This window comes from Lathamus discolor, chromosome 3 (assembly GCF_037157495.1).
Source record: "Lathamus discolor isolate bLatDis1 chromosome 3, bLatDis1.hap1, whole genome shotgun sequence".
Taxonomy (NCBI): domain Eukaryota; kingdom Metazoa; phylum Chordata; class Aves; order Psittaciformes; family Psittacidae; genus Lathamus; species Lathamus discolor.
In genome coordinates this window covers 110890852-111028980 of record NC_088886.1, presented here as the reverse complement: position 1 = coordinate 111028980, position 138129 = coordinate 110890852, and the positions used below count along the sequence as shown (strand labels likewise).

At 44.4% G+C, this 138129-nt stretch overlaps 2 protein-coding genes and 2 long non-coding RNA genes across 5 annotated transcripts; all 4 read right to left on the bottom strand.

The window, feature by feature from the left end:
- Positions 1 to 12848: 12848 nt before the first annotated feature.
- On the bottom strand, positions 12849 to 44211 carry ACVR1C (activin A receptor type 1C). Its single transcript, XM_065671196.1, has 9 exons — positions 44074 to 44211; positions 29403 to 29633; positions 18108 to 18353; positions 16591 to 16821; positions 16192 to 16359; positions 15490 to 15646; positions 14653 to 14777; positions 13776 to 13906; positions 12849 to 13461 (listed from the first exon to the last, which is right to left on the bottom strand). The coding sequence occupies exons 1-9, from the start codon at positions 44144 to 44146 to the stop codon at positions 13336 to 13338; spliced, it is 1488 nt and encodes a 495-aa protein (XP_065527268.1). The 5' UTR covers positions 44147 to 44211; the 3' UTR covers positions 12849 to 13335.
- On the bottom strand, positions 20651 to 23432 carry LOC136010263 (uncharacterized). The gene is made up of 2 exons (XR_010610809.1): positions 22310 to 23432; positions 20651 to 21173 (listed from the first exon to the last, which is right to left on the bottom strand). It is a non-coding gene; the product is annotated as an uncharacterized LOC136010263 (long non-coding RNA).
- Positions 44212 to 57039: 12828 nt separating the features above from the next.
- On the bottom strand, positions 57040 to 124808 carry ACVR1 (activin A receptor type 1). 2 transcript variants are annotated; one of them, XM_065671195.1, is made up of 10 exons: positions 124656 to 124808; positions 90882 to 90955; positions 82162 to 82407; positions 81446 to 81663; positions 75829 to 75928; positions 73391 to 73537; positions 70907 to 71182; positions 67215 to 67412; positions 63668 to 63798; positions 57040 to 62660 (listed from the first exon to the last, which is right to left on the bottom strand). In XM_065671195.1, the coding sequence occupies exons 2-10, from the start codon at positions 90946 to 90948 to the stop codon at positions 62526 to 62528; spliced, it is 1518 nt and encodes a 505-aa protein (XP_065527267.1). In that variant the 5' UTR covers positions 90949 to 90955; positions 124656 to 124808; the 3' UTR covers positions 57040 to 62525. The 2 variants fall into 2 exon arrangements, with proteins under 2 accessions (XP_065527267.1, XP_065527266.1); XM_065671194.1 differs by lacking the exon at positions 124656 to 124808 and adding an exon at positions 124057 to 124370.
- A 5055-nt stretch (positions 124809 to 129863) lies between these two features.
- LOC136011183 (uncharacterized) lies at positions 129864 to 134640 on the bottom strand. Its single transcript, XR_010611267.1, has 3 exons — positions 133824 to 134640; positions 132655 to 132941; positions 129864 to 132171 (listed from the first exon to the last, which is right to left on the bottom strand). It is a non-coding gene; the product is annotated as an uncharacterized LOC136011183 (long non-coding RNA).
- Between the last annotated feature and the right edge of the window lie 3489 nt (positions 134641 to 138129).

The window sequence follows — 138129 nt, the reverse complement described above, 5'->3', positions numbered from 1 at the left end:
CACACCCCTCCCTGTGCAGGGCAGGGGTGCACGGCCTCCCAGGCAAGGTGAGCTCTGAGCTGAAACCTGTCCCTTGAGACCATCCCACCACCATCCCTGCCCTGGTTTCAGCTGTAACAGTCATTTTTTAACGAGAATTGAACTTTTGCTACATTGCTGTCATCTCACAAAAGATTTTAAGGAAAAACAAAATCACAAATTTTCAAGAAAAAGGAATTTTTGCAGAATTGGGCTCTACCAGTCACCACCAGTGACTGCTGGGGACCCTGTCTGGGTGCAGTTTCACTGCTGCTGGGGAAACCAGCTGCTGGCCACCCAAAGCAGCCAAAGAACAGACCTTGATGTCTCCTGCAGCCTGCTAGACTCTCCTTTGCCTCCCTCCTCTGTGGGTTTCTTCAGCTGAATGTGTGCACGTATACTGGCTTTAGAAGTGGGGTTTCCTGCCAACCCAAAAAGAAAGGCTGCTGGCAGACCAGCACTTCTGCTTCCTGACACCCAACTTGTAGCCTGACAAATGCCAGATAAAACCCCCATTTTGCAGGAGGTATTGGTGATACAGCAGGCAGGAAAACAGTATCTTCCTCTTTTGAAGAAGTATTGGCAATGCTTTGGGATAAGTAATGAAAGGGGGGTTGGATTTGTTCTTATCCCATAGCAGTCCTGATGCCTTGATGCGGATGGCTTCTAACTCCCCCAGGCCTTTGCACACGGTTGAGTGTTTATGTGAAGGATGTTGCCTACCTGTGCCTTCCCAGGGATCTTGAGGAACATTGTTTCTTTCCTCAGCTAAAGGCTGGGTTAACCAGTTTGAAATAGGGCCACTGGAATAATTTTATATTTGGCAGGTATCTGCAATTGAAAAAAAAAATGAAACATAATCTGATCCAAACTCAAATTATTTCAATCTATTGGTGCTATCAGCATCATTGAAGTTCGTATTTCTCCCACATGCTCTGTCCTCCTGGTGCTCAGGAAGACATTTGCTGGAGCAGAAGAGCTCCTAGTGCCAGGAAAATGTTGGCATGGGGCTTACCCCGCTCCAGAGGATCCGCTCATTACCCTGCATTCCTGAAGCATTGGTACATTCCCATCTTAAATACTCATCCCTCAAAAGCTCAGCATCTTGCAACAGGGGAACCTGTCAGAAGATACCTGATCCACATAGCTGGAGGGTTTATGGCTGACATGGATGAGTCCCTGCGGTCCCTGTCCCTCTCCTGGCAGACCGACAGGGGCAGAGGTACGCTGCATGTCACAGCAGCACCCCAGGGATGGTTTGACATATCTGTCCTTTGCCTCTGAGATGAGGAATGAATGTCTGGGCAGATCAGCGGGGAACCCCTCTGGGTTAAGAGAGCGGCACTGACCTTTCCCACAGTTTCTCTCTCACTTGCCTCTGCCATGGTACTTGTTCAGGGGATAAAAAAGAGTTAAAAAAGTAATGCACAACAGGGAGAAAACTCTCTCCTTTTCCCTGAGAGCAGTAAGCTGTGCCTCAGGGGTGGCGTCTGCTTACTTGCTAAAGCATGCTGTGTAATGTGGTGATGGTGGTGACTCAAAGCCTCTTCCTCTTTTCCTGCCCACAATCACCCTGCTAAGTGCCTTTGAAAACAAACAAAATGCATTTCAGTTCCTCAGGCAACCCTCGTTTACTTTTCTGAAACTGAGTGACTCATCTCCAGCCATGCTGAGAGGAGAAACAAATAAAATCTCCCACCAGAGCAAAAAGCGGGGCCTTTGAGGCTCTTCAGACAAGTCAGCTCAGTGCTAAACTCCCAAAGTATACACAATGACATACAGGTGCCAGGCAGCACTGCCGCTAATGTCTGTCTTGCACATTAAACCTCTCTAACAGGCTGTTACTGTTGGCAGAGCAGCAATATGGTGCCATGAGCACACCATCTTTCCATCCCTCAGATCTCCTCCAGTGTGCCCACGGTGCTGATGCATTCTGGGCAGACACAAACTCAGGGAAGGCTGATGAAGAAAGGAAGAGCAGAGAAAACATATTGCCAGGACTCTCCTTTCCTCCTACCTGTTTCTGTGGAATGAAAGCAGAAAATCTTCATCTTCCATCCTCAGACCCAGGACAGCTGCTTCTTTGCTCTTCCATGGGGATCTAGTCCTTGGTCAATCTGCATCTCTGCCCCTCCAGTCCCAGAGCTCCCAGGCTCTTTACAGGCATCCCAGTTCCCAAAAGTATTTCCAGCACTGATGTCTGCAGAGGAGCTCCGTCACACATCAGTGCAGACCCCAGCCTCTCCAGCACTTCCCAGGAGCAGCACTGCTCCATAACGGACCTCAGGCACCGTAGGCTTTGCTCTTCCCCACCACCCTGCAACAGCTCCGACTCATGCTCTCAGCCCTGGATTCAGGGCACAGAACCCTCCTGAAGGACCACAACCCTGAGACACCTTTGGGATACTTCAAGTAGCTGCTGCTTGATTGCAACATTATCTGTCAAATCAAGCTTGCTGCTTTCTCAGTGTTGCTGCTTCCATAGGTTGGACTTGGCTTCCCAAGCACTTTCAGCTTCTGCTCTAACCATTTTTCCTTTTCTTTATACAGCCTGTGTGAACTGCAAATTTCTAGCTGTTGTGAAAGGAAACCAAAACTGTCGTGACACTGAGGGACTGGTTTTGCATTTAAATAATTGGATGGATGTCCACAGACTTAGAAAGGATTTTCATTTAATGAAAAGAGAACTGGGCTCTTCAGTGATCTTGCTGAAAATGCAACCCATGGATGTTCCTGCAAGTTGGTCTAATGTGAATAACTGCGTATCTTGTGAGACAGACTCATAAGAGTGCAAAACCCCTCTTTGAGACTGTGATGAAATCTGCCACATGGTTTCAAACAGTCTCTATATTTTTAGAATGAGGTTTTGTATTGTTACACTTTCATGTAGGCAAACCACGCAAGCTGGTTTAAGTAGCTAGTCCTTCCTGCTACCAACTTTTCCACTTGATAAGTAGCTGGTAAACCATGTGATGACTCAGAATAACGGTTTGAGTACTCAAATGAGTATCACCCCACAGGTCTGTCAGCATAGCTGCTGATCTACCCCGTGTGCTTTTCTCTGCTTTCCTAGCATTTTTTCCGGAATACCAAGTTATGAACTATGGGGCTGATTTTGAAGAAATCTTGAACCACAGACCTCTTGCTGAGGGTTGGAACTGTCCGGAAAGTTTAGATTCGTGACCCCTACATAACCTGAGTTTCTGATTCTGTATTAGGTTTTCAAACATTCATGAAGTGTAAAATGACAATCCCAAGCAATGATCTTGGTGACTCATTTATAGCCAGTAAATTGCCAGCACTTCCCATTTAACTTACCAGTGAAATCAGAAAGGGGATTTTTGTAATGAATCAAACATGAGAAGCAATACAGGAATATACCGGATAGATACCTGTGCAGCTTAGCAGCTCTACCCCCTCTCAGGAGCAGGTAGAGGGCACCCTGCTGCATGTATACACAATAATATGTATAACTGCTTGTTTGTGATGGAAGATACTCAGACAACTGCAGTACCACTGAGTTGTAGCATCCTATTTAAACTGCTGTCTCATGGAAAGATAATTTTCATCTGTGTCCATCTTCTTTGTTATTCAAAATAATCTCAAAAAGGTTTAAAATTAAGTAGATTTTAGTATTTCAAATGTTTAAATGAGTAGACTTCAGTATTACGTTCCCCCACACACTACAAAAACTCAAGTGAGTATCAATTTGATCTCAAATTTTCCCATAGTTTTGCTAGCATTGAGACACCAGTCAGACCAAATCCCCCCTGCAATGCGTTTTTGTAAATTACAGCTTCTCTCAGTCCAGCCCAGAGGAGAATGAAACAAATCACGTAAACTTTGTTTTACCTGAAGCCTGTTGCCATTCTGCACCCTCACCAGCACAACCAAGAACACAGCGGCTTCATGGAGCTGTTTGCCCATGCTCTGCTCCTGCAGAGGTTCCTTCATCCGCGAGAGGGCCTGAAGTGTCAGCACACCCAATTTTACCTCCTGGGATTTGTTCTCTGTTTCACTGGAAATAAATTCCCAGAGGGCAAAGATGGGTGCTCCTGCTAGGGCAGTGCTGTGAAACAAGAGTGCTTCCCAGGAGGGAAGTTCAACCATGCCAAGTGCAGAGTCCTACACCTGGATAAGGGCAATCCCAGGCACAGCTACAGGTTGGATGGAGAAGAGATTCAGAGCAGCCCTGCGGAGAAGGACTCGGGGGTGCTGGTCGATGAGAAAATGAACATGGGCCGGCTTCAGTGTGCGCTCACAGCCCAGAAAGCCAACTGTATCCTGGGCTGCATCAAAAGCAGCGTGACCAGCAGGTCGAAGGAGGTGATCCTGCCCCTCTGCTCTTGTGAGACCTCACCTGCAGTATTGTGTGCAGTTCTGGTGTCCTCAACATAAAAAGGGCATGGAACTGCTGGAACAAGTCCAGAGGAGGGCCACGAGGATGATCAGGGGACTGGAGCACCTTCTGTATGAAGACAGGCTGAGAAAGTTGGGGCTGTTCAGGAGAAGAGAAGGCTGCGTGGGGACCTCATAGCAGCCTTCCAGTATTTGAAGGGGGGGTATAAGGATGCTGGAGAGGGACTCTTCATTAGGGACTGTCGTGATAGGACAAGGGGTAACGGGTTCAAACCTGAACAGGGGGAGTTTAGGTTAGATCTAACGAAGAAGTTTTGTCATGGTTTAAGCCCAGCCGGTAACTCAGAACCATGCAGCCGCTCACTCACTCCCCGCATTCTTCCCCCTGCCCTGCTCCTGGAGGGCTGGGGAGGAGAATCAGAAGAATGTAAATCCCACAGGTTGAGATAAGAACAGTCCATTGTACCATTTGATTTTCCCAGAGGCTGGTGCATGGTAAGGGATGTGATATATGCACTCAATGCCATCCTCTTTGGCCCAAGTGTATATAAGATTGTTCCAGAAATGAGTCCTACTGTCTGACTCAGTTCTCTCTGGGATGCCATGTCACCACACGACTTGTTTCTCAAGCCCCAGGATAGTGTTCCAGGCAGTGGTGTGGGGCACAGCGTGTATTTCCAGTCATCCAGTGGTTGATTCCACCATGGTAAGCACATGGGAAGTGAGGGTGGTGAGGCACTGGAATGGGTTGCCCAGGGAAGGTGTGAATGCTCCATCCCTGGCAGTGTTTAAGGCCAGGTTGGATGAAGCCTTGGGTGGCATGGTTTAGTGTGAGGTGTCCCTGCCCATGGCAGGGGGGTGGGAACTAGATGATCTTAAGGTCCTTTCCAGCCCTAAATATTCTATTATTCTATAAAACACTGACCTACCATCCAGAGTATTGAAGCCACAGGATGTGTGAACAATGACAAAGTGCAATTAAATTGATGCCAAATAACTAAGAGGCAATCAAACACTTAATGGAAGAGGAAGAGATTCTGCCTCTGCAGCATAATAATCCTCCAGTCTAATGACTGGAGACTACTGATTTTTGCTATTTTCTCCTCTGTTTCCTTTTATGAACTACCTATACATGTCTTAGGCTCTCATGAACTCGCACACTTTCTAAATTCCCACACGCCACCAAGCTCACGAAAGAATAGGATATTTGAAAGAAAACAAGATGCAACAGCTTTCCGAAATCCACAGTCATTTGCCAACAGGACTGTGCCATTCCATAGCTGTAAACTAAATGATGCATTGCCCAGGCAGTGACCAAGGGGTCCCTGGCACGTCCTGTGCAGATGCAAGCTCCTCTCCACCATGCATACCCATGCAAGTTCTTTGTACGAATTAGCACATATGTCTACGTCCTCCTTGAGCTGCTTAGAAGAGTCACAGAAAACTAAACTTTACAACTTCTGTACCAAAACAAAGCCTCTCTGTACTGCACTAAGTTACTGCAGTTTCCAGTCTGCCATGTCTATGAATTCAACTCACAGCTTGGTAAAGGGAGACAGGAAACACCAGCTTCAGAGCTCAGAGGTGAGTTGCATCCTTACTAATGAAAGAGCAGTGGTTTGTGTCTCAGCAAGTCTTTGCATTCAAGCTCACTGTTGACCAACTCTAAAATGCACAGAAAAGGACGGGAGACTTTCCTCCAAGCACAGCTCATGCAAAGCTGCCTGCTTCTGAAGCACCCAACCTGCCAAGGCTGAGAAGCCTGCTTGAGTTTCTGCCCACACTCACATTACAAGGGAAGAAGGAATGAGTGAGAAACCATCCTCTGCAGGACAGGAACCTGTATCTTCAGGGACTCATGAGCTGCTCTTCTCCTCTGCTAGCAGGCTTGTACCGATGACTCCTGTGGACCTGGTTTACCTAACAAAAAGAAAATTAAGAATTAGTCCTTTCTCTTCTAGACCAAAATTCTCCACTGAGCAGTCTCTCATGAGCACTTACCCCATGTGAAAGCACTTGGCATCTTGATGGTGCTGCCAGGATGCAACAGACAGGGCTTGGCACCTGCATACTGAAGCACACATCTGGTTCACTGGGGCAAGTTGCTTCTCTTCCATGCGTGCTGGAGAAAGGGATCTCCGAGGAGCATGAATTTTTCAGGCTGCTGGAAGCGCAGCATTTCACTCTCCCAGGCAATAGGACACCAGCCCTGGCCAGGTACAGCAACTAATGCTTGCAGATGAGCCGCCTCTGTTCCACTGGGGACCCACTCCAGAAACTTTCTGTAAACATGCAGTTACCAAAAAGTGAGAGTGCACTTATGATCCCACTCTCTGTTGCAGAAGGACTGAAATCACACATAATTGCCTATAATAGAGTGGTCCTTTCAGGAAGAAAAAAACCCAAAGCCCATAGTATCTTTCAAAAGCCATGGAAGTCTCTCTTGGGTAGTAGCACGGTGGATTTCATTTTGACATGTCTTAAATTTGAATAAAGTCTGACTTAAAGCCCTAGGCTATGGTTACATTAGGGGAATTTCCAAGCAAGCCGACTACAGAATTGAAGTGCTCTGTGTGAGTGGGTGTCACTCAGATCTACACCACTGGAAACCTAACCAGCTGGAAGAGTGGGATCCAGGGACTCTTGTATGAAAGGGAGCTCAGAGTTCACACCAGCACAGGTTCAAGAACAAGGTGCCAAGGCCAAGAGCAGACTTTCCTCCCCGCAGGTACAAGAAGTAAACCCTTTTCTCAGGAAGGATGTTTTCCAGCATGGGAGAGAAGCTGCTCTTTTGCAGACAGGAAGGCACAAGGGTGCAAGAAATACACTGGTTCAGCACCAGTGCTTACTAGCTGTTCACCTCTATTAGAATAAAAGTTCATCATTGCTATAAGCAGAAGCTGGATGTTTTGTGAACCACCATGTCTGCTATACACCAGGAAGAACATGCACAAGGAGGAATGGCAAGGCAGAGCTCACACACCATCGCTGCACAGCTCCCTACCAGCACAGGGGGCTGGAAAGCACGCAGGACACTCTTCATGCATGACTTACTCCCCATTTCACAGCACATCAGCCAGGAGCAGCAACAGGAAGCTGAGGAAGCGGTGGACAGCAGGAACTTGCCCCTTCCCAGTCTCTTTAGAGACCCGAGAGCCACGTGCTCGGTGGCAGCATCCCCCAGCCCCGCTGGGTGAAGAGCTGGGAGCACACGCCAGCAGAAGAGTTTGGGTTCATGTTTGAAAACTCCAGTGTCATAGGTTACCTGAAACAGCCCTCAGCCCTTTTCCCCTCACATAAATAAACACTAAAACCAAATATTTTCACACTTCATGGGAACACAATAGCAGAGTGTGCTTAATTTATTAAAATCACCACATCTTTCCCAAAGTATACCAGTATGTAAAATATGCATACAAAATACAACATTGAAACAAATTATTTACATCCAGGGCAGCTGCAGTATCAAGCAATAACTTCAGCAGTAGTTTTGAAAATAACTTGCTGCAGTGTACATTAGATTAGATATTTCACAATATGTAGGTTGAATTTTTACCACTGTACTGCTATATGAAGTTTTAAGATATTACAGTACTTCCAGATACAATATTAATGCTCCTTTAAAAAAACAGACAACTCAGAAACTGATCTGTAGACTGACAAAACACACATTTCTCTTTGGGGACTGAAAACCACAGCAGATTTAGACGCAAATATAATAGCTACATTCAAAATACATTCAATCTATTTATGCCAAAAATACATTCAGTTTAAGTAATTACTTATTGCACATTTCTTCTATTCTGTAGAAATATATTGTACCTCTTAATGCGTATTTCCCATACAGTCATAAGTTGTACTGCCTGTTAAAACAGAACACAGATGTCTTTCCCTAAAAGCTTCACACAGATTGCCACATAGGTATGATTCCCGCCGCACCACTTGGAATCACAGGCGCACAGCTGGCATTGCCATGGTTCAATTCATGGGAGAAGACAAGCTCCCGGTGCTGCTGCTGGTAGCACCCCTGCGCAGTGGCACGAAGTTCCGCATACAGGCCAAGGAACAGCTCTGCAAAACTGAAACTAAACCACAGTAGGAACTTTCGAGCCATAACCTTTGTGAACATGCATCACTTTCTGTGCACTTATATCTGCACACCACAAACAATGTGGTAGAGAGTCTTCCCACCCATCCTCCCAATGAAACCTGTAGTACGGATGGAAGCCACACAGGAGCACTACCTGTTGCAGATAGAAGTCCTGGTGCTAAGCATGTCCACATAGAGGTGAGGCAGAGTAAGATGCCGTTCATAGCATCAGTGAAGGAAACACAAAAACTTCCTTCCTATGGGCAAGGATGTGCCAGGGACATCCTTGAGCCCATCAACAGCCACATGAGATCCAGACAGAGACTGCACGAAGATCTTGATCCGTTCAATGTTAAGAACCCATTGTAGGGACTAAACATATTTATAAACAAGTTTATTTGTAATTCCTGGACCTATTGCAAAAAAAGAAGTGACATAACAATGACTAAAATATTAAAGGATTCATTATAGGGTTACATGAGGAAACGATCTCGGTTAAGTGCAAATGACTATAAAAGTAGCAAAGTGCAAAATAGATTAGCGTTTGGATTTCTCAAGGGGTATTTGAGGGGAACACTTAAGGAAACAAAAAATCAGGTGCTTGAGAAAATGGCAATTAACTTTCCCTTTCAGTTCATATTCCATGCATTAAGGTTTATGTTGTTATTAGAAGCGAATTTAAAAGACTAGTAACTCCTCCAAGCTAGAAGCATCAATTAGGAGAGGCTGAATGTGGTGACAGGTCTTGAGCATCCTTGAGCTTGAAAACTTCTATGAGCTTAAGAATTTGTGCTTTAAATGGAGATTAGCAGGAACATCAGTAAACTCTCAAGAAACCTAAGGCTCCCTAAAACCACAAAGTGTCTCAGCATAACCTCTGCTCTTAAATTTGAACACAACAAATCTACATTGAGGGAAAAGGCCACTAGAACAAGGGTTCTTTGGTTTTGTTTAAAGGAGTGTATAGCTTACAAACATATTAAAGCCCAGTACAACATCAACCCTTTGGCTCAGTTATGTCTAACTCTAGCTTGCTAAAACATACATTCACCTCTCAGGAAAAAAAGAGAAAAAGAAAACCAGAGCTAAGTGAAAAGCTAGGGCAAACAGACCATAACATCTATGCATAAGAAAAGATTGAAAGTATTCCCAGGGCTGGAGCTGCGAGAAGTGCAGCCCAATCAGACAGACATGGCCTAAAAATCCACTACCCCGTAAGACTGACCAAATGGATAGGAAAAAGCAAGTGGCATTTAAAACTAAAAAGAGGTTACTGATGGTGGCTACACTGGTGTCTGAAGCAAGATTTAACTAAAAAAAAGCAAGCGAAACAGGCGGCACCCCAGGGAGGGTACAGGAGGGGAATGCAGTCTTCTGCCTATGTCCTCCCTGCACATCTTGTCCAATTTCATTACACCATGGTGCAAATAAAAACGGGGTGAGCTGCGGTGTAAAGGCATTGTAACAGCCACACGAGACTCACAAAGGCAGAGACCATATTTACTGCAGTAGCTACAACAGGCACAAATGCCACCTCAATCCCCAGCGCAGGGGAGGGTTTCAAGAAACACCCAAGCAGCCGCCAGCAGCACAGCAGTGGCAGCACCAGATCCACAGCCTCGAGCAGGTAGTACTGTCCTTGATCACCAGTCCACCATCCTGTTACCCAGTAAACCTTCCTGGAAACACCTCCTAGCTCTAGAGAGTGGGTCACCAAAGCATTTTATGCCAAAATGGTGGTTTTTTAATTTCACAGCATGGCTTCAGTCTAGCACAGTTCCTGACCCAGAGGAGCTTCTGCATAGACACCAAATTCCTCCACCGTGCAACCCAGTTCCTGGGAAAGAATCCCCAGGAACAGTTATCACATACACTTCAGAGGCATAGATACTTTCAAAGGATACTAAGGGTAAAAAGTGCATAGGACAATTTAAAATGGATGAAAAATCTCTAGAAAGCATGCTGATCACTCTCCCTGCAAAGTTCAAGGAATGCCTCTGTTTTAGGCAAAAAAACCCTGACCTGTTTTTAAAGTGGCATAAGAGAAGCTAACGGTGTCCCTCGGCCATCTTGCATTTTGTATAGCAACTGGTTGAGTTTTCGCCAATGGGTCTCAATGCATCGAGACCTCTGCAAACATCACAGGCTTTCCAACCAGATGGCTCCTTTACACCACTCAGAAAACACCACTCCTTCCTGAACAATCATGAACCTGCTCAACCTCAAACTGTACTGCTAACAAGAGGTGTACCTGCTGTCAGCATAAGGGCAGGTGTACTTGACCTGCATCCTCCTTTTGAAACTACAATATTTTTTTGTTTTAAAATAATTTCCTTTGGTTATTTCATCATTACTTTAATCAACTACTTCTGTTTCATTATCAATCACTCCAGCAGTGCTCTGATTGTGCAAGGGCATCACACTGTGAGGAGCAGACGTCCAGGAATACACTGGAGTCGTTTCCAGAGTTCCACTGGCTAGCTGCTCAGGGGTACCTCTTACTAGCAGGTCACCCTAGTAGCTTGAGTAGTCTTCACTCTTTGATACATTCTCCTTGTTGTTAATTGTTCTAAATGACTCAGTTTAATGCATATTTTAGCACACTTCTCTGGTTGGTCACAAACATCCGATTCTTTTTCTCTCAGACTAGCTAACTGTGTCCGCAAGCACCAGGAGCTCTGGAATGACAGACCATTTCCTTTCAGGCACCTTCCCAAGTGCTACAGCAATTCTGAAAAGTGCATCTCACCTGCACATTTTACACACTTTTGAAGCAGCAGCCCTAATACTATTTAAAATTACTTTTATATCAATGGGTAAGACATTTCCTTTTCCCATTTAAAATAAATCTTTGATTGTTCCTTTTTAACATAAGGAATTTTTTTCAAGTTACATTCTATAAGAACAAATGCTGGATCTTTTGCTTGCAAATATTTTGATACTGAAGTCAGCATCATGCTTCGGATCACGCAGTTGCGACAATCACCCTTCCAACAGCTATGAAAGAACGCATCTGCTGAGCTCCCTGGTGTAGTTTATGCAGTTGAAGCATACAAGAATTAAATCTACAGGAGGGCTTTGATTACGTCTCAGAAAGCATACTGGAGAAAAATCTACTAGCAATTTAGTAGAAATACTCTGCACCTTTCAGCTAACAGACCATGCGAAGACTTACAGTATTTAACACAAGCAGGAGTGACTAAAAGTTATGCAAACAGGTAAAGGGCATTAGAGCCTATTTACAGTGCAATTAACATCTATAAAACGTCCATAATGTCCCAGTGTCAGGATGAAACATGGAGTACTGATACTACTGAGCATCCCACCCAGTAAATGTTTAACCCATTTTTCCATGTAAGAGCTCCAGTTCAAGAGGTTATATGTCAAAGACTGATCTTAAATACCATACTTAGCGAACAGCTCGCTTCCACAGAGCTGCCTGTGCTACACGGAATTTTTGCAAAGCTTTGCTACTCTGGAAAGATCTCTGGGCTTAATTTCCATGGACCATTCAGATTCAAAAACATTTAAAGAGCCATATTATTATGAAATGTGTAATTTTGGCTACTAAAAATATTAAAAATATTAAAATAATATACTGTATTCAAATGTGTGGACCACGGAGTGGGGCAGAATTCACAAAATGCCAGAACATCAGTGAATTCTGAAAAAACACCCCACTTTTGATAGCTTGCAGTATTATGGAAATACAATTAGACATGTTTATACTTTTTACCAGCCTGGTGCTGTTATGGAAATCCATGTGAAGCCTCTGAATAGGCTGTACTGGCTTCGTGCAAGGACATCAGTGCTTTAGATTTACATTTTAACAGATCCCTAGGCCACAACAGACAACAGCAACAGTGACCCAGTCCAGAGTGCAGGTACATTTGAAACATTAAGCCTTGGTCCCTGCTTGCCTGGGCACCCCCATATCCTCCAACACAGTGAGGCGGGTGTGCGGTATGTCACTCCAATGAGAAGCAAACCTTTCTGCCAGGTTTCAACTGTCTCCCAAGGATTAATTTTGTTAAAGCTTCCCCCTAAAACATCAAAAGGCACTAAAATACTGTCACCAGTGGCAGATTGGCAAAATGTCATTTAAAAATATATACTCTCTCAGATTAGGTAGAATTCCTCCAATTCCATCCCTACATATCTATCAGAAAAGTATTGCCTCTATTATTTTTCCTACTATTAGAAATAAAAATTGTCTCTTAATCAAAATGCTCAATAAACAAATGAACAGAGTGAAATAACTTCAAATACGAACTATATGAAATCAAGACAATAAAAATAAAAGTTAATAAAAACCTGACTAGATGCTTTTGTTCACAACATACATACTTAGTAGAATTTTCATCTTTTTTATTTGCTTCAGAAATGATATCTTTAAAAATGCATTTTACTGACAGGCCCTTTTCTGATACCTGCATGAAAATATGTAAAAAAATGGGTTAAATTTGGTCTTTTACTTGGTTTGAGGATAAAACTTGTGGTTTCCCTTGCAAACAGGCTTTAAGCAATACTAGTTATTTCCAGTATGTTTGGGGTTTGACTAGGATAAAAAGCGCAACAGCAGAAGGTATTTTTTCATTGCCGTGGTATTTTAAGCTCCTTTCTGCAATTAGCCTAGTGTCTAATATCAGAAAACCAAAGCAAGTCACTGACTTCCTGTATAAAACATGATCTACGAGTCAAAAGCTGCCCCTTCCAGTGGCCAAATACGAAGCTAGATGTCAGTGCTCTGGTTTGGGCACTTAAATACTGAACCATGTTATCTGAGGTAGACCAAACATAAAAATAATGTCACATGTTAACAGATGAACAGAAGAATTCATTCCCCTCTCGTCCTCCAGGGAGCTCCATCAGGCTTTGGAGTCCTCCTGCACACAGAGCTGTGAGATGGTCTTCTTGATACGCAGTGCGGTCAGCCGCGCGGCGCTGTTGGCATACCAGCACTCACGCATTATCCTGCCCATCACTCGCAGCGCCTGCAAACCAGAAGTTAAAAGAACAGGTCAAGAGTAAAACCATCACCTCCTGCTTTTATTTTTTAACCAGGAAATAAAATATAGCTCTCCGAAACAGTAATACAACAGCAGTATCATAGATTAAGACCTATATCTGAGAAAGTTTAGCACTGGGTGCAAAGACAGTTTGTATTGATCTGGGAGCTGAAAAAGAGCCAGACATCTGAAACACAAATACATTCAAAAGAGGCTGAACATCAAGTTCCCTTTGTCTCATTGAAAAATTCCTCCTTAATTTAAATATGCTTTGTAATAAACAGGAAAACTGCTTTTACCTCACAGCTTTGCCACTGGTTTGGAATATTTGGTCTGAGCTTCTGCTCACAAACTACCCTTCTCATATCTTCTATTGAAGGATCAGAAGGCACGACATCATAGTAAGGCAGCTGGTATTCCTCAGTGATTCCTAGGAAAGATTTATTGTGCATGTAACACAAAATCCAAAGTAGCTGCTCCAGAATAAACTCTAATTGTTTTTGCAGGCAATGGGAGAGAACAGAGGAACATTTGGGACTACACTGAACAAGTGCTCCGTGACAAACTTCTACTACCACATACTGCCAAGATAATTGAGAGTGCTTTTGGTTTATTAAAGATAAAAGTGGTCTGGGCTGCAAAATCAGTTGTGTTCAGCTCTGGGGTCCCCAATATAAGAAGGATGTGGAGCTGCTGGAGCAGATCCAGAGGAGGCCACGAAGATGCTCCAAGGGCTGGACCACCTCTGCTATGGATACAGGCTCAGAGAGCTGGGCTTGTTCAGCCCGGAGAAGAGAGGGCTCTGGGGAAACCTTAGAGCAGCTTCCAGTGCCTGAAGGGGCCAACAAGAAAGCTGAAGAGGGGCTTTTTACAAGGGCAGGTAGGGACAGGACAAGGGGGAATGACTTTAAACTGACAAAGGGTAGATTTAAATTACATATTAGGAAGAAGTTCTTCCCTGTGAGGGTGGTGAGGCCCTGGCACAGGTTGCCCAGAGAAGCTGTGGCTGCCCCATCCCTGGCAGTGTGTTCAAGACCAGGCTGGACGGGGCTTGAAGCAACCTGGTCTAGTGGAAGGTGTCCCTGCCCATGGCAGGGGGATTGTAACTGGGTGATCTTTAAGGCCCCTTCCAACCCGAATCATTCCAGGATTCTATGAAAAGGCCAGAAACCTCACCTCCAACAGAGCACCTTCGGGCTATCTCCCAGTATACTAGCCCAAGAGAGTATATGTCTGCACGCTTGAAGGACTCAAAGATGTTCATGTTCATTGCGTCATCAAGTATCTCAGGAGCCATATACCTTTAAAGCACACAAAGGTTAATTTGCTAGAGCATGTACATACAAACAACTGCAGCTGCACTGCTGCATGCTGGAGCCAGGGAGCAGCTGGTCCTACTGCAAAAAAGGGAAAAGAGAAACTCCTTTGATAGCGATTTTGAGTGTAAGAGAGAGAATTGGCCTGGGTGGTGAGTGTAACGCTGAGAAAGGCTGAGACAGTGCTTCACACTGTGCAGTTCAAGTGACTGCTATGAACTAAGCCACCTGAAACCCCAGGGACAGACAGGGATGGGCTACCAGTAGAAACCATGTCCTCTGTTAAAGGCACTGGTCTCCAGCTCCTCTCTGCTGCTTGCCTTTCACCTTTCACTACCAACAGCTATGCTGTTGGAGGCAGGCAAATCACAAGAGCAACACTACAGCTACCTACATCCACACACGTTGCCATGAGTCCTCATGGTGCTGGGCATGATGCACTTCCTGGGCCCAGCAGCGCATGGGGCGACTGACACTAGATGTCTGCGCCACAGAGCAGCATTCCATGTGGGCTGCTGTGTCCCATCCCAGACCAGGGCTGGCAACTGCCTTCTGCACCCAGCCAGCAGGGACAGAGGGCTTCAATCTGTTGCCAACACTTGACATGCCAAAAGCAGAGGGGGAAGTCACCAACGGAGGAAAGGGCCGAGGGGCACAGAGGAGCCATCCCGGCAGTTAGCAGCCCACCTTCACCCACCTCCTGGTCCCAACCCGGGGGTTCTGGGGAATGTCAATGGTGTTCAGCACCGAGTCGTGCTTCACTGCCAGGCCCAGGTCTGCGATGGCGCAGCTTTCATTCCTCTTCACTAGGATGTTTTTAGATTTCAGATCTCGGTGAGCGATTGCGGGCTTGCCTGTTCACAGAAAGAGAAAGCACTGTCAATTTTGATAATAGTACGAATTTTAACGTAACGAGCAAGGAAGAAAACCCATTTTTGTTCAACTTTGTTACTACACCCTGTAAAAAAGCACTGAAGCCTATTTTGTACCAAGTGCAGCTCTGCTAAATGCCATCAATTAAACAAACAAACAAAAAAAGCCCTCGAGGACGTTTTTGTCCCAGTATTGGTATTTCCAGAATAAAACACTAAAGGAGAAAGTGGCAAGTTTACCCTCTAAATTAATTCAGCAAATCCTTCACTGGCACTCCCTTTTAGCACAGCTGCTCCCACAGGCACCCGCTTCAAAGATGGAAAAGGAGAAGCAGACAGAGAAAGCAGGAAGATGATATCCCTATTCTCTGTTGATACTGTACCACACTCACTTAGGCTAATACTGTGTCTTGCAGTTTAACAGTTCGTAACATCCCTTCCTATGCCATATCACCCATAACCATTTTTGCAAATACTGCTGAAGCTCCTTCCAACACTTGAAGTACAAGCGGAGGGGAAGCACTTGCCTTGTGTGCCAACGATCTCCATGTGGAGGTGTGCCAGGCCACTGGCCACTGACAGTGCCAGCTTCACCATGCCCTCCACTGTCACTGTGCCTCTGTTCAGGTAGTCAAATAGGGACCCTTGCTCGTGGTACTCGGAGACAAGCCAGAGCTGCGTCCATGTCCCGTTATCTACCCAGAGGAAACAAGATTATTCAGCTTTAAAAAGAATCATCCAGAAAAAAGCCTTTCCCATTTTGTGGCCAGCTCAGGCATGCAAGCGAACAAGTTTTCTGGCCACACCATGAGGAAGGAGCTCAAGGAAAGCTGTGACTTTTAAAGTGGTGTTTCAGACGGGAGTCGGGGCAGTAAAAGCAATTCTGATACAGACACCTGGGATTTCCCGCAGGACTCACAGCATACCCTTGTTATCAGCAGCAATGAAGCCCAGGATGTTCTCGTGTCTCAGCATAACCGTCTGATAAATTTCTGCCTCACGAAACCAGGATCGCTCATCTCTAGAGGAGAAGATTTTCACAGCTACATCTTCCCCACACCATTTTCCACGCCAGACTTCACCAAATCGGCCTTTTCCTACAATTTCCTGCAGGACAATAGTCCTCGCGATGGTTCTTTGTACGAGCAAAGGTAAACCTAGTTTAAAGAAAAGATACGAGTATTTATGACATAGCGGTGATCTTTAAATCCTGAAGTTGGACATTTTCCAGTGAGCTGTACTCAGGACTTTGCTTTAAAGCAGAGAGTACCAAGGGAAAATCTTTTCCCAACAAACATCTCCCAAAATCATACTTTTGAATGTTACTTGCCAGATGAGCGCACGTTATGTCTGTCACTAGGTACAACAGCATCACTTCCGAAGCAAGCTGAAGAGAGAGCCCTCTGTGCCACCAGCACCATGCAGACTGAAGACCAGAGCACGGTTTTGGAGCGTGCCAAGACCTGAGCTACTTAATTGGGTTCCATACGGACTACTGCTTGTTTTGCAGTCCATTTGTTCTGCGTGAAATTTTCAAAAGGAAGAATAAATTATCGTGGCAGTTTCATTTTGTTTTGCTGGCCATAAACCCCTTCCTCATTTGACCTGATACCGTGTTTGTTAGGGGCTTAAAACAAATGGGGTTTTTTTCTTATTTTTCTTTTTTTTTTAATCAGGGCAACCTTGCTTTTAACAGCAAAATAATGAGCAGGAAAAATACGGTTTGAAGATCAGCTTACTCAAATTCCCTCCTGTTTCTCCAACAGAGCCTCACTGCCTTCAAACGGGCTCATCCTCGCTGCCTGCGGCCAGCCCTGGGTTGGCTCTGGGCAGAGAGGAGCAAACTCGCCCTTCGGCTGAAATGAGAACAAACTGCACCAGCACGCACAAGGCTCCATCTGCCTCCACCATGGCTCAGCACAAATAAAGCCCTGTTATTAGCTCAGGGATGCTGATGAACAGTTGAAACTTCAGGATAAATAAAGCCAAAGTCTACTCATTATGTCTGTGAAAATGCAATAGGGAAGTATAATAAATTAATCTTGAAAGGTATGTAGTTAATGGAAAACAAAATTTCAGCCAGAAATGTTTTGTTTCAGACTTGAAACTGACTTCTGAGTTAACTTGATTAACTTTTCCTTTCAAATAATCAAACTTTCATAATTTGACAGAAAAAGAGCAAACAAAGCCCTATTGCTGCTGTAAGGTGTCAGTAAGTGTATCAGCACAAAACTTCCCTTGACATAAAACTTGTCACTGCTGTAAGACCTTCTGAATTAAGACCCCCACCAGTAGGCACCCTGTGCCCAGTTGGCGATGTTCTTTACATCCCTACAAGCAAGGCGGCACATGTGCCTTTTGCATCAAGAATATTTGCTCTTTACGTTGGAAAGGCAGCTGCGGTGAAGGCAACGGGTAGGGCAGCTGGGCAGCCCCCACATACCAGAGCCGGAGCCAGAGGTTGTCATGTCGTAGATGAGATCCTTCAGCGTCTTCCCGGAGTTCACCAGGTTGCACTCGGAGAGGGGCTCCTCCACATTGGGCTGCTTGGCCCTGCCACGGGCACAGCGCCGGCTCTGGCAGGTGCACGCCACCAGAACGGCCGCGAGGGACAGGATGCAGACCGGCACCGCCACTGTCACCGCCAGCACCACCGGTCCCATGCTGGCTCTGCTGGGAGACTCCGATGCTTTTGTTAGACACAAGGAAAAAGAGGGGGAAAAGACAGTAAGTGAAGGGCTGTGGAGCAACAACATATTTAGATTTAATGATTTCCCACAGTCACCCTGACCAGCACTGGCAGCAGTGGGACAGACCACATTTCTGTGAGTTACGGAGTCTTTCCCCACACACTTTTTTTGCAGGTAGCCCAGATTCGGGTTACCGCTGTGAGCACTGCTGAACCCCACCTCAGACACAGCACCCCACCAGCCCTACCAGCACTTCCTAAGGGCAACAGCAGCATAAATGTTCAGAAGCATGTGGCTGGTGGCAGCACAGCTGGAGCTAAGGTGCCATACAGACCACCACTATGCCTAACCCCGAACAGCCCCAGGAAAGCTCCTCAGATGTGCTCTCTCCTCCATGCAGGGTACTGCCCACTTGTAACCCCACTGATCGGTTACTAAACACAAGCAGACTTCTCATAACACAACACATCCTGACTACCAGCTTCTCCAGTGAGCCCACCCTACCTCTCCGCACCATTCAAGATAGCAAACATCTGAAGAACATTCCCCTGCAGCTGCAGCTCCAAAAACGCAGCAGAAACCCTGCAGAGTGTGTTGTTCTACTGTGTTTTGTTAGCAAAGTACTATTTGTCTGCAGTTAGCTGATATCCCACCTCCCCACTGCAGAAGATCAAGAGACAGGACCTGCAGGTCCCAGCAAGATGCAATCTGTGCACAGGGCTGCACCAGCCTGCCCACCACCCCGGCAGCCAGCAACCTGCATTCCTCACACAGGAGCAGAAGCACGCATGCAGTCTGCACTCAGTGAGCAACACCAGATCAGCTTTGTAACCAGTGGCACAGTGCCTTTTCCACACTTGAAAGCCTGCGTGTAAATTTCTCAGCACACTGCCCCGCTGAAAACAAAGCCTTGGAAAAAAACATTTCCGAACAATGCATACAGAAATACAAAATTATAGTAAATGAGGCATTACAAGGATTTCTAAGACAGAACACTTTTGGAACTTGTGTTCATGAAGCTGTATTTCACAAGAGTCAAGAAACAGGACTATCCTAGATCATTTTCCATTTCTCAAGCTATAAGGGTAAAACAAAATGTATCAGGAAGCTAAAGCAATACGTTACTAAGGTATTTACTTGCACATGCACACACAATGTGTCAACCTTAATGACCCCGAAGTTGTAAATAAGTAAAATGACAACAACAAACACTCACACAAAGAAAAAAAACCAACACTACACCCACCCACCCCCCAAAAAATAAACCCAAGAAATCCCTCAGCACTCAGAATCACGAGTACCAAACAGTGGATCTAAATAAGGACTTTGGAAGATTTAAGAATCACGAATCCCACACCACCAAAGTCACCCCTTCGCCATTTCGGAAAATGAACGGCCCCTCTCTCCCTTCAGATAAAAGCTAAGCAACCTGTATGCTGTAATCCACATCTTGAGAGTTAACTCAGAAGCAGCCTGATGGCCCCCAGCATTGACTGTTACTTTCCTTCAGTTACTATTACAATAGAAGTACTTCTCCAATGGACCTCATTCAGCCATGCACTCAGTCTTTAGAAGTGCCAGGAGCATTAGCTGTGGAAAGCTAACTTGCTCCTTTTTCTTCTCTTCCTTACATTTTAGCACTCTATGCTTACAATTGAGTGAGAAAAGAAAATAAACAAATGTTAACAACAGAAGGCCCCATGTCTATTCATGGCACACAATTCAAACCATTCTGAAAACAACTTGTTACATCTTGAATGCAGGCTTTTCCTTTAACACTTCAGCTGGACACTTAAGGGGTTACCTGCTAGACTTTTAAGAGGATTTGAAAGCAGGACTCCTCCTTGCAACTGCTGCTTGTTAACTGACACACCGTGATTTCCCAAGCTCTTTTTAGTTCAGTGTCTACATGGCAGAGGCTTCTCCCGAAGCAGGTAGGAAGTGCAGCAAGTCACAGGAACTTGGGCACTGTCACTGAACACCGTGCCTTGCAGAGCTGCTTCGGCTACACAAGGCTGCATGGCTGGGAAATACTGCATGCATGATGAAGGCTGCAGAGGAAGACTGCCATGCTATGCAGCTGGGCACAGAGCTAGAATGTTGTATTGTGGTGAGGAGTTGTCCTCTGGGTGTTCATAACACAGCACTTCTAGTGTCATCACCCAAACCAATGTCCTCATCGCAGATGTAAGCAGATTTATTATCTGAGCAGCTATGAAAGACAAACATGCACAAAATACCTACTATAAAATGTCAGTTTTTCCCATCAACTGCTGAAAAACAACATACCATGAAATTAACAAAATATAAAACTTTATTGCTCTTAGGCCAGTGTGAAGAGTATCAAAAGGAAAATAATCAAGAAGCTTTGAACAGCAACAGAAGAGAGACTCAGAAGGGCATCTTCACAGACAGGAACACAAGCTACAGGGCCTGAACCGAGCAGCAATTCTCCCCACCACAAGCAGTCCTACTGATAAATATCTGCTCCTAGCAGTGGGTGATCTTAAGCACCTGCAGGTGCTGCACATGTCACATGCCAACAGGCAGGCAGGGAGCAAGCACTGGTCCTGGTGGCGCATCTTTCACCAGTGCCTGCTGCTCCTGCCTGCGAGTCTTGCCATGCACCCGCATCGTCTTCCGCGGGGTCACAGTAGTCCCTTCTCGCAGCTCTTTTTTTCTCTTCCCTCTTTTTTCACAGCTACCTTGGTTCCAGAGCAGCACTCTTTACAGATTCAAACTTCCGAAAATTCTCCACTTCTCTTTTTCTTTACTTTCATGCCCGTTTCCTTGCAGGCTGGATGCTACAGGCAGCGAACCTGTACAGGCAAAAAAGAGTAACAGTTACCATTGGCTTTTTATCTTAACATTATACATACCTATGTATATACATAAAAATTTCCAGGATCTCCTGAAACTGGGAAGCAGCTCCAGCAGTACTTGAAATAGGAGAAAAGCCAAGTTTTGCTAGGAGCACAACACACTACTTTGCTTAGCTTTTCTTAGTTGTTCCTGAATTCGCTGCACACCCCATTGCTGCAATAACACCTTGGCCTGCATTTAGAGAGGCTGCATGGGACACAGTTCCATACTGGCAGCTATGACAGTAACTGTGTGATGACAACAAGCACAAAGGACTGAGGCATAGAGCAAGGCGAGTGGAGAAGTTTCCATTTCCACAAGCACTCTTCTCATTGTTCAGTTTTCACTGCTACAGCCGCATTACTACATGTCTACACTACCTTGTCATTTACACTGCAAATCTAGGTTTCGTTCCTAGATTTGCCAACGGTGAGACAGACAACAATGCGGTTTAGGCTTTTGGGATGTGACAATTTGTAACTTGTGGTGCACCTTTTGTACACTGCAAACTACTGAAACAGGTTGCATAGCAGAATTTTAAGGGGCTCAGAATATGCTCAGTGTATATTCAAAAGGGGCAACAAACCACCCTCACAAAAAAAGAAGTCTTCAATTTTAACAGAAAAGTGACCCAATTCATTTTTAGTGAAAATGTGTATCCACACAATTTGTATCATCAAAGAACTGCAGAGAGAGCTTTGCAAGATAACTGCAATAGAACCTAATTTTTGGAGCTATTTCCCTGGCATACGGCATTCTGGGAGCCAGGCAAGCAGCAGAGCAGGCTGGAGAAAGCAGCAGGTCTAGCAGAACATGGCGAGCACTGCAGGCCGGCAAAGCTGTCTTTGACTTTAGGGCAAGGAGCAGGAGAAGCCTCAGCTGGAGCAAGAGGATGGAGGAGGAAGCACAGAGACACTAACGGCCATTCTGGAGGTGTAGAGCAGGACATCAGAGCAAAGCACCAGCAAAATTCAGACTCTCTTACACCCACTCAGGAGAGCGAGATCCAGCATCAGGAAAACAAACAGACACCAGCTTTATGACTTATGCAGTGACAGTTGTTCAGAATAAAACCGAGTTCAGTGATGCTTACAGGTCTCCTCTGAGATGCTGCGAAGTTGAGAGAGGTCAAGTGCAGAAGGCAAGTTAGCAGTGAGACTGGAAGCTGAGGTGTCTGGGCCAGTTTGCACGAGGTCTCCACAGAGTTCCTGGCAAATGAAGAGATTCTGACTGTCTAGAGAAGTTTCTTGAAAGGAGTCAACCGGAAACGTTCTTTGTCATTGTTCAGTCTACTGGCTGTACCAAACTGCGGATCAAGGCTGGTGGCAACTACCCAAACCCTTTCCAGTTCTTCACAGAGCGCATGGAGGAGACTTGAGAAGTACCAGCGCTGAGGTTTCTGCTGTACAGTTGATCATAGGCCACCTTCAATCTCGACCCCTCGCAGCAGGGGGTCCTGTAGCCAGGGCAGCAGGGCTTGTGCACCATGGCTCTTGGGGGATTCTTGGGGCTTCCCACAGCATAGACCATACAGGAGCAGTGACAAACAGCCCCAGAACAAAATACCTGGCGCATAAGGTACAAACAGTCATTAAAGGCAACATCACCCGGTAAGTGTGGCAATGTTTACAGCAGTTGTGCAATGTTAAACTCTTTGGGAAAACAGAAAACCCCTCGTGACTACCTAAAACTATCAAATCAACACCATTAGTCACAACATTTTGCAATCTGATTGTGAATATACTATTCAATGACTTATTAATCAAGAATAGAAGCTGAATACGTGTTGCCATGTATGAAGCAAAAATAGCACATCTGGCAATATTTACCAATTTCACAATATGGTATTAGTTATAGTCCAAGTTGTGTAAACAAAATAGTACTTTTAGGCAGCAAAAAAAAAGGAAGGAGTTTGTTTTCTCCTCCAGCGGAAAAGACGTTTTTCACACAGCATTTGCCTTGCTTTTAACATACAATGGGAACCACAAAACTTCTAAGAGCCCTGAACTATGCTTGTTTAAGCTCCTAAACTACTCAGGGGGAGGGGAGGAGGGAAGGGGGGTGGAAATATGCGCTCTTTCCAATGTGGTAAGAAAATACTACATCTGTAATGCATCTACACTACAGATGTAGCGCATCTGTAGGAGGGCTCGAGTCAGACATACAGAATACTTTTGAACAATTTCAAAAATACACAATTTGGACTAGAGTCTATAATGAAGTCTATCCCATTTCCACCATGGCTACAGACCCCATCACCCCCTCCAGGACATTCAGAAATCAGCCGGGAAAGGTCTGCTCAGGATCCGGAAGTTCAAGCAAACCTATCAATCAGGAACACAGCTATGAGATAAATGGATGCATTATGTGAAGTGCTGTTTCCCCCCAGCCCGGCCTCCTCTTTGCATGATTGTATTCTTACCAGTCCCTCCTGAAAACGTGAATATGGGACAGCCAAGATGGCCAAATCATGTGAAGGATTTGCAGAACAAGACATCCACAGAGCTGCTATGACAGGCTATGATTCTCCCCACAGGGTTTTTTTTTGGAGGAGAACCTCAGAAATCAGTCCAGCCAGGCACTTCTCTCTTCTTTTGCTCCATTCCCCATCCTCCTTGCTGTTATTCATCACTAACTTTATAGGCTAGTTAGTGAGAAGAATTGAGTTTTGTCTCTTCATTCACAGTCCAGACCTTCCTTCTAACTCTACTCTTGGACCGAGTCTGTGCTGGGGAAACAAAGTGAGATCTTTTCATCCTGTTCAATAGCAAATGAGGAACGCCAAAAACAAAGGAGAGGGAAAACCAGAGTTTTGCCCTGTATCGCACCCTGCAGCACAGCCCGCACATCCCTCAAGGTCCATAAACTATTACAATTTGTATTCAAGCACAGGCTTTTATTCAGAAAGTTATTAGTTGAAGGCTGATTTTTCTCATGTTTTACATTAATATGTACCTTTTCTACATTAATACGTACCTTACAAAACTCTTGGTACAGGTGTATCTGACTTCTTTAATATTAACATATCCATTCTCCTAAGGGCTTTAATGTCTTTAAGGCATTTTTAAACAGGTAAATGAAAAGTATTTGTTCATGCAACTACGAAAATCTTGCACAACAATTAGTCTAAGTGGTACCATTCGTCTCTCTTGGCAATATGAATATACTCCAAGGATTTTTGTCTCAGCAATTCTATTACATTTGCCTTTATTTCATCCCAGTGTGTGCCAATGTAGGTGATATAAGGTCCATTTGAGCCTTTGTACAGTTTGGTCAAGAGGAATAAAGAAGCGAGCTGGCAAATTACTTATTATTCAGTTTGTTAATCCCACTATTAGCTTAATCTTGTTGCATAAAGCCTTCTTTTTTCTCTGACTCATTTTCCATTATGCAAATACAGAACAGAAATCATACGATTTTTATCTCAAGTTCTAGAGATGCTGCTGTGCCAGGTCACCCAAAACAGCAGAGAGGAGACCATTCTTGCTGTGTGCTGCTTTTGCTGGAATGAGAGAGGTACTTTTGAAGGCAAAACCCTAAGAGCAGAGAATTCTTTGCTGCGCTGAAGTTTCCCACCAACTCACGGACACGTGGCTGTACTCACTGGACACATCCCCATGAATTTTTCTTGGAAGCTGACGTTTTCTTTAGCCGGCCTCTGCAAGCAGCCTGGTCAGAAAACCCAGAAATCTGTGACAAATTTGCCAGCTCACCTGCACCCACCCAATTTCAGTTATCAGTATCTGTAAAGATGGAAGCTTAGAATCCAGTGTCACTAGATGTTTTCAGATCAAGAGGTAATTCTACCTCTAGAAGAGTATCAGCATGAACTTTTCCCCACACTTCTACAGACATGCAAATAAAGACACCAGACCTCAAGAGGTCCTCTTATCTTATCTGGTAACAAATATAAAGTGTCTGGGCTTTCAGGCCCCAACAATTCAACAGCTGCCAGTTCACTGTCTCTGCCTAATAATGTAACTGAGGGCAACATCAATTTTGCTGCCCCCTCCACCACAGCCAAATGCAAACATCACGTTATAAGAAGCTCCATAGTCCACTTCAGGGCTGCAGGTAAAGGTCTGTCATCTATGCACAGGCTTGTGTGTGGGGTATATCTTGCTCACAAGCGGGTTTGGATCAGAGACCACAGGCACTGTCTCCCAGATCTGAAGTATGCCCTGAAAATGCTGAGACACACAAGTCTGCAACCGGAAGAAGTCTTCTAGATGTTATTAGCAACTCCTCAAAATAGCCTGTTGCATGCTGAGGTGCACAGAGGCAATTTCTCATAGAGAGAGAGATTCACAGAAAGTTCCATTGAGTAAGTGGCATGCTGGCCATTTTCTGCAGCCCCGTTATGACATCCCACTGGCAGGGGAAGGTCACCTCAGGCAACCTGCTGGGGCAGAAAGTATCCCAGTAAAAACAGTAGAACCCAGGAAATGAATTCAGGGTAACACTGAAGCCCCCTCCTTACCACAAACTAATCCTGCACCTCGAAGCTTAGCACCTGTTAATGCAAAATACTGCAGTGAAATCCCTGCAAACGAGAAGTGCATAAAAAGCAGATATCCAGGCTGAATCTGTCCCTAAAGATGCGTATTTTCAGACATTGTAAAACTAACTAAAGCAAGAGCAACCTCCTCTCATGCAAGGCACAGTAACACACGCTTTCCTGCTGTCTGAGGCATGCAATGCCATCTGCAGTCTTACTATGGAAATTCATGTACCGGCAATCAAAACAAATTGCTTTATCCACTCAGAGATCTGCACGCTGCAAGTCATTTGATTGTTTTCCAATCACTCTTGATACATTTACAACATCAGCCCTTGGTAATTAACACAGGGACAAGCCAAAGCAGGGCACCACAAAGAGGCACTGAAGGACGGTCTTGTGTCCCCAGCTGGAGGCAGCTACAGCAACCAGAGGAAAAGCCAGCCAAAGCTCCAGCCTTCACTTTTATCTCAGTCAAAGAGGAACCCAAGATCTGGATTTGGATTTCTAAGTGCCGTATCAGACCAGAAAGAAACAAAAAATACAAGCTGATCAAGGAATTGCCTAAAACCTTATTTTAGAAACACCAATTTCCTAAGCTCAGGAGTGCACCTACAAAGGCAGCCTAGGCAATGGTATTCAAACTGTTTTTCCCTGTGGCACAGCCCACCTCCTCAGGACATTGTCCCGGTTTTTCAGCTGTAACAGTTATTTTTCTCTTTCTTGGTAGCTGGTGCAGTGCTGTGTTTCGGCTTCAGTCTGAGATCAATGCTGGTAACACACCACTGTTGTAGTTGTTCCTAAGTAGTGCTTACCCTGATCAAGGACTTTTCGGTTTCTCATGCTCTGCCAGTGAGGAGGGGCACACAGAATCACAGAATCAACCAGGCTTGAAAAGACCTTTAAGATCATCAAATCCAACTACCCAGAACTGCCAAGTTCCCCACTAAACCATGTCACTAAGGGCCTCAGTTACATGGGTTTTGAGCACTTCCAGGGACAGTGACTCCACCACTGCCCTGCGTAGCCGATTCCAATACCTAATCACCTATTCTGTGAAGACATTTTTCTTAATATCCAATCCAAACCTCCCCTGGCACAGCTTGAGGCCGCTACCTCTTGTCCTATTGCTTGTTAGTTGGGAGAAGAGACAGTAGCTTCATATACTTTAAGAATGCTTCTGTCATTTACCTTAGTTCAGGATTCAGCTGGAAATTATTTCCAGGAGGAAGCAGAGACAGGACACTTCACCCAAACTAGCCAAAGAAGCATTCCATCCCACAGTATTATGCTTTAGTTATTGGACTGTTCTTACTCAACCCTTGGGGTTTGCATTCTTTCAATTCTCCTCCCTGTTCAGCCTGGAGCAGGGAGGGGGAAGAAGGGATGGGGAGTGAGTGAGCAGCTGCTTGGTTCTGAGTTATCAGCTGGGCTTAAACCACAAGACAGATACACAGCTCGAAACCTCCTGTCGCAGACGGCATGGGTACTGCAGAGGCAGCCTGGACAGGCCAGTTGTACAGCCCAGCTCCCTCACCTACACACTCAGCAGTGCTCCTTAGAAAGGTTATTTTCACTGCTTTCCTGCAGTATGCATTATGTGAAGGAGAGCTGTCAGAAAAGACCAGCAATCAAATAACAATGGCACTGTTAAATTTCTGACTAGCATGAATTCTCCCAAATGTTCAGAGCAAAGGGCTCGGACTAAAAATTAAGTAAGTAATTTTCCCTGGTACTGAAATATGAAACCAGAGGTTTTGCAACTACCAGTTCAAGACGACAGATATGCTTCCACCGCTCCTCTATAAATAGCAGTTTTCTCCCAAGATTCCAGCATCCCAACTTGAAAAAAAATAAAGCATGGTATTTTATTTCTACATTTCTAGAGCATGGCCACTACTAACACTTCCTTTCTCTTGTCAGCTGGAAGAAAACCATTTAAATATCTTTGCTCTTGCCTCAAGCAACAGGTGAGGTTAGGTAGGGGGGTACAGACCACCCAGCAGCTGGGCTTCTCCTTCTAATCAGGCTGGCTCCTCCAGAGCAGCTGCACGGAACAGCTCTTCCCTCCTCTAGTAGCATCCAGCATCTGTCTATTCACACCAGGAGATGCTGGTACCAAGGCCACCACAGCAACTCCCTGGTCTGCCTCCTGCATCTTACATGATGTGCTTCCTGTATCGTACAAGCGCTTCCAGTAAAAGCCTTTTAAATTCTGTTAAGGATTATATGAAAACAGCTTAAAGACAAGTTATAATTGTAAATTATGTATTAATTTGCATCTTTCTTACCTGTAACATCTCTCACTGGCATAAGTGTATAAAAAGGTATCACCTGATAAGGAAGCATATTTTACAGCTTTTTCAAAAAAAGCCTGGATTAAATGCAAATATTGCAAAGAAGAGTCAAACTTAAAAATAGTATAAATATCTATTTTTTAAAAGCACTGAAGCAACTTCATTATACAATTTTGTCGGGCAGACTCAAGTACTGCACCAGGTGTGTAACACACAGAGCTTCTGGAAGTGCAAATCTTTTTCCTCCCTCTAATTGGGACCAGGAATCTTAGACTTTCTCACCCCTGCTGGGCAAGAATCAATGATACCGATCTAACACCAAAGAAAAGCTGCCTTAGGAGCTGCTAAAATGAACTACTGAATCCCAGAGTTCAAGACAGACTAACAAGACTGCTGAAATGGCATCAGCCAAGCACATCCCCCCGAAATGACCTGGTGTCCTGTACCCCCTCGCCCCCCACTGTAGAAGACCCTACATGCTGTAGGAGCCAGGGAGGACACTTCTGCCTTCCTGGTCATCACAGAGCCACTGTGTACCCCTTGCTCCTTAGTAAGCACAGGCACAAAAACACCAGCTGTAGTAATTGCTCCTCAGTCCAGGTTACAAAGACATGGCACTCGGTGACACAGACTGGCCAAGGACAGTGGGGAGAGCAGCTCCTCACACACCAGGGCACTGCCACATCACGGGTCAAACCTCATCACCAACCCAGATATTTGTCTGTCCAAAATCACAGGTGCATTTCCCATATACAATGCAGTCATACCTACAACTATTCACCTTCTTTCCAAACCTCTCTAGTCTGAATTCTTATCTGAGCCATCTAAAGCAGGTCTGTTAAAGTATGTGCAGAGGTGTTTGAGACTGTAAGACTTCAGCCAGTGCAAGGTCTTCATTATTTCCTTGTGACGCACCAGTTAACAGCTCTCAGCTCCTCACAATTGCTAATTCACAGCTGCTATACATCGCTGATCCATGCCCCATGGAAAGTCCCCAGTACATTAGATATCATCTTCCCAACATCTAGACTAATGCCAGTTCAAATAACAAACTCCTTAAGATATTCCAGCACATAAAACCTGTGAGGTTGCAAGGCTCTTTCCTTCAGACACTTCCTTTCACCTTCACTGTTAATGCCCCATGGGATATCAAAGACAGCACTTGGAATATCTTTAGGAGATGGAAGAAATTCTCTCTTCCCCAGGCTGAGCTGCAGTTTAGAATTTCCCATCTGAAACAAGTCAGGAAAAAAAACAGGTACTGTTTTACAGACAGCCTTTAAAATCCCACTTAGCTGGCTCTTAGGTCACATCCTCTGCACAGTATTCCTGCACTCTTCAAGCTGTCACACAAGCCTTTGAACAGCGCTCTGCACTCGAGCAGCACTTACCGATGGGCAGGCGGAGGGTGATGTTGTTGCAGAAGTCGGTGTAGCAGCACTCGGTCTTCGTGATGTTCTTGGAACTGTGGCAGAAGACCTGTGCGTTCAGCTCCGGAAGGGAGACGCAGGACTTGATCACCTCCTCCCGCCCGTTGGTCAGCATGACGGAGGCCCAGCAGGCACCCTCTGTCTGGCAGGTGAAGTTGGTGTGCTCGCACAGCTGGCACACGCACTTGAGACCTGAAAAAGAGGTTTCCAGCTTCTGTGAGAAGACCCCAAGAAGACAGACCCCTACGGCTACCATGCAAGCTTGTCTGGCCAGTTGGCCTCCTACACTGGAGGAAGCCAGTCCTGACAGCACAGGTCCCAGACATATAGAGATGGCAAGTTTGAAACCAGGTTGTCCTTGGTCACAGGGAAGTACATAGCGTCTATCTTGCATGGTGGAGAAGACTGAACATGGCCAGCGCTCACCCATGCCAGCCACCCACACCACGCTAGCAATACGCACATCGTGCCAGAGCCGACTGGGTTAGAGAAACAAGTCCAAGGAAGCAAAAGGATGCAAGCTCCTGGCACACACCACCTGACACCCTACAGACAGACACAAGAAGTAACCGTGGGCTTTTCCACCCCATATTTTCTGAGATGATGCACCTTTTTCAGGCACACAAACAGCTGCCGGATTCCTTTTGGAGCAAAAGCCTGCTGCCTTCTAAACTTTGCATGCTTTTTACCGTATCTTCATGTTTCACCAAATCAAATAGAAACACATTTAATTAGTACTACGTTTTGTCAGGCTTTATTGACTCTCAGAAGATGAAGGTTGAAACCAAAGCCACGTCACCTCAGTGAAACACCAGATGTCGACTGCACATTTTTTTGCTTTCCTTGTTTTCTTCACCTGCTTCATAACAAAGAATTTTTGCTTGCTTCATGCCAAGTTTAGGAGCCCATATCAGCAGTGACAACGCAGACACCTTAACCTTGGGCTGAAATCAATTCCTAAAAACAAAAAACCCAAATCCGTCTTGAAGTGCACTTTACGTGCTTATTTTGTTTCTGTACAAGCAAACCAACACACAAAACAAACCCCAGCAAAACAAACCCCTCATTTTAGAGTACAAAGGCTTGCTCTCTTTAACTTTTTATGCAAACAGTCCTTCACTGGGTCCCCAAAATGCAGCCTGTACACCTTCTCAGGTCAGTTATAACCCTGCAAGATTGAACCCTGTTCTACTTACAGAAGCCACGGTATTTAAAAACAATATAATTAAAAAGTAACCTTATCCATAAAGCAATTCTGGTTTGGGGGAAATTGGGCAGAGGGAGGCTGTTTCTTTTAGCTAAAGATAACAGACAACTGACAAGTAAAAGTATGAGGAAACAAGGATGGCCACCGGGAACAGACGAGCTTTCTTCTGATGTAGCTGGCCCCTGACAAGGCAGTGTGCCCCACTCTCTGCTACCTTTCCCTGATCATACTAGGACCTAAACCAGTCTATACCATCATCCTCAGCTGGCAACCAGCAAAAGCTTTGTTTACACAGGAATGCCCTGGCTCTTGGTGTAATTTATTGTGTCCCACACCCACAGCTGAGGGGGAAGGAGCGATGACCGATGGCTGCAGCAGTGCTCGCCACGTGGCAGGAGGAGCAGGGGACTCATCTCGGAGCCTCTGGAGGAGCAGAGAAGTCCTGACAGACGTCAGTGCAAATTTGATTTCTGTTTCTGTGACACTATTTGTTTTCTTTACAACAACCTTCATCCTGTGCTACCCTTCTGAAATAACAGCTTGTAGTGTTTATCTTCAGCTTAGGCCCGCAACAAACTTCCTTGGCACCATATGTTCGTGTTTATCCTGGATGCAGGGTACGCTAGGAACCATATCACTGTCTGTCTGCTTTGGCTGTCTCTCTGTGCAGGAAGTGAACACAATCAATCACCCAGCAACAAAACAGGTGAATCTCTTCCTTAAAGATATTACCATAGCCCTAGAAGAGATGCCAGGAGCAAGACTCATCAGATCCAAATAAATAACAGATCTAGCCGAAGAAAAACAGACACATCATCACCAGTGCTGCAAAATAAAACCATTACTTGAGGAAATGAGTATAAGGTTGTCGCAAGTGCCTTCAGTGTTTCAGACACATCATTATGCTGTTCTTCTCCCCCTTCTCATCACCTAAAAATAAAATGGGAAATGGTCTTTACAATGTCATCCACAGTAAGTAACCAAAAGTTTTATCCATATCCTGGTATTTTGCACATTGCTTGAGAGCAGCTGAACAAAACTGTCACTGCAAGTCCCGAATAGCTTCAAGGGTATCCCTCTGAGCACTGTGAACACAGGGTGAGAACAAGATAGCTAAGGGACTCTGTAACCTCTCTGACCAAGCTAAGACAGTCACTTATCTCCAGAATGAAAGGGGCTATGCACCACCTCAACCCTACTTGTACCCAGCACTGGCTGGATGCCCCATGAGCACACCAGTCTGACACTGGCTCGCCTGGCTGGGAAAGCAGGGGATGCACTGCTTGAAGACCAGTATTTTCTACTGTTGTGTTCACAGAGTGTTTTACTCTGCTCAATGTCCTTTTTTCTTTCTACTTCACTGAAAGACTCTAACCCCATTTTTCTCTTTAGTTCTGAGTGTTTTGCTCAGAACCAACTTGTCCAATCTACTGCCCACAAATGAAAGTTCACAGACTATGGAAATCAGACCTGCTCCCCACAGAGCTGCTTCTGCAAAAAGCCATTACACAAAGAAGCATAAAAAGAAAGAAGGTTTTGGCCAAAATTCCCAGTACAACCCAATTACATCATTATTGCTTCTGAAAGTGAATGCATTCAGCTGCCCTATGACAAGCTGGGAGGAGCAGGGATGGGAGCATGTTGAACTCAACTTGCAGGGAATTACTCATGCCCACTGGAGACTAGAAAGTCCTGGAGACCAAGGTGGCTTGACAAGCATTCCTCCTTCTCCTTTGGAACTACTGAGCTCACAGACACACACAAGACAGGCACGCAAACTTCTGATGGGAACACTACGTTCAGTTTGGAAGTGGAAGAGCATACAAAGAAAAAAAAAACCTTGTCCACACCCAAACCCATTACATCCTAAAAAGCATTTTAAGGTGTGCTTGTCCTACCACACTTGAACGGTTGTCCTTTTTAATCATTCCTTTTAAAAAAGCTGATAACCACAGCCCTAGCAGGTACAGACCCTTCAGCCTGTTCTTCTCAACCCAGCTCCTTCCAGCTGTCCTGATCTGTCCCAAATCCCACCCCACCCCAGTTCCCATTCCCCCAGCATTAGGCAGCTCCAGACCCCCACTGCCGCCTAATACCGGGGGCTGTCCCCAGGAGTGTCCACACCTCTCCACCAGCACATCAACTCCTCCCAAGGTGGCTCACACTCACTCACACCCCACCAGCTCGCAAAGCCTCACCAACATACCCTCCCATCCACATGTCTCTCCCTTCACCCTCTCCCAGTTACTGCTTCAGTCCTTGCTCTTGGTCCTGCTTTCCTTCCTATGGGATTGCTAGCTGCATCATTAGCCCCCATAGCCTCTCAGTCCTGACTCCACCAGACTCTTCCCCCATCTCTCGGACAAGGTTTCACACTCTCCCTGCTCAGGGGCAGCATTCAGTGCCGGGGCAGGGGAAGCACTGCACTGGCAGCACCAGAGAGAGGCTTCTCCGTTCTGCTGCTTTCAACAGCCCTGAGCTAGCCTGCTTCTGAGATCAGCTGCTCCAGCCAAGTCTTCCTAAACCAAGACTTTTTGGCCTGGAACAGGTCTGGACTATCAGTTGATGTGTGCTGGAAGTCAAAGGAACAACATCATGAGAACTAGGAATAACGCACTGGTCGGCAAGAACGAAGGCTTCACATGTCTCTGATGCTAGCAAGATTCAAAGGGGTCCTACCAAGAGGCGAAACCTGCACTCCCTTCAGCCTCATATTTCATATTTTCCTAGCATTGTATTTTCTGCCATTGCTCACCCATGGATAAATGCTGCCTTTACAGAGGAAAAAGAAAAAAACCAAACAGGAGAACAGCGTGGCTAAAACTATCTAAAGACAAGTCTGAGCTGTGGGGCAGACAAAACTCTTTCCTCCCAGAAGATTTACACAGACCACTTTTAAATATAATTCTACAAACATAGAAGCCCAAGATTCCCTAGATACCTGCCTGTGCTACTGGCTAATTTCTCATACAGAAGACCAGATACAAATACCCAACCTTGTTTCCAAGACCATTTATGTACATCAAGAATCCTTTGTTAACAGAGCAGTACGATCTTAAAATGTAACCATGAAAGCTATTTCAGCTGCCCCACCTCATGGAATTGAAGAGGATCCTGAACCCTTGCGAACATGCCTGTGGGAAGATCCACTCTTTTCATGCTCCTGGTCCCGCTGAACAAGGGGACCCCATCAGCTCTTACCCAGTGCTATAGAATCCTAGAATGGTTTGGGTTGGAAGGGACCTTGAAGACCGTCTAGTTCCAACCTCCTGTCACAGGCAGGGACACCTTCCACTAGACCAGGTTGCTCAAAGCCCCGTCTAACCCGGCCTTGAACACTGCCAGGGATGTGCTGTGTCCCTGTACTGCACCACATGTGTAGCTCCTCGCAGATACCTGTACAACCACTTGAACTTGGCCGAGCCCATATCACCATCCCCACTGACAACCTCAGGGACACAGGACTCGCCAGAATTTGCGACTTATCCATGCTCATCCACTAGGCATGACTCAGTGCTCTTCCAGTTTATTCATGACAACTTCCTCTATTACCATTTTGGTTTTATGGAAAAAACGTCCATACTCACCTATATAATCTGGCAACCTATAATAACTAGCAATGTATCTCAAGCTTTCACATTACCGCATAGTTTCTGCTCTACTTTGACTACACCACTGTCCCAGAGGAGCTGGCAAGACACTCCCCTCAGTTCACACACCAGACGGGTAACAGCATTATGACAAAAGATCTCCTAAGTGTCTCACACTGCTCAAGCAACCACCTTTGAACCATGCTTCCGCTCCCAAGCAGCCATTCTATGGCACAAAGGAAGAGGAAGAATTTGCGAATATTGACTGAAATTCTGCAAGTCCCTACGGGCAGCAAGAAATTCCTTTTCTATCCCAGAGGAAGGAATACCACATTTCTCCAGCTCTGTTCCAGGGACGGTCCTGTCTAGGTGTATAGCGTCACAGGAAGAAAGTCAGGATTTCCACCACCACAGGAACCAGAGAAGTGGAGTAAGGTGACTGTGAAGGAGTTAAAGGGAAAAGGATCAAAGAGGCAGGGGGCAAATATGCTCCCAAAGTTTCAAAACAAGGCACTTTTTAATCCAGTAATGAACATGGCTCTTTATTTACTCAAGCACAAGAACATTTCCCTTAAAACATTGCATTCTCTGGTTGGGAAATTAGGAGAAAGTGAACAACTGACATTTGCCATAGCCTCAGAGAGCTATGTTAGGCATCCAAACTTCGTTGCCAGTGGTTACAGTTCTGAGCATGTAATTCTCCAGCAGTCATTAACAAATTTGTGCCCAATCTCCCCAGAGAACAGCTCCCCGCAGAGGCTGCACCTCTGCGAGGATCATGAGCACACTGTCCTGCCAAGATCAGCTGCATAGCCCAGGGCAGGGTCAGAGCAGGAGGGGACACGAGCTCCCTTTGGTAAGGACAGCAGTTACAAAGACACACTGCATGGCAGGGGTGTGCAGCTCTCTTGACTTCCAAAGAGAAGCACCGCACTTGTCAAGACCCAAGTGAACAACAGGAAAAACCAACAGCCAACTGAGGTGACCAGGAAGTAATTCATGAGCAGTCCAATACACAAGGAAAGCAACCTTTAGATATTGAGGCCAGGATGAAGAGGTGTTCCCTGGTTTTATCATTTTTCAGACATAAGTAGTTCTCAAGCATTTTTTTTCCTGTTCTTATTGCAATAGGAGCTGAGACTTTATACCAGTTTCTTGGATGAGACCATGAATCAAGGACGGGATGATTTGTTCTTCGAGCAGAAAATAACCTGCATGACTTACAGAAAAAGCAACAGGTTGTTTTTTTGCCATTTAGTTTTCAATGCAACTGTAAGAAAACACACAGTACAAGCAAATGCATTGTACAACTAACTTACGTAGCAGGAATAACTGAGCCAGCACCTGATTCACAACAAACCAACACAAGGATGCACAGCAGAAGATTGTTTTTTATACGCTTCCATCCATTTTTCCTCAAGTGTCAGCTTCAAACACATGAATCACTAGATAATCAAAGAACAAGAACGAAACTACATGCGAGCAACAGATGAAAGAAAATGAGTTTAGACACCAGGTAACAAAGGCAGCTAACAACTAAAACAAGTAAATAGACATAGTGCAACTTCTGCAGTTAAACTGCAAGAACTGAGCGTAACTGGAATAAACTAAGACTGTGGGACTAAAACAGTAAACTAAAAACCATAGGGACATAAAACCCCAACTTGCTATCTCTTACGAATCACACAAGGTTCTACATTTCAACAAAGATTTTTTGCTATACGGATTTAACAAGGCATTAATCTTCCATTAAGTCATAAAGCAGCACTACCCACAACAGCAGTTTATTCTTGTGACTGCAGGGCAGCAGAGCATTTCAAAATTAAACTGGACAGCAACTATCTAAGTGGCCTTACAGCAATTACTTGTCTTTAATCATAATGGGAAGGAGGGCTGAATGTCCAGAGTGTTTCCATCCTCTGTCCTTCTGTACAGTTATTCTGTATTGTGCACTTCACATATCCTTTCATTTTATTTCCTGGGCTCACGTGAGCGTGGGCTGCCCACACTGCTCAGGTCCCCATCTCAGGCACAGACCACAGTGTGAGGACACAGCTGCCCCCCAGGCCACCCTCACATGGGAGGAAGTGTTGCAATACTGCAAGGCCCATACCTGGACCTGACCCACCACTCAACCCAGCCACCCCACTCCTGGGAGGGTGCCAGGGGGCAAAAGCTTCAGTGCTGTTAAAAAACATCTCAAAGCAGACCCTAAGAACTACAGGCTGGCCAATCCCTACTGTCCAATCTGTTATGATGGCACTGGAACAAAAACTGGTTCAGGCACAGGTAAAGGTGCCACATGGGGCTGGCTCTGGCACTGTCCCTCAGCAGGCATTCTCTGACCGAGTCTGCATGACTGCAGGTAACCAACCATAGCAAAGAAACTTCGCTGCCATGAGGCAGAGCTGCTTGAGTCTTATCCAGAGGTCAGCCCACTTGCCTGGTAGCAGCTGGGATAAAAGGTAGAGGGAAACTGCCAGCATTCACAGTGAGAGACTTTTATCTGCAGAGCCACGAGAACGCGTGTTGTGTGCTCCAGTGATCTGGAAAGGGGAATCGATCAGAAAGCAGCAAGGTTTGCTGAGGACAGAAAAAACAGACTTCAGAGAATCACAAAGAAATATCACCGTGCTAAGGGACTGAAAGGCAGAAGAGAGTAAAATCATACAGGAGAAGAAACAACTTCACTTGTGTATGTGCAGTAATATCAGCACTCAGAACAGAGATAGCTCTGGCTTTCTCTGGGGAACATCAGCTCAGCTCACAGAGGGAGGCACAACCAGAAGCCAGGAGATGCAGTGCCCTGTTCTGCCATCTGGGACTGGTTTCCCTCACACACTCCAGAAGGGCAGAGGAGAAGCAGAAATTGTTACGGGACAGATGGCAAAGGGGACTGGACACAGATTAGGAAACTGGGCTCTTTCATGTCAAAGGCAATTTTGGGGAGATATGAAAGTTTTATAAAGAAATCATAGATCATACTGAAAAGGCGAATGGGATCAGCCACTTACCACTGCCCATTAACTTGACAGTCTCAGGCAGCGTGGATGTTATTGACAGAAGACTTACAACAAGCAAGAGGAAGCACTCTGCCTTCTCATGCTGCCTTGCCACCCTTCCCAACAGCACTAGGTGTTGGTATTATTGCCACTGTTTAGGATAAAGTATTAGTGTATGCAAAAAATCATTGGCTAATTCCACCCTTACGTACAAGAGATTTGTAGAAGCTGCCATACACAGATACAAACCCATCTTCAAACTGAGAGCCCCTAACCTGCCAGCTGCCAGAGCTGGGACAGTCCGGACAGCATGTTCTGTACTCATACCGTGTCCCACCCTCCCTCTTCAAGCATGTGCTGGAGGAGCAGCGATGGTTGGGGCTGCAGGGACCACCCCTCTGGCTCCCGCATGCAGCCGCGAGCCCATGGGTCTCCACATCCATGGACGTGACAGCGCGTCCCTGTCACATTCATTATCTGGCAACATTTCTTCAGAAGAGGAAACCAGAACCTTGAGTAATGACAAGTGTTGAAAAACCCTTGTTTTGGGGGCTACTATGAAGAATACAGAGAAGTTCCCACTCTGGAAAAAAAAACCCACCAAAAAGCAGTAGGAGTAATAGTAGATTAAAAGCTCACTACATAAATATACTGCAGAGAGGACTGATACCAAACTAGGCAAAAACTAGAAAGCTCTAGAAAGGAAAAGTCCATATTCCAGAACTGAAGAAAATGCCTTAGAGTGACAGCACCAGGTAGTTCCAATATTTTCATTCCTTAAAAATACGTATGGGAAGTGATTTTATTAACATCTGCAAGTATCTTAACTTTGGAAGTAGGGCACTAGGTACTCAAAATCCTTCTTCTAAAAAAGCTCAGCAACCATGACCAAGAAAAGCAGTAGACAGAAGCTGAGGCCAGGCATTTAAACTAATGATAACTGAGCAGGGAGAGAGCAATGAAACCGAAAGAAATTATTTTTGTTGGAATAAGCTGTCAGACATTTGCTAATTTCTCATTGGTTTTGATTATGCAGGATATCCTTTGAAAAGGTGTGCTTTAGGAAGCCGTGCAAGCCAAACACAATGCATGCAAGAATTCTGTGAGATACAGCCTACACATAAAGCTGAAGAAGAATGTGCTGGTCTTGGTCTGTAAGGCGCTGAAGAAGGATCCAGTGTAGGGCTGAGGGTACGAGTTCCATGGGGAGGCAGCTGCAATAGCACAGTGCTGACAGCATTTACCACCAACTGCCAGTGTGAAATGGCATGCATAAAAAAGAATCCCTAGCACTGAAAGCTGAATATAGCCAACGTCTGAAGAGAGTCAGGCAAGGTACTTTACATCCAGGAAATGACACTGACTGCCTTTTCTATTGCCATACAGCTCCCCTCTAGTTAAATACAGCTTTTTTCACAAAAACATAGGTAGGTACTGAAGGATGAAATTCTATTTTTAGGATGAAAATTTTAACAGTTTTAAATTGCTGTCCTAAGGTGAGCATAATATTTCAAATCATTTGGAAACCTAAAACATCCCTTTTACTTAACTGATGGTGGTTTTGCCCCACTTTATGTCAGACTGAAAATGCTTACTGCTGGCGAAGTGAGAGGGATGCAAGTCCTGCAAATACTGCTCCAATCGCCTAGATTCAGCTTCCTGGTAAACATGGAATTCAGGAAACATTGACTTTTGAGTGCACTTCATTTATTTTTGCCGGTCAAACTGAAGACGAACCAAGCACAGAAAAGACAGAATTCCGACTGCATACTGGCAGTTGGACAAGACGATTGTTGTAGGTCCTTTCCTGTTCTCTTCCGTAAGAAGAAATTAACTTGCAAATACCACTTGTTCTGGAAAAAGGCATTCCCCGGGCTACACCCAGCAGTGAAATGAAGCCACCTCTGAAGGAGGGCTGGCACAGGCAGGGTTACATCCATCACTACACCCCTAAGGCAATGGAAGAATTCCAATCTTGGTGGACCCCAGTGCTGCAGCATCTCTGACAGCACTCAGGACAGGACATGTGCTAAAGCGACAAAACCATCAACCCCCAGAGTGATTTGCTGTGCCCAGATTCACCTACACATGTTCAGAGGTGCTGGGGAGGTAACGGCCCTCCTCAGTGGGTATTCACAGCATTTAGATTAAGGTATCCAACTTCGGCTTCAGTTAGGACTTTGTTCTCTGCATGGTAGCTAGAGATGAACCATGATAATTCAGAGCCTAACAGCACTTCAGTTACAAGAGAGGAAATCACATTTTTGAACAGGGAGTTATTATCCAAATATCTCTTCCCTATTATCTGCTCACCGCTCAACACTTTCATGTCATGGTTATGTTAATTACCAGGTTATCAGAACCTCCCCAGCTAGGCAGAAGCTGAATTTCTAGCCTACAAGAAATAAGCATAAAAAAAAATCCCTGAGCCTATCCCTCCCTGCACCTGATACAAAGAATATAGTAGCAGGCTATGGCTCCAAGGGGCTTCAGCAGGATGTCCAAGAGCCCTTTTCCTAGGGATTTGTGTGGAAAGCTGTGACATCGCAAATGCCGTAACCCAAGACAGAGTTCATCAGACACTCCAACATGTGTACAGCTGAACCAACAGGCACATGCAGCAGCTCATACCCTACCTGACAGGGATGAATGGCCGCACTGCTGCACGTGGAGAGCAACTGTATCGCTCTTGTTTCAGCAGTGCTCTTCAAAAGTGCCAAACTATCCTGGCCACGTTACAGACTACAATAATCATCGCACACAACTGGTAAGAATCTAGAGCTACTTCAAAAAAGCAAAATGAAATTGCACCCACTCATCCCACATACAGTCTTTTATCTGTGTGAATCGTTGGTAGACACCCTGGTAGATCACAGTTGGGCCATAAAACACTTGTGCTTCTCGTCTGTGTCATTTCATTAAAGCTTATTTATTTTTATAGCTTTTTACTAAAAGCTAGGAAAACAGAGCTTCAGTGACACACAGAAATGAGAAGACAGCATCATACAGATAATTTGTCACACAGCAGTGAACTAAATTGTGCAGTGAAGTACAACTGCTTTGCTACTGCCATACTTCTTTCCAGGGACATACTATTTTCGGTGCTTGACAACATGTAGGCTTTTTAATATTGCCAGTTAATAAGGACTAAGCAAACCAAATGATTAAGCTGGAACAAAGATGCTTTTCGCAGAATGCGGCTCACTGGACCCTTCAGCACCACACACGTACACAGATGCGCAGTTGACGGTTCACAGCAGCTATTGCTGTGAGAGTTACACACCTCAGACTTGTAGCCCAAGTTTATGTCCTATAGGAAACACTGGAATAAACAGTGAGCTCAACATTCAGACTTGAGATCCACAGAGCATTTTCAGCAACTGTTTATAACTCAGTACAGGGATATTATACAGCATGAACAAGATAAGAAGATAAAATTGCTTTATTATATTACTACTCTCACAGCAACAGTCCAAATCTGTGCTATTTTCATATATTTATCATTATGTAGCAATTTACAATAGCAACCTATTTTGCTTCTCACTTTTATACAGCAAATTTCTATTATACCTGGCTGTAAGCAGTCGTTGCTTTTGTGTGTCTGTGCTTTCAGCTACACAAACTCCTGGCACTCCCACGGTTACAGTGAAGATCCACACCTACCCATTTTAATGTACCTACAGGCATCTTTGCCATGCATCAGGGACAGCTTACGGTTTTCATGGTTTGCTTTCTGGAGATTAAAATGCTTTTAAGTGGGAAACAAACTTTCACAAACTTAGCATATGCCTGAAGGCTCTCAAGGAATAGAAGGCAGTTCAGTGTTGACAGTTCAGTGCTACAAGAGGCTAACATGCCACCAGCAGATACAGCAACATTCTTCCTTACTGCAATCTGCACCCTCAACTCCTGTTTATTTAGAAATGCTTACAGCACCCAAAGTACTCTAATTCCCTGAAATAATATTATGAAGAGTATGGAAGAGCATGCAAAGCTTTTGATACAGCACACATGGAGGTGATGGAGAGCAAAGGTGGTGAGAGCCAGGAGGGAGAAGCAATTTTGAGAAGCCCATAGCAGGTAAGCATACAGGAAACAGCAGGACCATTCACCACATCAGTAGCAAAATACTTTTCCCCTTAATGCTACAACCACACCTGAATACTGGGGCACCATGACACGCTTGCATGACAGAGAACAGGGGGTAAAAAAGCTTATCAGCTTATCGCTGACATGGACAGTGGGATTGAGTGCACCCTCAGCAAGTTTGCCGATGACACCAAGCTGTGTGGTTCGGTTGATACGCTGGAGGGAAGGGATGCCATCCAGAGGGACCTTGACACGCTTGTGAGGTGGGCTGATGCCAGCCTTATGAAGTTCAACCATGCCAAGTGCAAGGTCCTGCACCTGGGTTGGAGCAATTCCAGGCACAGCTACAGGTTGGGCAGAGAAGAGATTCAGAGCAGCCCTGCAGAGAAGGACTTGGGGGTGCTGGTAATGAGAAACTGAACATGAGCCAGCTTCAGTGTGCGCTCGCAGCCCAGAAAGCCAACCGTATCCTGGGCTGCATCAAAAGCAGCGTGACCAGCAGGTCGAAGGAGATGATCCTGCCCCTCTACTCTGCTCTCCTGAGACCCCACCTGGAGCATTGTGTGCAGTTCTGGTGTCCTCAACATAAAAAGGACATGGAACTGTTGGAACAAGTCCAGAGGAGGGCCACGAGGATGATCAGGGGACTGGAGCACCTCCCGTATGAAGATGGGCTGAGGAAGTTGGGGCTGTTCAGCCTGGAGAAGAGAAGGCTGCGTGGAGACCTCATAGCAGCCTTCCAGTATCTGAAGGGGGCCTATAAGGATGCTGGAGAGGGACTCCTCATTAGGGACTGTAGTGACAGGACAAGGGGTAATGGGTTAAAACTTAAACAGGGGAAGTTTAGATTGGATATAAGGAGGAAGTTCTTTACTGTAAGGGTGGTGAGGCACTGGAATGGGTTGCCCAGGGAAGCTGTGAATGCTCCATCCCTGGCAGTGCTCAAGGCCAGATTGGACAGAGCCTTGGGTGACATGGTTTAGGGTGAGGTGTCCCTGCCCATAGCAGGGGGGTTGGAACTAGATGATCTTAAGGTCCTTTCCAACCCTAACTATTCTATGATTCTATGATCAGAGCACGCTTAGTCACATACCCTGTCCAGACAGGTTTGCAGTGGAGTGTGAGCTTATATACAGTAGATCGAGCTGATGCACAGCTAAATACTTGACACTCAACAGCAATCACTGCTCAGGACCTGAAGACTGTTCCTAGGTATGTGTAAGTCCCCTCAACGCCCCCTCTGAAGAGCTGTAAGGGTGCAGAGGGTGTCTGCCTACCCTGGACCATACACACACACCCCGTTATCCAATCCAGACTCTGAAAAGATAACTAATGGGATAATAAAAACAGAGGACAGTACTACTGAAACTTCAGAGAGCAAAACAGTGCAAGACTATTTTATAAAAATAACAATCAAAGCCAACGAGATTCATTAGTGTACTGAATAGTCTCCAGAGGGAAGTAGTAATGGCCACAGCATTGGCGATGCTTCAGTTCAATTCAAGCATAAAAACCCTTGAGTAGCATGGGGCTGTCTGTATCTGTGGTTCACTTCTAAGCTTGAATAACAGAAGATGAGACAAACATATAGAGCTCAGAAAGACCAGGTCTGACACCCGTTGAAGGACATAAAGATTTACTGGATGTACAATACTTTATAGAAGTACTTCAAACATCAACAGCAGAGCCTTGTTACTCCTCTTTTTCCAAAAGGAGGGATTATATGAGCACTGGGGTGGGGGGGTGGACACAGTCCCCTTCCCTTCAGCTTGGAGCTGTGACCACCCCCTCTCTGCAAGAGTGCAATGAGCATCACACCAAGAGGCTCCTGGAGTTAAAACATTGAGAGAAAAGTAAATTAGAGTAAACCTAATAAAAAGATATATTTGAAAGATTCTATCCTATGCTGCCTAACTGCTGGTTTGCAGAGCCCTGTTTGAGAGCACAAGCTTGGGTTTCAAATGAAAAATTGAGGTGAATGAATGTTTCATAGCACCTGCTGTGCAAGCGAAGAACCTCTATTGGAAGAACTTAGACACTGCGTGTTTCATGCCCCCGCCCGAAGCCTCCAGCACTTGTGAACCTTGTTCCATCGGCCCCTGTGTCCTGCTGGGAAGACAGGATGGGGCACACCGTCCTGGGCGGCCCCACAGGACACCCCGCACGAGGCAGATGCCAGAGCTTCTCACCATGACCAAGGGCGCTCAGTTCGACGAAGCTGCCTCTGAAGCACCAAGCAGAGCTATGGGTGCACGAGCAAAGCGTGGGGTGCACGCCCGAACGCCCTCGCGGCGAGATCCACCAGGCTGCCCTTGCTAGAACCCAGCGGCCGAGACCTGAATGGTCTTAAGGTCCTTCCCAACCCTCACCATTCTGTGATTAACTTCTGCGAGCGCAGTGCCCCAACGGGCGTGGGCTGGAGCCAGCCCCGCGCTGGTTATTCCCCGTAAATCCCCGCTGACCCATTTCTTGCGCGGATACGCCGGTCACAATGAAAAGCATTAAGCTCCTTAACCTCCCGAGAAACAGCGCTGACCCGGCCTGGCGTGGGCACAGCTGTCGAGCAACGGGCGCACGGCGGGGCGGGGGGCACCAGAGGTGAGGGAAGGTCCCGGGAGAAGGGGAGAGGGTCCCGACGCCCGGCGCAGCGATGGCTGCACCCGCGCCCAGCGGCGACCACGCATCCCGGTTGCCGAAGGTGGCAGGCGGGGCACGCCCGGTGCCGCTCCCGGTGCCGGTCCTACCTGCGCACAGCGAGACGGCGGCGCCCAGCAGCGGCAGGGCCACTCGCAGCACGGGGCTGGGCGCCCGCCACATGGCCACGCACCGGCGGCGGGCACGGATCCTGCTGCCGCTGCTGCCGCTGCTGCCGGGCGCCGGCCCCGCCGGCAGCTGCCCGCCCCGCGCTGCCGGCCGCAGCTATAGCGGAGCGGGGAGGGGCCCGGCCGGCCCCGCCCGCCCTTACCTTCCCCGCCGGGGCGGGGGCCGGCGCTGCCCCGCCCGGAGCCCCCCCGTCCGTCCCGCTCGGCCTCCTGCGGTGCCGTGGGTGCGGAGGGGAAGGGACGCTGGAGCCGGGTTCGGCTCAGCCCCCCGGTTCTGCCAGGGGAAACCCGGGCTGGCACCGCCTCGTCGCTCGCTGCACGAGCAATGGTTCACCGTGACAGCCCTCTGAGAGTCTCAAAGGAGGGTAAACGTAAAGCTAGCCCAGAAGAAACGACGGCTTCTCCTCCTCAGGTTTTAATTATGATTTTTTCCAAATACATATTAGTGTTCTTCAGCATTCCAGTGGTTAGAGGGGCCTACAGTGCTGGAGCGGGGCTTTTTACAAGGGCATGTAGTGACAGAACAAGGGAGGAATGGCTTTAAACCGATAGAGGAAACATTTAGATATTAGGAAGAATTTCTTTATTATGGGAGTGGGAAGGCACTGGCACAGGGTGCCCAGAGAAGCTGTGGCTGCCCCATCCCCGGCAGTGTTCCAGGCCAGGTCAGATGGGGCTTTGAGCAACCTGGTCTAGTGGAAGGTGTCCCTGCCCATGGCAGGGGAGTTGGAACTGGATGAGCTCTAAAAGGTCCCTTCTAACCCTTCTAGGAATCTAGAGTTCTTCCCCTTGGTTGCTTCCTTCAGGCTGTGCCAAATTCCTCACAAACAGCAAAATTCTGAACTGTTTTCAGCGTTCATTCGACGTGTTGTTATAATCTATTCTTCATCAAGATCCTCATAAACTCCATCATCTCCTTACAGCCTGGATAGCACAAGCATCTGAAAAAGCTCTCTTACACACTACAAACCACTGTGACATTGTCTGCAGCATTTAACCCCGAATGCTCAGCAGTACTTATATGTACCATCATAAAAATAAACCAATGAAATCTAAATCAAAATATAATCAAGTCTATACTAAAAGTGTTAGTGGAGCAGACTATGTGGCCTAAACTACTTTCAGGAAGGTGTTGCACATGCTCCATTTCTCCGTATTTATTTTAAAGAAAATCACTATTTCCCACACATTGGAGCATGCATCTCTGGATCTTTATTGCTGCCATGCAATACGTTATTATTATTATTATGACATCTCTGTTAAGACTTTCAGGCTTCCCTAGACAGTAATTCCTAGCAACGATCTTTTTCCAGTTTTTTTTCAGTACTGAAGTTAGTGACATTTGTCAAATCAGCCCTTTGCAATCTACCCTGTTCTACCTGGTATTTCCAAATGCGCTGGCAGAGGTTCCATAATTGCATCAAAATGCCTGAGGGGGAAAAATTATATTGCTACCAATTGATTTTATTCATGTAAGTTTCCGTAAGTGCTTGTTCAGGGTCACAACACCGGCCGTATTCACAAGGTCTTCACCTTTACTAGCTCCTAATGCCAGATGTTTCTCCGCTGTAGGATCACACAGAGCCTCCCTCCAACTCGCTCACTTGGTGAGTTTGAGCAGCTGTTGTTCTGAACACCTCTTCCAAGGCAATTGTAATTAGAGAGTTTCAGCAAGGTCCTGGGATTTGGGAATTCAAGGCATTCCAATGGTCTGCTGCTAACATTAGCAAATTAATTTAGGAATCAGTTCAACTAAGAGGCTGATGCTGTAGAATGGAGGCCCAAATAACGTGAAGGACAATGTGCCAATAGTAAATGCTGAGTGCATGCACATGCTGATGCTCCCACTCCATCCTACTGAGCTTAGGCACCGCAGCAAGGCATTCCTGCTGACTTGGGAGCCAGAGCCTTGGATCCTCCTTCATAACTTGCTTTGGAAAAAGTAAGCAGATCTAACTAAATTCTTTTAAAATGTCCCAGAGACAGAGTGCCAAGCTGTGCAGAAATACAATCGGTGATGGAAGCCTTTACCTGGGAAGTGCTTCGTTAGCTCTGCAGCTGATCAGCTCTGGTGCGATTCTGGCTCCTGTGGAAGAGCCCAGAGCAACTGAGCACTGGTACCACTGAGGACTTGAACACTCCTGTAGGAAAGGGGTATCCAAGGGAGGTGCCTTCCCAGGAGTAAGAAAGAGAACCACACAACATGCATGCCATAGGGGAAGCATGACTGCCTTCCTTTCCAACTGTGTGCGCATGCAGATATAGACCAAAGGGACGTCACCTGGGGCATGGGGACAAAAGCTGCAGCATCCCCAGTTGCTGCAGGCTGTAGAGGCATGTGGTCTTCTCTTCCCCTTCCATGGACATCTATGTCACCCCATCATCATTAAATGCAATGGGAATGACAACATCTTACTACAGTTAAGTTCAACATGCTGATTATTTCATAGCAAACACTGTAGGTATATGTAATACTGTATTGAAAAGTAACACAGCATCATATTATATACCTTACTGCTTTATGAACAATGGAAAGCAATTAGAAAATACATGCCAAGGTCTAACAAGAAAAAAATAAATGCAGGTTTGGGTGTCAAAGTGATAAATAATAGAAGAAGAATTTGCAACTCCTTCCCTTCTGGAACCACAGAGGTATTAAGTGCTCTCTATGGCTTGACGAGTACCTGTTCAGCCATATGTTACTTTCAGGTAGATCCTCTCTTGCCTGTGGTAATGCCACAGTGTGAAAATCCTCACTAACATCTAGCTGCTGCTCTTTCTGACAAAATCAGATAGATGTAGCACTGTTCTTGGCAAATCCATATTTTCTTTCTCTCCTCTCGAAGACTTACAAATAACTTCATTTGCTCAGTGCTACTAGAAAGTGTAAATATATCTCATGCAGACTCATCTCTTGTTCATAGCATGTAATTATTACATCTGCTTTTTTGTACGAAGACATAGAATTATTAACTATGCAATTAAAGTAGACAAGGTTATTCTTCAGTTTTTAAAAATAATCTCTAGAACACATTTGTTCACACTTCACAGAAGTGATGAAGAAAACAGTATCTCCTGTGCCTGTCGACAACGTGAAGCGAAGTTTATAGATGGCAAGAAATTCGCAGTTCTTAATGAAAAGTCCATTCTGGTTTTAAATAAACATTTCTGATTGAAAAACGGTTAGTTGTTTGTTTTAATAGAATCCCCAAATGTACTTTTCATCTCCCTACAGAAAATGGACAGGCTTTTCGATGTTCACTACCAGCTTTAAAGGGGTACAGCAGGAAGAATGGTCCACACTTTCTCCCTTTCGGTAAAACAACAGAGCAGAATCCAGTGGTTTACTGTACGTCCTTCCTCTGTATCTCACAGCCTGTGGAAAATCTAATGTATAAACTTACTTTGAAGCAGGTGATAAAGCCAAGCTCAATGAGAACATGACAGCTGGTACCCAAGTGCTGGAGAGGAGTGACAAAATATAGAAAAACATATATACTCAGTATGACCAGGTGTAATGGTGACAAACATATTTCAGTGTGACCCTGATGCTGCCGGTGGACAAGTTCACCATCCAATTGCCCGGTGATGTTCTTGTGTATGGTGAATGGTTTTACCAGACTCTCTTTTGGAGCAGCACAACTCAGTTCGTCGCTGCTAACACACGTGTACAGGTTTTTCCCCATCCCAGGAGCATGTTCCCAGAAGGGAGGAAGAGAACACTAATTGCCAACTCTTAATCATGACTAGCCTCTCCTTTTGTTTCTATCCCGTTGTTAACAGCCTGTGCTGCTCGCTTTGGTAATTTCTCTGAAGCACAGCACACAGTAGAAGAGCCGTGCTCCGTGTTCTCATGAGCAATGCCGAAATCGAACTCCATTTGTCCTAATTAGTTTGTCCTTGGTGTACCATGGTTTTTATTAAGTCAAGTTTTTTTGTTTGATTTTCAGAAAAGCAAAGTGCCTGACCTCGCAGTGAAGCAAAATGGAGCTCTGGTTATAAATAGCTAAAAACACTTGTCTTGTATGTACCTCCTACAACAAATTACATAAATTTGTACTGGGCATATTTCTATCAGAGATTTGGTAGTGTTAACCCTTGCACTTCCATCACACAAATGCAGAGCCACTACTAAATCATCTACACAGGACAAGGCAGAGCCATAGTTTTCATTTAAAAGTTCATGGAGATGTCAGTCTGCAATTTTCTGTTCTTTTCCCCATTGTAACAATTTTTTAGCTGCATCTACATTCTTCCTTGAATAAGGCAGATATTGAGGGTTTTTTCCAAGCATCATTTTGCTTAGCATTTGTTGGGTATTTTAGTTTCTCCTTTTCTTCTCACATCTACTATCATAATTGCACCTTTTTCTTAGTTGAGAATCTGTAACACTTAAACATTGAAACAATGAAACTCTCCCACAATAAGTCTGCCATTTTAATTAAGTATTGTAACAACCTTAACCCCTTCCTATTCCTTAATTCCCCACCATCCCCAACAACATATGTGCACGAGTTTATCTTTACTCATTGATACCAGGGGGCATCTTGTAGTTAAACACATCTAGTCTAAGAAATGCTACCTACAATTAACCTATTATTAGATAGCAAAGTCTAATCAAATCTCTACTCATTCCAGAAAATGACAGCTGGTCTAGAATACACTTTTAAGTGAACATGTATATAATGAGCACTCTTGTTTCTTATTTGGACCAAATCTAACCAAAACCATCAGGCTGAGATGATGTACAAAGATTACAAGACTGTTTTCCAATGACATCCATGAAATAGTATGGTTGCATAGCTTATTGCTGACGAACTACATTAATAACTCTGCTTCAGACTTTATAAACCCAACAAGTCAATTTAAAAGCCATAACCTTCATTCTCATGGAGTACCTTGCTTAGCTGCCGAAGAAGGGTTTCTCTGGCTTGCTCAGGGAACAGGGGTTGCTGAATGGTGTCAGTGATGCTCTAGTAAGAGCACTGTTACACTTGTTTGCAATATTCCCTTTGTATTCAGCCTGCAAGGCATCTCTACATTTGTACCCTTGGACGAAGACCGCAGCCTACATGGATATTTGACCCAGCAAAGGAAATCACAGAATCACAGAATCACAGAATCCCAAGGGTTGGAAGGGACCTCAAAAGATCATCTAGATCGCACTAGTACATGTTCTATCAATCACCACAGGACAGACCACCAGTAGCTGCTGCTGCTGCTGCTGCTGGTGGTGCAGTGAGAGAACTAACGAGCAGCAGAGCTGAAGGAAAAACTGTAAAGGCGTGTAAGGGCAGTTGTTCTGACTTCAGAAGTCCGGTCTCTAACCAGGATGATCCTATCCTCCCGTTATTTTATAGAGGAGTGAAAACAGGACACAATTCTCAAGCAGCACAAGCTTGCCCAAAATTGAAAACGGTGAATTGAAACCTTACCCCCTCCAGGCTTCCTATTTGCTGTGACAGTTCTCATTTCAACTTTTTTCCCCTTTCCCCAACAATCTTCTATCCCCAGTTCAATATAGGGTTTTCAGGGTGAAGAGGCTCACTGAAGATTATTGCTCCCTGGAACATACTCCATTTCAGAGCATTTTTATCTTCATTTCTTGGTGAAGGAATGTTGAAGGATGTGGGCAGATTTGCATCAGGAACAACAGACACGAGTGGATGATAACTAAAACCAAAGTAACTTTGAAAAGGAAGTGCTTGCATAAGAAATACCACTTACGGTAAAATTGGAACTTTTGGACAAGCCCCACCAGTGCACCTCAAGGGACAGAAGTGCAACCCATGAAGCCATCCTTGACACGCTGCTCTGCAGCAGGTTTTGTGGAAGAGCAGGGGTGTAACTGCTTGAGGAGAAGCCTCTTCCCTGGGTTCCTTGCGCTGCCCTGCGCCCCCAGCAAGAATCTCTCTGTGCTCAGAACCTGCTGAATGTGAAGCGAGTGCTGTATTTTCTTTGCCGTTGCCTCAGAGCTCAGGGAGCTCACGAGGTGGGGTTACTGCTAAGTGCAGTCAAGGATGCAAAAAGTTGAGAATTGTTTGCTGGAAATCTTATTTCTTCTTCTGTCGTGATACTAACTTTGTTCCAAGGTGACATCTGTAACATCAGTGCCATGGAACCCTGCACAAGAAGCAGTAAATTACTTTTAATACACTACTGACAAATTACGTGAAAAAGCTCATTAAAACAATAACTAGATGGGGGGGGGGGGGGGGGGAAGCCAACCAGGCTTTCTGTTTTTTCTTTTTTGTTTGAGTTATGATGAAACACTGATGCTGCATTAAGTCAAGTAAGTTTCAGTGAAAAATAAATCTAGTTCCATTAAAGTGGAGAAGAAAAACTCCGCTCAAATTGAAGAGGATTTATCCATCTGGATGTAGCATTCACCAGCTGGAACAAGTAGGAATACAGGTTGCATCTATCCAACCCCCTCCAGGGGGTTACATTATATGTGTTATTTTACCAAATTTATGTATTCACGTAGTCCAAAACCTCTGGTTTTATTCACTTCGTGCACATTGAGAGTGAGGAAATATCACAACAAAATTGATAGACCTGTTAATTAGCATCCCATCCTAAGGGATTTCAAACCATTCAGTGAATAGTGATCACTGCATTGTCAAAGGCTGGACTCGCCCAGTCTGATGTAGGGACTTGCAGAGATGGCTTCGTTTTAGAAGAGAATTGCTGAGCTCAGGAAAAGTTACCAGACACCCAATAACAATAAAAATGGTACTTTTGTCCCAAGTAAGACATCTTGTCAGGGACAGGATGCCTAGTCTTCTGGCAGATAGGACATGGAGGGAAAAGAACAGAGGGGTGGGAATGTCATCTCTAAAGCTGGTGCCAGGCACGAGCCTACCCCGCTGTTCTGGACAATGTTCCTTCTGCTGTTTTGATCAGATGCTTCATCAGTAAGTCATGACTAAACACCAACTAAACACCAGTTTGGAGACAAAACCCCTATATATACATATGTATACACACACACATGAGAATCCTAGTAGGGTAGTGAACTGATGGACTAAATAATTCCAGTGAATGAAGACTTGTTCTTGAAAACCAACATTACAGATACTTGCATGCCAAAGCCAGAGTACCTTATTTAGGATCTCAATACATACCTACTAGAAATTGTAAGGCTTTTTGACACAAATCAATCCCTGCTACTTAGAATACAGATAATGGCAATATACTTAAATATCTAACAAGTTTCTTCCACTTTCCCCCCACATTTATATTTGTATTTATGAAAGAAAAGTAGTGTGTCAGAATACTAATTTTATTGCTCCATCGTACCTCTCATGCCAAATGCTCTATCCAGATTTTTTATACATCACATGGCAATGCTGTCAATGTTATCTGTGTTAAACTCATTCGTGTGATTTAATTCTGATAATGCTGTCTGTCTTCAAAACACACTTGAGGCCTTTTGTTTCCATCTAGGTCATTGAAAAATTAATTGTCTGGGCACTTTATATGCTATTATGTTTGGTATTATATGGCGTCTTTGAAATCTGGAACAATGCATTTCAAACTGTCAGTTAACCACCTTCAATAGGCGCCATGTTAATAAATGGCATTATAGCTGCTATTGATGCAGAATGAAAAAACCCAAAGAAATAAACCCAATAAAACAAAAAAACACTGAACCCATTTATATTCTCTCAACCCTCTTCTCCATACTGTGTATCTTGTTTGCCTCCAGCCCTCAACCACAGCTCCTGTTTAGGAAGCACCCAAGTTTACTATGGTATGTAACAAAGCCTACTGTTAAAGCAGCAGCATATGGGCTCAAATCCTGTGAACACTGGCCTTTTCTTGTTTTGTTGGTTTTTCTCAGATTACCGATGTTGCTCAACAGCCACAGATTTGGTGAACTGTTTTGAGATACAGAAAGAGTACAAAGTACAACACCTGAATTCAAATGGAACTTCTGTGATTCAGAAGTAGGATTCTCTATGTATGTCTTTATTACTGTGGAAGTGAGAATGAAGAGCAGCGAGTGCCCTTCCTCCTCCTCCCAATGCCAACAGCTGGGGGTCACTCACGGAGCTGCTGGGAGCAGCTCCTGCTGAAAATGCCTGAGCTGAGGCAGAAGTCTGTATTAATGGGTCACTGGTTGAAACAGCACTTCAGGATCTACTAAAAAGCACATTAAGGGCAGAGAGGGGGAGAGAAGTGGGTTACTCACATCTTACTGTGCTTCTAGAGCATTCAGTGATTGCAGATTTGGGTCCCCAGCTACCTACAATCACTGCTCCTTCACCCTTTGTCTCTAAACTTCATCAGGCCTCTGACACACCAAATGCTAGCAAAAAAAGGAAAGAATAACAAAACAAGGAATGGGGACAAAAAAAACCCACCACACTTTGAGGTATTGTGAGGCAAATGTACTCCCAAGTTAGATGTTTGCATGGCATGGTTCATAGTAGAACAGAAATAGCATATCCTGGGGATTTAAGAGTCTCTGGAAATGGATAGCACCATAAAAACGATTGCCAACTGGAAGTACTTCTAGGGCTGGCTGGAAAACAAGAATCTTGTTTTGTAATTTGTTTTGCTCCACATCAGGACAACACTGAGACCTATTGAAATTTTGTGCAAGCAAAACAAAATGAAATGTATGGACATCCCAGAATGGCCAGCACGTCAGTAGTTACCACTTACTATGGTCATCTACATCGCAGCTCAGTGTTCTAACTACAGAGCTGTCTCTTTTGTCTTGCAACAAAAGTCTTGCAGTCTGTTTCCCACTCTGTTCATCCAAAAATACTATGAAGCCTTAAAGAAACTGCCACCAGAATGATACATTCCTGTAAATACATTATATTGCTGGCCATAGCAACTAGAAAAAGAGTAAAAAAAATCCCAAACTGTTCCAAGAGCCATTTTACAGTTCCCTAGTCACCACCCCTACCCCTTTCCCCAAACGCTGCTTTCTACAGCTCCAGAATCTTCGTAGAATGGGCTGGAAGGGACCTTAAATATCTAATGAAGAGTAGCCGCCCATAAATCTGTATTAAAAGTTCACATCAATCCGAGCAGGTGCCTTCTTGACAAGGAAGGTAACAACGGAACTTCTCAGAACATTTTAGCATCATTCAGACACAAGGAGTGTCTAAAGAGTGCGATTAGTGCAATTAAACAGTTAATTTGCTAATGGGACTGCCCCCTCTGCTCCTTACCTCCGTTTCTTGGGGTGACTGGCAGTGTTCCTCCTCTCGCCATCCCAGCACTGACCGTGCCACCTTCTCCTCACAATACTGCTGGTGCTGAGACAGCAGTTGCTGCAAGGAAAACGGCAGCAGAACCAGAGCATGATGAAGCTGCTGACTCAGGCACTTGGTCCTTGCTCCTCTTTGTTGCCTTCTGCAGCATTAAGTGTGAAACATGAGCTAAGCCCAGACCAGCTTTTTAGCTGGTGCTCTGCTTCATGCCCAACCTAACATAGCAAGGACTTGACCTTTCATCCATTAATCACCTGTGAAAAGCACAAGCAGAGAGACCACTGCTCAGAGGTAAACAGTGCTGGGGAAGTTCCCGAGACACGTTCTCACCAGTTCTTTCTATACCAGTATGGACAAGAGCACACCATTTTAGTCTTCCTATGGCTTCCTACGACTAACCCTGGCTTTGGGTCAGTCAGCGTGTACTGAGCATCAGGGCTATGCGGAAGATTTTCTATGGGGAGCTCCTGGAGGCCCAGTTTAGGAACCACCTTGCAGAGGAGTGAGATGATAGAAGATTCATGAGGAAAAGCAAAATGAAAACTGAACCATCCACTGGTAACTGCTGGAAATGGCCAAGGGAACAAAGGGTAGGAGTGCTGATGTTCAGTGCTTGAACTCCTGATGGAAAACACTGTTGCTTGTGTTCCACATTTAGAATCATAGAATAGTTAGGGTTGGAAAGGACCTTAAGATCATCTAGTTCCAACCCCCCCTGCCATGGGCAGGGACACTAAACCACGTCAGCTACAGCTCTGTCCAACCTGGTCTTGAACACCACCAGGGATGGAGCATTCACAACTTCCTTGGGAAACCCATTCCAGTGCCTCACCACCCTTACAGTAAAGAATTTCCTCCTTATATCCAATCTAAACTTCCCCTGTTTAAGTTTTATCCCGTTACCCCTTGTCCTGTCACTACAGTCCCTAATGAAGAGTCCATCCCCAGCATCCCTATAGGCCCCCTTCAGGTACTGGAAGGCTGCTATGAGGTCTCCACGCAGCCTTCTCTTCTCCAGGCTGAACAGACCCAACTTTCTCAGCCTGTCTTCATATGGGAGGTGCTCCAGTCCCTTGATCATCCTCGTGGCCCTCCTCTGGACTTGTTCCAACAGTTCCATGTCCTTTTTATGCTGAGGACACCAGAACTGCACACAATACTGCAGGTGAGGTCTCACAAGAGCAGAGGGGCAGAATCACCTCTTTTAACCTGCTGGTCACGGTCCTTTTGATGCAGCCCAGGATACAGGGAGATTTCTTAAACAGCTCAAGTGTATGACAAATATTAAGCTATTTTTAACTCCATGCATTAAAGACTCCATGAATTAAAGACTCCATGATCCATGTACAGTAAATAGTCAAACAAGAATAAATGGGTAGGCATTATTTTTCCCCTCCTTTTCAGCTTCTTTATATACTGAGTTATGGTAAGTTTTTCCTCTATTAGCAGTTCCACTATCCTTATTCCTCTCAATTTCCTCCTTTTCAGCACTTGTATTAAAGTTACATTCTCTTTATTGGAGGTAGGCAATGTAATGCAATAGCTATTTTTGCAAGTTCCTGGCTAGCATCCAACAGTTCTCTATCTCTCCTGTCACCTTGGGTACGTTTTAAAGCCTTAGGTTTTCCAGGAGAACATTCCAAGAATAAAAGTAGATCTATGCTGTGAATCTGAAATATTTATGGTATTTGGGGTAGGGGGTTTTTGGGTGGTGAAAATGGAGAAGACTGCTGCAGAGACCTCTAGGGAAGAGATTGGTGTGATGCAAAGCCCTTGAATCTAGCTAGCAACAGTCACTGAGCTTCAGTCAAGTATGTCACGATCTTTTAAGATCAAAGGAACAGGTTGACTCCAGATTTTAATGTCTTTAACAAAAAAGATCCCTGGCCTAGCTAAGTGTGATTTCCTTCTGGCACAGCTTCCCATAGCTGATGCACAGCTTTTCTCTCAGCCTGGAAGGGGAAGAGCAGTTCACGGAGATCAGAGGAAGGTGGGCACAGCCGAAGGTACTGCACTGGAGAAGTTGTCCAGGCACAAGGACAACTTCCCAGACAGGTGAGGGAGGAACAGATACAGAGAGGGAGTTTGGGAAGGAGGAGACAAATGGTGGCAGATGGGCTCCAGTGTGCCCATGGCCAGCACAGAAAGGGGTGGATTGGGCTGGGGAGCTGGGCATCAGACGTGCCCACAATGCTTCTGCAGGGTGCCTACCCCAACACTCAATGCAGAGAACTGCTGCAGCCCTCAGCTGTCACACACATATCCCAGTGAAGCTGCTGGAGCAGGGATCAGGCAGGCACACTTGAGCAGCAGCACGTCCTGAGGTCCACAGGGCTGAGCCTGCAGCATTCCCAGACCCTGCCCAGGCCCAGCTCCACACCTCATGGGCTATTCAAGGGTCTGGCCGGAGCTCAGAGCTCCGGGAGACCAGCCCAGCTCACAACCCCTGGCAAGACCACACAGGCTGGCTGCTGTGGGTACAAACAAGCAAGTGCTCAGCAAAATTCCCAGTGCTGCAGACACCTGTATGATTACGTGCATCAGGAAAACCTGGAACAGACACCTCTCTTCCAACAGTGGGCCTGAGACTCTGTTTTATTGTGTTCACAAACACCTGGACCAAAGGCACTCAGCAGACTGAGCCTGGCCAGCAAGTTGGCTATTGGAGGTCGCACACCCCAGTGAGCTATCATGTTGAAAAGCTCTTCCTGCAGTTTGATTAGGAAAACATGGAGACCAGGTACAATCCTGATGCAACACCCAGGGCTAGATCCTGATTTTACACTTGTACACTAGCAAGGGATAAATATTGCTGCTTTGCTCCACCTAAGGCACTCCAATATCTTTAAATCAGTAGAAAGAAGCAACCATAAAGTGTAGCACTAACTCCGAACTGGCCTGAAAGCTGTGCAGTACTGTAACCAGTTGCCTCTTCCTCCCTTTCCTAAAGGGCTGTTTTAACCCGAGTTAACCAGGTCAGAGTGTAGTGGCTCCTTCTAGATGCTGTGAAAGCCACCAAAAGAAAAAAAAAAATACAGCTTTCCCAGATGCTTACAGGAAGATTAAAAATATACAGGTGTTGAGGCTGAACACAGCATCAGCTTTTCACTTGTTGAACAGATTTTAGCATAATCACAAACACAAGGAGCTGCTAAAACTGATGCCCGTATCCAAATGTTAGTGATTTTAGGAGCTCAGGGCTTCTGTGACAGTGAAACCCTGTTATTGCACTGGAAAATGTGGCTGGCATTTTGGTAGTGACTGCAGTTGTAAAGACAGAATTCGTAATTATCAGTGTTAAGTAACTGTTAAAACCCACCTCACGTCATCTGTGAATCAGCTGCTTCATCGCTCGTGCAGTTCACAAAGATGAAACATGCCAGGACAAGGCCCTCTGAAGCACAGGCTCAAGCCCCACAAGCAGCTGACCACACAGCAGGGAGGAGGACAGAGCAGCTCCTGTGGGATGCTTCCCTCTTCTGCTCCCAGGGGCACTGCACATCCCACACCCCACACACCCTCCAGCAGAGCCATGGCCTCCACCACCCTCCCCATCTGGTGTAACCCCCTGCCTTGCACCAGGTCAGGGGGAAGCACAGCCCATGGGGGCTGCACAGCGCTGCTGACCCAGCCACAGATATACAGTAGGAACATCTTGGTCAAGAACAAGCAGGGATATTTATTAGAACTGTAAGTATAAAGAAAGTCCTTGAGGAGCTACACCAGACTGGAAAACAGGACATGCTGCTGTGCCAGGGCTACACCCCATAATTTAGACATGTTGCTGGGACAAACGCCACTGCACACAGAGCAACACATGGCAACGACCGTGGCAGAAAAGGGGGACACCTTTAAAGAGAAAAAAAAAAACAACCAAAAAACCCCACAAAAACCAAAACCAACTAAAAAGCACCACCAACAAAAATACCCAAATAACTGAGTCTCCCAAGGCTGATAGCTGGCAGGCACTTTGGTGTATCATTTTGCAGGCCACCATCCCCACAAGGACCATGCTCCTTGACCTCTGAGCAGTCTGGCTGGCACAGAACAGGTTGACCCAGTGAGCAGATGTCTCACACCCATCCGAAGATCCCTTTTGCAGACTTCACAGCTCTTTTAACAAGATGAGTCCGTAACCAGTGAGAAAGTGCACTTTCCACAGAGAACATTCCAGCTTCTCCTCCATGTTTTCTGGAGGTCCCTCTTGCAGCCCCTCTTCCACCATGATGAGCAGAGACTGACGTAAACCATGTACGGCTGTGCGTTGCTTTTCCTGGCGTGCTTTGGCCTGTGTCATGGCACAGTTTTTTCGTTCAGGCACTAGAAGCATGGTGGGTTTTTTCTTCGTTCCAACTGGGAATAAAGCAAACATGCTATTCCCAGGTGAGTGTACCGGTCACAGCACACCATTAGCTCTACAGCTGACAAAATGCTTGCTTTCCCCACATGCATTTTAGCTTTAAAACATTAAAAAAAAAAATAATAAAAACAAATGTAATCCATGTTTGAGAAAGATTTAACTTCTCTCTCTATAAATGGCACAGCACCTGTAAATTGTTGTTTCCCTTCTCCCCTGCCAACCACTACGCCAAGGCTGATCTTTCTGCACAGCTGCCATTTTGCCCTGCAGGAAGAGAATTCCTCCTTGTCCCTCCTTGCCAAAATAGTTTAATTCAGGTAAGTAAAAAATTCTGGAAGCCCAATATAGATTTTTCAAGGATAATTCCAGCACAGAAGGCTCATGATGAAAGTTACAGACAAGTGGGAGGAAGCCTCCAGTGACTTCACTACCACAACACTAACTTGAGTTGCTGGCCTTGGGCTGCTTTAGGCAGCTGTCCCCAGACACTTCTCGAAGTGCAATGTATTCCTAACCAGTAAGCAACAAGCCTCCTGCACATGAGAAAGAGAAATCCAGACAAAAAAGCTACAACCTCCCTGCCCCCCCCTCCATCTATAGTACCTCTATTTTTTTGCCCAGCCTTCCTCCTTTAACTGGCAGGCAGTCATAACTATCAACAGGAAAACTGAATCAAGTACTGTTACTCATGCCTCCTCTTCATAGGGCTCTGATATATGGCCAGGCACTGTTCGAATGACAGCACCCCAGATCCATACTGGCTGTGTACAGTGCGAATCTGCCAGACACATAAATAATTCAACTACGGAACTGCTTGTGCCATCTCCATAGTAATAAATGTAGCATTAATGCAGCATATTATATATAAGCATTCCAAATCTCTTTAGAAGATTAGATTTTATGGGGGTATTAGAGGAACACCGATTAATAAACATGCTAGAAAAACAGCACGAGGGATGGGGGTATTACCTTCATATACATCACTTGGAGACTCCCCCACACACACTGCCAAAACCTACACGCCTTGAGGGGAAAAGCAGCAACCAATTTTCTCCTGACTGTCCAGACACCCAAAAATGAGGTTAAATAACACAGACCATACATAATCAATCCTTCAGTGGATGTCACTGAGTTTCTCCTTCTCTGCTCCCAGGCACACCACCATCTAGTTCCCAAAGGACTATTTACAACACTGTCATTTCTGCTGATTTCTGAAAGTGCAGACCTCCACTATCCTCAGTAGCAAATATACATTAGAAAAGCAAAGTGCTGAATGACTTACCCCTAACTCCAGGGATAAGAAATTAACTATTTTCCACTCAATTTGCTTGACTCAAGTTTGCCACACAGTCACCTAATTAAAAATAATTTAGTTAACAGTTCAAATAGCTCAGTCAAAGCTGGGACCAAAAATGCATCATTAGCAGGGCATGAATATGAATTGTTTTTAAAATAATCTCTGAATGTTTTGATATGCAAAAGGAAGCAGCAGCTGTACCAATGAAAGTGATCTTGTCTAGCACACTGATGGACAGATTTTTTTTACCCTGTCAATGACTTGCTCCTTTAATCTTCTTCACCTAACAGGGTATAAATGGGATATTATGGAGTGCTTTTATGGTTTGTGTTTTTATCCTGCAGCTGGTTTTCCTTTGCATGCCCAGTGAAGGGCAACAAAGGTGATGACGGATCTGGAGCACAAGTATCATGAGGAGCAGCTGAGGGAACTGGGTTTGTTAAGCCTCTCTACAACTGCCTGAAAGGAAGCCGTATGGAGGTGGGGGTCAGTCCCTTCTCCCAAGTAACAAGTGATAGGATGATAGCAAACAGTCTTAGGTTGCACCAGGGGAGGTTTAGATTTGATCTGAGGAAAAATGGCTTCATTGAAAGAGTTGGCAAGCACTGGAGAATGCTGCCCAGGGAAGTGGCAGTCACCATTGCTGGAGGGATTTAAAGATGGGGCACAGTAAACCGCTACGGAGTATACAGAGCTGTTTCCAACCTGAAGCCATGTCCTCCTACTTTTCAGAAGATGCTACAACAGAGAGAGGAGACAGATCAAGTATTTAACATGACCATCTTCCCTAATATCTAGTCAGATGCTGTGACTCAGTATCTTAGCATTAGAGAAAGGCACTGCAAATTCAGCCAACACGGCCAGAACTGTTGCAAATCATCAGCATGACAAATTGTGTCTCTTCTTCACCACCTGGTGCTGGAAAATACTAGAGATGTGAAAACTCCAAGTGGAAAAAAAACCCTCACCAGCCACTTCAAAAATCACTGCACACTGAACTTCTACCTCTGGCTCTGTCCCAGTCTGTTGCTGGAGCCACCTCCTGCCTCTTCCTTCACTGTCCAGACATACCCAGCTGTCCTCAGTTCTGAGTCCTGCAGCAGCCTGGAACACCTGCAGGAGGTTGCCTCACTGCCCCCCTTTTGTGTTAAAAACTGATGCTTGTTCCATCATGTAAATACAGTGAAAGAAATACATATATGCACACACCAGGCACCTAGAACTTCAGCAATGCTCTGTATCAAAAAATTGTCACCAATACAGACACTTATTTGCAGTTGTAACTGTCTCTAGTTACTTCCACTGATACAGCATCTGCACTTCAACAGACTGATTTGCCCATGTTGGTGCTTAAACACTGTCCCTCCTGGGCTGCAGCTACTGAGCAGTTAGCTCAGACTGCATCACATACACAAGTCAGTTTAAAGCAAACCAGAGTGCATTCAGGCAGAGGCTTTAACTTCCTACTAAAACCTAACAAGAACAACTAATCAGATCCTGCCTTTCTTTTTTTTTTTTTTTCAGCACTGCATCTGCTCAGATTCTTTCGAAGTATAATTAAGAGACCCAGCAACTGGTATCAATTCAGTCTGCTTTGAAGAGTGACTGTACCATGCTGCCTCTTAGCCCCACGCAGTACATGCCCTGCAAACCTGGCTGCCACTTCTACACTAGAAATGCAGAAAAAGAAAGGTATGCCACTTGGCTGGAGTTAGGCAAGGAAGACTGGGCTGAGAAGGAAGAGTTATAGAGAAACAGGAGAGCAGAACCTGGTGGACTTACAGCACAGAAGGGAACTTCAGACAAATTTAACCCAGAGAGGACGTGTCTCTGAATGACTGATTACTATTCAGGTCCTTAGATTACTGGAAGATGTCAAGCCCATGAAAAAAGGAGTTCTTTATCAAAGGTGAAAGGGTGCTGTCACTTCCTTGTTACTCTTCCACTTGGCACAACAAATAAATTATCAAGAGGTATGGGCAGAGAAAACAGTTCTCTCAGCACAAAGCTCAGCTCTTCCCCATAAGACTAGGAGATGGCATTCTATCTCCTGCAAGGCATGCTCTGGAAGGTTTGTATGGACATAGGTGATGTCACGTCTAAGGAGAGTACACCAGTTCCCTGCTGCACTATTTTGGGATCCAGTTCAGTACAGGAAAAACACACCTAGACAAACAACTGTTAACAGCTTCAGTCCCTCGGTGTTCCACCCGGTATTGAATTGGACCAGCTCTATTCACCTGGAAGCACATGACTGGCAATACCCACTGCTGCATTAGTACACCTTCGTTACTGACAGGCAGTAAGAGAACTAAAACACTTTTGTTTGACTTGAAAACATTCTATTTAATTTATACAAATAACTACTAAATAGAAAAAGTAGGTTAAAACAAAATAGTTATTTTTCTGGCAGAGTTTAAATGCATATTATATAGCTTAGAAGAAATAAAATGCATTTTTCCCCACAGCATTCATGACCTAAAATTCTAGTTAATTCCTCCATAGCTTTCCTTTTCTAGATCAGTAAGATACTAGACACAACGTCATGTGGGTAATGGCTATACATATATGTTCCGTATTTGAACTGAAAATATGTTACAGACCACACACCTACAAATGTGAAGCACTTAAAATGTGACTATCAAGTTGTAATATGATAATACAGAAAACAATTTATGTTGCAGGTTATACTGTGTTACAAAAACATCTGTGTAAGAAATCATGAAAGAGGCCACATAAAAATAAGCTTTAACTTTATGCACTTATTTTACAGTTTAAAAAAACTGGCAAGTGCACTAGTAATAAATAATTTGAAAGTTTTGTATAAACGAGAAATTCCTAATGTTCAGCATTATTGTAAACATCAGTACACATGTAAAATGCAGCTAAAATCTGACAGTTACATTTTCAGTTTACCAAATTCATTTCCTATTATTCAGGCATCAATCAATGTAGTGTACAGCCAATCATATTTTTGGCAAGTCATGTCATTAAAATTAACAGTGACAGTGCAAGTAAGGAATGCAAAGAATTCCTAGTGCAATAAAGAAGAGAAGCACAGGCAATATTGCTGATTAAAATTTACCACTTCCATGTGTTTGCCCTGGGAGTGATTAGGAGAATTGAAAATAAAAAAAGAAAAAATAAAAAGGAAACAACAAAAAAAAAAAAAAGAAAAAAGAGCTGTTCAAAGCCATTATTTAATGCCCTGATCTTGTCTTAGGATTTCTCTGTCTTCCTTCAGGCCACTACCTTTGCAACAGTACATCCAGCGTGAGTCCTTATAGCTTGACCATTTGTGAAATGCCCATTGCAGTCACTGAGCAAAGTCCGTATGGTTCCGATGTCTCCCACACAGATGGCTTGGTAAGAACTTCTGCCTCTATAAGTAGCCACATGGGGACCAATCGCATAAACTGTCTGTCCAGACTACTTCTGAACCAGACAAACGCCTTCCTGTCAGGAGAGCACCACGAGAAGAAGGTCAACAGTCAGCTTTCAGTTTATCTAAGGAATTATCAATTTTGGTCAAAGTCTTTTTGATTCGCAGGGCTGTTAGTCTCGCTGATGGATTTTGATACCAGCATTCTTTCATCAGCTTGGCAAGAGATGTTAATGTCTGGGAAGAATAAAAAAAAACCACAACACAAAACACATATTAAGTCCACAAATAACAAGCCAAGAAACCACTAGATTGAGTTTTATTGCCTTATTAATACTCAATTTTCAGGATGTATGGAGAGCTTATAGGTGCTGAAAAACCCAAAGTTTGATAACTTGATTAAACCCAGAGAATAACTAGACAATGGGCTGGCTGGAGTAACAAGCTAGCATAATTTTAAGCAATAGAGTTTTGTTTTTTTCCTAATTGAGAAAACACTCCACAGAATCTCTTTTCATTGAAACTGACTCCAGCAAGATTGATGAAGGAAGCCAGACAAGGTACAGATTTCTTCATGCCTTGTACAACTTTAAATGGCTGTGATTCACAGCTGGCTGGTACAGCCAGCTCTACAACCAAAACCATGTAAGCTGGGACATCTCCTCCTAGTTGGTCCTAGTCAACCATGCAGATTCAACCTGACCTCCACAGCTTCAGTAATAAGGAACAAGAACTGGTCAACCCAGAGAGTCCAGTGCTGATGAAGAAAAACTTCAGCAGTAGCCTTGCAAAAAGGACAAGAATCCCTTATCCTGTAGGCAGGAGAGAGACCAAAATTCTGTTCTAAATCTGCATGCTTATAAAAGCCACAGAAAGTTCTATACAGGCTACCTTTCCCTTAAAAAACAAAAAACAAAACAAAAACCCTTTGAGAGAAAACAACAACATACGAAGCTTCAAAATAGTTATTGTTAGATCATGCTTCTAAAAGGGTAATCTGTGAATAGCCCAGGCTCCACAGTCACAGGCTTGCTCGCTACTCCAACTAAATTTGCTCTTCCTGCTCAAACATAAAGGTCCATGCCAGCATGCTCCTGCAATCTGTACAGGTAATGCTCCCGACAAGTAGCATTGAGACCATTTTAATTTCAAGTGATAACTGAAAATAACTTTCATGACTTTATTTCAAAAGAAGAAAGGTCAGCTTGTATCTTTGCAAACCACCCACAGGCACACCCACTTACAGGGTCTGAGAACCATCTGTTGGGAATGTTCGGCCTTTGCTGATCTACACAGACCACTTTTCTCATGTCTTCAAAACTGGGATCATTTGGAACCAAGTCATAAAATGGTGGTTTGTAGTCTTCCACAATACCTGGTGAAACACAAACAAGAGGCATTATTTAATGACTGAAAGTGAAACAGCATTTCTGCACAAAGAGAGAACACATGACCTAGCTGTCTAAAAAGCAGAAAAATCTTTGAAAAGTTAACACCACTGCGTCAAACAGCCATTAAACAACAAAACAGCACTGGAACAGGAACAGCTTTTTCTACCTAAAATGTTAATTAATAGCATTCTATTACAGCCCCACAAAGAACTACATCCATTTTACAGATGCTTGACCTGAAATCATGAGGAATAAATTCACTTCCCAAAAGCGCATCTTTTATAATGCACAGGGGTTTACTGACTACCATAAAACTGTGATTTCTACTAGCAAATGCAAAAGAAAATTAAGGTCTGCATTGTGGTTTTTAATAGGCTTACCACATACTTTGCACAGTTTTATGATTCCTGAAAGTGTCCAATAAGCATGTCAGCATCTACAGACCCTCATGCTGGTGCTTCAAATCGTTTCTTTCTTGTTATAAATAGTAAGATACCTAGGGTAGTTGGCATCACATGCCATAACAAAGCCAAACACCTCAGAGCCTGTAGCACCCAATGTCTGAATGCATGTTCTAGGATTCTGCATTGAAAACAGAGTATGGATGCGTACTCTCACAACTTGCCAGCCAGCCTACATCAAACTGGCAGGATGAAAAGCCTTTTTCCTACTAACGTATGTGTGCATTGCTGCTGTTTCATCAGTTTTGTATACCAAACATCACCTACGGGGCTGAACTTTTGGCTTTACACTCCTCCTGCTTCCTCCCAGAACACAGAATAACATTTACTGTGAGAAATCAAGAGCACAAAAAACCTCCTGCGTATCCACACTGTCCATGCCTCCATTTCAAATATAGCAGTGGCCTTACACAAGTCAAATGCAGAACTTCAGAGCTACATCATATATCTCTGAAAATACTTCCAGGGTCATTAGGATGTTACAGATGAACTTTATCACTAGGAGAGTCTGGCTCTAAATTACTGTTTTCATGAGGTCTTTTCAAAGTATAGGGTACATAGCTTGGCTGTTACAGATAAGACGCACACTAATAAGAAAGAAATGAGGTGGGTCTAACCTTTACTCCAATAGAGCCATTCTAGTTCTACCATTCTCTGTTCTACCACAGCCAAACGTCAGAGCCCCCAAGGGACCACTGCTGGCTCCGCCAGCAGCCTGCCAGCAGCATCAGCAAGCCACTGTGACCTCTAGCCCACACCGCCCCTCTCACAAAGCCAGCACTGAACTGTGACATGCTTCTCTTGCTCACGTCCTGGAAAGCCAGCCACTTGCTACAAGGGATGCCCTAGTCTCTTCGGCACAACTTCTAGCGTGCTGCTTTCTGGTCAGCTTTAAGATGACTTCTGTCATTTATAATATATTGCATCTCTTGTGGTTGCTGCCTTTTTGCTACTCAAACTAGAACTTGCACATACATCCATATTTTCTTCACCTTTATTCCTCATTCCTTTAGCATCAGGTCATCCTATGCATGCACAAATGTGTAGATCTTGCTTTGCTCCAACAGTTACAAGCACCCAAGCAACAGACACATCCTTGCACACATAATGATGATCACACACCAAGGGTGGCTTTGAGCAGTAACCATCTTTCAGCTTCTAGCGCCACTACTAATATCCCAATACTGGGAACAATAGTGAAGATTCACAAGGAACAGAACTTAAGTGCCTGGCACCAAATAGTGATGATGCAGGGCACTGCACACTAGGAAGGGAGCATACCTGAAAAGCAGCAAACAACCACTCTGCAAGGAACAAGCACTAGTCTATTAAAGAGAGTAAAATACTGATTTGGGGCCTTAAACTGCATTTCTATGTACAAAGAGAAATGCTGACTGGCTCCTGCTACAGCACAAAGACAATAGACAAATACTCTTGATTGTGGTAAACGAGTTTCCCATCACATTTTCCTCCTTATACTACGCCACAACAGAAAAATACTGAGAATCATCAAGTCACCTTAAGGACCATTAGATAAGTGTAGAGAAAATATTAAAATACTAAAAATTAAAAAAGTTAAACATTTTTAAAACTTTAGAAACATATTTATTTTTTAATATCAGACTTATTAGTCAGATTACACTTCACAGTCTCCCCAGACTGAAGTATTAAATCAGGTCAACTTTCTGGAACAGATTTTGCATCTCCACCCAGTAAATGAGACATGAAGAGTGTCCATCAGTATGGAATAGCAGCATGTACACTAACAACTGCCTCTAGCCCACCTAAGGCACACCCTAGCACGCTACCTTGACCTCGGCATGCTCAGTCCTGGTGCCAAAGTCTTACTACAAATCAAACAGGGTTATCTGAGCAACCACCTGATGAAGTAATGATTTCACAAAGCTAAACACTCAGATTTGAGAGAAAATGTTTGCTCCATTTCAAACCAGTGCAAGGAAGTGTAATTACCTATGGAAACAGCCAGAAATACGGAGCAACTGGAAAGAAGTATTGTGGAATTAGTATCACCATCATGTTAAATTTAAGACTCTAGTGGTACAACAAATGTTATTACATCTCTGTATTACTTCTTCCATTGTGGCACTGAGCTCAGCCTGAACAAAATTACTGAAGCATTTACCTATCACCTCTGGTAGGTCCGCAGTCCATACTGAGTTTCATACCATCCTGGCAAAGCTGCCAGCATGTAATGTAAGCTCGCTAGTTTAAAAGTAGCTCAGATAAATTGTCTGTGAACTGCAGTTACTGCAGCAATACATATAAAAACTTCAGCACAGGAATATTACAGCTACTGTTTCATAGATTTTGATTTCAAGAGGTAACTAGGTAAGACTGTATTTTTTACATACGTTGCATAGAGTATACAGATGCACACGCAAGTACAAATGTGTATTCATAAACAAAGGGAACAAGACATCTAATATTCCACAAAGGATTACCAGCCTCCAAAACAGTGTGGCTTGACAGATTACAGATGAACTACTCAAAATTCAAGACTGGCAATGAAAACAAACTTATCAAAAGCTTACGTGTGAAGTTTTGTCATCATGTAGGCCAGCTGCAATGTTCAAACAGACAACACTACACAGTGCCTATGTGCAAGCACCTATCTCTGGTAAGCACCCCTGGTCCCAACACATTGAACAAGTTTACAAAGATTTTATGAACTAAAATTTTCAATGTAACTATTTGGTATGAATTATTTCTCATCATGATTTAGAACATCACAGAGGACAGGTCTTTCTTCTCTCATACCAACAACTTCAACAGAGGCAGCAAGGCATCAGGAATTACCATACTTCAGAGGTCCAGTATTTTATTGCGCATCCCACGCATTTTGGTAGCTGATGCTTTGTTGCGAATTACCATTTACTTAACTCCTTCTAAAAACAAGTAAAGGAGTCCCAAAGACTTACCATTGCTAACCATGCGTCTAGCTACTTCCCAAAGGACTAGCCCAAAAGCCCAGATATCAACCCTTTTATATGAGTCAAAGCAGTCTGCCTGGATAGTTTCATCCAAGACTTCTGGAGCCATGTAGCGTTTGGTACCCACACGGGGATTGTTCCCCACATCCAACTGATTCGTGCTCTGGGAGTGCATAACTGCAAGGCCTGAAGGAAAGGAAAATAAAAAATCCACTGTTAAACTTGCCTTAAAACAATAGCAGAATACATTTAAAATTACATGTGAACTGCGACACCCATCAGACAGTTTCTTAAAAAGAAAGAGCTGAGAAACCAACTGACCAAAGGCCAACTGGGTCAGCTCCAAACTAGTTATCTAGAACAGCCACTGTGTCCGTAGACTTAGACCAATTATCTCCTCAGGGATTACCATTAAGCATTTTATTGCACTGTTGCAAAATGTTGTCATTAAGTGCTCTGCAGCCACTGGATGTCACCAGCGCTCTAGGCACGTATACACAGAAGGCAAGCATCTGTTACTTAGGAGAAAACAATTTGACACAGCATTCAAATTTATTTATAGAGCTTTGGGGTAGGTGGATGTATCCGAACTGTGGGGAAAAGAAGAAAAACACCGCATGATGGATATACACAAGTTTAAAAAAAATAAAGCTAGAAAATAAAAAAACACCGTATTTGCAGTAGCTTGAAAAATAAACATCCTCAAGCTGATCTAAAATGAGTCAGTCAAAACCATTCTACCTGGTTTCTACTAATTACTAAACATTTAAGCAAAGAACATTACGTGAGGGACTAAATTACTGTAAATTTGGAAACACACAGAGTACTCATTTTGCCATGGTAAACAGAGAGCACTGCAAATTGAACAGCAGCAGGTGCATGACATAACTAAGCAATAGAACGGACAACACAAATGCTCCCTAATTTCCTCAGGAAATCTAGTAAGAAGAACATATACCATTTACATTTAACATGGGTTTATTTTAGATGAGACTTAAAAACCTTATTAGCTCTGTCCCACAAAAAATTAACCTGTCACCAGGTCATGAATAATATCTTTTCTTCCCGAAGAACAGTCTGTACTTCAACGTAACAAAAATTTGGAAAACTTTGCTACAATTTAAATGCACTTCAAGTAATTTCAAGCTACTAAGAAAATGCTTCCAGCACTTCCAGAATGATACCATCTACTAACCCCATGACTACTGAGAAGATAACTTGCAAAGTCTGCTCTCCAGATAAAAACAGGTTTTGTCATATATATACTCACATACAGGACATTTATGCACATTTGAACATACATGTTTGTTTATATTTATATTAAATTATACAATAGGTATGCATTGTAATATTTTTTCTGGGGGAAAACAAAAAATAAAGCCAAGCAAAAAACCTGGCACACTGGAAACAAAGGTTAAAAACAAATTTCCTGGCAAACTCTGAAGACGTCAAGACTTTGGAGAACACTTTGATAAAAACCGTAATAGTCCGTCCAAATTGGGCAAACTAGATTCAATAGATTGGCAGGTCAAAGGTCTACAGCTGAGAGATGCAAGTCAGCATCCTGTACACTACAAATTGAGAAAGTGTTGCAAAAGGTCAGGGGACAACCATGTTGTAATCAGGGTCTCATCATGGGGCATCTGGGCTGTTTACAGAAGTCAGGAAACAGATATTGCACTGCTTCAGCTGCTTTTCACCTCAGGAGATCTCAATGCATATTTAACTTAAGTCTGCATAAGTACTTGTCAGAGAAACTCTTTCAAGATTCTACTTCTTAAGAAAAAAAAGGAAAAGGCTTGACAGGCATACAAATGGATGAAACGCACTGGTTTTCAAGACAAAAAAATCCTCTTTAGTATACTGGAGTATCTGCTAAAAACAAACAAAAAAAAAACCCAAAATTTATCTAAAATAATAAAACCAATGTTTTATTATCATTCTTTGTAGCTTCCTCACCAATACCAGGCATTCACTACTCTATGCAGAGGGGCAAGGGGATGGAAGGAGTTAAGAGGAGGGCTAGGGTTTTTCTTCTTTTTGTACAAACGTTATACTGCTGTTCTATAAAGTTGCCCAACTAAGACCTATTACCATGCATGCAAATTGCTTTAGGAGAGCAGAACTTCTCCACAGTGCTGACAGATTGAGGCAAGATTAACATCCATCCTTGGACTTTATCACACGGTTTCCGCCTAGCTAGAACATATTTGAAACAGCCAATTTTGTAACTGCGACTCCAGATACCTAGGTTGCTGGTCAAGATACTGGTTTCCAGGATGCCTGGTGAATGATGAGCAGCCAATTCACAAAGCTCTTGCACTTGCTGCCAGCCATTAGGACTGGGACTGAATGGCAACAAACACCCAGGCTGCCGGCAAAACAGACAAGATCACAAAGCAATTTTTTTTCCTCTCTGCTTTGAGAGCTGACATCTATTTTAACAGGTACACTGCAAGTCCAGAACCTGATGTGACCCACAGAACCCAAGCCCAGCTTATGTCTGGGCAGCTAGTGAATCTTTCCATCTGCTTATACTTAATCAGTCTCTAAGTGCCATTTTTCTTGTATCGTGCATGTGTTAAAACAGAGAAGGAGATAAGTTTAAAAAAAACCAAACAAACAAACCAAAAACAACAAAACACCCAAACAAAAAAACCCAAAAAACCCCACAAAGCCATACAAGAAAGAAAAAATGGCATAAATATATGACACAAGGCAACAAAATCTTTGGTAACTCTCCTTTACAGATAAGGAACAAACATGTCAGATACATGCCTAAGGATTTCAAATTAAAAAAAGCTATTGCACCACCACAAAAACCTAAGAAATGTTTATTGCTGCTCCCAGAAAATCTTTCAACTATCTGAAGCCTCTAGATAAATAATGCAGATTTCACTTCATAGTGTGATGTTAGTCAACACCAGTGTATGCTGCCCCTCCTCAGTGTGAGCTACATATTTATTTAAAAGCCAATCTCTGAAGTTTTATATTTTCATTTTTTATCATTTCTCCTGCAAATTTAGAATGGCGCAGGTGTGTGGCTTTCATGCATTCCCTGTGTGTTTCTCATGTCCGTCAGGCAAAAGTGATAAGAACTGTGCAGCAGAATTACTGGAAAAAAAATTTCCATCCCCCAATACACTTCTTGCCTAGCCAATGACTCTCCAGTACTATTTTTCACTTTCTCTCTGCAACTGCAGACTGGTTCTCAGCATTCTACCACCTTAAAGCCTAAAACTTGGTCATGGAGAACTCAATTTTGGGCTTGCTGAATTATCTGGTGAAAGACTCAAGCAAGCTGCATGGACCTAGAGAGCTTGGGACAGTGAGCGCATTGTTCCGAGACTGCAAGTGGAAGGACCTTTACTAATTCAGAAATGAGCTGCAGCCTAGTAATTGCTACACTCTGGGATCTGTGAATGGAATTTACGATCAAAAACCCAAGAAAATACCAGCTCTGCTCCCAAACGCAGAAGTTATGCCGGGGCTCCTCAGCAATGGAGCAGGATTTCCAAGCTGTAAGTGCCATCTAGTGGTTGTCATAAACCTTCAGAGTAACCCCACATCATGGAAAGGTTACATTAAGGTTTACTTTAAGACTTCAGAGGCTGGAGTTATCCAATGTATTTGGCTCCTGCAGGAATGCACTGAGTATATTAGCATGTAAATGAACTCACCTAAATCTGCTATGCAGCACTGCCCATTTTTCTTAACGAGGATATTTTTGCTCTTCAAGTCCCGGTGAGAAATGGCAGGCTTCCCCTGGGTTCCAAATATCTCTATGTGCAAATGTGCAAGACCACTAGCTATGGACAGTACTATACGTAGGCAACTGACAGTGTCCAGGGTAGTGAGCTGCAGGTAGTCATACAGAGACCCCATTTCATGGTAGTGCGTAATTAGCCACAACTGGGTACTAGAGTTTCTGGAAGTCATATCGGATGCAATGAAACCTACAGAGAGGAAGAAAAAAGGAGAAACAAAATAAAATGTCAGAGCTCCTTCAAGACTCCCTCAAGAAAAGAATCAACGTTACTAGGCCCCTCTTGCAATTTAAAACTGTTTATTTAAAACTTTTCCACAACTGCACTGAAAACAGACTGCAGGTATTACCATGATGAAAAAAGGGCCAATGTATTCTGGAACTCTAACTCAAGTCTGTTCACAAGAATGATCTTTTTAAGGACTTCGGGGTGGGGAAGTTTCCAGTTAAACAAAAAGAGCACCAGGCTGTAGCACATCTGCCGCTATCCACTCAACAGGGAAGAAGCAATACCTCAAACAGGCAAGTCATAAGAAATGTAAGAAATTATTTCCATTTTTAAGGACAAGCAGCTAGTGCAGGCTGCTGAGGAAAAGCTTAAATGCACATCGTATCCCAATAAACAGACACCATATGCCGTGCCAGCTTCACATTCACAGCCAAGGTAAGCCTACTCAGCACTTTCAACAACTGACCTCAACATGTCACAAGCTTGCTGTCCCCGCAGGGAACGTCACACCCTTCTGACCAAATATAGGTGGAAAAAAGCATATCCCACCACAGCAACAACTTGCTCTCCAATGATCTCCAATTGCTTAAAAGGCTGCAGAGAGATTGCTGCAGCCTAATAAATCAGACTCATGGGACTGCTCTAAACTGCTATGGGCTCCAAATGTCTGATCACCTTAACCTTTCACCAGGTCACGTGGGAGCCACAGGATATAAAAAGTGGCAAATGGCAAAGGAGAATGCGACAGCCCCAGAAGATCAGCATAGCAAAAAAACAAAGCAGAGCAATTATTCTACTTCAAATACTAGACAATTCAACTGGTGTGCAACTGACCTCCATGGTAAAATAAGGCAGAGCACTTTAAGCGCAGTAGCTGTAATTCACAATGATTTTCTACAAAGAAACATAAAAATTTCTCTATGTAACTCATGAACCTCAACAGCTGCTTTCAAGAAAGTGCTGTCTTAAAACCAAACCCAAAATTCAGGAGTTGCACAGTAAATTCAACCTCAACAGGCTGAGGCTGAATTGACCTCCACAGCTTTAGCTGGGAAGCAACAAAAGTTTTGTTCCCAAGTTAGAGGAACAAATCATGTTTATTAAAAGCCCACATATGACATTTGTCAGAAAGAACACCCACTACTTTCTCTCCTGATGTCAGATTACTGCAACAATGTGACACTTTTGTAATCTGTGATATTGTTTAATACTGCATCTAAAAAAAATTCTATAAAATAGCTGACAAATTTGACAGTTACCAAGAAAGACTAAACACAGACAGAGGAACATGGGAAATGTGTAATATAATTTCAGCCAAGTTACTTTCTCTCTCGGGAAGTAAAGTTCAATAATTCACATTTCAGGAGGCCACCAAATTATTTTTGCAGTAACAAAGGAACTGCTTCAGGAAACATTAGACAAACGTCTAGGCAGGGTGAGCTATAGAGCCAAGGAATATTCTCTGACAGGAAACAAGATTAAGTAGCCCAAGTAAAACTGATTGAAGACTGTAGACAGATTGTGGGTGAGGTAATGTCAGCACTCAGAAAACATGCTGCTGCTTTTATTTGTAAAGGTGGCACACCAGTGAAAGGTCATGTCTGCTAGGAATCAGAAGGGCTGCTTAGACTTTAGCCACAGTTCACAATACAAAAAAGCCGTTTGCTAAGCTTTTAGAACAGAGCACACAAGGTACAAGGGATGCAGGCGATTCAAAAATCAGTGAACTTCCATATTACAGGGAAATGAGATACATCATAAAGGGGCAACTCCAGTTGAAGTGTGAACACCAAGGGAGCTTAGTTTGACCCTGAGCAGAACAGTTAAACAGAAGAAAATAACAGATTCATACTGCAATTTATTCAGGCACAAGGAAAAGTATTCTAACATTAAAATCTCACTGTAAAGTCCTCTCCACTTTTTCTCCATTTCTTTTAGGTAAGCTGAAGTGAACTCACATCACTACATCTTCTACACCTAACACGTTGTGCAAAACACTTGTCATTTGGCTGTCCTGCAGAGCAGCTGCAAGAGTGAATTCCTAGCACACAGGTCTGTGGCACCTCCATTCTTTACAAGATACCTAGCAAAAGTGCAGTACTTTGCAAGCAAACTGTTCAGTTAACTCACCTTTACACCAGGACACACGAATATGGTTGTTCTACTTACCCAAAATATTTTCATGCCGCAGCAATACAGTGTTGTACAATTCAGTTTCCCTGAACCAGGATTTTTCATCCCTAGAAGAGAAGATCTTCACAGCAACATTTTCTCCTTGCCACTGACCCCTCCAGACTTCTCCATAACGGCCCTTACCTGGTGGGGGAAATACAGTAAAAGTTGTCAACTAACAATCTTCAAAACGTTAGGACAGGGTTAGCTAATAGAATGGAAATAACAGTTATGGCCCAAACATCACACTGATGTAGCTGGATCACCCCTGTATACCACTCTACAGTCAGGCTGTGCTTCCCTGTCCCTTAATTTTTCCTGTTTATTTCAACTGCAAGCTCTGAGTATGGACCTCTGCTCCTTTCATGTTGGAACAGTACCCACAGGGTTTGTACTGGGCAGGTGTAATCATTCAACTACCAGCAATGGAACTGCCTCTGCAGCTTAAGAAACTTAGGCAGCATACTACAAGGCCGGTTTGAATAAAGATTTAAAAAAAAAACAAAACAAAACAAAAACCAACCAAACAAACAAATCAAACTAAAAACCCCAACCAACACCCAAAAAACCTCAACAAAACAACCCCCCCCCAAATGATAAAGGGATAAAAAAAAATAATAATAAAACCACACACAAAACCAAAACACCCACAACAAAACCCAAACAAAAAACCACAACAACAAAAAGTGACACACAAAAAACCCACAGCCACCTCTGTTTTGTGGAGATCGGGACACACTGGCTTGCATGCCAGGCTTTTTACTCAAACGGCTTAGAAGAAATGTATGAAATTATCAAGTACCCAACAGCAAAGTCATGTCCTGGACAAGGCACACCAGAAAAGTTCTGGTCATTGCCATTTTCATCACAGCCTGAGGAAACAGCCTCAGGCTTTGTGCAACAAGTTGTGCTAGACTGGACAACAATAAGAACAGTAAGAGTTCTTGCCCTTTCACTACTCGGCCGTTCAGCGTTCTTCAGAGGCATGTAGTATGAATGAACTGCAGGTACAATCAAGTGGGGAGATATGCCCGACACTGATGTCTCAATGCCCCAGAAGATACTTCCTGCATAAGTGCTTTCATATAGTCTGCTATACAGGCTCAAACACATGGTCTCTGGGTATAGTGCTAGCCTGGGTTAACTTGGGAGCAGGCACAATTCCAGGGACTCACACTGATTCAACACGCATATACATGCATGAAAAGATGTCTCTATTGCAGGGGAAATCATCATGCATACCACGTTCCACAGTTTTTGATGAAAAGAAACTGCAGAGGATGTACATTTGGATTTAATGCAAGCGTGAACATTTGTGCCTACTCAAAGCTTACTATGAGCCAAAAGCAAAGAAACTGGTAAAATGCAGGCCCGGTCCCTATAGATTCACATTCATCTGTTTTAGCTGGGCTGGACTTAGCACCCTGATGAATTAAAACTTCTAGTAACTTACAGGAAGGTGTTAACTCGTTCTGAGTTCAAATCACTAAAGAAGCAGCATAAAATATATTTATAAACAAGCTGGTTTTCCTACTAGGGTCAATCATTATCAGACCTTCCTCACCTCTTAAGTTCTAGTACAGCATCTCATCTCAATGTCACTGCCCCAGTATAACTCTGACCCAAATGCTTCCTAAAATGGCTATACTCAAATTTAACATTATTTAATTAATAGCATATATGTGCTGAAGAAAAATCTAATGAATCCTTAAAATTAACACTAAACGTCCTGCAAAAAACCTAAAGACTGAGAGTTTTAGGGCAGAATTACCAGAGATATTTTCTCTTTAAGGGGCAAAAGAGCAACAACAGTATATCCTTGCCTGCAAGGTGCCCCAAAGTAACACTGCAGACCAAGGGAACTGTATGTTCCCATTCTAATAGCACAAAATCAGTTGCAGGATTTTTGTTTGGTTGGGTTTTGGGGTTTTGTTTTTTAGGTAGTGGGGTGGTTGGTAGTGTTGGTGTGGGGTTTTTTTGTTTTAAAATTCCACGTCAGCTTGATGCTTCAACTCCAGATCTCTAACCCAGGCGATCCTTTTCTAACTCTAAATCTAACTGAACAATAGTTCATGAACGTGTTTGTTTCACAGTTCAACAGTTTCAAACTTCAAATTGAGCCTGCTTTTTCATTTAGCTTACAAAGTACCCAAACAAGCCTAGTTTGTGTTTCCTAACATCGCTTTACTACACAAAACTTCAATTTTTCAATCATAAAGCACAGGTGACATTTGAACCTTTCTTCTGCATAGATCTGAGATGAATTTTTTCACTTCACTTTCTAAAACCAAATACATTCCCCATCGGCTGAAGCCTGAAGTTCTGTATATTATATAAGCAACTGAGGAAAAACAGTTGATCAGGAAGGAGATAAAGCCTTCTCTCTGCATTGTTGCCAAGACTGGATACTAAATGCAAACAAGAACTGTACTCACCTACACACTCTACGAGTGTGATCTGGCGAGCCACTGTTCTTTGCACCAAGAAAGGAAGTCCAGAACCACTTCCAGATGTGCAGGAATGATCCAACAAATCCTGTTCAAAAGGAAAAGCAGAAGATTACAACCTATGAGAAACTGTAACTCCCACACACACACACCCCATTTAAACACACAAAAGTACACAACTTCACAGGACAGGTTAAGTTGCAGCCCACTTTAGCTCAATGGCACTGGCAGTGCCATTTGGTCAATGAAGAGTCAAGACATGTTGTTGCCATCATCATACAGGTGGACAGAAAATGCTCTTCACAAGATCTTACCACTTCAGAGAACATCCCATGCCTAGAAGAGACTGGTAGGGGAACGGTAACTTCAGCATAATCACTTTCTCTTGGAAGTTTTATAAACACCACAACCAATCAAGGAACAGAAAACAAATCAAGTATTCTCACATTTCTTATTCTGTCTCTATCTTATATTAGGCATTGCAGTATCATTTCATTTACTAAATGGTTCTGTTAAATAAATTACAATAAAATTACTGTCTGTGAACATGGAAGCTCACTCACAACCAACCAGTATCCTCTGTGATGAAATTCCGCCCTGTTCCAGCACTTAGCTCTCGCACTTTGCTTATGCTCTCCCAGGTCTGTATGTCACCTATTTCAAATAGGTTAGTAACAACATTTTATTGCAAGACAGAAAACTACAGGAAAAATCTGAGCCACCTCAAAAATAAACTAAACTTGATTTCTCTTCTATGTCCAAAACCTTCATCCCTATACAGTTAGCAGGAAGAAAAACCGCTGCTGCATTTGAACATTCCCTCAGACTTTTCCCATTCTTCCAGCCACCTGCAGTTTCCTCCTACAAAAGAAGACTAGGAGGGCACAGCAACACAAGTGTGTTTTCACTCATTAGAGCTAAGGTCATGTTCCAGCCCCACCAAACTTTGGTATAGAATACTCTCAAGATCTATTTTACAAATCCTTATGAATAAACATGTATTAGAAAGAGAAATTCAGAACTGAACTTTAATTACTATAAACAGACTCTAGAAACAGCCACTGCTGCAAGATTTTAACTCAAATGGTAAGACAAAGCCTACATATTCCTGCAATGCAACTTGCTTTTTCAGCACCTTTTTAATCCAGATTGTGTGGCCTGCACACAATCTGCGCTCAGCTGGCCATCTTCTCTGAAGCAATACAGCGAGGAGAGTCGGTTTTGCTGAAAAAACCTACAGATGGGTGTCTTTCGGGTCTGTATAAGCCAAGCCGAGAGGTGACAGCCCACAGCTCCCATCAATGTCCATTTTCAAATCATTTTCAGTTATAAATAACTGTACCAAACTTGGAATAGCTTAGGCCAAAACTTCCCATGACTTACCTACCACAGAATGGCTTTTCTGTTTGATTTTCCGGAGGGACTGTGCATCTAGCATGGTTCAGCTGCCAGAGGGGAGGAAGCTTATGACAAACTATTTGGGTGTTGTCTTTTAAAGAAGTTCTGATTTGTAGCAGAGACTGAAGATTTATCAGAGAACCCCCTGGGTGCCAGACATGCTTGTGGCCATCCCTCTCGGGGCTCTCAGTCTTCAGCCACTTCAAACGCTTGTGGTTTAAAACATCTGTTGATAGGCACATGAGCCTGTTCCCCCATGGATGCTGCATGGAGCTCTGCATGGAGTCAGGGCACAATTCCTCCCCATGCCAAGGCCAAAGGAGAACTTTTAGTTGGGGAGTAACAGTTTTCTATCATCTCAATTTTCTGTGAAATGCATGTGAAATGACTGTAACCAAAGCATGCATCTCTCTTCCCCTCTCTGGGGGTGTAGCTTCTGTAGCTACCGCTTTTTGCCAAACTGCAGAGGATGCATCTACTTACTACTCTGTGTCTGCAAATCTTAACCTTGCAGATTGCATCCATAACAGTTCAGTTAGGGAAGGGAACTTATAATAAACTGATCATTGTCTTTTAAAGAAGTCCGAGGTTTAGGCAGTAAACCAGCAGTCTGCCAGTGGTTTCCACTGTCAAAAGCAGAGTGGGGCACACAGTAGCAAGGCAGTGAGGATTGCTGCAGCAGCTTTCCTCCTGCTCTGCTACAGCCAAGGCTCCCTTTTGCAGGGCTGTGTAGTTCTGTAAAACCATGCTCAGACTCAGAAGGGGGGTGGAAAGGGGTGCCGAGGCAGTGGGGTGGCCTGAGCTTCTGTGCTAGCTCACCTGCTGTTTCAGCCCTTCCAGAGGAGATTGGTGGTGGGGTGCTGTCCTGCCCCACCTGCTGGAGTATGCTTCACGGGGGTTCAGCGGAAGAGCACAGCAGCAAACCAAGCCGCCAGCCCTAGTGACCTTGATGTGCCATTAAAAACTGAGGGAAAATGTCTCCAGATTAACGGACTCACATGCTTATCAACAGATGTTTTAAACCACAAGCATTTGAAGTGGCCCTGAGAGGAACGGCCACAAGCATGTCTGGCACCCAGGGGGTTCTCTGATAAATCTTCAGTCTCTGCTACAAATCAGAACTTCTTTAAAAGACAACACCCAAATAATTTGTCATAAGCCTCCTCCCCTCTGGCGGCTGAACCATGCTAGATGCACAGTCCCTCCGGGAAATAAAACAGAAAAGCCATTCTGTGCTAGGTAAGTCATGGGAAGCTTTGGCCTAAGCTATTCAAGTTTGGTAGAGTTATTTATAACTTAAAATGGTTTGAAAACAGACAAGGCAGTAGGAGTTTTACCTGTATCACCTACATTAAATGTCATTGATATGCCACAAGATTTTCTGCAGCAAGTCTTCCTTTAAAGTTTTTATCTGTTTATGGTATGTTTAGAGCATGGAAAACAGATTTCAAACTGTAAGCATATTAAAAAAAAAAAAATCCCAACGAAACCAAAGAAAAACCCCAAAAACTGAGATTCAAATTGAACGTTAAGATCCTCTTAGCCTTATAAAATACTAATACCCAGCTGCTTTCATAGCTGGGACTTCCACACTACTTTCAAAGCATTAACTACCATCTTACTGGAGGAGTTTTTTTGTTTTACAAAGGAAAATGGAATTAAAAAAAAAAATGCATAAGCATAATCAACTTTCTAGTATTTCCAGCAAACTGTACAACCAGGCTTTAACCAGATGAAATCTTTCTTCTAACAATTTTTTAATGAGTGCTCAAGAAAACAATAATCTAAGAATGCCAGGAGACTGCCATTTGGCTTTTTAATACAAACTGAAAGCTAATTCTCCTTCCTGCTTGTATGAGAGGCAAAAAACCCCCCACCATAAACTTATCTGCAATGACTGTAAAAACAAGATTTAAAGAGGCCACAGCCCTTTCCATTCCCCATTAGGAAGCCTGGTGATTTAAGCATTTGCTACACTATGGATACTAATCCTAAATGTAAACTAAGCTAATGTGTAACAAACCCAGCAATTTAAACCATACAATGGAAAAGAAAAATTGGGAATTAAAGACTACTTACTGTTTAGATTAACTTTTAGAAACAAGAAACTACCTTTTTTATTTCCTCTCACATCACCAGCACTCAAAGAGGTACACCAGAGGCACACTGATCACAATGCTAAGAGCGCCTGACAGCCGAACACAAAACAGCAGACCAAGCCTTTACAGTTAGCACTTTCTTTTAAAAAGAACTTTGATTTATTCTTCTCAGGTTTTATCACCGTTTCCAAGTAACATTAAATGACTGGATGAGCAAAACGTTCACAAATGGAATGGAAATGGTCTTGCATTGATAAGAGATAAGAGCTGGAAGCCAGTGCTTAAAGACAGATAAACTGTTACACACATGCCTAATTCATGGTGAACACATCAAAACTGGCTGGTTTTGAACAGTAACCAGAACCAGGCCTTCTGGGTTAAGAAAAGAAACCCAAAGGCATTGAAAAAAAATGACAGAGTATAGTTTCTGGAGGCCCAAGCTGAAGCAGTCTAGCAGGGCAGCAACAGACACTGCTGCAGTTTGTACCACAGCTGATCCTGCAGGCCCATGAAGCGGCTGGACACATTCAGCTCAGAGGAAGGCAATTTCCCTTGCTCTATCTTACTAAGGAAGCTATCATTTAGAAGCCAAAACTCTTACAAGAATGGCCACCCTGAAGTCCCTCTAGATCAGTATCTTGTCTCTGTCTATACGCAAATCCCATGCCCTTTATTAGCATATTACCAGTGGAGCCAATTGGAGTACTAGACATAGGAATATTAGATAAATGGAACTATATAAGGGCACTAGGGTATTACACTATTGGGATACTAAAGGTGGAGTGAATTAGAAGCAAATACGGGAATACTTTCACATACAGGATACTTTTGTCTAATGCTCTCCCAGTATCCAAGCACACTGAGCTCAGGGACCTCCTTAGCTGAGTATTTTTTTTGTGTTTAGCATAGTCTCTTCATACTGTTGCTCTTCGAATGTATACAAACCTATAGCACCTAGAAAAATCATCAGGCAAGGAGTTCCACTGGTTGAATTACCTCTGTGTTAAGAATCACCTTCCTTATACTTATCCTTGGTCTTGCATGCTAATTTTGATGCCTTCCCATTACCATATTGAAGAAGGCAAATAAGCTGATTCCTTCCCATCCTCTCCTATCCCTTGCCACACTCTGCATCTCCATCATACCCCACGCCTCCTTAAGATAACCAAGCTCTTCTTCCTGACTGAAGAACTGGTTTACCTGTTCCCTACACAGGCTTTTTCAAAAATGCATATTGGGGAATCCAGATCACTGTAAGTCTGATTACTCAGTTTTAACTTATTCCTCCTTAAAAAAAGGAATCTTCCCTGCCTCAGCAGTATCCCTTACCAGCCACCTCAAACCCTGAAAACTTACTTGTCAGGACATACTGTCTTGTGAATGAAAGGCTTTTCCATGTGACCCCTGCAGCACTTATTCACAGCAGTATTTTACAGAAGCACCACTGCTTCTGTAACTCAAAACAAAAAGATGCAAGAAAGTTTCCAAGCTGCCTAAAATACTTCATTTTCTTTAGCAGTCCCATGGATCTTTCTTTTAATAAATTCCCATAGCTGGGCCTGCAAAGCAGTTTTCAACTTTCAGGTAATAAGCTGTAACTGTTTTCTGGAATATTTTTTGGACATAGTCAAAATTGCTTCCCTAGTTGATGGTAACCAACACTTTCTTCTAATGAAGATACTGAAGGCAATTCTACACTTAAAAGAAATCATCTGTTTCAGTTTCTTCCTTCTACAGAGAAAAACACAGTTCAAAACACAGAAAGAAAATACCCAGATGATGTATTTAGTAACATATAAAAATATTTGGGGCTTGGACCATTTTTCTTTAGCCATTTAGACATTGCTTCTACAAACAGTCTGGATACAATTTACAGCAATTCTGCAAGTCAAAGGAGCTCTATTTGCAAAAGCTATCTTTGGATAAATTTCATTTAAACTATGCCTTCACGAGCATAGGAATGTCACCACAGAAGTCCTGGTCCTAAGTGGCATCCCTGTCAGCAAAAAGTCCTGTTATTGACATGGCCACATCTGGAGCGTCCTAGAGGGGAGTTGAGAAGTGAAGAAAGCTCACACTAATTTTCACCATGCACACAGGTTACTTACTGCTAATGTGCTGTCTCCAACATTTGATGCAATGAGTCCCTCAATTGTGCCATATTCTGCATCCCTAGAATTGAGCCTCTCCATATGGTTTTTCTGTATTCTCCGGAAGACCAGCACAGCTACTGCCGAAAAAACTATCAACACTATCACAGGAGCCAGTATAACGATGATTAGTGTTTCCATGCTGTAACCTGCAGCTTCACCTTGAAAGGTTTGCCCTTGGAAAAGAGGGAGAAGGGGAAAAGGGCAGTGGATGAGGATAAGAGAGGAAAAAAAAAATAAAATTACATATTTCCAGAGAAAGTCTTTAAAAGCAATAGCACTGACACCAACATTTAACTTGGTAGCCATCTAGTCTGAAAGAGAGGCCATGACGCAGCCAGGGCTACAAGCGTGCACTTACACAGAGAACACTACCACAAATCCCTGACTGCAGAGCAGTCAGAACACCCCAGATACTCCAGAACACTCACAGGCAGTAACTCAACCCTGACTGCACACTTTAATAGCAGTCATTCATCCAGCTGTACAGACCATGCAACATGTGGACATCAGACATGTGCCAGTGGACCCCAGGGTGGGGAACAAAGTTGAAAGGGCCTTACTGCATTGATGAAATCCTTACTTTGGCTAGCGCTGAAACCATCTCACTCACATCACACAAAAGCAAAACTTTTTTTCTCTTTCTCAAAATTCACTATTAATAAGCCTCTTACCTTTAGAAGAAGGCAACTGTGCAGTGATATTCATGTTGCACAGGTATCCTTGGCAGCACTCCACAGCTTGGTCAGGAGATGGTGGTGTTTTGCACGTCATTTTCCCTTGTTCATAGACTTGGAAGCAGCCTTTCTGGTAAACCTTAGCACCATCATTAATGCTCAGGGAAGCAAAACATTGCTGGCCTTGGCATCGATCTCCATTCCCACAGGACATGCCTTCACACACACATTCATAGGGTTCATCTGTAGAAGGGAAGAATTGTGGAAAAAACTATTGTATTCTTAATCACTTCAGTTACATAGAGATAACAAAATCATTAGACAATAAACCCCCCTGTTTAAGGGAAGAAATATTACTTGCAACTAAACACTGAAGAGCCACCAAGTAGGAGCTAACGATACTTATTTAGCCATTGCAGCAGGGTAAAGATAAGAGCTTGCACCAAAGAAATACCAGTGCTATCTGCCCACTCCAAGCACTCAAATTCTAGAGTGTAGTGACATTTTACATGACCTTTCTCACATATGCTACTGCAGGTATGCAACATGAGAGGGTTATCTACACAGGGAAGCTCAGCAGAAGAAAAATCCCCAAACAAACAATACAAATTTAAAACAGATATGCTAAACCACATTAACTATTTCCACATAAAAACATTCCCAAGCATTTCGGCAATTACGTTAATCAAATTAAGGCCATTTAAATTTGCAGTGGACATACCTACACAGGATTTAGTGGGTTTAACTACCCTGCTTGAAAAATAAATCTGGCCCTACTTTCCCAGGAAGACAAGCCTTTGGGGAGTATGTTGCAAGTCTGAGTAACCATAGAGATAAAAAGGCAAGCAGCAGCACACACTAGCAGCAGGTACATCATCTCCCTTCCAATGCCAGAAGCTTCAGCTAAATAAAAGGATAAACTTTTAAGAGAATGTATAGGGTAGTATACTAAATTTTAAATATCTTCAGCAAAATGCCTGGAGATAGCTAGCTGGGAAAAACCTGCTTTCCCTGTGCCACTTTCAGGAACAGCACCTGCCTTTAAAAGCATGCAGCACTGGATCACTCCAGTTCCTGCAGGAGAGGACAGCACCCCTAGCAAGCTAATGGAGAATGCTGGGAGCTCTTCAGGTTCCTGGAAAATGCAGGTACCCGCAGTGGTAAACAGCCCATGCACACTCACACAAAAGGCTAAGGCACTTACGGCAACTTAACTTATATTTACATTCTTCTTTTCAGCTCTAACACACAAGAAAAATTTCCAGCCACACAAACAGTGGATGCTCTTAAAACAGGAACTAAGCATACCACATGTTGGTCTTTTTCAAGCCTATCGTTAGAGTTTGCCCACTGGGAATATAAGTCAGCTTGTTTCCTGCCTTGTTTTCTTTCCCTTCTTCCACAATGAACAAAAACACAAACTTAAATTTTCATTTTTAAACTACTAACAAAAAAAAAAAATTGGGGAAAGGATCCTGAAATCAAACAGTGTCACACTGATTTCAAGTACTGGAATGCACTGCACCAGTAACTTCACTAATTTTGTGGAACTTATTGAAAAAAAAAAAAAAAAGCCAAACATTTCTATAATCAAAATATGCTCCTTCTCCTCCCACAACAGCAGCAATAAAACACAACCAGTATTGTAACACAAGCCCTTAATCTTGGTCCATCTGCCTGCAACTGCCGCTGGCATTCAACTCCAAGACCCTATTTCCTCCCAAGGCACAGTGGTCACAACTGCCTGAGAGCACAAAGACCTGTGCCTTCAGCAAGGACAGCCTTCCCCAGACAGCCCTTTAGCAACCAGGATTTTGATACCTCCCAGCAAGTGGGACATTTTTTTTGTCACTGACAAAACACTGGCCTGTGGGACAGACCTAAGGAAGTTCACATGCTGGAGTAACACTATTTCAGCTACTAACTGACAGTAGAAAGAGCTGCTGTATGTACGGAGGACAACTAAGCTACCATTGGAAACCCATACCAAGTCCACAAGGAAAATTAATCTATTTTGCAGCCTGATCCAGCTTAAATCTTCCCTCTTGACCCAAAGTCCCTTTAAGATTGAGCAAACCTCACACGAGCCAGAAGTTTCTAGTAGAAACACCTCCCCTCATATGCCACCTCTTGGAGGAGCTCAGCAATCTCCAAACAGACCAGGAAGCAACTGCACAGGCACAAGGCAGTTGATCAGTCCACACACAGCAAACCCGATACCCCTTACAAGCAATGAACTAAGGCACTGCAACTCCAAACACATTACCTGTGTTTTGGAAAGCCTGTCCTAGACTGAAGTCAGGGTGAGTGATCTAACATGACACACTGGCTCTGGATCTACTTAATAGAGCAAGACCTCTATACTGACTATACATATACACATGAATTGCTGCAGATCCCAATGTTTCCAAGGGGCCAAATAGATCAATTAGCTGTAGAAATTACAGACTTCTGGTAAAGAACTCCTGGATTGGAAACAGAGACACTCCCCCATAGATGACTGTTACTACTTCTTATGCCCAAACCACTCCTTTCTTTACTTAGTTGTTTTTCCAACTCAACAGTAACCATGAACTGGCCAGCCCTTCCCTTATTAACGCTCCTGCAGTGCCACACTCGGCTTATTCAGCAAGGCTTAATGAACAGCAAGGTTTATTCAGGCTGCAGAACCAGCCAAAGCCCTGACCGTGTCCTCCCACTCCTGTCTCTGTGGGCCATCAGTTGAGACAGGGCAGCAGGTCAGACACCTGAGAGCAGACAGATGGGGCGATGCTTCAGTGAGCACATAGATGCAAAACACCATACTGCATCAACAAAGCACTCTCCCATGCACGAAGCCAGCTGTGAAGGGCTCAATATTTGAGCCATATTTCCCCAAAGGGAAGCCAGCTGCACTTGCAGAGCATAGCTTTGTTGGCATAAGGCAAATCCACAGCAGAGGCAGAGCTGGACTGGGTGATGATACTTCTCCATGGCTCTCATGAGCAAGCAAATCTGCAGGACAGACAAGACCAGCAAACGCCACAGGCCAGTTGCAATCAAGAGGTTACGGCTGAAACACATGAACTCCCCCAACACACGCACACAGAGGTAAGTACCTTCTCAATAACAGTTCTAGGAGTGGAAGGCTGTCAGGATAGCTCCATACACAGCAGCCAGACAACACAAGCAGGCAAGAAGCCAAGCTTAAGAATACTTCCATTACCTAAACATGTTTGCTGCATATATTTTTTGTTTCATAATACAGAAACTCATTGCTGCACTTGTGGCATATATATATTGTGCACAAACACGCACCAAAAAAATCTGACTTGCCACACAAAGATATTTGCATTAACTTTCATAACAATGAACTAATAAACCAGTTAATGACGAGTGTCAAAATTGGGTCTCCTTTATTTTTTTTTTTTGCTTATTCACTTTGTGAAAGTCAACAGCTATGAACACTGAGTCTTAATTACCTAGGTACTTCAACAGGACAAGAACCAAGACACTCCACACAGCCCCAGCCAGAAGCCATGGGGCATCAGAATACTGGTTAGCCATGGAAACCTACAGGTGCAAAGAAACAAAGTTACTTACTTCTGTGTGAAGTCTGTCACGCAACCAGTTACCAATCTGAAAACTTTGTTAACTGGGAAAATACCAAACTTCTCTCCAAGAAGCAATAATACACTACCTATATTTCTGGTAACACGCCTGAATTTTGAGGTGATCTCTTCACATTCAGAAGAGCGATTAGTCAGGGGACACAAATTAAGAAGAAATACCATCTGGACACACACACACACACACACACAAAATCCTTTGAAATAGATAGCCTAGAGAGCTTGCGCACTCTCCACCTTATGTGGACACGCAGAACCTGACTGGACCCAGTCCTGGGTAACCCACTGCAGCTGGCACTCTCTGACCAGCAGGGTTGGACTAAATGATCAAGGGGTCCCTTCCAACCTCAACAGTTCTGTGATTTTCCATTGAACAACTATTACAATAGGCACTCACCTTCCTTTTCTTATTCACATTACAGTGACACAGTTTAACTACCTCTGACTTTGAAGAAGGCCTATGTTAACTATGTGAAAGTGTGTTAACCTTGTGTGTCAGCAAACACTGCAGTAGTTTTTAAAAGCATAAGAAATTAATAATACATATCATTAGAGTCTTGATTTTCTTACTGAAGACACAGTCTCTAATTACAAGACAAGTACCTTTTAAAGTAGGGCTTTAACTGTATCACCACTGCACCACCACTGCATACCTTCCCTTTCAAAATTTCCCATAATCATAGTTGGAACTTCAACTCAAGTTGGAAGGGACCCATAAGGATCATCAAGGCCAACTTCCTGCTCTTCACAGTACTAAACTTTACCTCGCAGACAAAGATTAGTATACCCTACTACACAGATACAATATACATTTAGCTAATTCCTGCGAGTGTTCAGAAGGATAACCTATACAGCACCACAAGACTCTTACTGTGTGGCTGAAAAAAAAGCCAGGTGGACAAGGATGGACAGAGGTAAATGACCCTTAAACAAACCCCGAAGACATGACTTTATAATTCATTCTTCTTTACAAAAAGAGTGAGGCAAAGCAAAAAGGAGCAACACCTTTAGTCACTAACTAGTGGGCAGAGAAGCTCCGTCCGGTTGCTCTCTTCCAGGCCAGCCCACAGCTGTGCAGCAGGAAAGCACCGTGCCTCCCTGGTCGCATAGTGAACGTGCACAGACACTGCAGTCATCAGCTAACCTCGGGCACACACAGCCAGTCCCAGTCCTCAGAACCACTGTGAGCCAGCCTCCCAACCCGAGACCTCTCAGAGTTGTACTATGGCTGTTGTCCCCCTAGCAGGCTTGCTGCTAGGCTTTGAGTGGGATCATACTTTCCAAATGGAAAATCCTGAAATCAAACCAGAAAGCTACAGTTCACCAGGAAGCCTTATTTCAGAGAGCTGCTGAAATCTCCAGTGGAATGAGAGGGACTTCATGCTCAAAGGCCAAAATATGTCAAAGCAGCAATACTAACTCCCTTTTTCAATAACTATGATTGGGGGAAGAGATGGGATTTGCTAGGGCTTCATATCACAATGAATTGAAGATGAAGGAAAGCAGACCTGAAAAAATTACAGTACCTTCAAGGTCCATTTAACTGTGCATTAGTTCTTTTTTGGTGGATAGCTTCCCTTTATGATTCTTAGCCATTTCAGGGAAACAGCAAATAAGAAGCTTGTAGAAATGCCTGCTCAATTCTGAGTTTTATTTTCTCTATGTGTAAAGTAACAAGCATTACACAACAGCCATAATAATCACAGAATCATTTACATTTGAAAATGATTCTGAACATCGAGTCCACCTCGCACTGCCAAATCCACCACTAAACCATTTTCCTAAGTCATGTCCCTACACCACGTCACATCTACACATCTTTTAAATACCTGCAGGGATGGCAACTCCACCACTTCTCTGGGCAGCCTATACTAATTGATTTTATATAGGATTTACTAATTTAACAAATGCCTTTCAGGTTTCCAGCATTAAGAAACAGCTGTTTAGCCTTATTATTGTTTTTCATCTTACAAAAACCCCTAAAAGCAGGAAAAGCACAAGTGCTATGGCCACTGACCATCAGTTATAAAGCTGCAAGGCTGGGCAGATGTGCCCAGCTCTGCAGATGGACACCCTGCCGAAGCCCAGCTGCTGGGGGCAGAGTGAGACTGCTCCCAAAGCTAGGTTCCCACCAGCCACACAGCAGCTTCTGGAGTTCCAGCAGCTCCCAAACACCTCCTGGCTGTGGTGTGACACAAGACCCTTCCCAGACTGCTCACTCTTCATACCTAAGAGTGAAGCTGCATTTGGCAGGGAAGCCAAGCTACGAGAGAAGAGCATGGTCCAGATGCCTTCCCCCAATCACTGGAGAGGGCAGCAGCATCTCCTGCACCATCCTCCTGACACAGCCATCGGGATCAGGAAACTCCATTGTGCACAGTTACCAGTAAGTGACAAACCCCATGCCTAAGCACAGGAATTGCATTATTTAGAAAGTGCTCTGCCTTAGAGCTTAGTTTCTTGGGAAATGAAAAGCCTTTTCCCCCACTTTACAGGGCTAATAAAGAAATAACACAGAAGCAAGCACTGCAGTAAAGCTTTAGAACAAAGGGATTTTCTGGACACTCAAGTAGGGAAGTAATATGTTTCTGCACTTGGAATTCTATACACTGTTTGGTTTTTTTGGTTGGGCTGTGGGTTGTTTATTTTAAAAATGGATCATGTTTAGTCTCATCTTCTGAAGCCTAGCAGCAACATAGAACTATAGTCAAATCTGCCTCTGAATGTTACCCAAAGCTATGCCCAGACATTTTTTACTGATCAAAAATGCACAAAACCACACAAAACCCCAAGCCTAACACCCCCCTAAAAAGCCCCAAACCCACAAAGAACCTAACTGGTCCAAATCACAGTGAAAGTAAATGGACTGATCTGTTATGAAATACATGAGGGGGATCAGAAGGTTTTGTAACTTCTTATTGTTTTGTGCAAAGGGAAGACAAATCAGTGTTCTGCCCCAAAACATCACCTTTTGGAAGTATTCAGAAAAAGCACATCGGAAAGCACACTGGTCAGGGTGTACCAGCCCCACCGCCACGGCCTGCTCACAGGCAGTAGAGCATCAACTTCCATTCCCTCAAAGGATCTCCAAAGGCATGCTCTCCCTTGATAGGTAACCCTCTCTGCAGGTCTGCACCTCTGGGCTTACCATGTTCACCCTAACACAGGCTGCTGGCACATAAGCACCACCACACTCACGGAACAAAGCACTGAGTTCTCCCATTGCTCCCAGCTGGTGAGAAAACCAAACCCTAGATGAAGAGATGTAAATAAAAGTTTTCTGAGGGGTCCATTAAGTATTTCTGCTTCCCCAAATGCTCAACCACCAGCTCGAAATTAGGAAACTATTTCCAAAAGGAAACAATAGCACTACTACTATCAAACACAAAAAGGACTGTTTACATGCATTAGACAAGTAACTGCTCACAGAAAAAGAAAACTCATCCTAGGAAGTACAGGGGAGAAAAAGGGAAGGAATAAAGCAAGAAAAGCAAAGCAAGATTGTTGTGTCTCTTCTACAAAGTCTTTCACAAGAGCTCTATCACCGTGAGAGAGAAACACAGGCCCAAACACATAAATCTACAGGAAGTGCTACTCGATAAGCTCTCCCTCAGCATGGCAGCTCCACATCACGAACAGGAAACTCTGTTCTTTGTACACATCCAGTTGGCACAGGCAGATAGGCAGCAAGAACACATCTGTGCATCCCCACTCACATGCTCCAGCCCTCCACACAAACTCCATCCAAAGCCTGTTCCAGCTGCACATCTGGCCCAGCTCTACCCTTCCTCGCAGCTGAGTGAGGAACGATCCTGTACCTCCAGTCTTTGCTCACAGTCCCCGGAAAAGAAAAACTCTTGGCATGGATTTAATGACTCTTTTCTTGCTGATCACTTATTGGCATGTTTTCAAGCAAAAGATAATACTTAAGCCCTAGAACCTACTTTCCTATTTTTAAGCCGAGTCAGGTCAAATCACTGGGGTATGAACACCTTCAAGGTACCTTTAGAATGGTAGGATGGGTTGATAATGCTGTCCTATGTGCTGCACTGCACGGGCAGCACAAGTATCTGATTCCACACATTGATCAAGAGAAATTAACCAGAACTTCAGACATTAACAGGCACCTTTTCCCCATGTTTCTCTTCTCCATCTACTGCTCTTCAAGTTAAGGATGTGAAAGGCATGTGGTTTAAGATTTTTAATATATAAGCAACTCTGAAAGCCAAAACAAATGTTTGAGAAGCAGATAGCTGCACTTCAAGAGCTGATAAGGTACACTGTGATAACTGCTACCAAACTTTATTTCAAGATACTATTGTCTCAATAACATTAGCAGTTTAACATATTCTGGCAAATGCTAATCCAATGCTCCTCCCTCTTTAAATTTTGTCTCCTATTCATAGACATGACTGAAGTCAACCACTAGACCTCCATGTATATTTAGTCTTGGCCTTCCACCATCCATTCTAACATTTAACATACTCTGCCTTTTATCATTTGCACCAACATTTGAAGGCAAATGCATCTCAGCAGAGTAGTTCTGACAGGTATTTCACAAGGTAAATAAGAGAATAGATATGCCATAACAAACACTAGATACACCTCGAGTCACTTAAATTTTAAAACTGTGTGCAAACAGTTAACGAAGTAAGTCATTTTCCATATCCAGAAACCTTACTGGAGCAATCACGGAGAGGTTATCAAACACCCCACTAAATATGCCAAACAGCATTCCCACAGGAAAAAAAAAGAAAAATCACTTTATGAGAATGCAACACAACTGCACCTCAGCCCATGGGCGAGAAAGATCTACTTGTTACGTAGCTGAATAATCTGGTCTTCAAATAAGGCTTCCCACCCCCCCCCCAGCCCCGGACAGACCTATGCCAATTGCACATGCTGTAATTTTTATACTGAAACCAGCAAAAAATGTCCTTTGAAGGAACTTTCAATGCAAAAGCAGATCTCTTGTACCTGAGAGGAGCCCGCCCATGCTGTCAGCTCACAAGGCAAGTGGGGTGCCATGAAGCCATGCCCAGCAGCTCCAGCAGCTGAGCCACTGCTCAAACCCAGCTCTCCTACAGCACCACGACACACATCACTCACCTTGCCAGCTTGGAGAGGGAAAGGCCATCATGATCAGCACAGGAAGAATCATCACTCCATCTACCATTGTAGTGCTGCAGAAAGAGAAGAGACATGAGAGCTGTGTACACTTGCATTGTTGTCTTAAAACATAACCACCCCAAAATCAGTGTTTAGTTATGCCTTTCATCAGTTTCTCATACAAAATGCAGAGCAATCAAGGTTGACTGGTCTCTTTTTTGCTGTCTTGTTACCCAAGTAATTTCCTTCATTTAAAACGTTCATAAATTTACTTCAATTTCTTTATTTTTATGGGGTTTTTTTGGTTACAGAAACATCACATGCAACTAGACTGCACATATGGAAGCATGCTACTATGAAAACAAGAACCCTCTCAGTCCCAAGCAGGTAAATAAAATAGAAGAGACATTCTTTCAACAAGGTATTAAAAAGCCAAATTATTGTAATCTGAACAGGTCTGTAAAACTGCAGGTTATTTGGGCTTTGAGGGGAAAACAGAAAATACCTCAGCCAGGGAACTCAGAACAACTTTAACCAGCAGAACCACTTGCTAGATGGCAAGATGAGATGTGTTTAAGGGAGACACCACTCTCAGAAAAGTAATTTCCCAGATTAAGCTGCTTTTCCAAGGGTTTTCCTTTCAGCAGCCCAGCTTCATGTTCCTGCTGTTGAAGGCAGGTAACTACATCTTGCACGAAAACAGGCAGTTTCCAGCACATATGCAGAAGAACATGCTGCCTCTAAAACAGTAAATAAAGGAGTGAATTCTCCTGTGTGTTTCAGATCTTTTCCAGGATACTTGGTCTTTACAGGAAAGGAGAACTTTCAGCTTTTTTATGGTGAAGTAAGAATTATTTAATAGGCTTCTGAAAAGAAGATTTTAAAAGTTTCTTAAACTCTGCATTTAACTGATCACCAATATGAAGGAACAGAGATTAACTACAGTAAATGTTTACTGGGATTTAACCCAACAAACAGGGCTGAATGTCTCAGAAGGGCTTGTCAGTCCTGCACTACTTTGTTCCTACCAAGAGTCTTTGGATAACCACATGCCATAATATTTCAGTTGAAAGCAGCAAAGTGACTCTCCTTGACCAAGGCACTGAGCCATTACCATTCTTCTTACAAGTAAGTATTTGTCTTCATTTTTCAGATTTAGTTTTACTGAAGCAGATGAAACTTAAAAACAAATTTTATACTGCCATTTTTCTTTCAGATATCTTCTGTTGCTGCCTTTTCAGATCATTAGCAGACTGCTTAAATGCTCAGTGATGAAAGCCAAGCCATTTACTGTATTTGTTTCCTGACATAGATTTGTTTTGCAGAATATGAGAAACATTTCAGTAATTGCTTCACCATCAGTTAAAATGATAAAAAAATTCTGAACGCAAGTACTCAACTTCTGTCCTTAGAGAAGGGATGAGGCAGTGCTCACCACAACCTCCAGGAGTGAAACTCCCACTTTCACTCACACCCACTATCCATTTACCAAGTGACTTTGCCTTCCTCATTCTTGATGCACATCAATGCATTCTTAACACATGCCAATATTTAACCTTCAACAGTTATGCTGGAAACATGAAGTTACACACAGCATGATCACTGAGCCATCCAGTGCAGAAAGTTTAAAACAACAGCTCAGAGGGGTCTGTTGCTCCCAAGGGGGGTGGCTGCAGGACACGAGAGCGATGCTGTCCTTCCTCCTCAGCCCCTACGTGTGCTTCCTGGGAATGAACAGCTTACACCAGCATTTTCCTCAGCATTACACCAGGTAACTCTCTGCAAGTCTAGACAAAGGTGGCTCATGAGACATGCCCTCTTTCTTTCAACACATCAATGGTTCAAAGAGCAGAGGCAGAACACTTTGATTTTAATGATGCCGGCCCGCAGCCGCAGCCGAGCTGGGCAAGCCAGCTGCCCTGGAGGCTGCTGGGCAGAGGGGAGTGCATGGCGAGCCCAGCAGGAACTGGCAGCCAGTCTACCTGGAGAGCCCTTCAGACAGGAGGGACACCGAGCACAAGGGAAAAGAGCTTTAAAGGAGACAAAAAAATTACTTTACCAACAGAGCAGGTTAAGAGTTAAACAGCAGCATGTGGCTCACACGCAGAGCAGTTGCCAGGTTTTTTTCACAGATTCATGGCTGCATCCTCCATGCTCAATTAAAAAGCAACAGGGGTTGTTATCTGCTGGTGGGGAGCCATCACACCACCTCCAACACTGCAGGTCAGCTCAGAGACCCGCACTGCAGCCTCCCCTCCACTGGCCTCCTCCCAGCACCCACCATGTTCAAGTCCCCCCCACCCCTGTCCTCTTTTTCAACCCTTCTTCCTGCCAAACCTGGCTGAAGCCAGGAAGGACCGGCAATGAGTTCAGTTCTGTTCCATCAGGAAAGGAGGCTGAACACAAGAAACATGAGCTGGCTGGAGCACAGGAATTTAAGATACAGGAAGCGGCAACAGCATGGAAACCAGGAAAACACTACAAGTTGCATGGGCCTATTTGTTTTCTTTTCCATTTATTTCTATTCCCTAAAAGATATTTTTACATCTATTCACAAACCCCTGCCCTGTATTTTTCACGGGAAGGAGGAGGAAGCAAATCCAACCTGCATTCCCCTAAAGAGACAAACAACCTTCCACAGCTACAATGAAGGAGAGTTGTAACACTCAGGGTGATAAAATGAGCTCCCCATCCTGATTCCACACGTCCCACATCCAAACCAGCATGGGCTGAGACAAACTGCAGTTCAGCAAATATGAGGGATTTTTACCAGTCCTCACCAAAGTGATCAAATAAGGAAAAAAAGCCACAAAACCACAGTAAAAGTAATTCTTAATCCCTCGTCCACAACACTCTTCAGAATTCCTCTTCAACCAAGCCCAACTATGACCTCATTGAGTAACACACCTGAAATTACACCATATTTTTTTGTTAAATGTATTTAAGTGCCCAACAGAAGAAAGGCTGTCATCCTTCCCCTGCCCCACAGCTGCAGGGGAGCTGCACACCCTGAAGAGGGGAAGCCACCTGAGGTGACCTGGCAGGCAAGTGCCAGCAGAAGCTGGGTCAGGGGCTGCTTAGGCCTGGATCCTGGTCCTGTGGGTCAGGAACAGCTTTCCCAGTGCCTGCAGAAAGTCCTGCCAAAGGACCCCACACTCAGCTCTGCACTAGCAAGCAAGTACTTGTGCAAGCCTCTTTGGTAGAGTTACTTTTATGAATAGACTTTCCCCATTATAAATGCAAACAACAAATTCAGACTATTAATCAGGCGTTACTCATTTCACAGCATGCACAGTCCTCTCAAACAAAGAAGCTAAATACTAAAAATTTAAACCCTGCTTCTATGAAACTTTGCTCCTGTAGACACTGATTTTCCCCAAAGCCTCAAAGAATATTTTGCCTGCTTTTGCTCAGAAATGCTGCGCATACTTACAGCGGCCTATAAAAACCCATCCTGCATACACTTATCGCCAATTGAAATCCTGTGCCATGTATGTGAGGATTCTGCACAGCTCTGTGGCCTCTGGCAAGCTGCCCATGCAACCCTCAGCAGGGCACAGCCCAGTTACACCACCTCAGCTGGGTCTGCAGAAACTGGGAGACCAAAGGAGAGGGAGCCTCTACCCTCTGCAAAATACTGATTTTTCCCCTTCAATTTCACTCTAAAAATTAAAAGCTATAAATAGAATTCCTCACTACATCAAAGGCATGTCAAGTCCTTAACCCCTGCTTTAAGACAAGGGAACATTTCAAGTGGCATCAGGCAAGGACTGCTCTGAGACCAAGCCATTACCCAGTGCCAGCCGACACACTGCTTGGACAGCTGAAATCCTGCCAGGATTTTGGGAGAGGTGTCACCGTCCCTTGCTGGCTGCCATTTTGCTCAGGATATGCTGTATCTGCCACGCGCCTGTTAAATCAGCAGTTAAAAATAAGCCTGGAAGCACGCAGGTTGCAAGGGGGCCGTGGGATGCGGGCTGGGAAGACCCTCTCCAGGGATCCCACTGGGCACCGGCCCCGCTCAGAGCCACCACAGATGCCAAGAAGGGAATGGAGCCACAGTGCCCTGCGGCTCTCAGAGGTTTAGGTTTTCCACACTCATCTTCATTTCCCTTTCAGGTTACCCCAGTTGCAAACTGCAGACAGAGCAGAGGGTGAGTTTAAAGGTCCTGATTCCATTGCTTAAAAAAAAAAAAAAAAAAAAAAAGACTTTCACAAAAATCAAAACAATAAAAACAACCCCCCCCCACCCACCAAAACATAAAAACAGTAACACATACGTATGAACCAAAATCTGGCTCTAGTGACACAAGCAAGCACATCTCTTCCACTTACTACTTGTTTAGAAAGAAAATACAGGAACAAAACATTCTTCTATAAAACTCCATGGCAAGTTGCTATGAATCTAGAGATACACAAGATATCCAGTTACTGTCTGGTGTTTGAATTCATGAGAACTTCTTCCGAAGGGGAAGACTGGGATTTAATCCAGAAAGAGAAAGAGGAACTAGAAAGCAACCAGGAAAAACACACAAAACTTATTTTCCTTTCTAGACATACCAATCTTCACAGCCACTTAGCCATGACTCCTCGGCACGTCCCGCAGCCCTCTCAGCTGCAGAAGCCACCAGAGGGCATTCCCACCACCAACACCTGGGTCAAACCAATCAGGGCCATGCAGCAGAGCTGGGGGCAAGAAGCAGTGACTGTGTACACCCATGTACAGTGAAAAGAAGGTAATTTGGTTTTAACTTTTTCCTACAGAAGTAAATAAGAAAACCTGAAACTTGCTATAGGTCACAGTGGAAAAGTCTCTTTTAAAGCAGCAGCTAACAGATTTTCGAACAACTCTCCTGTGAAGCTCAGGCAACAAGGTGAACCTAGCTCCAGAGCAGGCACCTCATATCTACTCTGAAGTCAGCTTTGGACTCCAAAGAAGGAATCAGTTAAACAGTTTTCAGAACAGTAAAAAGCATATCATATGGCAGATAGAATACTTGGTTAGCATACCCAACTTAACATACAGATGTGCAACTGATTTTTTAGGTAACTGCTGGAATTCTTACTGTTTGAATTAATAAAGTCCCAATTCACTTAAAAAATCCATCCTGAAAGCCACAATACCTTTTGTACTTTCACAGCAAATGGAAATCACTTTCTCTTTTCTCCCTAAGAAAAGTATTTGTCTCCTGCCAAATCACTCCTTTACAGCCTGACAGCAACACGGGGGTGAGGGAGACCTCAGATCCAGAGCTGGGACTCTTGAGATTGCTGCCACAACAAGCCACAGGGGAGAGCAGAACCAGGAGCTAAGATGACGCGAAACACTCCACCAACAGCAGCATAGGGTGTGGAGAGAGGGTGTTTAGTCTCCAATGCCACCACACAGATACAGAGCAAAGACCACACCAGACAAAAGAGCAACTCCAATTAGTGAAGAAATTAAAGATTACAATTCATCTCAATATGACACAGACATGGGAACATGAACCACTAGAGGCATTCAGACTTTTCTGATGAGATCAGAGGCACCCACACTATCACTGACAGTCCCAGTGGCACCCTGCCAAGAGCCCAAGGGCTGTACATATTTTGCATGTACCTCACCAGATTTGTATCAAAAGAAAACATCCATAATGCTGGATTGTAATTCTACCATCCACACAATAGCCACACACAAGCTAAATTCATCAACAGCTGTGTCTTTAGAAGGAAAGCCGTACATTCAAAAGCAATAATTCACTGCTTGCTTTTTTCTTCTTTTTTTAATTGAAACTCACACAAGCTAACTAACAACCTCAGAACAGCCCACACAAAGGCATTCCTAACGTCAGAGAATGGCAACCCTGCGTATTCTTTCTGAAAGTCTAAACTTTGGTGCCAGAATTCAGCAAGATGGAAGCCAGCCACAAACTCCATTTGGCATCCACCTGCAAGCACACAAGGCACACATCAATAAGCTTCAGCTCAAGAAAATCTGCAAAAGATTGCCACCTTGAAAGGCTGAATGTCTTGGATTCAAATAACAGAGAGAGAGAGAGAGAGTGAAGTGTGCAAGACACTGGTTCTCCTACACGCTTATTCAAAGCAAGTATCACGACACTGCTGAATAAAAATAAAACCACCAGGAGGAAAACAATCTATACAATGTAAAATATCCCGCAAGTTACTTTCTATGAAATTAATAGCTCTGAATATGCTCATGAAGAGCCACTCCTCAGGTTCTTAAAATCAAAGAGGTAACAAAGAACAAGTGCTACTTATAGAAGCAGGGGGGGGGGGCAGACACATGACAACACAGAGAGACAACACAACCCCTTACCCAAGAGAGATAAAATGCCTTACTTAGGCAAAGAAGTGAACCCAAAGCAGCAACAGCCCCTTCCCAAGTGGGGTGGGGAGGCATGGGTCACACACACAGATCTCCTCCTTTAATGGGGGGGAATGCAGAGCTCCCTGGTGCTCACAGCAGGGCAATTCCCAGGGAACAAGCCAAGCAGATGAAGGCCCAGTATTCACAAGGGGCACAGAACAGACCAAAAGTAATGCTAGCTTCCCCATGTGGGTCAGCTGGTAAGCAGGGGGACTCACAACCTTGTATGTGGGCTGAGGACAACTGTATGAAGTTCAAGGGGGCTAAGTGGCGGGTCCTGCACAACCCCATGCCATGCTACAGGCCTGGGGAAGAGTGGCTGGAAAGCTGCAGGGTGGAAAAGGACCCGTGGGTGCTGGCTGACAGATGCTGAATATGACCAGCTTGTGTCCAGGCAGCCAAGAACATCCTGGCTTGTATCAGCAATAGTACGGCCAGCAGGACTAGGGCAGTCATAGGCCCCTTGTACTGGGCACTGCTGAGGCAACACCTCAAATCCTGTCTTTGGTTTTGGGCCTCTCACTCTAAGACAGACACTGAGGTCCTGAAGCATGTACAGAGAAGGGCAACAAACCTGGCGAAGCGTCTGGAGCACAAGTCTCATGAGGAGCAACTGAGGGAACTGGGGTTGTTCAGCCTGGAAACAGAAGTAGGCTCAGGGGAGACCTTATTGCCCTCTACAACTGCCTGAAAGGAGACTGTAGTGAAGTCGGGGTCAGTCTCTCCTCACAAGTAAAAAGTGGCGGGATCAGAGGAAACAGCCTCAAGTTGCGGTTTCAGTTCCTCACCCAAAAAGAGGGGTTCAGCACTGGAACAGGCTGCCCAGGGTGGAGTCACTATCCCTGAAGGGTTTTAAAAACATGTAGATACAGGACTTGGAAACACTGTTTAGTGGTGGGCTTGGCAGTGGTGGGTTAACAGGTGAACTTGATGATCTTAAATTGCCTAAACAATTCTATGATTCTATGTGGGCAGCAGAACCTGTGGCTGAAGGAGACAAAAGTGGCTTGCTAGGAAGTCCAAATACAAAGATTTGGGTTCTGTTTAGGTATTGCATCAATACAGGTGTCTTACGCAACCCAATACTGGATGGCTTACTCAAACAATGAAGTAAGCACAGATATTTTTTAATTGATTTAAAACCCTCAATATATATTGCAAGGTCCTGGTGCCTTTTAAGACATGTGCATGTCTTTCCATATCATTTGCTGCCTTGCACGGTAAATAAATTCACCAGGAGGCAGCTATCAAGGATTAACATTGCACCGTGGAATAGCTTTCCTCTGCAGAGCCTGCACACAGAAGCATAACTTAAACATGTTCATGTTCATATGGTTCATTAATTATGGCATCGCTATGAGCATCTTGGAAGTTAGGTATGGAATTCCAAATGTGCAAATAACCAGCTACACATGGTTTCATTTATACAGGCAAATTAACAGACATTAAATTGCAAGCAGTACCATGAGACAGTCAAGCAAAGAGTCAAGCATGCAGTAGCTTCATCGGAAGATACCTACTCGATGCCTCGGGCAAATGCATCAGTTCAAGACATTGTTAGAGATACATGAATTACTGTGGCTTCTCACACATTTCAAACATAAACAAAGATGTTATTATACTACCTACATCTTACTGCTGCACAGGTATTATACTACTACATGGCACACAGACAGTTCCTACCAGAGGGCAACACTGCATTTTGTAATTGCCATGAAAAAGGCCCCATTGCACAGCTGTAGAGTCTCTTGGACATTTCAGTTGTAGACAGCCTTAGGTACCCCCCACTTTGCTAAGGCCATTCCAAGTGTCCACGCAAACTGGAGACAATTTCCATTAATATCTGGCAACTTAATTTGTGCAGGGCCTTGGGCGTAAGAGGCAAGCAAAATGTCCTTTCAAATCCTGCTGCAAAACACACTACTTTTCAGTATATAGTTGTTCAGAAGCCAGAATCTGCTTGCAAATCTCAGCACAGAACTTCCAGTGAAGATATAAACTCTCTAAACAGTAAACCAGAGGTGAATAAGACCCAAACACAAATATTTTCAACTGACAAATTATCAGAAATCACCTGTAAAAGATGTTTGTGCTCTTCAGAAAGTCACCACACAAACCCAAAATGAGCACAGTAACAGCTACTTATTTTAACTTACTCAAAGTCTACCTCTTTGAGACTTGGCCTGCTTTCATCCAGCTAGCAATACTTTATTTAATAAAGATTTTATCTGTGCAGTATGTGACGAAGAAGCACAGGGAAGAACACACCTTCACAGCTTGCAGGTGTTTCAGAATTGCCTGTCAAACACTGTTTCTATCCCATCCTGGGCGTGTCTGTCTTGACAAGTGAGGAAAACAAGAAGTATGGGCAGAAACACTGAGCCTAGATCATAGCTGCATAGAAAGGGCATATAGTCAGACAGAGGATCAGCGTAAAGTTTTATTAAGGTATTGTTTCACAACCAGTTTGGACCAGTCTAAGACACAGGGAGTGCCAAAACTGGTCATCCAGTCATGTCCTCAGCTCCCTGCCATCACACTAGGCAGGCTCCCACCCCTCCACTTGGCTGCAGTGATTTCAAAGGCCATGGGATAAGCCAGATCAGGCCACTGATCAGACCACACATTGTTTAGTCTTCACTGTGACTAAACATGTGAGGCTCAGCCCAGCAGTGCAACGGTACTAGCAGAGGAGAGGTGGTGGGAACACAACTCCTCTCAGAGATGGGCACCCCCTCACTGGCAGCAAAACCCGAGGTCGATTAAACACATACACCCCATAACCCCAAACCCAACCGATCAATGGTACTGAAAACACACCTTCAGTTAAGACACACAGCAGGGTCTTAACTGCCCCCTAGCCCTCCAAATTAAACATTTTTTAAAAGCAAAATCCCAACTATCTGCCAAGTAAAGGAATATTTTCATCAGAACATTCCTCTAGGTTTTGGGGGGCTTAGTCTAAAACAGAGCTCCCATTTTTTTTACTCACTTTCACTCTCCTTTTGCCAAGCAATTGTCAGCCCTCCCTCCTAACACAGGCTCGGTTCAGCACAGCACCCTCCTAGCAGGCTCCTCCTTGCCGGTTCATGAGAGCCCTGAAGGGAAAACTGCTGGTATATCCCCAAATACTACGTTGCTCCTGAAAACCTGAACACCCCAGTCAACCCTGGGAAAGTTTCAGAAGGAGGCCTGTGAGACGGGATGACAGAAGATCTCTCTGCCCTGCAGTCCTACCAGATGGTCAAATACCTTACATCATCACTTTGGACTGACACCAAGTATTAAAACCGCTGCACTTATGTCAAGCCCTGCAGAAGTCCAAGGTTATGTCACAGTTTGTGTACACTACCAAGACAGTGAACATGGCCCCATCCTACAGTTTAACTCTTCCAGAGACTTGCATTACAACCTTAACAAAAACCTGGAGATAGCTGAAATTGGGATCTAAGTAAGATCAATGACTATTAATCTAAGATCAGGATTTTATAAGCTTTCCTTTAATTATTTATATATTATACAGACTGCCTGTTACAAGTTTCTTGCAGAACATTTCAGAAATGTTTCAGTTGCGTTGGCTGAAAACTAATCTTTAGATTCAGTATCAATAAAAATCCTTTTTCCCCTCAAAGTTAATTTTTTTTTCAATTCTGTTCTCTTTTGCTTTTATGCAGATTTTAAATGCACGTTTTCTTTGCCTTAGGTTGGTTTTGTGGGTTTGGTTTTTCTTGTAGTAGAGAAGCTAGGGTCTGATTATATTATGTGAATAGCATTTAAAGACCATCTGGAAAGCCCTGATTAAAGATAAGGAATGTAGTCTGGTTCCTACAAATGTATTAATTAAGCAGTGTCTCATTACAGTCTAGTTCTGTTTTCACACATGCAGGGACCCTGAGAGGTGCAAATGTTTTTTTGTTTTCAGCCTCTAATGTTATCAGGCCAAATCATTCAGAGCCAAACTCAGCGAGTTGATGGAGCTGCTGGAAGCTCCTTCACAGCCACAGGACTTGTCACCCTTATCTCTGTCAGTATTCCACCACCAGCAAGGACCCTCATTTGCACATCTCTAATCCCAGTGGGATTTTGCCTGCCTAGGTAAATCTGAGCCTCTGCAATTATTTTCACATGGCTGTGACCACAAGAATACTCCACTTACATCCAGCCCCTTAGCCCAAGCACCCTAACCAGAATGCAACTTGTCCATTCCATTGGCAGAATGTAAGAGCAGCCCGATGCAGCAAACACACAGCCATTTGCTAAAATAAAGCCACCAAAACTATAAAAATGAGAAGGACGGGAGAGCAGGACCTGCAGAGGCACAATGCTACACAGCTGCTGGGTGGAGAGAGCCACTGCGCCAGAACTGCCGGAGCAGCCCTATGACACGTGCCCCTGCGTGTCACCATGGTGAGGGGCACAGAGGAGAGAGGGGACTCCAGGACAGCCAGGCTTTACACCCTCAACTCGCTGCTCATGGATTACACTGGGATTAGAACAGCATTCTTCAGGAGTGATGGGCTTATACAAAGTAGGAAAGGTTAAGGGATATGAAAAAAATCAGGTGTTTGTACTGCGTACCACTTAAAGCTTCACTGTTCCCAAACACCAGTGAGCCAAGGAAGCCAAATACAAATTAACAAAATATTTTTAGAACAATCAGACTGAGAACAGAAGTTCCTAACACTCCACAGGCACGTGTCGCTGAACAGCCTTTCATCTCATCAGATTCTTTCATTAAACTGTTACTTTGGAATCCAAAGAGCTGAATGCAATTAGCAATCCAGAAAAGAAGGAAACACCCTGCTGCACAAGAAAGTAAAATTCCTCGGAGATTATATTACACCACCTCAGAATTTTAACAATACTGTTCTACAATTTGGTCTTGCCTGTTTGGACAGGCTGGAGATGTATTATTCTGTTCTTAAATACAAAGTACAGACAAAACCAAGTTATATTACAGGCATGGTGGTCTACCTTTCTTCTGCTGACATCAAGCGAATTACAGTACTGTGCAGAGACATACAGAACCTTATTAAATCTAAAATGTAACCTCAGTCATCACTTTACAACAAATGTAACCCAAAACTGATTTTAAGGAGCTAGTCAGATAAAGGGCAGTTGGGTTTTTCCATCCTAGAACTCTCCAGTATTTGTCCACCCCCTCACCCCACCCTGCAACACCAACCTCGAAGTTACCTCTGCTGCTGTTCACAGCTTTACTCTGTTGCACCCTCCACCACAATCCTTTCCCATTGCTCTGCTCCAGCTCCCTTAAGGCATCCTTGCAAGCTGCTCTTTCCCACCTGAGGCTTCATAACGCTACCCATAACCTCCACCACAGGTCCCTGTTCTGCTCACATTTTACCTGTGGCAGCCCCACCTGCCAACACTAATCCAGCTAACATTCAGACCTGTATGCTAAGACAGCTTGAGATCTTTCTTTCCAAATCACTCTGTGCTGACATTGCTTAGTTGCTGTTTTAGCTGTGTCTGTCTTGATCTCACAGGCAAACATCTGTGCCTCTCTTGGTAACAGAACTACCCTTTCACAGTCACAACTGACATTCATCATTGCCACCCTACACAACCCTCAGCTTAATAATCAGACATATTGTCACCTCTCCCTACATCAAATTTATTCCAAATATATACAATTCTGACACTTCCTCCCAGAGCTGTTAAGTGCTCGCTTTCCACCTATTTAGCTGTAAGCTTTTGAATTCACACATCTTGCATAGCCTTGCCAAACCTGACCGCACTTGTGTATCTTCAGAGAACTGTTCCATACATTTACCCAGACTTCTGTTTTAATTGGTGTTACAGATGCCAGAAGCAATCGATCACATTACTATTTAACAGCTAAATTACTGTGGCTGACCTCTCACATACTCCTAGCTGCAACCATGAAGTGAAATGCACCCAAAATTCTCTTTACAGACAAATCTAGCTTTGGATCTCTGAATGAAGAACTATCTAAGAGCAACTCATCTATGATCATGTAGAAATGAAGCCATACTCTTCATTAAAGTGAGCTTATGACACATATCCACTGGTGATTTCCAAGGTTCTTCATCTCCACACAGAGGATTCAGCCATGATTGTTAACAGAACAGGCTGAAGACAATTAAATCAAAAATAACCCTCACCAACTGCTTCTGAAGGAAGCACCCAAATATGCTTTGGGTCAACAGCCCTCCTCACTAATGGGAAGTGATGGAGTAAGAGACTGTTCTGAATAGGATACAAGACAGCACTTGTTTGTGCAGAGCAAGTGACCACACCACTTTCTTTTCAGCATCAGGAAATACCTGGCATAAAGCCAAATGAATGAGATGGAGAAAGAACAAGTAAAGGAGCAAATATATGTCCCTGGAAGTATCCCATGGCTAATTGTCATGAACCTGTCAGCACAGACAATAATACTGATTAAAAGGTCCAATAGTCAGTATGAAAAGATTTCCAGGTCCTTATCGCTGCTCAGTGGAAATGGAAAGCTAGATCAGTCAGAAAGGCCAGGTCTACCTCCACAGGAATCTGTTGAGTTTTCACCTATTTCCTGGCCACAAGACAGGCTCTTCCGAGTTTCATGCTGCAAAATTTTCCACTCTAACAGCAACAAAACACAACCTCAGGTTCTCACCAGTGTGGATCTAATCCCAAGTGCTCTGAAGTTATCAGGAACACTGTTGTAGAGATAATGCCATATCTGTCTATGAGCATTCAGTTAGGTGAGAAATCATCTTAGCTTCAGCTGGACTAGACGCTAGGGAAACCACAATAAAGTGGACCGAGGCATCCAAAACTGTTCTCAGAAAATAGGCCAGACCAGGCACGAAAACATCTGGGCTTGGCTTGAATCATGAACCACATGAGCAAGACACCCCACTGCTGCCTCCGGGCAGCAGAGCTAAGGAATGCAGAGCAGCACAAAGGTAGGCAGCAGGACTCTCCTACACCCAGATTTTCTTACCCTATCTTCTTCCAGCAAACATGTACAACAGCACATTTATTCTGAAGTTTTCCCTACAGCCCAGTCCTATAGGATTTCTAAGGATGGTGCTTCTGGGACATCAGGCAATGCTTATAAAACCACAGCTGATCAGACAGCTGGCTCCAGGCATGTACTCCTACCTCTGTGGTAAAAAAACAAGGCAAAAAGGGTTAAAGCATTACAATCCTAGCCTACGTTAATATGCGTGTCTAACTGGGTAAGACCATACATGCATGCTCCAAGTATCTCTTACTGTGTAACACCAAAACACGCCAGGTCCCTCCCACCCACCAAAAACACAAAGCCAAGCCTTTGTTTCAATAAGTTACACAAATAGTGACATGGACAAGTTTATCAAAGATAAAAGCAGCAAACAGACAAGACTTCAGATACCACAATCTGCAACAGCTTAGCTCCTCTGTAAATTAGATGAGTCTGTATCAGCACTATTAACTTTGATCTTTATAGTATTAAACAAGGCAAGTGAACTGAGCATTCTTACACAAACTGCTCACAGAAAGCAAAAAACCCTGAAGGACAGCTATGCCACAATGGAAGGGACAAGCAATGGGAGAAGCAGGGCAATGACCAGAAATTGCCATTTCCTAGACTCAAAAATGAACAAAATAATTATTAAGGAAGAAATAAGCAGAACTGCGTCAGCCATATTAAAAATAAACTGCTCAAACATTTTAGGAATGAGCGTGACAGGAGAAACAGGTCTGGAAGAGACACAGAACACAGCACATTTATATATTTAATGCAATGTAACATGGAAAACAGATTATTATGCATAGAACCTATAGGCTAGTACAGGAAATTGCATTCCTGGCCACTACATATACTCCTAACAAGCATTTCAGCAGTTGTGATTTATCCTGGTCCCCTTTACTGGAAGCTGCCACTACCACACGTGGCTCAAAGCTGTCTAGAAGAGGCCAAGACTTTTGTACCCACGTTTTGGAATGGAGTGCCATCTGGTACACACCAGAAACAGAGCTTGCAGCTTAGCTTCCTACAGAAAGAATCCAGCACATGCACACCCAAACCATTCTGCAACCGGCAATCAATAGAGCTCTTCAGAGGGATAAGCTTCAGAAGCCACACTGGTGCTCCAAGACAAAACTCTGAAGAGCCCTCTGCCCCTCAAAGGAGGTGTCACTGCCATCCAGCTGCCCCAGCCTTGCACCACCACCCAACATCCACAGTCAGGTACTGAAGGTGAGCAAGTAGGACTCTAAGACGCCAGGGAAGGGGAGAGGAGGAGAAGAAAGGGGGCTGAGAATTAACTTTTAACTGGAGATAAACAAAAAGGGGGGGGAAGGATTTGCAGACCAAGCAAAACCCCACTGCCATCCAAGGAAGTTAGTGTTAGTTTTACTTTAATACTTCCCAGCCTCTGCAGCTGTCTCCTCTCACAGTTGGCACTGATCACCGCCAATCTGGGACTTACTGCCAGTGAAGAAGCATTGTTTTACTGGCTACTTAGGCAGTGAGTGCATCATTAATGGAGGTTTTATCTCCCCATTTTTCCTGTCAGTACAGAACCAGCCAGTCTGACTCTGTTAACAGTAAGAATGCTTATTTTTCCCCTATTCACTATCTCCGAGCCAAAACAACATCTGTAACTTCAGCCTACCATACAGAGAAGAGAGACAGATTAAAACTGGAAAAAGCTACACACCAGCTTCCAGAGCTTTATATGTTCCTCCTTTTATCCAGATTTCCCACACCTACCTTCCAAAACAGCTCTACTGGGAGAAAAAAAAAAAAAAACAAAACGAGTCACTCAGACTCACAGCACAACATAAAGGCCTTTCCATTTCAAAAACATCTTAAAAAGATTATCAGAAAAATAACAGGAACAAAACTGATATGAAAGTTTAGAGTAAGAATTGACCAGTGCTCTTTAAACAAAACAAAGGTGACATACCAGTGACCTAGAAAAGGAAATTAAACAAAGAAATATTACTGGTGTGTGTTACTTGTTAAAGTAATGGAAAAACAACCTGGCGCCATTTCAGCATACATAAATGTCCCACTTTAACAGACAGCTGTCTCCAGTGTCATTTAAGTATGCTTTTTGCTTAGATCATGTTCAATGAATCATGAAAATCAATACAGGGAAAAACATAAAACCACGCTGTAGACAGGCACAGAGATCGAGCATGTACCAACTAGCACCAGCCTTTTCTGGAGAAAGACATGCCAAATAAACACAGACTAGTTTTGCCAACAACATTTATTTAACTCTTAGTAGTTAATTAACAGAAGTCATGACTACTGGTTATTTTCTAACCAGCTATCACACTGAGGAGAATTACAAACTTAAGGCTTACCTCCAAAGAAACACTCTCCCGCTTGTTTGCCTGCCTTCTCCCCCCAACAGACGGCACACCTAGTCTCAGCAAAGACCTGGCTTCCAGCCCGGCACTCAGCTCCCCACCACGGTGTGCATGCAGCATAACCGGGTGCTCCAGGAAAGCGGAGCCTGGCGATTGTGGCAGGGATGTTTTCCACCCGCTGCTCACCAGCAGCACCCACCGAGGCCAGGGCTGACTGAGCATGGTGCTGCCTGCGGTTGGTCCAGCGCTGTGGGCCAGCTGCAAAACCCACCCTCAGTCCTCGCAGCAGCGGGTGTATCAAGCCAGTGCTGCCTCCCGTCCTCCCCACCATGCTGCTGTGTGCAAAGCAATGAATGCTGTCACAGAAGGAATTTTCTTTCCTGTAACGCACAGATCCCCCTGGACAAATTATACAGCTTATAGTCCTGGGCCACAGAAAGCTGCTTTGCTGATGAAGTGCTGCAAAATGCTATTTTTTTCAGCTGACAGTCACGTAAAATGAATTTGAATGACCAAAGCAGAATAAAATGTATGCTTTCAGGAACAAACAAAATGTGTCACGGGTTTCTAGATCTAGCAGCAGAGTTTTAACATAACACAGACTGGAAACCAATTAAAATAGTTCCTGTTGAACAGAATCCACCATGTTGCAAGTGGAAGGCCAGAGTGCCAACCACCACATTGTACAACCATTTTAACCAAGTCTTACAGCAGTGACGATCAGCCTCAAATAGACATCTCATGCCAACTCTGGGGAAGCAACAACAGCATACACTCAAATGGTAACTTGCTACAGCATACATACAAAAAAAAAACCTCTAGGCAACACTTCAGAAATTACTAATGTTTTAGCAGATTTTTCCTTTGCACCCAGCTCTTGCCTATTTCCAAGGCATCTAGTAACTTCCTAGCTATTTCCTTTGTGAATAGAAGGATTAACTAGAAGCAATAAAACTCAGAAACACTGTCATCGAAATAGCCTCCCCACACCCCCGGACCCGTTGACAGCAAGCTGTGCCATCACCCAGTGCCCCCTGCCACTACAGATCTCCAATCCACACTGCAGGCAGCCTGGCACACCAAATAATGCTAAGCATGGGAGAGCAAACAAGCAAATCAGAGCCAAATAAATTAATGCTTTATCAGTGCTTTTAATAAATTATTTTTTCTATGTCAGCTGGCTGAACAAACACAGAAATTACTAAAACATCTCCAGAACTCCCAGAATTGCTTGAATAATATGAACTTGGCAATTTGAGCTCATAAAAAAAGAAAAAAAAGCCATCCCTACTGATTCATGCAACAGTCATTTGCCTTCTCTGGGTGTATCATTCACCATGGACATGGAGAAGATTGCACTTGTCTGTACAACCGCACTGTAGTTCAAGCTTTGGGCTTGAACTAACTGTTGCCTGATGGAAGGGACTTCCTTCTTGTCCTACTTGCAATTTTTACAGAGGATCATCTAATATTCCTCATGGATCCCCAGAGCAGAGACAATTGAGACCAGTACTGGCAGAGCTTGCAACTAGCAAACCAGTGAACCACTACACTACTACAGGAAGTTCCTTGTTGGTCAGGTTTGGTTTTTTTATGAAGAACCACTTACACAATCAAAGTCTTCTCTCTGCCTAGAATTTTCCTGAACAAGAGCAGTGCAGTATTTTCTTAATATCTAGTTCATGACAACGAATTAAACTGAAATTTAGCTACCTACAAAAGTTACGTGGTGCTTAACTAAGTCAATTAACTACGAAAAGCACTTCGATTTCTCCTCTTCTTATGTTCCCTTACTAACACCATGACCATTTTCACTCACTCCAAGTCCTTCATGGCGATCACTTTCACTCCATATTCTGGAACCTCCCCTATCCTTCACCTTCCCCCATCTGCCTTCCAGCTCATGCACTCTCCTTTAGGCCACCTTCTCTTTCAGCTATCTTCTGCTCTAGAGCTTCAACAAACACTAAATGGCAGATAATTCTCAATCTTACTAGTCTTTACAATCCTTACAAAAGGATTGGATTGAACCCGAGCTAATATCACAGAGAAAAGTTAAAAAAGGCAGTAACGAATGGCACCTGAAATATTTCCTCCTTCAGCCATACAGCCAACAGGAATGTGGAGCCTGGGGTCAATCTCATCCGGGGCACCTCAGCAGCAGAAAGCTAGGAAGAGAGGGGCAATTCACTGCCTTTTCCACCCTCACACCTTTTTTTTTTAAAGTAGCTTTCATAACTGAATGCAGTGCTTGATCTGAAAATACTTTTTTCCAGATGGGGTCAACACCTTTTTTGTTCCCTTTTTTCCCCCTATCGGCTCTGAAAGGTGCAGCCAGGGTGACAACCAGCTGTGATATTTAGCAATGACTTTCAATGTCCAACACAGCAGCTGGGGTTTGGTGAAGACAAGTGTTGCTGGACACAAGTTAACACTGATCCACAGATATAAAAATCATGCTCTAAGGCAGATAATACTAATAAGACAACTTCTTACCTGCAGCTGTTTAGAAGGCCATATATTTCTGGACCTGCAACTGTACATTATCTTCCAGTTCTCAAGCAGCAATTAAATATATCTCACTGCTGCACTCCATCTATTTTCTTCCTTTAAAGTCCTGCAACACTTATGCCTATGTATGACCAAAGGTAGACAATCTCGTACTAGCACCACATGCAAGACAGAGAGCTTAAAGCACGTCTTGCCTACAGACTCCTGGGAACATGAGTTCTTGCCAAGGCTTTGCCTGATGGTCTGTATTTGACCATATCAATGCAGCCTGAGCTGGAGAGGAAAGGGTAAGAGATGTCTGAATGGCTCTGTCATCGCCTGTGCTAAAGCCTGTGCTGCCATTGAACCTTGACACAGACACTAGCAGCAACGCCAGCTCAGTGCAGGCAGACTTAGCCATAGTACAGAGCCCAGAAACTCTGTGTTTCCCACAAGCAGGACTGCAAAGAAATCAAAAGGCTTCAAAATAATTTTGTGGTAAACGTCCTAGGGTAGAGTTGCCAAACTAGCAATTCTGGGGAGGGCTGTACGAGCTAGGGATCGCTGCAGGTCTGCACTGCTCCCCAAGAGAAAACAATCCTTGGCCACCTGAAAATCCAGCCAGTCTACACAAGCTGCTTCAGGCAAGCAACACCACACAGAATTATTTAGCACTATATAGAACATTTCCATCCTTCCTAGGCTCCTCCAGTTCTCTAAACCACAGCTTTAAGGGCTATGTTAAGCCACACTGGCATTAGAGAAATTCTCTTATAGAATGGTAAAGGTTTCTTTGGACCTTCCACAGCGCTTTAAGACTTCACTTCTTCATCCTATTCCTCCCATCTCCTTCCTCAAATTCAAAAACCTTACTCTTATAAATGCAAAAAACCACAGTGACATTATTTCAAAGCATTTCATATCCCCAACCCTTCTCAGCTCACACTGGATAAATCCACAGAATGAACATCCAATACCCCTTAGTACAGCCACGCCGTCTCTTTCGCTGCAACCATTCTACTCAAGCAGGAAATTCTGTATGCAGGATGGATACATGGAATGGAAGTTTCTTTGGACTCCTAACAGGAAAAAATTAGCTACAGAAAAAGTAAAATAAGCCCTACTGAGTAATTATGTGAGCATAATAATTCAAAGAAAAGCTAAGCAAAATCCAATGTTACAAACAAACCAACCCAAGAAAGCCCCACACCATCTCGGTCTTTACCTGGTTTTCTGAAGTTGTCGAAACAGTATTTTACATTTGCACAGGTGGAATACTCATTTCAGGTTTTGGTGTGTATTTAAGTACTTCCAAGTTGATCAAGGCGATTTAAATTACCAAGGTGAGTCACAATTTAACCACCTTTACACCTGATTTTGCACTTATTTTTTGTTATTTTTTAAAGAAAGCTTAATTATTGTCCACCACAAGTGAACATATTGTTAAAACTAACTAAATATGGACTTTAAAAAAAACATTTCCCACTGGGGGTGGGGGGTGGGGAAAAGCAGCCTTGTTAAAAATATCAGGGGACAAAAGGGAAGAAGAGAACTTTTGACTGTTATGGAGAGCATGCTGTGCCAGCTTGCAGTAATGGGGAGGTACAGCCCCAGAGTTACTGTAGCAAATCTTTGCCCACTCCAACCCAGAATTCAGGCAAAAGCAATGCAAAAACTATCTGATGTAACAGAGTGCAAAACAGAACAAGTGTGCTCTAAAAGAAGCACCCAGCACAGGAAGGAGTGGGGCACACAAGCGGCAGCTCAGGTGAAAAGGGCAGCACAAGTCACAGCTGTTGAGGAAGGGCTGGTTTACACTGTCTGGCATATTGCATTAACCAAGCCTCAACCAAGGCAGCTTCACGCCTCTAGTTTCATATACAGGAAACCATGTTCCCACTTCACAGAATCACAGAATCAACTAAGTTGGAAAAACCTTGAAGGTCATCAAATCCAACCTCTATCCCATGACTGCCAAGTCCACCACTAAACCATGTTGTAAGGGCCTCATCTACACAGGGTTTGAATACTTCCAGGGACAGCAATTCCACTACTTCCCTGGGCAGCCTGTTCCACTGCCCAACTACCCTTTTGGTGAAGAAATTTTTCCTAATATCCAGTCTAAACCTCCCCGGCGCAGCTTGAGGCTGTTTCCTCTTGTCCTATCACTTGCTACTCAAGAGAAGACACCAGTCGCCTCCTCACTCCAGCCTCCTTCCAGAGGAGTAATAAGGTCTTCCCTGAGCCTTCTCTTCTCCACCCTTTTTATAGTTCACATTCGACTATACTATAAAGTGACACATATATTTTGATTACTTGCTCTTACAAATGCAAGATTTCAAAAGTTTCCTTTTAAGTGGCGAACAGGCTTACAACAGCTTGACTGTGCTAATTATGCAAGGGAAGTTATCACAACATTTTGCTATTAAAGCCCATTTATTAGACAAAGGACACTGTACAGGCAGTTATTGAACTAAATAAGCCAAAAACCAGCCAGCTGATCCTGCCATCTGGGTGACCTGGGGGAGCTGGGAAGATTAGCTCACCCTGTTTCTAAGTTCACACATCAGATGGAAAGATGCTTTTTTGCTTTTGGGCGTCCCCGTCCTGAACCCACCAGCCCAGCAGGGTGGAGGTGCCACCCTCCTGGCCAAGCGTCTGCCACTGTACCTGGCTATGGGCACTGGCCACCAGCCTGCATCAACCCCGTTCAGCAGCAAGCACCCATCAGCCTGCACACCACCCCAAAGGGACAGACAAAGAATTTTTGAGGAATCTACAAAATGTCTGAGATGGAGAGGGAGTGTTAAATCGCCTTTAAATTATCTTCATTATGGAGCTGCAGCAAGCATCTAATAAACATTATTTAGCATTTGCTGTGTTCTTTTATGAAAAACAAAGTAATAGAAATACAAATTAAATCAAACCCAAAACAGTTCAACCATTTAGGTTAGTTTCAACTTTTACAATTTAAACACACAACAGCAAAGGTGAAGTCTATTTCTCCAGGACCCCAGCCTTCGTATCGCTTCAGGGGTGAGTCTACTCAGGGATTAAAATCTCATTATTTCCTCAAATTCTTCCACAGAGGTCAAAGTTTCAGCTTTCTAGTTTTTAACTAAATTCAGAGTAAAACCCAATGCTAATTGAGTTTATATGTTTTGCATGGGGAATCTTTACTATGTTCATTTTATTTAAACATTTTAAATCACTTGCAACAGAGAAGGTGGTTTGTCTTTTTTTAATGTCTGTTTCAAGATCAGAAGACCAATAGAATCCCCTTTAACATTTAGATACTTGAATATTTCCTCAGCGTCTCAAAAAACTGATCGAATACTGTGTCTGAAAACCCTCTGTGCTTTCTTCTTACTATTTGAGAAAATACTTCAATACTAAGCTGCAACACATGGTTACCCATACAAGCCTCACTTTTTTCCTTTCTTTGGTGTTGCTTGGCTTCTTGAGACAGTAGCATTCTTGACCAATAATTATTACTACCCAAAAAGACAACATATGAAGCATATTTTTTTTTCTTTCAGTTGGTAGAACCAGAGATGATTGCATATTGGCTGTAATCCTAAAAACAATTTGGGTAAAAACTATAAGCTGCATCAGTCTGTCAATTAACACATTTAACCTACATCTTTTTCATACAATTGTGATATGTAAATTAAGAGTGTTAAATTAGACATCTTTAGCTTGCCTAACACTTATTTTTTTTAATTAATATGCCATTACAAACTGAAACAAGGACATCCTTCATTCTCTTGGGACATTTAGCAGCACCGACAGAGCGCACACAAGCCACCCTACAGCACTTCACAGATCTCTGCAGAGCACCTGGAGCACAACACAAAGGACAAGCAAACCCTTAGCATAAAGCTAAGACAAACATTAAGCTAAAAAGTGAACTGTATTTAGGCAGTTGTTACAGGAAGGCTGTAACACCAAAAGATGAGCTACAGAGAAACTGTTCTCAAAACGCCCTTCAAAGCTGAGGATGAGCAAGCACATTTTGAGTATACTACATGCTTATGCACCAACTTCTACAACTGCAACATGTTGACTGTCAGGAAAATCTCTCACTTCACAGACAACCAAACACACCTGTGGGACTGAAGCAAGATCAATCATGTCAGAAAAGCCTTTTCACTTTATAAGAATATTTCAGAACGTGTGGGGGGAAGGGGGGAGATAAATTTCATACCCTTTCACACTACTGACACACCAAACACTCAAAGAGATTTCATTTTACAGGTTACTGTTTACTGCTGTTTTGTTTTCGTTTTACTTCATGTTCACATTGGTCAGTGTTTTAGTAAGAAACCTTTTCTACACACACTTAACTGCTATGAAAGAATTCAGCAGATGCCCACTGAGCCTTACTCCTTTGAGGGACCTTGAAGTCCAACCTGCAGAGGTTCACTGCCCGTGCAGTCCACACAACAGAGGCAAACAGCCTTGCACCATGCAGAGCAGTTTAACAAATGGAGTCCTCACCCTGTGAGATGTTACACGTGCTACTAGGAACTGTTCAGGCAAGACAATCCAGAATCAAACGTACAATCCCACGCCATCACATTTCTTCTGACTTGCCATCAAGAGCCTTACCAGTGCCATGACACTACAGCTTACCAATGAATGAATCAACAAGGACATGGAAGCTGAATGGTAATTACCAAGACATGCTACCTCTAGGTTCAGTAATATGTTTGGCAACTACTACTTCACCCATATTCATGAAACACCAAGTATATGCACAGAGCTGAGCAGCAATAACTTGTTTTTGCTAACCCCTTTCACAGTGACATGCAGAAGTCCCATTAAGTCTGCCCAAGTATCATCCTTCTTTCACTTCTACCCCCCACCAACTACTTCTGTCTGTAAAAAGACCCAAACTCAAAGGAGAGTTCTGGGGAACTGAGATAAAAAGGCCTGACAGAAAAAAAAAAAACACCTTCACTCCAGCACAAGGGTTCTTCCCACTGTAGAACTTGTTATGTCAAGACCACTTTCAGTTCACAGGCCTTTGCATTCCAAACTGAAGCCCCTACACAAAGCAGATCACACTGGTTTTCCAAGTTCCAGGCTGGTTCCAGCCTCACTTCTACAGGGCAAAGGATGACAAATCCTTTGTCATCCTCTTTGCCTGTATGTAGAAGGAAACTCCTTTGCTCTCCCAGTTTCTCCACAAAGTCCTCTAATTTCCCCAAATGCTGTGAAGTTCCACAATCACATAATCCTACAAAGAAGTCCATCCTGTTATGAATCTTTCAGGAGCAAAAGGAGCATAAAGTACTCTTTTAGAGAAAGGAGCACATGCTATTCTCAACTAGGCAGCAGCAAGAGAACCCTCTCCACTCTTCCTGAGCTATTAAACTGAAGCATTTCTACCAAAAGGCAGCTGAAAGATATGAGCAGGCTCCTTCCCTCCCCAGAAAAAGTAGGGTTTGTCAATTTGCTTTGCTTTCCATCATCTTGTGGTACACATATGTCTGAAGAAGCACACTTACTTCTCTTTCCAGATTTTCCATCACAGCCATAAAAAACTTTAATCTCCCTCTTCAAGGAGGGAACCTGTTGATATCTTCAACCAGGTCCAAAAAGAACCATCAAGTACCATGAGACAAACACTGCAGTGTCTCAAAAGATGCGAGTTAAAAGTTTCCCTACATTACGAAATGGGCAGGGATGCCTCTTGCTATTCCTTGTGGGAATAGTACAGGTGCTAGCAGGAGACTCACTTGGGCCATACAAGGACTGGTACCACAGAGTAAGAATGAGAAGGGAACTCTGTGCAGAGGAACAGTAGCCTCTGAAATGCATCTACTTTACTTCTGAATAGCCTCAAAATATAAACAAGCTCTCAAACTCCTTTTTTCTTCATCTGCCACTGTGTTGATGTGCTGCGGCTCTATTAACCCCGCCTTGCAGAACAACTTCAAGTTAATTCATCTTTTCCATTTGCTTTAGTCCACTCCCCAGAGCTCTATATCCAGTATTTATTTGTTTTAAAGCTAAGCCAAAACCATTCAAATGCTAACATTTCAGGGCCTTCAGTACTCTTGCTTGCATGCAGTAGGGCCTCTTTCAGAATAAAGAGCATCCATTTTGGGAACTAAACCAACATAACTGTAATTGGTCTACATGTCAAAGTCTTACAAGTCTCCAGACTGAGAATAAAGCAAGTTTCACTCCTAGCAGACCCTTTGTTAAAGAAAACCTAAAACAGCATTGCAGACTCAGAAACACCAATTTCTCACCAGAGGTTCAAATAACTGCAGAAGAAAACCTATAGCTTCTAAAACTCAGTTTGGCCTTCTGGCTCATAACTGCATGTCATCTTGGCCTTCCTAATGGAGAAACAAGATAAAGTTTCCTCAAAATCCTGGACGCTGTTGTACATTAGAGCCCAATAAATGTTTTATTTGAATGTCTAACCAACATCCAGGATCAAATCCCAACTAAAGAGATGAAGTCAAAGACTTTTCCAGCCATTAAAAAAAAAAAATTAAAAAAGCCACTTTTGCACAAGGCATGGAAATACCGTATTTCATTGGATCAATATTTTAACGGCACTTAGGATTTTGTAATTTAGAAACAGTCATATGAGCACACTGATTCTTCAGAATATTATTTGCATCATGAGGAATGTGTATGGAGGGCTCTAAATAGCTTCAGATTTTGGAACAGGTTTTGCAGAACAATTATGCACAAGTTTGCTTCAGAGGTATGGACACAAGTCTTAGAAATGTGTAAAATGCCTACACAAAGACAGAAAAAAAATCCTATTGTTTAAGCAAGCTGGAACATGTTACTCATTAAGGTTATTCTCAACTGAAGACTGATGCAAACATGCTGGGTCCACAAACACACACAAAGTGTCTACGTGGCACTTCTGGCACATTTGTAAAGGCATAACTTACAATCAACTAACATGAGTTGAAGAGATAGACAAAGCAAAGCCAAGGAGTTCTTAAAGAATTTTTAAGTAGTGCACAGTCCTGACAACAAAAGCCAAGGGGCAGGATCCATGAGAACCGACACGGAGGAGAGACCAAGTTATGATTCACATGAACAACAGGAAGCCACCAGTCATACTTCAAGCTGCACCTTTACCAGTGCTGCATGCACATGATGCAGGAATTTGCAGGTAGGGGCAACATATCCCAGGTTTCTTCGCAACCTTTTAGGTGCAGCTTTTTCTTTTCTCCCAGCGACTTGAAATAACTTGCGTGTTTCTTTCTGGACAGAGAAGGGTTCAAATTATGCAAAGGTGTTGGAGGATAGCCAATATTTAAATGATTTAACCTTCATCATAACCACAAAGTGAACACGTACTTCTGCTCTTACACAGACCTGTGTTCGGTTAGCTAGTCTGCACAGAAAGGGCTTCTAAATTGCAGCAAAGGGCTCTGCCTGAGAGAAAGAACTACATCAAAAGAAGACCCTCAGTGAACACAGCCCCTGAATCAAGATAAGCAGAGACAGTCCCACACTACATTTATACCTTATTACCCTTGAGATGAAAAGCAGGCAGAGTGAAAACTGCCATACAAGCATCTTTTTATCATCATCAACATTTCATTTAGACTCAGGATATGTACAGGTTTTACAATTCAGACAGAAAATACAGGTCAAGTGGAATAAAAACTGCTTAGCTCAACGCCCGGTAAGTAAGAATGAACGTCTAGAGAAGAATTCAAGAATTCCAGCTTAAGTTCTCCAGCTATATATTTTTCTATTTTAATCACAATCACCAAGAAGCACAAACACACCCAGCTTGGTTTTGCGTTTCTGATTTTGGGTTGGTTTTTGCTGGGATGTTGTTTTGTTGTGGGGTTTTTTTCTCAAATTCACAAGCATCAGCACTTTTTTTCCCATGAGCTACAAGTACATCTAAAATAGATGGCTTTTTTAGAATGCACAACTTATTTTAATTCCACTCCTAAGTAGATATGAATTAGTAATTTAATACTCAGACTAGTGCACTACAAGTCATGTCTTTTTACTCTGACAATAAAAAATAAGAAGTCACATTATAATACTAGAAGATTGACTGCCACATAAAACCCATTGCCAAATCATCCTACAGCCTGGGATTTGCCCAGCCCATGCAATCAAAATCGATGTTCTGAACGGCTGCTATACAGACCTGTAGCTTCAACAGGCAGCTACACTCAAGCAGCAGTATAAAGTGTAATTTAATGGATGAAAGAAACAACCCAAAAAATATTGCTCCTTATGAAGTCAAGAAGAGTTTCAACATGCAACATGGACATTATTTTTAACAATAACAAACAACCTGCAAGTTTTTTCTCTAACATAACACGGCACAACTAATTTATTCTCTTAAACCAAACTATTATCTTTTAATTTTATTTTCTCTTTTAAGATTCAGCCTTAAGATGAGTTAATTGTTGCAGTCCTCCCACACAAACACAAGAGACAAGTTTATTGCAGCGGAGAGCCCTAAATAGCACAGTCTGTTTTAGGCTGACTAATACAAACACGCATTCTGTTTAATTTTACATTTGTTCCTAGGGAGATTTAGCTCTCATCTCTTCTACCTCCAATTCAATACTAGCTGCTGTTGTAGGAAATCATCCACCCCTATGGGGACAAGTAACGCAGGCAGATCCAACATTGTGTATGGCATCCCACAGGGGACAGGCTAGCTATCATGCTAGTCACAATCCTTACAAGGAGGAAGGACAAGAGGGTCTTGGGCCATGGCATGAAAGCCATGGCATGCAGAACTTCCAAAAAACAACCGGGGCCAAAGAGCATGCAGGCAGCAAAGAAACCCACAGGAGCTCTTTTGGGGGAGTGGACCACACCAGGTCCACTCTGGCACCAACAAACAAGTCCAAAGCACTCTGCAAACAGCCTTGGTCACAGCCAGAAGAGTCAACACACCCACAACACACCAAGTAAGGCAATGGTATTCACAAAGACAAGGTAGCACATAGAGTCCACCATGTCTGCCCAGCCACTACTACCCTCCTTAGCAACAGCATGAACAACAAACCTGTAATTAATTTACATTACAACTAACCTGGCAAAGACAGACTAAGTTTTAATTAAATTAATGCCTTATCCAGTTCACCATATGGCCATAGAGATGCCAGCACAGGAGAAAGAACAGTACAGGGAGAGAGACAAGCATGACTACTTACTTCCCTGGCATAAGCCAGCAAAATGGCTTGCACAACCACACCACCAACTGCCTAAAACTGCTCAGCCAGAAACCCCAGGCCATTCGGGGAGGAAGGTTGAAGGGGCCTGCTGAGGCACACCAACTTATGAAAGCAGAGATCAGCAGCTTGCAGGACTTCAAAAGGAAGCCACTTCTAACCTCCAAGCTATGCGCTCAGCCAAAGGCAGCTGTCAAAAAGCTGCCAACCTGCTCCTACTGTTACAGGATATTTGCCAGACAAGCACCAGACCTGCAATTAGAAGAGGTGTTTGCTGGCCTCTCTTCTGCAACTTATTAGCAGAGAGGTAAGGCTGGTAAGTCAGCACAAGAAATGCCTGATCTCCAGTGAGCAGAACTCATTACAACTGCTCTGCAACACAAGGAAGAGGTTCTCCTACCAGTTTCCATTCAACTAAGGACGACCTGTGTCTTTGGCATGCAGAGAAGGAATATTCCAAGTACATAGGACAGAAGGTTACGAGTTGTAGCAGCATCTCCTCTTCTGTAAAAAGACCCAGAAAATAGCTGTTGGCATTCCCCTCTACCACCTCCTACCTCCATCTTTGTTCATTCTAGACAAGGCAAATGGAGAGTTCAAACTCTGCCCTGAACAACCAAGCATGAGTTCTTCTGTTTTAACAAGCTTTTTCCTAAAAAAGCTGTAGTCTTCCTTTTCTTAAATCACACTCGAGTTAATTTACAACAGGCTACAGACACTTCCACATGCATTTTTTCAGAAGCATTACAGGTAGCAAACAGTAATGTGGCTTGACACTGCCAAGAGTATTTCAAAAGTGGGGGATGCACTGACAAAAATGGCTTCTAGGGATAAGCAACCATTTAGCTGCCTTTTCAGGTCAACAGGAGAAACAGAAGAACAACAAAACATACACCTAACTCAACAGTAGCCTGCTGACTCAAGAGGCAAGTAGAAGATGCTTGGGAAGAAGCATAAGGACACAGCATGCAAAGGTTACACTTTCACCTTCCTCTGGCCCCTGACCCCATGCTTCCCAGTCAGAGACAAGTTCCCAAGCCTAAACTGCATCTGGACTACTGTATTTAATGATACATCCACAGACCTACAAACATATCAAATTCCTTATAAAAAAAATAAAAAAACACTTTCAAATGTCCCACTGCCATTATTCTGTAACTTGAACAGGCATCACACAAAAACTTTTCCTTAATTTCCTAAATTCCAATCAACGACACACAACATTCCCTATTTCTTGTATCATAAGAAAAAAATGTAAAATCATCATTTCTCATTTACTCACATCTCAATTGTGACTTTAAGACCTCTATACCATACTCTTTGAAACATCTCCATCCTCAGCAAATCAGTTAATTTAGACATGTTGCACCTAAACCACCTTACAAAGGCTTTGTAGGACTAGACTGAGCCAACCCCATGTAAAACAGCAGGTCCTAAGCACAAAGAAACTGGATCTGAACAAAAAAAGGAGTTATTCCAATTGCCTAGAGACATATGCTGCCTTTGTACTCAAACAGAACAGAGCACAACCACTTGAGATGAGGGACGTTGGTCTTGGGATCTTTAGAGGAGTTTAAGACCTGGTGGCACATTAATTTTCAGACACAGAGAATGCAAAACATGTTCAAACGAAAACTGGGCAGAATCCTCGGTCCGACAGGCCCTGGGATCCAACCTCACTGCCTGGCCTGCCAGGCATAGCCACTACGCCACAGAGCAGTATTCATGGTTAGCACTGGTTCAGCAAACAAGGTGGAGCACCAACAACCAGGATGAATTCAGCATGAAATGAAAGAGCAGATCAAAAGAACCCTGTTTAAAGATGGGATCATATAACAACTGGCAGACTGTGATGCAGCACCTGATGTTGAGTACTTACCAGCAGATGAATCATAAGGTCAGTTCTGGCCTTCCAGTGGAAAGACAGCATCTGAACTGCTAGCAAAGAACACCATCAAATTTCTAAAACGTATCACTACTTCGTTTCACATGAAAAAAAAACAGTAATGTACTATTTCACTAGGAATATCAGCACACTTCTCGTGTTCCTTAGAGAAAACAGTTGGCATCCCACAGAATTGCTGTCAAAGGCTAGACTCAATGCTACTTTATCACCAGTTAGTTCACTGTAGATCTTGTTACAAGAGTAAATTTTTGAGAGCATGTACCAAATACTAGCAAGACTTACAAATGCAAATCACCTTAAAATAGGAACCTGTGAACTCTGAGCTGTATACATATAACTGCAAAAGAACATATTTTAAGGAAAGGATTACCTATCAACTGAAACTGGGTCACGTGCATGCTTCTGGTCCAATATAACACAGAAAATTATTCCATTACAACTACTTAATGCCATCAGACTACACTGTCTTACTTTTGAAAGCATTAACCTAAAACTGTGTTTTGACTGAAAAAAGGAATTTCTTGAAAGCATTTCCACGGAACTCCATAAATTTCACAGTCAACAGCATTTTCTAAATTCATACTATCAAAATACTTGTAAACTTTTGGAAAGCTGAATTCACATCACTGCTAAGAAATACCATCGTTCCTTACTTTACAGATACATACAGATATGTAAAAGATGCAAATTACTTATGTCCTTAACGTGTAGTTGCTGAACTTGTCTAGAGCAGAACTTAAAAGGCACCTTCTTAGTGTTGGATACCTTTGTAACTAACATGCTTTCAAACTGTCTGTCTTGACTACCCTCAAGTCTCAAAGCAAATAACTTATCGCCTAACAGACAAGCATGCCCTCATCAAGGCCAGCCTGCAATCCACCCTAACCAATCTGCATGAATTCTTATACACAGAGTCTGGGAGAGAGCAATTATCACTCAGAAACCAACTGCATTCAACACCACCACTGTAATCTTCTATAGCTCTATATAGCTGCCTGGGTGAGTGGGCTAAGATTTTAGCCTGTTTTATACACAGTCAAAGAGATGAAAGATAGAAGAGCAGATAGAGATGCCCATTTGAGAGTTCAAATACCTAAGAAGGCAAGTGAATACAAGCAGGGCTGGTTTTTCTTTTTGCAGGGATGAGGGGGCTAAAAGGATGCCTAATTATTTTACAACGGCTGTCCCTAGATCCTATTTTAGCATCAGGCTTTCATTAAATATAAGCATGACTTCAGAGTACCAGCTGTCCAAAAAAACTGAGAAAAACAACAAAAAACCAAACACAACCCACCCATAACACCCCACTGGTGTTCTTTCCCCCGCTTTTGTTCTCTTCCTACCCCAAGAGCTTCTTCACTGCTCAAGAGCCCACTGCTTTCTCCATTCCTAAGAAGCATGCAGCTTGTGAAAGCAAAATAAGGACAGAACAGGGCTTCAAAGAGAGAGATGGTGTTTCTCCAAATGACTTTTATCCCCCTCTCAGACTCATTTCCATCCCTCCAAATAAGCTATTTGATGCTTCTGCTGCTGCTGTGTCTGGCAGTTTTGGCAAGATGATGCAAGTCTCCATTCCTTCCCTGCTGGACACAGTTTGGAGGCAGGGCAAACGATACCACCTCAAGTTATGTTGCCACATGCCTTGCCCCAGCCCTGGCCACCAAGCCTTCTGGTTTTCCCTTCCACCTGCACTGGGATTTACCAACCACAGTTAGGCTGCAATGGGTAAAACAGGAAAAGAAGACCCCTCTGTTGGCTCGGGGAGACATGAATTTATTCGGGAGAGCTAGCCTCAAATCCAGGCAAGTTCTGCAGGAAATGGCTATATTTAGACCTCCCCTTTCACCTCAGCTCCTCAACACATTCACACTCTCCTGCAGAAGAATCTTCCTAAACGGTGATAGAGGTAAGCTTTCCCAGGTCACCTCAACAGAAAAATGCAACCAACTTTATACATGCTAATATGGAAGATTGTAAACAATCATCAGAATATCAAAAATCCAGCTACTAAGGCACAAAAACACGTCTCGCCTCCCAAAGCATGTTACATTGCAAGCTCTAAGAACATAATATGGCCAAAGTTACTTTATGACTTAAGTCCACCTACTGCGAGGCTGAACTTCTGGCATGCATCACTCAGGCCTTCACAAATACTTTTTTAAGTTAACTACTGGAGCCACAGTATTCTCTACAGAAAGCACAAACACGAATTAACATCATGACCAAAATATTTCCAGTTTCCTAATGTACATATAAAAGTAAGTGATGAGAAAATGAGTTAGCAACAGTTACTGTGCAATGGAACTTGCACAGAGAGTCAATGTCTCTGGAAACATCACCAGGCCCCATCAGCAGAATTTCCTTCTCAGCTTGCAACTTCAAAACATGTTGTAAGACTGAAAATTAAAAAAAAACCAAAAAAAACCCCAAACCTAAATATGTAACACAATTTTCTTCCCTCACACTGTTCCATTTAACTAACAGCCTCACCTCCTATACTTTTTGGCCTAACTACAATTCAGAACCACAACACTGATTATTTCTAAACTGAAATGGTTGAGGAGTGATCCAAGTCACAGCAACAGACCTTAAAGTTTGCCCTGAGATGGAAACAGGACTAGACAAAAGGAAACACCTGTCTTTACAGCATGAGAAGACAAATAAGCAGATTCCCAATCAATAACTACTCCCAAGTCCCATGCTATTAGGCAAGAAGTAGCACCCCCACCCCACTTAAACGAAGCAGAGGAATGCAGGCCTTATCCCAGCAAACAAAATACTGAGATGGAAGGTAAACCTCTCAAAACATCACACACACTTAGCACCTCCCAGGGAAAGCAGAGTGTATACAGGAACTTTTTGTTCCCCTAAAACAGATCTGTAACACCTCCTCAAAAAAAAAAGTTGGGGTCATCAAAGGAACCAGATGTGCACTTGAGAGCTTTCCACATTCAGGGTATCAGCTTTTGCTGATTTCAATTTCAAGGCAACCCAGTACTCTTCAAACAGCACTAGACCTTCAAGGACCAAACCTGGAGAACATTTACAAAGCACCCACTGCATTCCAGGTCAGTACTGTTTCTCTAAAGATGAGGTAGAAGGATCATAGTAAAGATCCTATTACAGGAAATAAAAGAAAACTGAAGATTTAAAAACAGACCTGTCACTGTCCACAGCAAACTGCTATAACCATAGGAGTTTTCTCAAATGAAAGGCTGAGATCCACAACAGATGCATTTCAATGCATACCACAGTCACGTAAGACTGGGAAAAGAACCTATCTCTTCCAAAAGTTCAGCGCATCACTCCTAAGTTAAGTGCCAGTTCTGCAGCTCAGTCCAGAACCTGAAAGTTTCTACCCGATGATGCCACCAGTAACAACACAATCTTGCTCTCAGTTTGCAGAAAATAGTGGTTCTACTCCAGGGTACTGTACAAGTACTGCTGGAAATAAGTTACTTTAACACATTTTTACAGACTGAATTGGAAAGACTGCCCAGACAGCTTCCACTACCATATTCATGCCTCAGATTTCACAGACCAGCATGTAGTTTTAAAAGCCCTGAGGTTAACACGCGGATCTGAGCGGGCTGAAAGAACGTCTGCCTGCTTAGAGCAACTCGTCCTCCATCACCAGCAAAAGTCGTGACAGGAATTCAGGCACCAGGCCTACTGTCCCCTTTGTTTCCTCCCAAAATGCAGAGCTGCATGACTGTAAACAGGCAGGCTGGTTTAGACCCCTACTGACTCATGGTGCAGAACTCCATCCTATTTGGCTAGAAAAGAAGTGCCTTGAACAGATTGATATGCACAAGGGACTTTGGCCTGTAACTTTCTTCTTCCTACCAAACCACGGACCTGCAGCATACTTACATTAGTAACGCCAGCACAATCATGCTCAAAGAGCTCATCCGGTTGTAGCACAACCCTGCACCTCCAGTTTGTATCAGTCTATGTTGTTAAAATTAAGTGAAAAATGAGACCCGCGTCACCGCCTCTCGCCGCAGCCTGTTCACCGGAGAACCGAGCAATGCTGGTCACTACCGTACGTGTGCTTTGCAGCAGCCGCGGGGAACCGGAATCCTTTGTGCCTGCCCCCGGGCTCAGACACGGCTCGGTGCGCTGCGCGGCAGGGTGGGAGCCAGCGCCGGTGGTCGCGGCGCGCTCAGCTCCCCATCCCGTGAGGAAAGCCGCTTGCTCGGTGAACCTCCCAGCGTCGGGAGGCCAGCCCACAGGAATTTTCCCTCCCGGATTTTACGACGTTCCCTCCTCCTTACCCCCCCCCCCACCTTGGGCAGGGGCCGCGACGACAACAGCCTCTGAGCCGGCGGAGCAGCGGCAGGGCCTGCGCGGCGGGGACCGGCACAGCCCCTCACACCAGCCCGCAACGCCCGGGCGACCCCCGCCGCAGCTCCCCGCGGCCCAAGGCGGCTCCTCCCGCAGCTCTCGGCCGAGCGGGGGGCTGCACTCACCTCCTCACTGCCGCGGCGGGCTGGCCATGGGCGGCGGGGCCGCCGCGCTTAGGCCCGGCGCTGTGCCTGCCCGCGGCAGCGCCGAGCGGCGGCGGAGCGCTGACAAAGGGGACGGCGGGACGGGCGGGGCGGCCACGGGGGCTGTGGCGAGGCGCCCCGCCCCGCCAATGGCCGCCGGCGACCGTCACTCTCGGCCCGACGCGTCACTTCCGCCCGCCCGCCCGCCTCATGGCGCCCCCTGGCGGCGGCACGCGGGCCCCGCTGGTGAGCTGTGGGTCTGGTAGCGGCGCCGGGGCGGCCGCTGTGAGCCGCCCGGTAACAGCGCGGTGACCGCGGCGGGCGCCGCTACCGGATAGCCCCGGGCGGGATGGGGCAGCCAGAGCTGCTCTGGGCAGCCCGTGCCAGTGCCTCACAGGGAAAAGCTTCTTCCTGATATCTGATCTAAGTCTCCCCTTAAAGACATTCTTCTTTATCCCTACAGGCCCTTGTCAGAACCCCCTTTCCAGCTTTCTTGTCAGCCCCTTCAGGCACTGGAAGCTGCTCTAAGGTCTCCCTGGAGCCTGCTCTTCTCCAGGCTGAACAAGCCCGGCTCTCTCACCCTGTCTCCACAGGAGAGGTCCTCCAGCCCTTGGAGCATCTTTGAGGCCTCCTCTGGACTCAATCCAACAGCTCCATGTCCGTCACATGTTGGGGGCCCCAGAGCCGGATGCGGCACTGCAGGGGGATCTAACAAGAGTGGAGTAGAGGGGGAGAACTCCCCCCCCTTCCCCCCCCCCCCCCCCCCCCCCCGCACCGCTGGTCACATTCTTCTTGGTGCAGCTCAGGACACGTTTTGTTTCTGGGCTGCAAGCATGCTCATTGCCAAGTCATGGTGAGCTTCTCATCAACCAACACCCCCAGTTCTTCTCCAGTCTCAATCCAGTCTCTGTACAGCCTCTTATTTGTGTTTGGGATTGCCCCAACCCAGGTGCAGGGCCTTGCACTTGGCCTTGCGGAACCTCATCATGTTTTGGCAAGCCTGCTCAGGTCCCTCCAGACAGCAACCCTTCTCTCCAGCGTGTCGGCCACAACATGATCTGCTCCATGACCTTGCTGGACACTGAGGTGAGACTGACGGGCCCGTAGTTCCCTGCTGTTTCCCTTCTTAAAAACGGGGGTTACTTTTGACCTTTTCCAGTCGGTGGGACCTATACTAGACTGCCACGACTTGTCGAATAGGATGTATCACGGCTTGGCCACTTCATCTGCCAGTTCCATCTGGATCCATGGATGCATCTCATCAGATCCCATGGACTTACTCATCTTCAGATTTCTTAGATGGTCTCAGACCTGACCTTCTCCTACAGTAGGTTTTTCCATCCTCCCAGTGTCTGCCAGTTGCACAAAGTAAATGTCAATGCAAGTTCCTGAAAAGGCACAGGTTTCTCTCTAAGGGGAATAACAAAGCAGATTTCCAGAATAGTTGCATCTATCTGCTATCAGCAGAGCCTTTAAATTATCGTTATGATGGATTAAGGACATGAAAACCTACATTTTATACAAGACTGAGCAACTCTAAACAGACTACATCAGAAATTCCCAAATAATATTGACCTTGTGGTGCTCGTATACCTTCCTGACTCCGGTCCCATGATATGGGGCTTTCCTGTGATGCTCCATGTATCCTCCAGACAGTTGACACAGTGGCAGAGTGCTCAGTGGCAATGAGGAAGGCGAGTCCCATGACACCAGCAGCTAAGGCTGTGTGAAACCATTCTGTCAGGCCTCGTTTGTCATACCCTGTCTGAAACATTAACTTGTTCCCAAAGACTTCGGGCTTTATCGGGAATTACATGTCCCTCTGTGATCAGCATGGGGCTGCCATCATTGCCCCATGGTGTGCTCTCACCTGCCTGGGAGCATCATTCTGTGCGTGAAGCTGAGCTAGACCACGTTTGTTTTCCCAGGCAACACTGCCAGGCACAGCTCTGCTGCTGGTGAACGTGGAGCACATCAGGCTTTAGCAGCCTGCAGCACATACCACAGAGGTCTCCTTCCTGATCCAGGGAAGGCAGACACCAAAGGTCTGCACAGGGACACTGTCAAACCATGTTCTTATGATGGTAACAAGACCCCGAGGCTGGCTGAACTGCCGCCTGCAGCTGTAGAGGGTGGCACAGAAAGATTTCAGGCCAGAGGGGAGGCATGATGTACCCTGGGCTGCTTCTCCTGACTTCTTTTGTTCTTTTTCTCAACACGTACAGCACTTTCCAAGCAGTGACGTGAGCTGCTCTGAGACAAGAGGTGAGGGACTAAGGGGAGTGAAAACAGAAGACATGAAGATGTAGCATGAGTCATGCTGGGGCAATATGGGTGGTGACCACAGTGGTGGTGTGGGGTGGGAAGTGAATGCTGATTCCCTTGGGAAAAGCCAGGTGCACAGAGGGTTTGTGAAGTGCTCCCTCAGAAGCTTCTTTGTGTGTATAGCCCATTTATGCACCAGTCTCCAAATGGGGCCAGGATTTGACTCATTATGAGTAATAGGAATGTTTTAAACAGAGAAAAGAATACTAATTCCCTTAAAAATATAGATAGGTCTACATTTGGCTCAACAGTACAAGGCCAGTAATTTTCCACAGCGTACTGCCAAATAACTGAATGTGACATTCAAGTAGCTCGTGTGTAGGTGTTCCTCAGGAGAAAACACAGCTTTAACAAGGACCATTTTCCAAAAGAGAAGACTAAAGGTTGGGTATCTAAATAAGACTTTACAGAATCTAAGTAAACAACTAAATTTCCAGAAATGCCAAGCTTCTCTTGAGGCTCTACAGGTGGTGCTGACAGCCAACACTTCTGAACATCTAGCTGCTTATTGGCAGCCTAAAGCACATTAGAAAATAGTAGCCCATGTGGTTAATAGAGCTCATAACAAAGGGTGACATTGTTGCATTAAAAGCCATCTCTAACTAATGACAGGTTGCAGGATTTCCAGGCAACATGAGAAACTGCATGGTTTAGAAACACTTTGCATGAAAAAGTTTCCACTTTACTTTTGGTAGAACAACATGGGGTTTGGAAACTGTCATTTTCTGAGTAACCCACGCATGGCTTGCTAAGGGACAGCTGTTGCTAAGTGCTCGTTCAAAACCACAGAAGGAACCAAGGCTGGAAACTGGAATTAGGACTCAGCAGCTCCTGCCCACAGCCTGGATCACGTACAGTTTACATGCAGCTGATTTTCAATTAATAGTGAAAATGGGGGAGAATTAGTTAGTGAAGTAATCTCAGGATAATCTGTAAACATGACTGTTTTCTGTCCTTTTGAATACCACTTCTTATTCATCATTATAAGCATCCTTACAAATAAATTTGCTTTCCAAAAGGTGCAGGTTTTCTTCAGTTATCTTTTCTACCAGTATTGTAATTGTTGATAAGAAATTCCAGCTGTAAGTAGAGTTTTATCTATAGTGATGTTATCTGGGGAAGAAAAACAGGGCTGAAGTCTAAGATGAGCACTGTGACAATGTGTTTTGTTCAATGGCTGTCAGTGGTGTCTCAGAACCAGGACCGCTGGTTCTGCTGCTGGCCGGTGAGTTGGGGAGGATCCCAGGTGTGCTCTGCTTGCAATTGTTTTCTGGGGCCCACATATGTCTGAAGAGCAGGATATTTGCATGCGAGTGTACAGTGTTTGTATTAATCAAGGTGTGATAATGGCATGTCCATGTGAAAGGAGTACTATGCACATAAATTGTCATGCACAGACATTAGAATAAACCTATTAATGCAAATATCCTGCTCTTTAGAAGTATGTGGGCCTCAGAAAACAATTGCAAGCAGAGCACACCTTTTGCTGTAGAGCAGGTTTGCCCTGTCATCCTTCCACGCAGAAAACTCTCCCAACCAGACTGCAAGTATAGCAAAAGCAGGCTCCTCTGTTTTGAAATTATTACCATGGTAACACGAAACCCTTTTGTACTTCATAAATTCTGCCTCTCTGGAGCAGCTGAAATTTCGAGTAAGACCACTTCACAATGCTTTGTGAGCATAGAAACAGCTCACACAGTTTAAAGATGACATAGAGGAAATTTTTGGAGCCCTAAGGAGTTGTTGGACCCCCAGACCAGTCACCTCGTTTAGTAAAATGATCTCCTTTCAGGCTCCTGTGTCTTTTCAATTGAACGGGAAATCTGCCATCCTGAGGAGTGGAGCCCCACTTGGCACGAGCAGCCATTAGACAGATTACTCTGCACTCTCAAAGCAAATCTACCTCAAGAAGGTTTATGGGAGTATACCTGTGCCAACGCAGCCCCACACAACCCCATGGGCAAGGCACGGAAGGCTTCATCGTGCAGCAAGCAGCATGGTCACAATGCTGTGCAGTGGTGAGCGCCATTCCCCTTCCACCACAGGAGAGAGCAGGCAGGGCTGGAGGGTTGCCTGGACAGGCTGCCTGGACAGGCACAGCTGCCAGCAGAAGCATGGTGGGATGGCTTAGGGTCAGCACAAAGCTAAACAATGAGGCCTCTTCAGCCATAAAAAACCCCACAAGCCAACACTAGTATTCCTTCAAAAATACACAGTAACAGATATTTTTGTTAAAGTACCTGAAATGAGGCTGTACATGAAAAAGCCTAACTAATAATTACTTGAAGCATTGCTAAGGTTTTAAACTCTTTTAGCATCATTAAAATCTGTACATAAAGACTTTGCCTGTGTGCTGGAGGTGAGCTGCAGTACAGAAATAAGAACCCAGATGACCTTTCAAGCTGCTGCTTGTCATGAATTGTTTCCTTTTGCCTTGGGGAAATTTCTAAATATATATATATATATGTACATGCAAATAAGCAAGTCTTTCAATTGCAAGGTAGCGACAGTTGCATCACTGCCCTTTCCCAAGTGCGCATCGCCGTCCTGAGTGCAGCTGCTGAGAAAACCCCGGGAAGTACTTAGGTTTGAAATTAAAGAGCTTGCTTTAATATTTAGCTGTGATAAATTTGACTGAGAGTACATGTATTTCATCAGGCGTCTGTGAGTCAGGCGCATGAGTCACAAAAGGAGCCACACTCGAGCTGCTGAAGCCAGCCGGCGAGGCCTGTCCTGACAGTCCCAGTGCTTGCGTGCAAAACTCCATTAATTCCTCTGCGGAGATTTAATTAGCGTGAGGACAGGACAGAGGACGTGCGTGCTCTGAAGAGGGCCTGACCCTGAGCACCTGCTTTATTTCTCCTTGTTCAAGTCCTTACATCGCCCGCACACCTTTATGCTGTAAATCCCACGGACCTGGGTGGCATCAGGGAGCCAGGTGCAAGCACAGAGAGGAGAACCCCACTCCGAGTAATTAACAATAACGTATAATTGCTACTAATTCAGTTTTACACAAATTACACAGTATTATTAAATTAAGCAAACCATGTTCTTGCATCTGAGCCTTAGCAGCGTAACTCATTTTCATTCCATTTTTTGAAATAGCGCTTGTAATTAGTCCTCTGCTTTCCAAACCGATCACATGCAACATTTTGTTTTTACCAAAACACCCACCAAAAAATGTTCAAGTTCTCTAATTGCAAAGATTCGCTTCACGCGGCTGTGCAAATTCTTTCTGCTCTGGGTGTTATTTAGGAATAGCCAACTGGAATTTATTGAAATTATGTCGAAAAATAAATGATTAAAATCGCTCCCCAGCTGGGTGGGAGACCTTGTGTGCCAAGTTTCAGCCCATGAGAACTCTCGCAACGGAGTCACGGGACACATGGCTGAGCACAGGAGGTTGGGAGTGGAAAATACAAGCTCTTTACCATTTCAAAGGCCAACACCATAATGTGGGTGAGCTCTCCCCTGCGGTCACTGGCTCCACAGGCACTTGGCACACCGCTGTTTGGTGCCCTGCACGGTGACGCGCTCGCAGGGGTTTGCTGAGCAATGCACCAGCCCCTTCCTCCCCACAGCCCCAGGCACCATGGCCAGGTTGTTCCCCCTGCCCGCTTCTGCCTGGTGTGGGCTTCCCCAGAGCACCCAGTGCCAGCCCTGTGCCTGATGGCCCCGCTGGCGCACTCACCCCCTTCTCTTCCTGCTTGGCTGGGAAGGGTGCTTTTTTTGGCCTCTGCTTCCGTCATCTGGCATTTAAATGTAACAAGATCTCTCATTGCTAACATTTATAGCAGCAAAATATTTAAGTTCCAGGGCTTGTAACACATGTTATTAATGTCCCGTTGCCAGGCCCAGCTGAAGGCTCCCCAAACTCTTCCCTGAGCTCACTTCAGGTCCATGCCAGCAAACAGACATCGTCCCTGGCTGTGTGGCAGCGGGTGAGCAGGAGCTGCTTGGGGTGACTGCTGAGCACTACAGCCACTAGCATACCTCAGGGTGGCACTGGAGCCCTGGGCATGCTCACGGCACCAGGAACAAGAGGAAAAGTCCACCAGTGCTCCCCAAGGGTAACGCGTGACTGTGAGCAACTGTGGGGCCCTGCAGCAGCAGCATGGCAGTGACGGCTGCCTCTCAGCATACCCTCATGGACCCATCCACTGCCAGTGGGCATCAAGTTGAAGGCACCACCACATGCTGGCTAGGCAGGAGATGACAGCAAGTGCGGAGCAGTGATGGCTACATCACCTCTGTCTCCCTCCAGGGTACTGACTCCATGAGCTGCACCCAGAAAGTGCTGGCACACGAAGGGCAATGTAGGGTTTGTCATAGAATCACAGAATAGTTAGGGTTGGAAAGGACCTTAAGATCATCTAGTTCCAACCCCCCTGCCATGGGCAAGGATACCTCACACTAAACCATGCCACCCAAGGCTCTGTCAAGTGGTCCATGAGATGGGGCAGGAAGGAAACAGGACAAGCTATGGTCATCAGCCTGCCATGACTTCAATCAAAGGCAGTAAATTAAAGAAAGTGGTTTAAAATGGCTGATTTAGTAATGCATGTGCTAGGGCATGTATTCAAATGCTCCCACAGCTCCCACTCAGCTCTGGCGGCCAGGAAACTGCCTGGAAAGGAAAGGCAGAAAGCAAGCACAGCCTGGTTTGCCTCCTGCTCCTTGGCCCCTCCTCACCCTTCTGTGGAGCCCACAGTGCCCAGCTGGACACTCCTGCCTCCTCAGCACCAGTGCAGCGCAGGAGGGGAGCTGTGCAAAGGCACTGAGACAAGCAGAAAGCAATGTCTTGGTTCCACAATTCCCTAATAAAGATGTTCCTGGCTTTTGAAAAAGCCTAAAGCAACATCAGACCTTTACCAAAGAGTCTTGTTCCTACTCCCATTTTACATTTTGTTGCGATAACCTCTGAGCTTTGGAAGCTGGTCTAGATTAGTCTGCACCGCGCGCTGCATGTGCAGGTGTTCCTCCCTCATGCGCAGGTGCTGCTCAGCGCTGCTGCTCTGCGGTGGGTGAGCGACAGTGGTGGCTCCTGGCCATCGCTCACCAGTCCATCCTTGGCAGTGGTTTGGGGTCATCTGAAAGCCACAGGTCCTCAGGGCACCTCAGGGGTTGCGAAGAATAAGACGAGGCTTCTGTTCCTTACAGTCACAGCAAAGAGCTGGAAATATAAACCCCAAAGGTTCAGTCTGGCAATACAGGGGAAAAAAACCACCACATTTTTACAGCTCCAGATTTCTGAGCCAGTGTCCAGATCTACCCCTTTGCAGTCCGAAGCCCTGGGTGAGCCCTCGCCTCTGCAGGAGCAAAGCAGGCAGCCAACAGCTGTCTTGGCCACTAGCGTCCTTTCCTCCCACATATCTTTTTCAGGACTTCCCATCTCACCGTGGGCTTAGGAATCCCTCAAAGGTCCCAGTCACCTGCACCATCCCTAAAAGACCCACTCTGTGACAGGTTTCTCCAGCCTTCTGCTTGGAGGTCATGGCCAGGCTCTGTGCTGGAAAACCACACTGAGTATTCCAGAGCAGCTCTTTGCACGTGCTCTTCTATTTAAGGAGTAGACACAGGAAAGAGGAGGGGACTGCAGTACCCAAATTTAGATCTAGAAGTGAGAGGAGGTATTGGATGTGAGGGCTTGGCCCACCTTTTTACAACATCTGCCAAGCAGAGAAAGTGATTCAAATGCCTCCAAAGCACAGGGCATGAGAGCAGAGCAGCAGATGATAGGTCCTTAGCAGCTCTTCTGAAGTAAAAGGGATGGCAGCTTCAGCATGAAGGTAGTTCTCACAAATCAATTCTCATAAAGCCAGGCACCATTTTTATTTTCCTCTCCAACAACTGGTTAGGTAGCTGGTGAAGGGAAGACGTGCAATTCATCGTCTGACTCAGGACAAGGAACGCAAGTCTGCTCGCTGTGATGCTTCTGAACAGCTGGAAAGGGAAAGAGGGAGAATGTCTGTTAATATTGGACGTGACAGAAATAACCCAGCAATATATCAGAGGGTGACAGCCTAACACAGTTAAGGGCAGCGTGTGCTGTGAGATACCATTATATTTTGAATAAAGCACTTTGCAAGGTCCCAGATCTCTTCATTTCTTCCATGATTGGCATGGATGAAGCTACAGGCTGACTAATGTCCTTCTCTCTTGGACGAGCTCAAAGCAACCCAGCTGGATGCTAATCTGCAGAGCACAGTTGTCACATGCATGGTAAAACACAGCTGAAATATACTGTGGTTCATAGCAAAGTGCCACTGCCACAGCTCAGCTCCAAAGAGTGCTTGGGTGAGCTGGGTTTAGGGAATGGGAAGCAGTTACAAACAGTTGTATAACATCCCCTCTCCACAGCAGCTGCTTTCAGCAGACAGCAGCACAAGCATGAAGTAAGAAATAAAGCCAGGCCATAGCTGTAAAAATGATGCTTTACTCTACTGGCCTTAACATGATTTATTTGGTTTAGGCTTATTTTTGCAAAGCAGTAAGGAAACTTTATAGATTTTGCTGATAGTCCCAGACTCGTGAACAATAGAATCACAACTGCTGACCAAATAAAGGAAGGGCTTTCATAATTTAGGGAAGTGAGAGATAGATACATGAAAACAAAGAACAACTACACAGATAATACACTATATGCACACACAAGTCTCCTGCCACATTATAATCCTGTGTAGTTGGATACTTGGGAATTAGAGGAGTTAACAGCTCATACATAACTTGACCTGAAGTTGTGAGGCTGAAATCAGGCTCCTCTATGGATCAGTTGGTAGGCTGTCTGCCCTGGCATACTTAATTAAATTGAGGTTGTCTCATTACCTGGGATGAGAAATGAGCCAGCAGGGTCATACCAGGTGTAGCGCTGACCAGGCAGGCAGGAGGGCAGCAGTGAGGAGTGCCTTAGACTCAGGGGCACAGGCAGCATGCCTCTCCTTTGCTAGGAGAACAAAGGGACGACAAGCAGCTTTCACCAATCTGCCTTAGTTTTGTGTTCTTTGACTTGTCTCCTCCATGACACCAGAGCCACCACTCTACAAAGATTCAAACTCAACAGTGCTGGCATTTAAAAGCATGAGTTACTGCCCAAAGCAATGAAACCGACCTAAAGGCATGTTTACAGACCAGCTGCAGGGCAGGGCTTCTCTGTACTGCTTGGGATTTCCACTGGGTTTCCACTGCAGAACCCAGCAGATGTCCACATGCAGGCCCCGTGCACCAGCAGCATCGCACTACATCAAGTTTTGCTCCCTGTCTGTGTCACCTGTGGCCTTCTCAGGCCCAGTACACGGGTACAAAAACTGGAAACACAGCAGGAAGAAAGCATAAGCTGTGATTTTGCTTGGCTGCACTGGGATGACAAGTCCTGGAGTACCGAGTGACCCTGATTGGGACTAGTAACACAACCCAGGGGAAAAGGAGTAAAAGGGAAGGGCTCTCCTGGATGGGGGCTGCTTATTTAGCTTTAGTGCTATTTAATTAAAAATTCTGTTCTAATGAAGAAAGAAGAAAACGAGCATATTTTCTCAAAAAAAACCCATAAAGTTACTGAAATTAGTTCTGAAGCATTTACGTTTAAGAGCCTTTTGCTGTGCTGGACCTTATGTGGTAAAGGTAAAACTGAGTAATGCTCCTTTGTAGTGGTCAACACCCTGAGCTGGTATTTCATAGGCAAATACAACTGCAACCCCCAGGTTCACAGATGCCCTCCAAGCCCAGCCTGCAGCCCACACCTGAGCTGCCCATGTTGTCCCCAGGTGCTCAGTTGGGGTCTAGCCCAAATGCCTGCAGTTTGCAAAGTGATTGCTCTGCACGGGTGTTGCCACCAAGGCTGGTGGGGCTGATCAGGTCTGTGGTGGGGGTCCGGATGAGGGACAAGGATTCTCTGTGCGGTGTAAGGATATGCTGAGCTGCAGGGGAAAGCCAGTATGGTGCCTGGAAAAGCTACCTGGGGTCTGACCTTGCACAGCAGCAATCCCACGCCAGCAGCCCCACATCTCCTTGGCAGTGGACGTTTCCTGTGCAGGAGCAGGTCCCTTAATTTTTCATAGAGGCCTGGGATACACAGCTCTGGTCAACTGCTAGTGCTGTCTTAAAGGCTGCTATTTTTATCACCCTGATAAAATACTTACTGCTAGAGCTGGAGGTGAGTGCAGGAACGTAAATATTTGTTAGCGGGTTTGTTGCAGATACAGAGATGCACCGCCAGCTTGTGTGAGGACTGACATTTCACCAGCACGCCTGCCCAGCCTGCCAGCTCTGCTGGCTAGCACATAAATAATTACACTGGAAACTGGATTTGGTTTTACAGAAGGAGTTTGTACAGTGACAAACAAGGTGAGGCTTTCAGAGCCACAGTGCCTGTTTTCAGTGCAAAGGCACTGTAGCACAGAGGTGCCCCAAGGCCATTTGAGTAAGCCAAATGGCAATGGTAGGACAAGTAATTAATAACCAAAATAGATGAACAGCAGGGAGAGAAGATGGAGCACGGTGCTCCAGTTTCAGCTCTGCCAAAGCCTGGATGTACAGGCTGGTGAGAGGGACCCATCGTCCTCCCTCTGGCTCACCCACACTGCTCTTCCCTCCCAGCAGTGCTGTGAAAGGCAAGAGTGCCAGCACTGTCCAGTTCTATCCCTTAATGACTGGTCCCATCAGTTTGCTTCGTTATCAGCTGCACCACGTCAGGAAGGACAGCCTGCTCCTGCTCCAGCTCAAGAATCAACGGAATGGCTCTGGTTTCCTCACTTTTATGTTATGTTTCCTCAGGTGGCTTTTAGCAGATTGGTTACATTGGTTCTGATGACACTCTTCAGCACATCCATTGATTTGCGTTTATTGTTTATTTTCCTGCCTTCATTCAGACGCTGCTGGTTTTGGCAGCAGCGATAAGTGTGCCTGATGCATAGCCTGGCTGAGCGTTTGCTGGCTGCAGAGCAATGCCATACCCCAGAGCGCCTCCGATGGACGGCACCGAATGTCCCCACACGCCCGGAGACCCCAGACACATGCAAAGATGCGTGCTCCCCGTGTGTGGTACAGCCAGCTGGCCTAGCCGGAGTGCACAATACCAGGGAGAGCAGCCTCCCCTTCCACAGTGCAGCGCACAGCGTGGGGATTACCTGCCACGGGGCAGAGCGGGCTCCTCGCTGCACTGCTGCACAAGCCACTCTTCACAGAAGATGGCTCTGCTGAGACACCTACAGCTAGTCAGGGCAGAAAGCACTGCACATCATGGGGCTGGTGTCACGGCAGAGATTGACGAGAAATGTGACAGCTTAGGTTAACCCTGTGGATGCCCCGATCTCACTTGTCTCTTGTCATTCGCTTTTCAGCTTACTTTAACTCAGTATGCAACGCTGCAAGCCTTGAGAAGAAATGAATGGGTCTAGTCCATCCAGCGACAGCCAGTGAAAGCGGTTCTGTGCCACTGTGCGTTTTCAAGCAGCTGGCATGGTCTAATAAAGAGCTGGCTGTAGTTCAGCTGCAAGTGAAGAGCTTGTCAAAGATGTGGCCAGTGGAAAAATAAAGGAAAGAAATTCTGTGTGCCTCCTGCATGAGAAGCATTTCCACACAAGGTGGCACCTGTCTCCTTCCCTTCTAGCCTCGCTCCGGAGAAGCTAAAACGCGTGTGAAAATATGCTCTGAAAATTAACTCCTAGCAAATAGGATGCATAATTCGTCATCAATTCACTCAGTAACCAACATTTTTTTTCCTAGGCACTGACAACCAGAAACAGAAGTAAATTTTGCTGTGATCAACACCAGTATTCAGCAGTGAGGAGTGAGCAGTACAGATGAGCCTGACAAAAGCTGCTCACACGAGCCCAGGCTTTGGGACAGGCAGATACTCACTAAGAGCCTCCCAAGGCACAGGGAGGGTCCTGGGAGCCCAAGGGGACCCTGCCCAGCCTCAAGCACTGCATGTCCTGCTGTAAATGGGGCTTATGTACTCCTGGCAGGTCTGCCCTGCTCTTCATCTGATGGAGCTTAATGTTTTGTGCCTATAATTTTAAATGACAATTAAGGTATTTAAAATACTTCTTCATACACAGTGCAGACTAGTTATAGCTCTGCTGAGCACACGCTTTTGCATTCAAATGCAGGGTGCTGAAGACGCTTGCCTTCCACTGCAGGCTTTTGCTTCTGATCCTGACCTTTCCGCACAAAGAAAATGCAAAAAATCGTTACATATTAGAAGGGCAGTGTAGATAGAAATAGGCTCTTCGACCAAGTAGCAAAATGGTAACACCATTTTGTCCTGGCTGAGATGCCTGGGCTGCCCTGGGCAAGGTGATCAGTGCCTATGGCAGTGGGATGTCCTGAGTCCAACAGCCCAGTGTGCCCATAGTCATCCCTGGGTCCATCCCAGAGCTGGTCCCAGGGCTGATAAACTCAGGGAGATAATTTTCTGCAGGATCTGTCTAGTCTTCATAGAACAGGAGAGTTATGAAGGAATTACAAAAATAGCACCTCTGTCATGTTTTCTGTAAGAAACTAAGGATCCTGGATTCGGTGGCTTTGCCAAGAAGGCTCCATTTATAGACAGATGCTTTTCATTCTTTAGACTCCTCTTGAAATGCAACAAACACATCACTGAAGGCTGGGACTGGCCACCAGGAGTGCATCCCTGGAAGCCAATCTCAGCACCAGCTTGGACCCATCCATCAGCAGAGACGCCCTGGGCAGCATGGGGAAAGCACACAGTGCTCTGGGCCAGGGTGTAGCGCAGTCGGGGCGCAGCCCCAGGCACCCAAAACCAAAGCATGCATAGCCCCAGGCACCCAGAACCTCAGGCACGCACAGCCCCTCTGACCTTGCAAACTTGCTGCACAGAGCCTTGGTGTGCTGCAATGCAGAACTGTTGTTAGACTCATCACTCCCGTCGTGGGGTACAAAATGCCACTCTTGCCAGCAATGCTGGTTAATTTCTGTTCCAGCACTGAGTGGAAGTTAAAGGTTCAGTATTTCTCCTAAAATCAGAGCCGGTCTGGGGAGGAGTAGGCTTTTTAGTGTAGCAAAGCACTGTGCTACAATTACAACTTTTTTTAAGTGGCCTTTTCTAACATAAAAGGAAATATATTTCAAAGTAATAAAGTTCCTATATGGCAGTCTAGACATCATGTTCTGA

What these genes read in the sequence shown, in the direction of transcription:
- ACVR1C (XM_065671196.1), bottom strand. Translation starts at nt 44,146, where the DNA reads ATGTGGCGGGCGCCCAGCCCCGTGCTGCGAGTGGCCCTGCCGCTGCTG. An exon ending in CACCCTCCGCCTGCCCATCG is followed by an intron (nt 18,354 to 29,402) that starts GTAAGTGCTGCT and finishes GTCTAACAAAAG; the next exon opens with CATCGGAGTCTCCCAGCAGA. An exon ending in CCGAAGGTGCTCTGTTGGAG is followed by an intron (nt 13,907 to 14,652) that starts GTGAGGTTTCTG and finishes AATCTTTCCTAG; the next exon opens with GAATCACTGAGGAATACCAG.
- ACVR1 (XM_065671194.1), bottom strand. Translation starts at nt 124,094, where the DNA reads ATGAGCTCTTTGAGCATGATTGTGCTGGCGTTACTAAT. An exon ending in ATTGTGCTGGCGTTACTAAT is followed by an intron (nt 90,956 to 124,056) that starts GTAAGTATGCTG and finishes CTCTTTCTGCAG; the next exon opens with CACTACAATGGTAGATGGAG. An exon ending in GCGGCATGAAAATATTTTGG is followed by an intron (nt 71,183 to 73,390) that starts GTAAGTAGAACA and finishes TCCTCTCTGTAG; the next exon opens with GTTTCATTGCATCCGATATG.